A 109,563-nucleotide genomic window follows, 5' to 3' on the forward strand; every position below is an offset into this window, starting at 1 on the left:
GGAACTTCCCGAGACAACGTGATTAAATAACCAACAACTGCAAAACTAGTCGTTATAAAAGTATAGCAAAGCGAACAGTTCTATTCTCAAACTGAATTTAATTTGAATCACGATAACCACCTACATTTAAAAATCCAATGAAAAAGTTTTCCGGGAAAGTTTCTGATGGTGTAAACTAACAACTTCAACACAATCTAAGCCACGCTAACAGCGCCAATCCAGACACCGGAAAAGGAACCGATATTCGAAACAAATTACAACTAATAACGGTCGAAAGGGACTGAGAAACTAAAAGGATCGGAAATTTCGGTTTTCTCTCTGTCCACTTTGGATTTATTACCCAGAAAATCACACTCATACATGGCACCCATGGCAACACTACACTTCCTTATCCTTTTCCTCGGCTTGCTACTAGCTACTCTTCTACGCACCACGTGTTCCGCTTGGTCGGGCCGTTTAAACTTTTCGACAGCAGGCTCAATTGACCGTTGGCCTCCAGTTGACTAATTATCATATTTATTTTCGTCCCCTTACCCGACGCCGACGGGACCGTACTGGAACTAGTTTTGGTCGCATTGGGTGGTTTTCCAATCACATCTGGTAGGTGATGTGGTGCTTGTGGCAGCCTTGTTCCTGGCCAGGGTTCCTGCTGTGGGAAGGAGAGCTTCTTGGCCGACACCTTCCGAGTGTGCTTCTGCTGTTCGCCGCCATCCGAGGAGGATGGTGATTTATGGAAACGATTAAAGAGCCAACTTTTAACTGGTGTTGTCGTCGGCGTTGTCGGGGAAGCGGAAACGTTAGTCGCAACAGTTGGCCCAACGGTATTTCTAATTGGTTCATACTTGTTTGCTCTGGTTGGAGAAATCAGAGCATCATTAATTATTTTAGTTGGGCTTGTTTTCGTGTGCTGTTGACTTTGGTTCTGGTGACAAACATCGACGCTGGCTGGTTTCGGAGTGTCATAGTCGTTCTGTAGCTCTTCCACAAGTTCTCGCTGTTTGTGCAAAAGCTGAGGCTCTTCGTAGATGCTATCGACGTGGTCGTTTCGAGTCAAACAGCTGTTATCGGGTTGTTCGTCCGGCGTTGGAGGAAGTGGTAGCTTCCGGGGACTGTTGTTTGGTGGTATGCTTTCGGTTTTAGTCAGTAAATTTTGCTCAAGTGCCACAATCCACTCATTGAGTTCCATGAAGCTGGGTGAAAGGAAGCAAATCTTCATATCGCTCTGCGTGATTATGTGGAACTGGTTCTTTTCATTGATTTGATCGTTCAGATTGAGGTCTAGCTTTATGTCCTTGACGTGAATGCAGTGTGCCGGTTTCAGTTCGTTACTATTGTTGTACAACAGAAGCCATCGATCGAGCAGACCGACATAAAACTTCTTCGTTTGATCAAAGAACAATCGCTTCTCGTGCCTGAATAGGGTCCCGTACTTGGGCGATTGTTTTATGCGTAGATGGGCTGCTGGTAAGCCACTAAAGGGACACTTGCTATCATCTTCATCCACTGGGATTACGCACGCAACGTTATTCAATTTGATGTCGGAAGAGTAATCATCGTACAGGCATCTATCGGTTGTAAAGTCATAGCAATTTTCTTCCATATTGAGTTCTTCCTCGTTCTTGCCATTGTCGCCGGAAGGCTCTACTTCCACGAGTATGTCAGCATCGTTGCTTTCGAATTTTTCACAAGAGTCAATCTTATCTGACGGCTGGGTTAAATTAATATCATTTTTATGTCCCACACCACCCATATCTAGATATGAGTTTTCCTCCTCTTCTTCTAATTCTTTCTTCGTCAGCAGAGACGTCGACGCCGACGACATCCACTCATGTAGCTTTCTAAGCACCGCATTGCATTTGTGTATCAACGTATAGCGAGATTCATCTATTTTATTGACAATATTCATGTACTCGGCACTCTCTTGTCGGTCGTTTCCCCCTCGTTCACCATCGCCCTCGTCGGTCCCAGGAGTGGCCATCCAGGGCTCACCACCCGCTTGGAGACACCAATCACATTTTTGCTCGCATTTCAAGTCAGCACATTGTGGGTGTCGTCGTTGGGTTCCGTTTATTGCCTTCTGGGAGCGCATTTCTGCAACTGCGGTTGCATCCAGGAATTGAAGCATGTCTGGAATAAGAGAGACGAGAGAAAAGGCAACGATGAGGACAGAACAACAAAAAATGAATGTTTTGGACAAGTGCAACATTTTAAATTCAACTCGTGTGTGTTGAATCGAAATAGCACAACAAAAAGATGTCTATTTCGTACAGTGTGGGCCGAATTGGTCCGGCACCAGAAAAACAGTCACAACAGGGGAAACAAGTTTCAATGTATCAATTTGCTTATAATTTAACTTCAATCGAATTAAAGTTTAAAAAAGAACATTCCCCTGACGAATGGGGGCTTCTATAGTGGGCTACCTGTATATAGAAAGATATAAGGATTAGTAATTTCCATTTAATTCTGCTACCTTAATTGTTTATCCTTGACAGATACGCGTATTTCGAGTATTAGTCTGCAAATTGTAGACGAAATAAGCGCGGCAATCAAGGATAAACAATTAAGGAAGTGAAATTAAATCATAATTATTAATCCTTTTCTTTTTCTTTATATTCCCCTAACCAAGGTTGTAAATACTCATTTCAGCTAAAACAATGTTTTTCTAAATTATGAAATAATTAGATGCCATGATCAAATTTTGAATTGGTAGGATACAAGAAGAGATTGCAAAGAATGTGTTTGACATATTAAACCTGTTTATTTCACTTCATGAGAGTCACAATCAGTGATTTTTCACAAACTCACTCACTCACTCACTCACTCACTCAGCGATCAGAAAATCGTTGATTGTGACTCATAGAAAGCAAAATTTACAGGTTTTATGTTTCCAACGCATACTTTGTAACTTCTTCTTGTAAGTTACAAGTAAAACATGCCATCATACCATCTTTTGGTTTTATTATTCCGAAAAACATTATTTTAGCTGAAATGAGTATTTGCAACCTTGCCCCTAACAATCGTAGTTGATTAAAGATTAATAAAAAAAACTCGCATCCACACACCGATTCAGATAACTGTAGTCTCTATCTACGTCCCGCCGAGCTCAACACAGTGTCAGGATGCGTTGAGTGATCTACTCGACCGACTGGAAGGTCCTATCATGTTTCTGGGAGATTTCAACGCTCATCATCTAGCATGGGGATCACAAACAGTGAACGCGCTCGGCCACACCTCTGCAATCGATTTGACCTTCTGCTCCGAGAGTGTGGCTCGCAGATTCACGTGGCGAACCCTACCGGACACGCACAATAGTGACCATTTCCCGATAACAGTTTCTATTCCTGGGTGGTCATCCTCACGAACGACACGGCGGAAATGGTTGTACGATCGCGCTGATTGGTCGTTATATGAACGTATCACCGCAGAAACCATCCGGTCAGATGTTGAATGGGACGTAGACAGCTTCACGGAGAAGATAATTGCAGCAGCAACTCGTGCCATACCGCAAACCAGCGGCCGTATGGGGCCTAAAGCGGTACCATGGTGGTGCCCTGAAGCGAAGGCGGCGATTCGACATCGACGAAAGTGTCTTCGGTATCTGCGGCGGCTGCAGACATCTGATCCTGATCAACCCGCTGCATTGGTGAGGTTTCAGGAAACCAGAGCTGTAGCACGGAAGGCGATAAAGGAAGCAAAAGAACGATCGTGGGAGAACTTCGTGGCCAAAATTGCACCAAGCAGCACGACAACAACGTACCGTCGCACTCAAGCGATCGGATGGCTTCACCGATGACCCCGAAGAAACTGCGGAAGCGCTAGCCAGTTTTTACAGCGATAGATCTGTGACCTCCAGTTACCCTACTTCTTTTTAGAAGACTAAGGCAGCAGCTGAAAGAGAGTCCATAGATGTTTCGCCAAACACGGACGACGTGTACAACAGCGACATTACCCTAAGCGAACTGTTGTGGGCTCTCGAGAAAGGGCGAGCTGCCTCGACAGGACCCGACATGATAGGGTACCCAATGCTTCGACGTCTACCTTTGTCCGTGAAGATGACACTGCTAGAGCTGCTCACCCGGATCTGGCGTAATGGAGAGTTTCCCACCAGCTGGCGAAATGCAATCGTGGTGCCCATTCCGAAGCCAAACTGCCTCGATACCGGACCCGCTGCGTTCCGTCCAATCTCGCTCACCAGCTGCATGGCGAAGCTGCTTGAACGCATCATAAATCGACGACTGATCACCGAGCTAGAGTCGAGCGGGCGACTCGACAAACGACAGCACGCTTTCCGTGCCGGGCGAGGCACCGACACGTACTTTTCCGAGCTCGAGCGAACGCTTCCAAGCACAGACGAGCACTGTCTGATAGCATCCCTGGACCTGTCGAAGGCTTACGACACCACCTGGCGGCGCGGCATAATCCGCACTCTGAGGTCATGGAGAATACGTGGTCGGATGCTGAACATGATGCAAAGTTTCCTCTCGGAGCGAACGATCCAGGTATCCGTTGGGGGGCATATGTCTCGCCAGTATCCGTTGGAAAACGGAGTTGCGCAGAGCTCTGTCCTGTCAGTGACGCTGTTCCTCATCGCGATGCAGCCCATCTTCCGAGTAGTGCCCAACGGAGTCTTCATTCTTTTGTACGCGGACGATATCCTCTTAGCAGTGCGAGGTGCTAAAACTGAAGGCTTACACCGAAAATTACAGGCTGCCGTCAAAGCCATCAACAAATGGACGAAAAGCGTTGGTTTCACTGTGTCGGCAACAAAGTCACATGTCTTCTACTGCAGTCCGAACGCAAGACGGGATCCCGTGCGAGATATCTCTATCAAAGGAACTCCCGTGCCAAAGACCAACCGGCTGAGGATTTTAGGTGTAACCATGGACCGAACGTTATCCTTCAAACCTCACTGCAATATGGTTAAGAAAGCATGCGAATCTCGGTTACGGATTTTACAGATGATCGGTGCAAAACTTCCACGTGGTAATCGGACCTCTCTGCTTTAAGTTGGGTCAGCCATAGTTACTGCGAAGCTGCTCTACGGGATTGGACTTGTTAGTCGAGGAGGGCCAGCAACCTTTCAGACTCTCGCTCCTGCCTACAACAAAATGGTTCGCTTCGCTTCCGGAGCATTCGTGACGAGCCCGATTAACTCGGTGATGGCCGAAGCTGGGACTCTACCCTTCGAACTGCTAGCAGCACAGACCACAGTACACATTGCCATCCGAATGCTCACAAAGAATCCAAACAGCAGCACCCTACCTCTGATTACACGCGCTTCAAATCGCCTCCAAGAATTAACCGGTTCAACGCTTCCTGCTGTCGGTTCACTCGTGAGGCAGAGCAATCGCTTGTGGCACGCACGAAAACCGACGATAGTGTGGGATGTGAAAAGAAGCATACGCGCTGGAGACCCACCGGAGAAAGTTCGTCCAGTTCTTCGACAATTACTGGAGACTCGCTTCCATAGTTCAACCATCGTCTACACGGACGGCTTCTACGAAGGGCTATCTAGGACCTACAGTCTTCCGAACGAATGTAGTGTTTTCTCTGCGGAGGCCTACGCTATTAAAATGGCCGCCACCATCCCTAATGTTCAAAATGAGTTGGTTATTCTCACGGACTCCGCAAGCTTCCTACTGGCTTTGGAGGCTGGAACTTCCCGGCTTTCTTGGGTGCAGGAAGTAGAGAGAATCGTGCAAAGCAAAATCATCCGTTTCTGCTGGATCCCTGGACACGCCGGCATCAGGGGAAACTCTGAAGCTGACCGACTAGCCAATGAGGCTAGAAGACAACCAGCCATCGACGTACCGATTCCAAGCGAGGATGCGATAAAAGCGGTGAAACATGCGATACGTGGTCAGTGGAATAGGCAGTGGTTTAGCACAACAGAATCGAAGCTGAGGGAGGTGAAATTCGACACGCACAGATGGACAGAACGAGGAAGTTCAGCCGACCAGCGTATGCTTACACGTCTGAGAATCGGCCATACGCGACTAACCCACACGTTTCTTCTGAAGAAGGAAGCCCCACCGGTGTGTGAATGTTGTGGCACGGTGTTGGATGTAAAGCACATCATTCTTGAGTGCAGGAAATACGACGAAGAGAGAAGGAAAAATAACATCAGCACCAGTCTACGTGAAGCTCTGGACAACACGGAAGAAAGAACAACACGAATGCTTAATTTCCTACATGAAACGGATTTGTACAAAAAACTCTAGAATAACAAATTACAAGAACTTTAGAATAACAAATTGCACAGGTGAAGATGGTAGAAAGATGAAGAAATTCGTGAAGAAAAGCGAAGTAGGAGAGTAGTATGAAGTGAAGCGAAGGAGAAAAGTAATTGTTTGGAAGCAAAGAAGAAAAGAAGAGAGAAGCAACTGAATTGTAGCACTTACACTAACAAAAACACTTGCACACCATACACAATACACCAAACATCAAATCGAACGGACATGAATGCATCGCGGAGATGTAAAATGTCCTTAATAAACAAACAAACAAACAAACATTAATCCTTTTCTTTTTCTTTATATTCCCCTAACAATCGTAGTTGATTAAAGATTAATAAAAAACTCGCTCCCGTTAATTGTTTGCTGTTCGATTCTCCTTTACTGGAGTTGTTGAGGGATTCCAGACGAATTCGCAATTTTCAGAAACGTTCTTAATGCCCAAAAATGCCATTTTGCATCTTCAGATAACAGCCGGCGCTGGTGGTGTAGTGGTAAGCGTGACTGCTTCCTCACCCCAATGGGTCTGGGTTCAATCCCAGCCGAGGTCGGTTGGATTTTTCTGAGGCATAAAAATCTCTGGTCACGTCTTCCTTCGGAAGGGAAGTAAAGCCAAGCCGTTGGTTCCGGCCCATGTTTGTTAAGAATGGGTGCGATATCCTTCGCAGGTGTGGAAGCTGATTTCCTGCACATTCAATTGCCGTAAATGGATGGCAATCGATGCCCGTCGGTGATTGGGACTAGATTGCGGAACAGAGACCGACGTTAAATAGAGGAATGAAGAATGAAGATCTTCATCACTATTTATTTAGCCTTAATTTTTTAAAGAGCCTATAGAAAAATGTTAAGTTTATCTTCAGAAAACTGTTGCTCGAAAAATGTTTGTTCTATCCTGGAATGTTTTAGGGAACATCTGAAATTATTTGAAAAAAATAATCATCAGGATGATTTTCTTGTTATTTTAAAATAAAAGCTCAGTTTTTCTCAAAAATATTTTTTTGTATTTTTTTATTTTTTGAAATGTTTTAGAGGATAATCAATACCACCTATTGCATTGTAGGTCAAGATGCAGAAGTGATGGACAAAAAGTTTGAAAAATATCCATTTCCGACTTAATATATTTAAAGTGCACTAAATTTACAACAACAAAAAAACATACATACAATTTTGCTAAGTCACACCGTTTTCGAGATGTAGAAGTTGGAAAGTAGATATTTTTAAAATGTTGGTAGATTTTCACCATTTTCAAATGTATTTCGCGGTTCTCCAGTTTCGACCTGGGGGCAAGACAGCTTTCGCTCATGAGTAAAACCGGAGTTAATTTTGAGTAACTCTGAGTAACTCACGTTGCTCAATATCTTATATACACATAGCAACCTGATTGTTATATTGAAAATAATGTTGAAACCGATGCTGTCAAGCAAAGTAAGTTGACGCTTTCTTGGAATTTCTGTGTTGGGACTTTTGAGGCAGTTCGATAGGTTCGGATTAGGCTAAATTAATTCAATAAATTCAATTTTTATATTTTTTTAAAACTTCCAGAAACTCAATGAAAACGTAATTTACACAAATATATAAAAATAATAGAGTACATACAGGCTGCACGATTTTCAAAAAGATAAGAATACAGTGCCTTCCCATTATTGGTAACAAATGATTTTTGCGTGTTATGCTGTCTATAAATTCAACGAAAGCTCCATTCGATTTATAACATTACTCGATCATTCTTTAGGGATTAGACGCTTGATATTTCATGAAATGTTGTGCTCTGGGCACAAAATTGAGGAAATAAACATATGGGGCCGTGTTTCCGTGTTGAGATCTCAGTGAAACTTATTTTTGCCAAGATTTGCACAGCCGAGCTCGGTAGAAAAAACTAAGTGTGCATGATTATTAATGTTAAGGTTCCACAAAGGGTAAATAATTTGTTTACTTCTTCTAAGAATTCAAATTTAATTGTTGAACCTTAACAAACTCCACGAAGCTGGTCAGAGCTGACCTAATCTGGCGTAGAATCATCAGCTACATAATATACCACAATCAGCAGTCAAGGACCAATTCTATTGACCACGAAGGAAGTTTAAAGCTCAAGTTGTACCTCAGGTAACCGAAAAGGAGCATTCCCCTTTTGGAACGGGTCACTCCCGTCACTCCTGTATCGTCCTAGGCCATGCCAATCCTCACCAACGAGGGAAGGCGCCTGAAAGGCATCCAAGCCACACACGAACGACAAGCCTCGTAAAACCGTCGTGCAGTCAAACCACCACAAGAGCATTTCGTTTGTCCACAATTTGATTTGTTAAACGAGCGATTAGATCTTTCAAATGGGCGAACAGATGCTTCAAACGAAATATGCTGTCAGACGATATTTCCTTTGATCAGAAAATCGAGACTACTTTGCTCATTTTTGAGTAAATATGAGTAACTCTAATTTACTCGCTGCAAATATATTTACTCTGAGTACAGCTGTCTTGCCCCCAGGTTTCGACAATATTTTTTCCCGAAAGATCAGAAAATGTAAAAAAGAAGATTGTAGTAGGCCGCGCTTGAAAGCTGACGTGTTCTACGTTTGCGGCGAATTTTACGTCAGCGAATTAAACATTTTTTGCTTTAGATTTGTTAAATTGTGTGCTGAAATTTAGTTTCAAGTGTTCACAAAGTTATCAGTTAGTGATATATCGTGTATTGCCTGTGTTTGCCTTGAGTGACTCGATTGACCTTGAATCTAACCTCCAAAATATACGACGCAGCTTCAGTTCCATTGTTCGGTGTCGATTTTCATTGCCTCCCGGCAGCTTCGAGGGTTGAGCTCGTTTTTCCAAATTCGGATGCCACACTTTCGGCGTGTAGTTCTATTGAGAGATTCGTCACCGTGGGCGAGTTTGAAACCGGTCCCGTTGGTGAATTATCCCGGGAAAGTGCTGATAATGTGTCCGTCGCGAGGTTTGGTGGTGATTTGATGGTCGAAGTTGCCATGAATCAGTAAGTTTTCCGGTTACAAAAGTGCTCGACTGCTGGTCTCTTGCCGGTGTCAGAGATTGCGAGCTGGATACGCCCAAGACTGGACGGGTGGTAGTTGATGTCCGCGAACTTGTTCCTGGGGAAAGCACTAGACGTGACCTTCCTCCCAGATGACCATGGGAATGCAAGAAAATTTGTGTTCGTTGAAGGAAGTATTACCACAAATGTGCATCACGAAATGAGATGCAAAGCTTAGAGAAAATCTAAACTACGGAACCCATGAATTGGAGGATCAAATTAACATGGTGAGAACAGTTCAAATACTTTCTACAATTAAAAAACCTTAAACTGAATACGTGCCAGGATTCAATAGAACATTTTGAAACTGGAAGTGTGTATGTAAAACTTATATCGAATTGATAGAGGTAATACATACATGCGGGGCTTATTGTAAGTGAAAGTAACCTCGGAATGGGCATGACTTTCTAGACATTCTGAAATGGGTTGCTGAATCTACAATAGAGCTATCACTCTCAGACTAAAACTGTCGCAATGACCATAAATGCGACATTGCAGAGATAGTTCTTCCATAATAACACTGCCGGTCAGTGGGGGTTAGAGGGAATACACACACATACACACACAAAGATCAGAAAATGTAAAATAAAAATTAACTCAGTAACCAGCTCAAAATTTACCATCATTTGAACTGCTCGAATAAAGTGGTTAATTTCCTTGAATGACGAGAATAACAATGAAACTAGTTCATCTACTTCAATTAATAATATTGTCGAGCACATTCAACATTAAGAAAATAAGATGATGCCTATCCAGAGAAAAAATTGCATCCTGCATAAGATTGTTTGACAACCGCAGCTTTAAAGCCATGCTGCGAGTGTACTAGCAATACTATTTTATTCCTGTAAAAGTAGCCTGGATTCTAATGGGATATGCTTAGTGCATTTTACAAAATATTCTTATGTAGAATGTTAATTTTTCGCTGATTCTGCAATAAATCAATGTTAGATGCACAAAATGAATAATTGGAGCCATTCGAGCCCTCGTTTTCCAAAACTAAACCAGTGCAATACATCCGCTCACCACTGTATAAGGTACATACCATTCAACAGTTCCATCCATTCAACGAGATTCGTCTTGATATCCATTTCCCGGCGATGCCCTCAAGTCAACAGCTTCGAGGGTTGAAACCAAAAATTGTAATTCAATCGTCGTTGCCCTCATTCACCAGCAAAAGAGAAAAATATATATATTTATATATCTCCAGTCTAATCAATTCCACAACCGGTTGCGGACTTGCTCCCCGCGGGGGAAAGCTATGTTTTGCAGTAGGAAAAACGCGATTGTTTCGACGACGGCTAAATAATTACGGAAAACACGTCTTGACCCGGCACTGGCGAACGCTTGAGTATTAACCGACTGAAGCACCTTCGGGGCGAAAATGAGGAAAAATTAATTCAAGATAAAATCACCCGCTGAGTGGGTTTCAGAGAGTCTAATTTTGTTCCGTTCCAATTTTAAATAAACCATCTTTTCCATTGTCGTGTGGAGGATTGGCTTATGCTTTGGCATTCGTTCTCGCTTTGCTGCCCCATCCTGCTGACATGCCCATACGTATAGCTAACCTAGTAGGCGACTTGGGTTGGATCCTCTCTACGACGAACGGTGCCTACTCAGATGCGGAAGAGGTAAGAATGGAAAACGTACTCCGATGGGTGTGAGTAAGTGAGTGAGTGATTTGATGCAGGCGCTTTATGTTGGCAGCATAGAAGGCGACAATTCTGGATTGCAGGATGAATGGGAGCCGATGTGAGCGTGTTTTGCACTGAGGAAGTCGGGCGTTTGGGATGGATGGGCGAAGCGAAATAAAACAACCTTCACAAAACGAACGGGATGCGGAATGGTTATGTGACACATTTGCGGCTATACAACGGAGGAAGTTTATTTTCTCTTCACCATTTAGCATTTATTTATTGCTTCGCCATTGTCTGATTATCGGTTCGCTTCTATCTTCAGGATAATTGTAACGCAAAATGCCACAACCAAGAAATGTTCGATTGGCAATTGGTGTGGATAGCTGATTCCCAGGAATGGAAGAGCAATTCTGGGATGGGATCTTTGTGGTAGTTGCGTGAAATGAATTGGATTTTGAGGAAAACAGGAGCTTGGAGTTGGAGCTGCAAGAGAAAAGATGCCCATTGACCTCGGGCTTCAACAAGTTTTCTTTCCTGAAATACGTTTATTGTTACGATATGAACTTTAGTTGTGGCATCCAACAGCGTAATTGAAGTTCTTTCAGGAAATCAAGTCAGATTAATGATATTCGGCACTAGCAGGATGTTGCATAGGTACAGGTCTTATTTTTTGATGGTTGTTCAAGAGGAAATATTAGTTTGCCCTGATCAGTGCTGCAAAATCTCGACAATAACAGTCATAGTCAAGGCAAACCATGTCAATTGTCAATGACAATGCTGTCAGTGACGAACATGTGTTGATTTTTATATTAACTAAATTTGTAACGAAGTTAAATGATTTGAGCAACACAATTACATGTATCCGTTAATGTGAACAAGCATCTACGTCCTGAACTACTTGGATAACAATAATGTGACACAGAATGTACGAAATTACACTTTTTGAAACCAGGTGAATCTTTGTCATTGACGAAACAATGAATGAGATTTTGACGAAGGTTTTTTTGAGGATCAAGTCTGTCAATATCACGCGAAAGTCTCTCAATGACAATGACAAATCTCGGCACTGGCCCTGATTCTAAGAGTGCGAACTTGATACACTAAAACTAAACAGCACAGCACCTACTTTTGAGGATCTTACAGTTCTCGAAAAATATAGTTTACTGAAAATTGCCATCTGCTAACAATGGCAAACATACTTTGGCATATACAGGGTGTTCGGTTCCTTAGTGCAAGTAATTTAAGGGGCGATACAAGATCATATTTGAAGTACAAAATTGTTCTACGCATATGATCAAATCTCAAAGATTACTGAGTTATTGAACTTTTTCTGTTTTGGTCTATGCTTGCCATAAATTGGCTAATATTCCTACTTAATAGTGTCATTTATACTTTAAGTAACCTGCATTTCGACACATTTTAGGGATAAACGAGTCTAAAGCTTGTGTTTTCCTTCGGGTTTTCCCTTATTATTTAAAAAAAACGTAATAAAGTGTATTGTTTTGTCTAACAAAAAATGCCTCTTAATGCGCTCTACAACTCTCTATTTGACACCAATCTTCTATCTTGTTTAGTTTTGTCGAAATTTTGTACTAAACACATCATGTTGGGTCGTTAATTAACGGTTGCGTAAAACACGAATTCAACCCCACCGTGCGTTGCTGTTGACGTCTGTTTGCAGCGCGCATAGCACACTTGATCGATAAGTGAGACCAGGAAGAAAAATCAAAACAGAAACTTACAGCTTGCAGAAAACAAACATGTATTCTCCAGAAGAGCACAGTTGGCAAAACCGTAGCAGAGATGAATATCCGAAAGCGGTCAAACCTCATATTTTTTAAGTAATTTTGAGTAACGAATCAAACAAACCTTCAAGTATATGTGTGCTAAAGGCAATTGGTCTGAATTCCGATACCTAAAAGATTGATCTTTAAAATTGTGTGGAAGTCGAATAGTTTCAGTGTATTGATTACTCTGACCGTTACAACCCACACTTGCATTTGTATAATGCAGTTTCAACGAAGGAATTTAGTTTGCTCACTTTAGCTCCACTCCCACTGGCGGAAATGCAAGTCTGTCGGATCGTTGCTATCGAGATTCCTGTTGGCAAACCTAAGGAACAGTGGTTGGAATTTGAAGATTAATGTTTCCAGGTAATGTAAAACACAACCCAGCTTTGATGGTAGTCTGTAAGCGCTTATTGTTTCTAGGCTTTTGTATTCTAGTTCAGATTCAGACATATGAGCTGAGCGTTGTACAATTACAGTTTTCCACGAATCAACATCATCTTGAACAGCATCGGTCACAGCTCAAGAACGACAATAAGAAGCAGCGGGTAACCAAGCAGACACCAGCATCTAATATTTAGGGCCTTCCGAGCTAATTGATCCGCCAGTGCAACAAAAGGAGAGACACTGGCGTGGTATAGCATTAAAATGCTTTATTCGAAATATGATTTATGTATCTGTACTTATAATAATAAAAATAATGTAAATTTTACATTTGTATACAAAATATTAATAAAAACAAAAGTGTGGTACAGCGCTGATGAATTTGCCAAACAAAGCTACACTATGCATCATTCGCATTCTTCATACTGAGCCATGGGTCAAACCAGACGAATAGCGATTTAGTGTGAATTTTAAACTAGTTAGTTTCGATTTGGAAGCCAGTCAGAATTATCAAACGGGAGCCAAACATTCAGAAGCAACAAACTCAGTTACTGTTCTTATCTCTCGTCAAGCATTGCAATCTCATAAAACATGATTGATTCTTTTCCATAACACATTCTTAATTGTAAGCTCAAAGACAAAAACCAACAGGCTCAATGATGAAAGTATAAAAACTAGCATAGTTTATATGACTCAACTGAGTTTTAAATTGCAGTAAAACATACTTTGGCGAAACATGTATGTAAACAAACTTCGATAGAGTCATGAGGGCTCGAGCACTCCTAGCTCAGGGTTTTTTTTTCGGGAATCAACTGAGAAAGAACAAAACAATTCTAAATTTGAACAATTTTTCAAGCAGTTTTCCATTGGCTTGCAAAATGAAATCGATTTACTCCGCAGTACTCAGATACTAGCTATGTTTGAGCAAAGTTGGTTCATTCAACCTCTTGTCCTAGGCTAAATGCCCGCACATTGGATTTAATGGTACCCATCAAATCCTGTGCAACTCTTGCGCCATCTTTCTTACACACTTTGATCCACTCTTTCTTCAAATCCTTGTCGTTTTTGAAGATCTTCCCTGTTTTCCGGAGCTTGCCCTTCATAATCGCCCAGAATTTTTCTATTGGGCGAAGTTCGTGCGAGTTTGGCGGATTTGCTTCCTTCGGCACAAAAACAACATCGTTGGCTTCGTTCCACTCCATCACCGGTTTCGCGTAATGGCACGATGCCAGATCCGGCCAAAACAGAGTGTGACCTTCGTGGGACAGGAGGAAGGACAGCAGGCGCTTCTGGAGGCATTCTTCTTTATATATTTGGCCGGTCGTTATGTACGGCTTGCTGAATTCACCTGCCACACTAAGTACTTCTTGGCAAATTTGTCGACCATCTTTTTCCGGAACTTCTCCAAAACCTGGGGCGGGACTTGCCGACGAAAAACTCCAGGCTGGGGATCTGCTTGGCGTCCACTTTAATGTACGTCTCGTCGTCCATTACGATGCATTTCAGCTGCACCAACCACTCACGGTACAGCTTCCTTGCGCTGGATTTGGCCACCGTATTCTGTTTATCGATTCGGTTAGGCGCCTTCCTTATCTTGAAGACATGAAGTCCGGCTGGACGAACCAGACGGAAGAATTGACCTTCTTGGCCACGTCCCGAATCGAAAGGATCGGATTGCGCTTGAAGAAATCTCTCACCTTCCTTGCGTTCACGTGATCGGTCGTTTTCGCTTTTCTTCCGCTGCCAGCTCCCCGCTGGGTCGTCTGGGTCTCCTTGAACGATTTTACCACACGGGACACGGTCGGATTGTCGATTCCAATCTGTGGGACTGGACTGGATTTTCCACGACCGCTGCCACAATTTTTTGTCAAAGCACTTCTTGCTTGGAGGCCATTTCGATAACCACTTGACAGATTGTGATGATATTTTGCACATGTAAACATTACACTCTAAACTAGTTTTACTCAAATTTCATCAATTGTAATAAAAAGTTATACACAAAAGAAAGTGTTGGGAGGAAATGCTATACTTATATCAACATGAAGTTTTAAATGCGCAGTAGGTATGGTTGACGCCTATAAATCTGCGTTCGAATCCCGAAATAAAAAGGCAATTTTTATGCTTATAGCAATATAAATATTTGAATCTCATTAGCAAAGTTAAGCGGTCCCATAAAAAATATAAGATATGAAATGGTCTTCCATGATTTTTTTTTGAATAAAATTAGAAGGCTAAACAACAACTGTTATTGACTGCCTTCAAAAGCTTAAAATTGATATTACTGTTAAGCTTGAGGCTGATTAAAATCATCAGATTTAGATGTTTAAAATCTGAACAAAGGTTAACATAGCCTATGTAAGGACTGTTCAATAATGAAAGTACTGTTTCTCAAAGGAAAATATTCATTTTCGAACAAATTCATAAGTTTACTTTATCTAAATGAAAATCAACATACAGATGACTGATTTCACGTGAGTTTGAATGTTTATTTCTCATTTCTGAAGAACACTCGGATTTTTCTCTTGATACCGCTCATTAGATTCTGTACAACTTTCTTCTTAACTTTTCGTTGTGCTGCAGACCAAGTTTTCTTGAAACAGTCAACAGAGCTCTTCCATCTTTCTTAAGATGCCGTTTAATTATTGCCCAGTATCTTTCGATAGGACGCAGTTCAGGGGATTTTGGAATTTTTCGACAAAATAGACTTTTTCCTTCTTGAGCATCTTCAACGTAGCAGAAGCATAGTGAGCAGATGCCAGATCCGGCCAACACAATAGAAGATCATGTTGGCCGGTGTTGGCCGGATCTGGTATGCTTTCGGTAGATGGGTAAAATGATTCAGAGTAGTTGGCATTTCTTTAAACGGAGTATTCCCAGATCTTTCTATTGACTTCTTTATTCATACCCACAAAGGGGTATCCAGGCCTCGCTTTTTATAGACCTCTTGAGGTTTCCTTTCACCTTAGTTATGGCTATTAGTTGATTTTCTGTCTGACATCAGAGATTATCTATCAACAAAAGTACTGAAGAGCTCCTGCACAGGTGAGTGATTAGTGTGAACAAAATACGCAAAGTGTTTACAGAATAAGCAACCCAGTACTTAGTATATTCAACCGGTGGAAACTAACGATTTTAAATTGGCTCACATTGGACTAGTCTATCGGTCCCAAGTACATACCCCATTCTAGTATACATTCTAGTACTACACTATGTTTGTTTTGATTCGCTATGAAAGTTTGACAGATACAATGAGGGGCTCGTGGATTTTTCTATGTTTCGAGAGGTGCATCGATTAGCTTGGGACCGAAAAGAGTACCAGAGCTGTGCCAAAAAGATGAGCACGTTTCTTCGGGAACTTCTGGCCTTAGAGTTACCTGGTATTATTCCCTACCCACAAAGACCCTTCAGAGTAGCCGGGGGGTAAAAAAATGGCAGCGGACGTTAAATTTTGATATCTACACGTCATCTTCGTTCCAAAAATACCCATACTGTTGGGTATTTGACAGTTTTCCTAAAACCAATAGCCACCATCTTGGATTCCAACATCGACATTCAACGTCTACACATCTTTCCTGTTTCGGAAATACCCATATTGAAGCGTATTTGACAGTTTTTTTTTATTCAAAAACGAGTTTTCACATATACGAGCCGTTCTCGTTCCGGAAATACCCACACACTTAGAAATTATTATTTTTACACGAGACGTACTTCAGCTTTGACGTAAATCATGGAACGTTAACAAACATGGCATGTAAAATTAAGTGTCCTGGAACTGAAACATATGCAACTCGACGAAAAGTTCGTTTGATTGAATTGATTTTCTCGTCCTGTTCAACTGATTCTTATGTCAAAAAGGCCGCTTACATGTGTCGATCTCAGGGCACTGAAATTTACGTGTCTTTTTTGTAGTGTGCATATTGTATACACTTAGACACATTCATGTAAATTTAGGTGCTCTGAGAGTGACATATACGAGCGTCAATTTTAACATAAATCAAACGTATTTTTCGTCGAGCAACGACCTTTTCAGTCTCGGAGCACAATATTATATGACATGTTTGATTACGTCTCATCTTTTATCTCTAAGTGTGTAAAGTGGGTATTAGTTTTTTTTTAACAGATGGCTGCCATCTTGGATTCCAAAGCGGCACCGGTGGTGTAGTGGTAAGCGTGATTGTCTCTCACCCCAAACGGCCTGGGTTCAATCCCAGTCGGCCCTCCAGGACTTTCAGAGGCATAAAATCTCTGATCACTCCTTCCTTCGGAAGGGAAGTAAAGCCGTTGGTTCCGGGTCCATGAGTTGATGGGTCGATAAGTAGGGTCCAGGTGTGTGAACTGCCTCCCTGGCGTCAGTAGCATTGGTACTCAGTACAGAAAATCTTCGATTCCAAAATGATATCCGGCCTCTACACGGCCCCATGATCCGGAAATAGCCACATTGCTCAGCAACATACTCTATGGGCAGGCTTTCAAGGCCTAGTATATTCAGGAAGTTCGCATGCACACTTGCACCACGTAGTGCGAGAGTTCTGAACTATTTAATATGAACACCATCCATCCGGAGGACCAGGACCTGCTATGATAGTAACCTTCTATATGGCCACGATCTCGAGATACAGCTTATACAGGAAGTTATGGGCACCATAGCGCCACGTAGTGTGAGAGCTCTGAACTAATATGAGTTGCATCCGAAAGGACTTGGTCACCTGAACAACTATGCTCAAGACAGCAACTTCTACGTCAAGATCTCTTGACGTAGAAAGTTGCTGTCTTGAGCATAGTTGTTCAGGTGACCAAGTCCTTTGGGATGCAACTCATATTAGTTCAGAGCTCTCACACTACGTGGCGTGGGACTTAAATTCCATATATTATAGCGCCCGTCAGAAGTAATTTGAAAGTCAAGTGCCTCTAGCGCCGTTGTTCCCAATTAAACCTGAATCGAATGGTACAGGTTTTTATATAATGCGTTTATTTTTTCAGGCTCATTTACTGTAGCTTTGCGGAGCCGATATTCATTGTTTAGATCACAAAATTACTTAAAACTAACGTTAGTAAAGCGGGGACCGATTACTCGAAGCTATCTCGAGGTTAGGGGTATCAAATTGTAACAAATGGATGGCATGGTAGGGATTGAGAACACAAGGTTTGGAGAGCAATGTGCTCTTGATCTCGAACTAAGCGACATACTGATGAAAAAGACAAACATTGGGGTACACCGATGGGCAGCCAACAACTTGGGAGAACACAAGATGACACTAACTATAAATTAAATTCAAACAGTCGAGATCTTGGCTCACCAAGACATCTCTAACGAGTATCGCGGGTTGTTTTCCTCGGGGCCCTGAGTGATGTGGATAACTCAGATCTGCCAACACGGTGTAGGGTACATGACCAAACAACATGCTCGATATCGTGATAACCACACGCACATAAATTGCTGCCTAAGAGCCCAATTCGATGAAAGTGCGAGTCTAACGAACAGTGATTGGACATAAGCCTTGACATACCGCGTATAAAGTCGCGGTTCATGTCCAATCCTTTGAACCTTGGTTTGTTCGACACCTGTGGGAGAATAGGATGTAACTATCACCATCATTCCATTTTTGTTGGAATGACACAGGTTTGTTGGTTCAACCCAGTACAACAACTTTGTCCAAGACAGTATAGCTTTATATATTAATTCCTGCAAAGAGAAGCGAGCAGAGCAGATAGGAACTTAGTATGAACCTCTACCGTCGACCTCTACTCTTCTTCATCTTCTTTCCTTTATTTAACGTCGGTCTCTGTTCCGCAATCTAGTGCCAATCACCGACGGACATCGATTGCCATCCATTGACGGCAATCGAATGTGCAGGAAGGAAGCTTCCACACCTGCGTAGGATATCGCACCCATTCAAACACACCTCCCGAAGGAAGATGTGACCAAAGATTTTTATGTCTCAGAAAAATCCCACCGACCTCAGCTGGAATTGAACCCAGATCCATTGGGGTGAGAAAACAGTCACGCTTATCACTATACCACCGGCGCCGACCGACCTCTACCACTTGTATACACTCATTTTTTATTGCTGGAAACCAGCAAAATTTTGCTGGATTTTGCCGAGCTGTATAACCAGCAATCCTTACAGCAAAGTGAATTTTGCTGGCTTTCCAGCAAATATTTTTTGACAGAAGGTTGCTGGAAAATCAGTAATTTCTTTGTTGAAAAAATGAGGTTGATTTTGCTGGAATTTCAGCAATTACGCAATTACGAGAAGCTTTTCTCGTTTTAATAAGAAAAACAGGGAATCAATGCATCAAGTAGTTAGATAAATCACTTAAACCCTCTTTTATTCAGTCGTTATTGAAATAACTCTACACAAAACTATTGATTATCTTTAAGTTCTTCTCCATTCGCACGTAAGCATCTTCTCCATGTTTCTACCGAATTTATCTAGAATAAAAGGTAATCTGTTACTAGATAATATTTCCTTCAAAATATTCCCCTGTCTTACCGTTATTATTATGCAAAATAGGTATAATAGCCAAACAATTATAATCCAGTTAAAATTTCACAACGCAACGCTTTTTGTAAGCGGTCTTCCAACAAATTAACTAGAACCACAAGTCTTTTTGACAGTTCATGATTTGCTGGTTTTCGGCAAAAACAACGGATTACTGAATTTTCAGTAATTAAAAAGTTGTTAGCTGTTATTTCAGCTAAAATCGTTTTGCTTGATCATTTTCAGCAAACCATTTTGCTGGAAGATGAAAACAGAATTTGGTGGATTATAATCTGAGAAAAATCAAAACCACGTGATATTTTGGGCGAATGTGTATTGAAATATTTCAAAGTAACACGCGACAAGCTTGTGTCAAAATTGTGTAGCAAGGATGGTACGCGTGCGATCTGCGATACTCATACAATAACACTCTCTCTCTCTCACTTTCGAATCTGTTTTGTTTATTGACGTTATACAGAACACCATCGATGTGCATTTGTAGATGACAACAATACGAAGTTTTCATTTGTTTTGATCATAAAAACGTATTTTTATTGTGTCTTCGTATCTTAAGAGCAAGAAAAGAATGTGCTTAATATATTGGCGTATGTGGTCATTCAACTAGGAAAGAACAGTTTTGGAGTTTGCGACCTGGAAGGTACGTGCCCACTGACACGTATGATGAAACACTGAGAATGATTGTTGGCTTTATCGTGTGGAATTGAAACTAATGATTATGTGCTTATTTGGTATTTAGTTATATCTAATGCCTTTCACTGCACTACTAGTGCAACGTCTGTGTAAAAGAATTCAAAAGGCTCAATTAAGACAAGCACTCAGAGAGAACGTTTAATAAGACAGGCATACATGATATTGCATCGAATCACTTCAGTTTTGCAATAGTTTAAATCTCAAAACTGAATTCCCTACCGATTATGGTTGTTTTGTTTCAAATATCTAGATAGAGCTGGAATTAGGGCGTAACAGCTTTTGTAAACAATGACTTCTATCGATGATTTCTGGGAACTCAATGCATGCCCACGCAGACCAACATAACCATCTGATAGTGGAAGTCTTTCCCTACCCGATGAGGATGTTGGTTTGCGTGGGCGAGCCTTGAATTTCTAGAAATCATCGATAGAAGTCATTGTTTACAAAAGCTGTTACGCCCTAATTCCAGCTCTATCTAGATATATGGAATGATTTAACTGAAAATAAAGTACACGTTCGACCGCCACTGTAACGCATTTGACTGTATATGCTTCGATAATGAGCTTCGACTTTATATCATTCAGAGAGGAGAAAGTCACGTAGCCTTAGGTTTCTGAACCCGCATACAATTCGAACAAACAATTTACTTATTTTTTTTAAACATTATTGTTTTGATTCATTGTAGATCGTTCAGCATGGAAATGTTAACAATCTAGTGTCGCAACCGTGTCCACTATGGAAGGTGATCCGAATCTGAAATCGGAGCATGCAGAGATACGTTCGTTTGTGCTGTTCAAAAACGTCACCCAGAGGACGGTGGACATTTACTGGGTGAACTATTCGTCCAAATTTGTCCATTACTCGGAATTGGCTCCGGATGCCCAGGTACCGGTCAACACGTACGTTACCCATCCGTGGGTGTTCGTTGATAAGCTGACCGGTGAACGGATGCTGGTCAAAAGCAAACCGGTGTACAATCCGGAACCGTGGTACACGAATATTGACGCAAACGGTAAGCTGAACCGAATCGAAGTTCGAATACATTATCCTCTAAGAAGCTTGAAAGGTATCTGCACGTGGAAAGTGTTCTCCTCGCTGCAAGATAAGCATCACTTTATCGAGCTGGATGTTCCAAAGACTCTGATCGACGATCTGAGGTCGTGCTATAATCTCTATCTGATGAGTAGTAAGTTAGGCAAGTAAGGAACACGTGATGTAGATTTATTTTAAGGGTAGTTTTTAAGAGAAATTTTAGGGAAATTTTCCGGGACAATATTCCAAGAATATTACATGAAATGGAATCGAGGGGCAATGTTCTCTAAATAAATGTAACGGAGTGAAAATCAGACTAGACATTCGTTTTTATTTTCAGATCCACAATATTTGCCTTAAATGAATAACATAGTTTTAAAATACAAAAATAGTCTTCGATAAATCTTATCCGAAACAGTTGACTGGAAAAGTTTGTTTTTCTTTTGATTTCGTCACATGCCTGCCGTATGCTAAACACTGCTGCGGTTTCTTCGCCTGTATATTTATTCGAATGATAAAACTTTACGCTCCGTTTTTCGTTCTAATTTACCACCAAGTAAATATACCTAAGAAACATTTATATTTTTAAATTTCGTTTTATACTACAGCTCACTGGCTCCTTCTTCAATAATAGACCTTTCATTTCACTAAAACACGGCTACGGGGTAGAAGACTTTAAAGATTTGTTTTGTTCTCTCAATGTTCAACCTCTAGATAAAACCTACTCGATGTGATCTTGCTTTTGGATTCTCGCAAAGGTATGCTCTCCTCGGAGAGCGCGCGATTCATGAACTCCGGGGAGGCATAGCTTTGCAATTGTAATTTTGTACTTTTCTCTTTTGAATACACCTAAACGGTCGCAACACATTTTGGAACATTTCGTTTCGTTTTTTTTTTTAGGTTATCAGAAAAGAGCGATTTTACGTTTAATTGACTTTGGAATAAACTTAAGCGAATGGTGTGTTGCACAAGTCTGTATCAGCAAGAACATTTACCAATAATCCAAAATTCCATATAAATAACTGATTGTCCCTGTTCATGATATTATCGGATGTTGAAAAATAATTCTTCCGAACTGAAAGATTCGAATATTGCAAAGTTTCGTCATCACTCGTCGTTTGCAACATAGAAATGTATCATCATCTTCCGCTTGCTTGTATAATGTTCCGAATGTGTTGCGACGCAACGACGGCGTGAAACATTTCATCCAGATTAACTATGAAACTTTTCGATATGCCTCGACAGCGTTTGCGGCGTCTTGTACACGTTGTAGCAAAAGTTGCACACCAGCTTTATGGGTGGCACCTGCTGATGATGTTGCTGCTGCTGCTGTTGGAACGACGACGCGTTGAGGCACATCGAGTTCGTCAGGCCGAAAAGGTTCTGAATCTGCATGTTCGCCTGCAGCTCGGTCTTGATGCGACTCAGGTTGTTGACTCTGTCCTGGAAGAATGGAACTGTATTAGGCAAGGTTCGTCAAAAGTTCTTGGAAAGTCACAACGAAACGTGTTAGAAACAAACAGACAAAAAGCCAAAAGTAGTCACTTTTACGAAGCATTTATTATTTGCTTTATTTGTAACGTAGGTCTAATAAACCGAAAACAGTAAATAAAATTTCTATCAATAAAAGTTCATAATTCTAAACGGAAGCAGTCCTTTTGAGTAATATGTAATTGCATGCCATGAATCGAGAGATATGCTTAATTCTAAACTTTACATGTATATCAAAAATTCAATTCATGAGTGAGTGACGGTTGTTAGATGCACCTATTTAGAGATAAAAAAAAAATGCGAAAAACTAGGTAATTGCAAAGTTCAAATAAACAGAACGAAAGTTTTTCTAGATGAAAAAAGCCATCGATAAAATTTCACACATTCTCATTCTATTACATCATACATAAGTAACATCAGAAAATCTATTCGGGTTCTGGTTTTACTTCAATGTTTTGCTCGACATCGACCGTTTTCCCATTGGGATGAGCACGTTGCTGTTGCTGCTGTTGATGTTGCTGTTGCTGCTGTTGATGGTGCTGGTGCATTTCTTCGCTTAAGCTCAGAAGATCGGAAACCTGCAGAAAGAAGGGTAAACATTGAAGTGTGGGCGTTAGAAAGTTTTAAAAAGTCGGCTCCAAACATTTGGTTCTTCATTCTAACTCATACGATGCGTCTCCATGGAAGGGAAGTCAAAGGCATTTGGCGTCTTCAGTGAAGTTCGCTGAACGAACGTGAAACGTAATTTTCACCTGAGAAAGTATGATGGAAAATATTTACCTTTGCAGGTAAATATTAAGTGAAATTTTATTGCAGTGTTTTTGTTCTTAAAGTGTCTTGGCGCCTGAAAGGAATCATCAGGAGATCTCCAGATTATTTTTTTTAAATCTAAGGTTTTATATAGAATCACACGTCCCATACGTGGTATCTACGTGAAGTACTAATTGGTCTTGCCATCCCAAGCAACATTCCAAGTTTTAGCATGGTTTTATAGCATTCTACACGTCTAAATCATGGTCTACAGAACCCTCATTGTTACTTGGTATTGTTAATGAAAACCATCACGATTGGGAACGACACAGTCACCTCCTTTAAAACTTAGAGATTTTTCGTATGAACGCTTATATGAAACCATTAGTTTCGACTTGGTTCCATAATGTGGCGCCAAATAACAGGGAGAAAGTGGGTAGCATGACTCAGAGATATGATGAGCACCTCAATATCAACAACAAAAAATTTTTTTTTTATAAATATGGTATAAATTGCAGCTTTCCTAATGTTTTCCTAGGTCATGAACATATTAAATAATTAATGTTGAGGTCGTAAACGATCACACTGAAAGAGACATCATGATGATTGAAAATGATAATGATATTTGGCATAAGTCGAACCAAGGATAATTGAAAACTGTTAGAACATAGTAAGCGTTGGTATAATTGTTCAATAAAACTTCATTCATTACTTGCACTCTAGCTTGAGTAGACGTTTCTATCAGGTTATGGGCCCAGGGAAGTTTCCATAGTTAAATATTTGCTTCCTCCTAGCGATGTCTTCTCCATTGGTACGCATAGGTCCGAGTGGACCAGCTCCAGCAATTCAGTGGATCGCCTATTCACCGACTTGAATGGTTGCTTGTGGTGCTTACCTTCATAGACGATGCCAGCCGGATAACACAAACTTACTTCCTGAAATCCAAAGCTGAGGCATTTTATGCGTTCGTGCAATTCAAAGCGTATGTCGAGAAGCAGACAGGCAAATCTATCAAGCGTTTGCGAATCAACAAGGGAACCGAATATGTCGGAAATAAATTTGAGCAATTCTTGAAGGTATGCGGCATCGGTCACGAGACCTCGGTTGCCTACAATCCGCACCAAAACGGGAAGGATGAACCGAACGATCGAAGAACGCTGCTGAATTGAACAAGCGGTTTTGGGTTGCAGCAACCTCAACGGCGGTGTTCTTGATTAACAGATCGCCAACAAAAGGTAAGAAGAACTCACTGGAACGATGCCAGACGTTTCAAATCTACGAGTTTTCGGATCGAGGGCGATGGCGTATGTCCCAAAAGTTAATCGGAAGAAATGGGATCCGAAGTCGAGGTCGTGTATCCTGGTTGGCTATGCTTACTGTTCCAAAGGATACCGAGTGTACGACCCAACAACGAGGCAAGTATTCGTGAATCGTGATGTGATCATCCTGAGCGCAGAGAGGGAACACCCGGAGCGGACCGCGGAACCAGAGCAGGCAGATGAAGAGAAAGACGCTGACAGGACGCCATCTCGAGTTTTGGCCTCCGACAATGATGACGATTCCGATGCAGTTGCATTGCAGCAGTTCAATGCGCTCTCTCCATAATCAACTCGGAACATTTCTCAACCTACCACGAGGCGCAGCGCGAGGGAGCGCAAAGTACCAGGCACCTGGCTTTAAGGTGACGTATGCTTCCTCGGAATCTTGCCCTTTCACAGGACCATCATGGCCAAGTGAGTCAAGCGACGTTCATCACTGCACTCCCGTCACACGAAAAGGAAGAAAATATTGGACCGCAACACGATTCTGGGCATATAACTGGGAGCGCCCAGTCAGAGACATGTGGAGCAATAATTCAATTAGCAATGGTATGTTTCCGTCATCCTCTACTCCACAGATTGCTAGCGAACCCGAGACGCTGTAGCAGGCATTGGAACGACCAGACCGCGATGACTGGATCGGCGCAATGGAGGCCGAGCATCGGTCGTTGTGCGATACCGACACATCCCAAGTAACCAAAAGTTCCGCATTCAACGATTAAAATCAATTCCAAGATCAGTAAAGTTCAAATAAAGTCCCGACCAAACCTTCAAGTTCCACAAAGTTCAAATAAAGTTCCGACAGAACTTTCAAGTTCCATAAAGTTCAAATAAAGTCCTGACAGAACTTTCAAGTTCCATAAAGTTCGAATAAAGTTCCGACAGAACTTTCAAGCCACATGAAGCGATCCGCACAAGTCTTTATTAGTAACAAAATTTAATGTACGTAAATAAGAAATGATCAGTGGCCCGAATAAATCATTATTCTTATATGTATGCACTGCCGGTAATCGCAAGTCAGTCCCATCTGCATTTTTATCAATTTTGAGTTAGCATCATTATTCAGTTTATCATTCTATGTTTTTTGAGATGTGCTATTGAAAAAATGTGGTTTGTTCAAGAAAAATGAAAAACAATACCAAGTCAAATTGTCCCACAGCGAAAAGTAACCGCAAGTCAGTCCCATTAGAAAAAAATATATTTGAAATGTTAGACAACACATCGCATCATGAGATTTGTCTCAATACAGCTTTTTTCCACTTCCCCTAGGGTATCTGGTACATGTCCGGATGTGGCCAATATAGTTCTTACGATACTCAGTTTGACCGCCAATGGATATGGCTTTGAATTATCATGTGATTTTTGATGTATCGCTTGATGGATTTTAATTAAAAAGGATTTACCACTTCCCCGGGTATACCCGGAACATGTCCGGGTGTGGCCAACATGGTGCTGGTCACTCATCATGACTCTTATTGATCTTATTTTTTGAATTCTCATGTGAATTGATTTATCGCATGGTGGGTTTGGCACGTTTGGCTCTGGTCTGATGTAGATCCATACTCACCGGAATATGTTCCGGCCATTGCTCTGGAACCAGCGGAACAAATCCAAAAACATTCAATAACGTTCTATAGGACAATAGTATCTTTCTACTGTTCAATACTGTGCTAAACTAATGCAGCATCGGCATGGAATTGTGACTGACTTGCGGTTATTTTTCTCATTGACGTTAAATGTAATCGCAAGTCAGTCCCACTCAGATTTTGGCCATAAAATAAAAATTTCACGATATTTTTCCAATATTTTTGGGTAAACATAGATGCTTTCTATCACATTGTACGTTTATTTTTAAATTTAGCCCTCCAAAATAAGTGTCAAACCAGAAAACTTGAAAAATCTTTGAACGCCGTTTTCTCATTTCCAGTTTTTTACAGATGGGACTGACTTGCGATTATGGGCAGTGCAGTGCATCAACATTCTACCCAAACATAAAAAAAATAATTAAAAAGTAATTTCCTGGATTCAAACCCGTGTATTCGTGTTGGAATACCATAAGGGCAAACACCAATTTAAAATTCAAGGTGTTGTGTTTCGTATTCAAGTCAGTCAGCTGGCACTGAAAACTCCAACAGTAGGCGGGACAACAGCTCACTTTATTATATCTCGGAAGACGCAGCGGTTCGTGCAGGGGCTCTCACGCAGAAGGACTGCGTTTAATTCTTCAAACAGCTCCAATTCTACTACTAATGCTGATAAATCAATACACATTAATACCAGCCTTTAGAAATAACTTTCATAAAAGTGCGAACGAAGTATAGAATTTGGTGAGGACAAAAACCTTTTTTTTATTTATTTTCTAAAAGTTCCGCCAGAAGCTGCTTAGAATGCTCTTCAATTATGATACCGGAACTTTCTTATAACGACTTAAAAATGAGGCTGCTTAGAATTCTATAGACCACCACCAACCAAGCTGCTTAAGCCACAAATAGCCTTTTATCAGAACTTTTGGTTACTTGAGATGGGACCTTGTTGATCTACCGGCGGGACGGAGAGCACTCAAAAATAAGTGGGTGTATGCGCTGAAGACGGGTCCGAATGGCTCCATCGAACTACATTTACTACCTCTTGGCAATGGCGGCCAAATACAATCTGCTGGTGTGCCAAATGGATGCGGTGACTGTATTCTTGCAGTGTGAACTTAATGGAGAGGAGATCTACATGGAACAACCGGAAGGGTTCCGGGACGCGCGGGAACCGACGAAGATGTGCCGACTCAAAAAGGCCTCGTACGGGTTGAAGCAGGAGAGCCGTATCTGGAACCAGAAGGTGGATCGGAAACTCAAGGCGATTGGGTTCCAGCGATCTAACTATGACTCCTGCGTGTACTTCCGGTTCGGCGACGGAAAGGTGACCATAATTTCTGTCTATGTGGACGACCTTCTACTGTTTTCCAACGATCAAGCCCTGGTGGACGAAGTCAAGCAACAACTGCACGGCGAATGAGAACGACCCAAATTTAAGTTTAGTTCACTAATAATCGCCAAAAGTGCAGGAACTCAGCGATGAGTAAATTTGCCCCATGTTTTCCCAGGATTTTCCAGGGAAAAATTCCCGAATTTGAGCAAAGTAAAAATTGAATTCACTCAGTCTATTGGTACTACTTCACTCAGTCTATTCCTACTACTACTACTAATTTTCGTCAATTTCCTCATTTTCCGGCAGATTTTTTAGGTTTTCCACAGGAAACCATGAGACAAATTTTACTCATCGCTGAGTTCCTGCACTGTTGGCGATTATGAGTGAACCAAAACTCAAATTTGGGTCGTTCTCATTCGCCGTGTGTGTTCAGAGTTCCAAATGAAGAACCTGGGGGACGTCAAGCACATATTGGGACTACGGGTCAACCGGTCCGATGGCATGGTAGCCATAGACCAGGAGCATTACATTGACAAATTTCTGCGGTATTTCCGAATGGAGGGATCCAACTCCGTACAATCCCTGGACGTTAACCAAATGTTGACGAAAGTGATGCAACCCGAATCTCTGGAAGAAAAAGAGAAGATGGGAAGCACTTCGTTCAAGGAACTTTGTGGCGCAGTGCACTCGGCCAGATATCAGCCACGTGGTGAGTGTCTTCAGTGGATGAACCTGGACGGCAGCCAAACGAATTCTACGGTACCTGAAAGGTACAAAGGACTACAAGCTGGTGTATAGGGCTAACTGCGAGCAGAACTTCCAAGAATATGCTTTGCGGATTGGGCGAACGACGTCGAAACTCAGCTTTCCATTACCGGCTACGTGTTCCTGCAAAGTGGAGGTGCTCTTTCTTGGAGCTCGAAGAGGCAGTCCACCGTAGCACTTTCCACCACTGAGGCTGAATATATGGCATTCTCTTCTGTCACCCAAGATGCGGCATGGTAGAGGGGATTCCTGCAAGAGCTTCACGGTATCGACATTTCCGTTCCGATCAACTGCGATAACAAGAGCGCAATAAGTCTGGCGGAGAAGGATGTCGGCTACTCTTCCAGCAGCAAGCATATAGACATCAGGCATCATTATGTACAAGATCAGTATGATTGTAATGCTATTACATTGAATTATGTCCCATCTAACCTTCAGGCAGCAGATATGTTCACGAAAGCACTAGTGAACATAAAGCTTGAAGATAGAAAAATGTTAGGAATTCAGGATCCCGCGCTTAAGGGGGGATGTTAGAACATAGTAAGCGTTGGTATAAAACTTCATTCGTTACTTGCACTCTAACTTGAATAGACGTTTCTATCAAAAACACAGTAGGCTCTGCCCGCGAACGGTTGGTTTTGTTTTTGCTGGTGCTGATTTCATCTGTTTCACGCATTTTTTCTTAATTGTACCAAGTCAATAAAATATTAGTTTTCGCGTGTGGATAAGTGTAAATTATTATCCATCACGTTTTAAGAAGCTTTTAAGTGATATTGTTATTAACGTGACAACTCTCCGACAAGAATTTGTTTCGAGTAGCTGTGTTGCTGTGGTGTCGCGTTGGTCGGTTTTTCATTTCGCTTGTTTTTGGTGCTTTTCCTCCCAAGAAGAGTTTTACTGGGTGTTTTTTTCTTCTTTTCTTGGTGCTTGCCTTCCGGAGGATGCATGCCAATGAGGTGTTAGCCTAAAATTCGGAGCAAATGAAAAACTTTACATGTGATTCGAAATGTTGTGTTCGGTTGTAAAAACAACGCGGAAAATATGTTCGATTACCGCGAGTGAACAAACCGGCGCTAATTTCGGAAGCAGAATTTGGTGAGATCCATTTGATAATAAATCAATCATAAATGCATATTTCCATTATTCCTTGGGGGAGGTTGTTCATTGAAACTTCCGGTCCGCTTCGTAGCATAGTGCTTGCTAAGAGGTGCCCGGTGGTAACCCACTGATTACCTGACGATCGGCCAAATTTGGAAGACGTCTGCATTGAATTGTCTCACATTGTGATATTCCGCCCAATAATATCACAATCAATTGCGAGTAGCTGAGCGGAATGGAGACAAGGAAAGCATTTGGTACAGGACCAAGTCTCTCCCGGCTGGCGCCAAAACAATGAACCTGGAAGCAACTGGATCAAGTTGTCATGGGGCACGAAATGATCCTGTTGCAATCGGGGAAAAGGGGGGGGGGGTGGTTTGGTGCTAATGTTTAATTTGTTTTTGTATAATTTCAGATGTTAAGGTGGTTCGCTGCCTCTGGATGGTGGGTTTGACGGTGGTTCAGCAAGAATAATATTGAGACATACGGAAATGCAACAAACGTGTCAAAATAACTGCATTGGTAACGAAAACACAGAGAGGAGAACATCGCAGCAAAGGCAAATACTAAGGCGGCGGAGCGTCAACAAGGAAACTAAGCAAGCCGATAGGAATTTGACCTGGGCTTAGGTCAAGCAGCTGCCCAGAATGGAAGTCTTTCACGTTGGCCCTGTGCACCTCTGGAGGTTTCCAGGTATTTGAGTACGACGACGATGGACGTTGCCCCTTGGAACGGAATGAAAGCGAACAAACCTGATGTTGCACAACAAGCCGGCGTGTGTGTGTATGTTTTTTTTTCAGCAAAACAACAAAATCTTCTTCTTTATTCTTTTAATCTCTTACTATCCCTTAATCGGACGCTAGTGGGACCAAAAAGCCTGCTAGTGAAAGGAAAGTCGTTATGCTATACGGTCTAGCATAGGCCACGTCTAAATTTCCGTAGGTTCATGCCTGGCTTAAGTGCAGATCGGTAGGCAGCAGCCAGCCAGGGTGTGAACTGAGCAATAACAATAACAATAACAATAACTAGCGCAAGTGTGCCTGCGATTTGTATTGAGTGTCGGAGATTGTAAGTAATCTGAAGGATGCCTCGCTGGATACGCCCAAGACCGGACGGGCAGTAGCTGGTGGCCGTGAACTATTCCTGGGGAAAGCATTAGATGCGACTCTCCTCCCACATGACCATGGCAATACAGGAAGTATTGGTATTGGAAAGTAATTACTATTAGATATTTTGCAAACAGTGACAGATGGCGGACATGAAAGACCAGTGGAGGTGCCGGGCAAAGGTGTTTATCATAGACAAATGGTAAGTTACAAATTCGCTGTTGTCGTTGTCGTAGGCGCCGTCGTAGTCGCTGTCGTAATCGCCATCGTAGTCGTAGGCAGTACCGTTAGTATATTTTAAATTAACCACCAACCGCTGAAAATATGAATTATCGCGTATTTCTGTTGTTCATTACATACCAAGTAAAATTCGATAACGTAATTTCATTTGAATAGCTTGTTCAACCAGGTCTTAAACAATCGTCACGTCGGTCATAGCTTGTTATGATTACCTGAACCATGCGTGAAGAGAAAATCGAAACATTTAACGTCGTGTGAAAATGGATCTTAATGAAGGCCTCTTTCATAGCTTTTAGTTTAAGGATTTCAAAGATCGTCGGTTGCAGTGGCTTGCTTACTGAGCAGAAAAACGCGGTCCCAGATCCTTTCATATTAAAAATGTATGGTTAGATCACATGTTTATCGTGTATTTCGTAAAACTTTTTGTTGTCGTCGGTGCCGGGTCTGAATAGTCATAAAAACTTGTGTAACGCTATAATGTGATATGAGGGGCTCGGTGGCCTTAGCACAACCGGTTTTGCTTACTGAGCAGAACATCATGAGTCTAATCTCAAGCCCATCCACATTCAAGATTCGTCAATCGTTTTATTTGTTAACATGACTACATGGTAATAACAGCAACTCGATGATTAAAAAGGAGCTCGTCTGCCTAGTGGCAAACGTTTTTGCTTACTGAGCAGAAGACCGTGGCTTCAATCCCAAGCTCCTTCGCGTTATATGATTGTTACGACATCAATTCAGCTTATCGTTTACCAAAACGAAACCTGCTGCAAACCCAACCCTATTACCCAATATCTCAGTGATTCCTCGTGGAAGTGCAGAGGTGTTCTCGGCTAACATCAAAGCGAGTGTCACGTCAACACATTCCTACCCCTTCCTTTCTTGACCTATGTTCGGACGCGGCCGGCGCTGGTATTGCCTAGTTTGAGATCACCAGTTTTTACACATTGAGGATGATTGCTAGTCCCAATCATCGTCTATTGGTTCTCTGTGTAATTACAGCTGGTCTGGCAATAACAGAGTAGCAACCGTGGGCGGTCAATCGTGCTCATGCGTGCGTGCTCGTGCTCATCAATGCATATTTCCATTATTCATATGATAACGGTAGTGTTTACATGCAGGGCTTATTGTGTGTGAAAGTAACCTCGGAATGGACGTGAATTACCACGCATTCTGAAATGGGGATCGCTTTCTAACTTCCGGACTAAACTTGTTTCAAATTTTTACCTACATCAAGGATTGTTGTAAGTAAATTTCTTCCATAATACCACTGCCGGCCAGTGGGGGTTAGATTGAATAAACACACACACACACACACAAGTCAAAACAAGGATAATTTTCAAAACAAAAAGAAAATTAATGAACGAACTGTCAGGGCCGCCTATCCTTTGCCTCACCCCGGGCGAATTCTTAGCCAGTTGCCTAAAGCTAGGTACTTAAGCATTCCTCTAGACAAACCATCTCGACGATATACAGCGTTTAGTATACATGGCAAAGGCATGTTCCAATTCACCAGGTTGCCGTTCGGCCTGGTGAACAGTCCAGCCACACTGGCTCGACTAATGGACCAGGTATTAGGCCATGGTGAATTGGAACCGTTTGTATTTGTTTATCTGGACGATATCGTCCTAGTTAGCGAGTCGTTTGTAGAACACCTAAGGCTACTTCGTAAAGTGGCCGATCGGAGCTAATGAGCTGCCATTCCTAGGATACCTCGTCTCTACTGACGGATTACGAGCCAATCCAGAGAAGGTCCGTGCTGCCGTGGAGTACGAGAGACCGAATACTCTGACGAAATTGCGTAGGTTCCTAGGAATGGCAAACTATTACCGCCGTTTCATTAATGATTTCAGTAGACTAACGGCTTCATTATCGGATCTGCTAAAATCCAAGAGCAAAATCCTGCTTTGGAATGTTGAGGCGGAAGAATCCTTTTGTGTAATAAAGGAACGGCTCATCAGTTCGCCCATTTTGGCAAGCCCGGATGTTAACCCTAGAACGTAGCATCCAAGGGCTTCATCTTCTGTTCCAAATACAAATTTGGTAAATACAATAATACACACTTAATCTAGCTCGGTAAAATCTCCAACAGCCGATTACCTCGGCATTTACTTTTGCTGATATCTCTGCAAAATATCTGTTTGTTAGCTGATATCTCAGCAAAATTTTATTTGTTAGCTGAGTCTCGGCAATTGTTTTACTGAATCTCAGCAAAATAAATTGCAGAACTACTCCGCTGTTGGAATCTCGGCGAAAAAATTTAAGCGTGTATTATCGATGCCCAGGGAAATTATGTAAATCTACAGTAATTACATGTTATCATTATTATCAAAAATACACACACATTTAAACATGAACGGATGTTTTTGTTCAAGAAATTGAAGTCAATAAAACGGAGGATCTTTCATGGATATAATACCTACATTGTGTACAATAATACTTCAAACATTAAGTTGGAATAATACAAATTAACGGTTAGCGGTGCTTCCGATAAAATCATGATCAATTTATCCTGCAGTGTTTATCGAAGCTTTCAGTTAGCCGATTATTTGTTATCGAAGCTAAAGATTCGGTAAGCTGTGCCCACCTCTGACAATATGTGGTGTATGCGAGGTATTCGAGTGTTTTCTTTGCCGTGATACAAAAGCGCTTATGCCGAACGTAAGGAGGGTGTCTCAGTAGTGGACAGGGAGAACTCCACCTGTTAGATCCACTAGAACAGAAATCCCTTTATACTTTTCGGAAAATTTCTAATAAAGATAACTCATAGTTTTATATAAACCATTACAAAAGATCATAATGTATTAGTATAAGTGGTCACACTAATAAACCTATAAAATGACTCTAGAAAACGGAAACGCATTGCAGATCATAATAGAGATCAATTCTTAATAGAGCAAATTTACTGTGACAACAATGCACTTACCGTGTAAGTCTTTTGCTTCTCGATTCCGGCAGCATGATGCTGCTGCTGGGCTTCAATGATCTGCTGTTGGTACGATTGAAAGCTTGCTCCCAGCAAATGCGGCGGCGGATGCAACGGTGATGATATTTGACCATCACCACCACCACCACCATTGGCAACAACATGCTGTAACTGTTTCTTATCCTCCTGCATTGGAATCGGTAAACCATGCGTTGTCCTGAGATGATTGCTAAGCCCCTCGGAACTGTCAAACGATTCGTTGCAGTTGAAGTAATGGCAGCAATGTTTCGGGGATCGTGCCACTGCTCCCGCAGTGATGGGTCCCTTCTTGAGATCAATAGCCGGATGACGCATCTGCATGTGCTTGGTGAGGTGATTTTTCATGGTGAATCCCTCGCTGCAACCGAGCACGGGACAGGTCAGATACCTGAATAAGGTTAAAGGAGTGATTAGAACCTAAGTTACCAACTGGAGAAAAAGTTGAGCTAATAAGGTTACTGCGTTTGAGAATATCTTCATTATAAAACGATTCTCTAGCCATCTCGGTCAGCGTTTCAAGAAAGGAATAAATAAAACAAAGTAGGCATACATGGAGGGAGGAAAGCGCTTACCTTCCATCCAGATGCCTTTGGACATGCTTTTTCAGCAAAACTTCATCGTTGAATGTCATCGAGCACATGCTGCACGCGTAATCACCGTGCTGATGTGTCATGTGCAGTATGAGATGAGGTTCTTGGATAAACCTGGAATCATATGTGTCGATAGTTATCCGGTGTTAGACTTAAACAATTTCGTAAATGGTGTTAAATTTCAAAAAAACCAAAAACAAAATATTTCGCCAATTAAAAACAAGATGAACGCAATGTAAATGGTTTGGCCATTACCTCTCGTCGCACTTTGGGCAGGGGAAGCCAAAGTTCGGGCCGTGTATTTTCAAATGGTGCTGAAAGAGTGACTGAGACTTGAAACGCTTGTCGGGACACTGGGGACAGAAAAAGGTCTTTGCAGTGCTGTGCTCCGAGATTAGGTGGAGGTTCAACTGAGTGGCTTGATAGAATCGTCTCGGACACTGATTGCATACGTACTGTTGGGTTTTGTGGTGCGTTTTCATGTGGTTGTTTAAGTTGGTCACCTGAAATGAGGAATGAAGAAGTGGAAACGTGGTTTATAATCTAGTAGTCAAAAAGTCACCGTTCAATTCTATGACAGTTGGCTTACTTGAGCGAACGAGCGACCGCAGTTTGCTTCGATGCAAACATATGGCCGTTCACCGGTGTGCAATCGTCTGTGGTTATTTAGATTTGTGATTTGAGTAAACGCTTTGCCTGTAAGAAGAATACTTGCGAGTGATGTGAATTTTCTGAAGGATGATATTTACAACAACATTACCGCAATCAATGCAGACATAGGGGCGCTCATTTGTGTGAATACGAACGTGGTTTCGAAGGTTTGCTTGCTGTGAGAATCCTGATGTAGAAATATTAAATTTTAGAATAACAGTAGTTTAGAAAAAAGCTTGAACAATTGGCGAACCTTTCTGACAGTACTCGCAAATGTACTTCTTCTCCGCGGTATGATTGCGTATGTGGTTGAGAAGTGATGTTTTACGACTAAATGTTTTATTGCAAATGGGACAGCTCCCTTCCTCGCCTTCTAAAACTTCGTTCTAAAATATTAAAAAGAACATTTTACAGACTTTTCAATCAAATTTGAAAACTTTACCAATACTCACATCAACTGCTTGCAGCGTTGCTTCCAAATCGAAAGGGATTTGCTAAATTGAAGAAAAAAAAATAAGAAAAACATTTCCTAAGTACACATGCATATTTAAACTGGATCAATCAATACTTACAATTTGGTGCTTTTTTGGAATTTGCTCCCCACCATTTGTCTAAAACATATAACTCTTCATTAGCGCTTAATAATAATTGAAACGTTTGAGAACTATACTCACAGAGGCTCCCATAATTGCCGAATTGGTGGGAACCATGGTGGGGCGCGAGCTGTCATAGAAATTCGGCATCATCCCTTTCGTTATACCTTTTCAGAACATTGGTCAAATGTTAGTTAGTAGAACGCTAAGATCAACTGATTTTCTTCAACTGGAGTGGCAGAAAGGAAAATTAAAAGACAGAAATGCACAATTAGTTATTCCATCTCACGAATTGTAGAGGACTAAAAATAACATTCCGATCGTACTACTCTTTTTTTTTTTCACTATGGCAGAGAAAAGAAAACAACCATCTCACGCGTTGTTTTCTTTCTATCAACAAATGTAAATGTTCTGGATGAAAAGAAAACAACCGAAGAGAATCAAGAAGAAAGTGATGAGCTTCCAACAGATAGTAGGCTTTGTTTTATGAGGCTTAACGGGTGGACCTCGAGTTGAAGCGACATTCATTATTACTGCACAAACGATGTTTCATCAAAGCACTAAACTTACTTAAATCGCGGTGCAAATTTAGCAGTTTTATGCCTAGCACTTCTATTATAAATACAAACAACTATTCCTCGCAGTGCATCAGGAGAAAAAATCTTTGTTTCTGACAGATCGGACAGACATAAGCCATATGGTTGCTTCTACGGCCGATGGTGGCTCTGGTTGCAGTGGAACGATGGTGTAACATGAAAAGCGGATGCAACCGGCATAAATGGTAAATCTCTTGCATGCAATCTTTGCCGCTAGGGTGGGCGATGTAGGAGCATGAGATTTACTAAATCGAACTATCGGGAACCGATTTCGCTTAGATCTTAGCAAAAGTGACGTTTCGGAAAATGCTTTGCTGAATCTCAGCTAGTTAACGCATTAACTACGTAGACCGATGTTCAGAGGCTTTAGAAAGTTTATAGAACTTATTTGGATTTTTTTGAAGTTCAAAAAATTCACTAGATGTTCTCATTAATCTTTTCTGAAGTTCCCGTAATTTTACTGGAATTCTCGAAACTTATCTGTAGTTCCCGTAGTTTTACTGGAATTCTTGGAACTTCTTTGAAGTTCTCTGGACGTCTGTGAAATTCCTTAATATTTCCTAAAGTTTTCTTAATTTCTTTGAAGTAATTCGAACTTACCAGAAATTATCAGGACTTCTCTATAATATATAATAAATATTATATTTATAATTTAATAGGGGCTACAGCTTACGAGGGGAAGAATTTTCCTAAAATCGTCCGAACTTGTCTCGATTTTCTAACATCTTCCAGATGTTCAGTGATATAATTTTCTTAAAACATTCTTGGAACTTCCCCAAGCTTCACGTAACTTCTGTAAAGATTTTTAAGCTTTTGGGATTTTCCATCGACTATTCGCTGCTCTCAGGATGTCTCTGTAATTTTTCCAACTTCCCTGAAGTTCTCTAGACTTCCCAGAGATTCTAGAAATTCCCTGGAGTTTCTTGAATTCCACAGATTTTATAAATTTTACCTCAATGCTCCTGAGGTAACTAGAACTGTCTTGAAGATCTTTGATCTTCCCTGAGGTGTACAAACAGAATTTCCCTTAAAATCTCAAATTTTTTAACTTCTTTGGATTTTCCTGAAGTTTAAAGATTTTCTAGATTTTTTCACCTCATAAAGATGCCACGATTTCCATAATCTTAATTAATATTATCTGAAGTTCCTGTCATTTTTCTGGAATTCTCGTATCTTCTCTGTAGTTCCCATAATTTTACTGGAATTCTCGGACCTTCTTTAAAGTTCTCTGGGCTTCTGTGAAGTTCTCTGAACTTCTGTGAAGTTCCCTATTATTTTCTGAACTTTTCTTAACTTATTTGGAGTTCTTCGAACTTCCCGGAAATTATCAGGACTTCTCTAAGATTAATATTCCTGACAATATATTAATCCTAATAATTTAATGGTTAGTGTGTAAATCCAAATAATTTACTCAGGATAGAATTTTCCAAAACTTTTCAGAACTTCCCAAGAGTTCCCAAAATCTTCCATATGTTCATTGATGTAATTTTCATAAAACATTCTTGGAACTTCTCCGAACTTCACTTAACTTCTGTAAAGAGTTTTAAGCTTTTGAGATTTTCCATCGACTCTCTGGATTTTCCTGAAATTATTTCAACTTCCATGAAGTTCTCTGGACCTTCCGGAAGTTCTCTGAACTTATAGAAATTCCCTGGACTTTCCTGAGTTTCACAGATTTTTTTTTCAATTTTCCCGCAATACCCCTGAGTTTAATAGATGATCTTCTTTTAAGGTGTATTAACAGAATTTCCTTTAAAACCATTTTTTTTTAATTTCTTTGGATTTTCCTGAAGTTTAAATTTTTCTAGATGTTCTCGAAACTTCTCATAAGTTACTGCGATTTTCCTAAAATTCATGAATCTATTCTAAAGTTTTTGTCATTTTTCTGGAATTCTCGGAACTTCTCGGTACTTCCCGTAAATTTATTGGAATTTTCTGAACTTCTGTGAAGTTTCTTAATTTCTTTAGTGCTCTTTGAACTTCTCTGAAATTATCAGGGCTTCTCAAAGGTAAATTTTCCTGAAAATCCAAATAATTTACGCAGTTCCAAGCTTGTCACTTTAGATCTAGACATTTAATTGAAATCTATAGGAACAAACTCTTCAAGATCTTTAAACTACCCTGAAAGGATAGACTTTCCTTCTCTTCTTTCTTCAAAATCGCAGAACTTCTCTGGTCTTCCCTAAGGTTTTTGAAACTTGCCTAATGTCCCGGCAATCATCCTGAAGTGTATGGAACTTTTCTGAAGATCATGCAATTTTCCAGTTTTGGAAACATCTCTGAAACTATCTTCTCGGAACTTCTGGCAAGTTCCTGCAACTTCTTGAAATTAATGTAACTGCTTTGAAGTTATCTGAAGTTAGTTCCCTCAAAGTACTCTATACTTCTCTAATGTTAATAATAGCTAAACTCGGCAGGCTCGGTAATCTTTTAAGTTGGTTTCGATCGTATCATACTGGTCGCCAACTAATGATTGCCATGGGAGATTGTAGATCAGTTAGTTTCTTCGCCACATCAGGTATACTTCGGGGAAGTCACCTGGGACCGTTGATTGTTCTACTGTACTTCAACGACGTGCATCTGGTCATCAAAGCTCCTCGGTTATCATATGCAGATGAACTCAAAATCCGCTTCCTACGAATCCGCTCGATTACTGACTATAACTTTCTTCAACGTTGGTGCAGTTTAAACATAATGGTAGTGAACTCAACCAAATGCTCCGTTATTACGTTTTCACGAAAACAACAACCGATAATATTTAGCTATGACCTGCTTGGCGCGACAATCGAACGCATGAATCAGGTGAAAGATTTGGTTGTGATCTTGGTTTCGCATCTATGATTCAAACAACACATTGCATATGTTGTCGATAAGGTGTCTAGAACTTTAGTGTTCATTTTCAGGATAGGTAAAACCTTCACCGACATCTACTGTCTAAAATCTCTGTATTGTTCGCTTGTTAGATCGACGCTTAAGTATTGTTCAGTGTTTTGGAACCTAAACTTTAACAACGGTGCCGAAAAAATCGAATCTGTTCAACGTAAATTGCCTTGGAATGATCCGTTTCGATTACCCAGTTACGAAAGCCGTTGTCAACTTATCGACCTAGAACCTCTCCGGACTAGAAGGGACACAAGCAACGCACTAACCACCGTGGCGGTTATCCTGCAGGGAAGGAGAGGGTATGCTGAGGCAAATTGACCTGAATGTTCAACCCCAACCGCTTGTTGATGTAATTAAGGCCTATTATTGTAAGACCATTGTTCCAGGCTTCCTTCTTACCAGAGCCCATTGTTAGAGCTTTTCTTCGTACACGGCCCATCATCTTTTGCACGAGCCCTGTTCCCACTTGTTTAACGCTTGAAATCCTTCAGGTCAATTGCAGTTCCATGCTTTTCTTTAGTATGTGCTTCACAATTGACCAGTATTGCTCAATTGGCCTTAGTTCCGGATTCATCGCCTTGGGAACCACTGTGACGCCATTTTCGCTATACCACTATTTGGTGGAATTTAGGTAGTGGCAGCTTGCCAAGTCCGGCCATAATAGGCAGACTCCTCTTGGTAAATTTGCAGGTTCATGGTCCCAGAATTAACGAAAGATTAGCTTTTCAGCCCACAACTGCAGATTGCTTGCCAGACAAGGAACTTTTTTGCGAAATTTCAACGTCAATTTGATCAAAAACTACCAGGAGCGAATAGACCGGGATTTTTGTTTCGAGCGTGCAGGATCGAATCGCAACGAGCTTGCTCTTATAAAGCCATTTACCCTTATTATATCATACTGCAATCATCACAACCCGATAATCGCATTGATGAGTATGATGAAGGGTTTAGGAAAATGAAACAAATCAAATTAATTGCATTGCAACAAATTAAAATTCATTTTGAAATTGTAAGAGATTGTTGATTATTCAAATACCTACTAATATTTTTTTTTTACTGATCATGACCAAGGGATCAATGTGATACAACTTTTGAAAGAGATCCAATGGACACCATAAAAACACAAATTAGCCATATTTTTTATAAATTGCACCCCTAGGTTTTGCATAAATTTTAAAGGGGGGAGAGGGTGACAAAAGCAAAATTTATCACTTGTTTCGGCCTTATCTTATAAAACAAAAATCTTTTCATTTACAATGGATCATTCATTTTAGTGTTATTAAAAGATTAAGCTGGAACCACAAAACTCAACTCGAATGTATAAGACAATGTATGCATTCCATCCTTCCCCATATATGTTGATAGCTTTACCAGTAGTTACATCGGAATGAACAACCATACCATAGACGAAATTATAAATTGCCAATCATTGGTGATACTTACCTTACCTTGTTTCAGCAGAAGCAAGAGTTGAAAGTATATTGCGTCAATGTCCATATAAGCACATTGATTTACACCGGTTTCCTGAAATTTAAAAACAAAACAAATCATCAAATACCCATGTGTTGTTATCAGTTGGATCTGTTATCCATGGAAACGCAGAGGCTCCTGAGATTCAAAACAGGCACCGCATCGTACAAACTTGCATTCAAGTTGCATCCGCTTTCATTCGTCCACATGACACAACCACAACCTCATTCCCGAAAATCCTGTCGGCTTCTTACTAATATTATCCTTTCACACAGACACACACTGTCATACATCTGTATATCCCGATCCTATGCAATGTGCCGACAAACGGGAGACGACAGCGCAGCGACCCCGTGTGTGTCTAATTTCAAGTTAATAACATAAACAAGCAACCCGTGGCCCCGTGTGCTGCTGGCTGGCGATGCAAAAGTGGCACGCGTGTATGTACCCACCTACCTGCCTACCACCTCCGAAGCACATAAAATATGTAGGATCTATACTGTACATACATACAATAGGCAGGAGCAGTGGAGACGATGACGACGACAACGACGACTACTCCTATATACCTATGCTAATGCATGGCTCGGCTTGGCTCCCACATGAATGAAAGACACCCGGGTCGACTGTCGCGTGGCACTCGCTGGGGCTAGACTAGCCAGGATGCATTTTGCGCTTTTATGTACCAACATACATGATATGACTGAAGTGTTGTGTTTTGATAAATAATCATACGTCGTCGGCGGTCGGTTGTAGAACCGGAAAGTAACTGAGCTGTGAGCTGTGCTGGCTGCTGCAGTTCGTGATAAAGTTTGCTTGATGCGGTCCATTTCACGTGAAAGGAAAAATGGCATAAAGTTTCTAATTTATGTTTTAAGGAGCCGAGCTTTCCCGCCCGCTCGCTCGATCCTTGTCGCACCGTTTTCGGAAGCAAGGAGTGATGATGTGTGTGATGTAGGTAAAGACGACGGCAGCGGTGGCGCAATTTTACATTTTATCGCTCCGGCAGCGTCGGCTGAGTGTTGTTTAAGAAGAAGTTGTTTAAATATTTTTCTGGTGTTGTTTAAAAAATACGCGACGGTGGGCAAGGAAGATGAAAGTCTGGAGTTTGAGGAATTATTATCGCATTCCTGCAATCATACAGGTTTAGGTACTAAGTTACAATTTCAGATTAAACACCAACAGGGAGATTTGTAGTTGTAGATTATGTTGTTGTCATATTTGTTTTGCTTTTGTTCCATTATAAAATCATTGGACAGATTTTTCAAAGGGTGACACCGATTAGAGAAATATTTGGCGAATAGAAAGTTTAGGAACGTACACACTTAGATTTTTTTACAGGAGTCAGTATTTTTTTACTGGGTTTTTGAATTATTGAAAAACTCGGTTAAAATTCAAATGACCGTTATTCATAAATGTTCGATAAAATCGACAAATTTTATTTTTTATCATTAAACGGGGTTAACAGAAGTAAGTCTGTAAATTTTCGTAACACATTTTCGCATCTTTGAATTTTTCACAGATTTTTAAAATTTTACCGAACAGTTCCGCAATTCAAAAACTCGGTAAAAATAACTGACTGGATAAGTGTGTATTGACTAGCCAGAGTTAGAATTCAATGCACAACCTATGAAAGTGATGATGGTTTTAAAATTTTCCACGGAGAGGTATACGAGTGCAATCTTAAAATGCTTTTATTTTGAAAATGGAGCATTTTATTTAAATCTGGTTAGTGCTACGTTAGTAGAAAACTGGAGGACTACTCAATAGACATATAATATAAAAATAATAATTTCTTTTAAGATTTTTAAGTGTATACATAGATTTCAGTTTTTCTACAACTGTAGCAGCAACCAGATTTAAATAAAATGATCCATTTGCAAAATAAAAGCATTTTAACATTGCACTCGTATACCTCCCAGTGGAAAATTTTGAAACCATCATCACTTTCATAGTTCTTCTATTCTCCACGAGTGCTAACTTTGATTTGCCAATTAACAAGAAGTTTTTTGATGGTTATTGGGGTGCTTTGGTCAGGAGCCAAGATCGCGGAAATAGAAAAAAAATATTATTGCAGACTAAACCTTCAAGCTTCAGGAACTTTTGAAGTTTTCAGGATCCTAAGACTAAGATTGAATACAGCCATGGAGCAATTTTCCCGTCGATGGTACTTATACAAATATTCAAGGGATTGAACTTTGGATCAATTTGAATCATAATTGAAGATTCTGGGTTTTAGAATAGTTTAAACGATTTTAGAATTTTAATTTTCTCAAGAGTCTGGTTAAAGAATTTTCTAGAGAACTTTGAGAATTGGAAAACAACTCCCTCTTGTCTGTCCTTTTCCTTCGCAGTACTAGAAGTAGAAAATTAGTATACGTAAAAGTAAGCACACAATTTCATGGAGAATTTTTCTACCATAAGCAGCTGACAAAAAAATATTAAATAAAATCTCAATAAAGGAAAACAAACCTAAGACAATCCTAAACATTATTCCAATGCAATTATGAGCAGATTTTTTAAGGAATCCCAAGAAAAATTCCAATCAAGGATGATTAAAAATATTGAGAATGAACTGAAAAATCTGCATTTTTTCATCATGTCTTAACAGAAAGTGGTAACGTAAATTATGTTTTCAATATCACTAAAATAAAGCTTAACATCTTGTTTTCAAATAATGTGAGAATAATCCTTGGGTTACTCCTGGAAAAGTCACGCATTGTCCAGAGGTCAAAAACGACTTGGGCGTTAACTGGTTCGAGGCATTAAAGAATAATCTCGCATTGAAATTGTGAGGGAAATTTCAAGGTGGGAGAGAATTTTCAGAAATGTCTGAGCAAATGTCCTGAGGGGAATTCTAAGGAGAATTCCAAAGGAATTTGGAACAATACTTAGGAAAAGCTGAGTTCAGAAGTTCTTCAAATGCTGAAGAGAATTTCAAGCGAATTTCAAAAGAGTGTTCCAAGGTAGTTCTGAACAGTTTATGGAATTCTAAGGAATATCCTATGAGAATTCAATAGAAAATTAAAAATTATATAGGGTAAACGCTCCTATAGTTGCGGTACGTTAGAAGCGCTAGGTTCCTATAGTTGTGTATTGAGTCTTCATGCACAACTATAGGAACCTAACGCTTCTAACGTACCGCAACTATAGGAGCGTTTCCCCTATCACAAACATATTTATTTTTTTTTTTGAACATCTAAGCACCCGTGGATTCAGGAAGTGGAGCAAATAGCACGAAACAGATCCGTTCGTTTCTACTGGATACCTAGACACGCCGGAATCCACGGAAACAACAAAGCTGATCGGTTAGCAAACATGGCGAGAACACATGTACCAATCCCAGGCGGTGATGCGCTGAGAATGGTGACGCAAAACATTCGACAACGATGGAGCGACCAATGGTTCATGTCCAGAGACTCCAAACTAAGAGAAGTCAAAGACGACACGCACAAGTGAACGGAACGGGAAAGCACTGTCGACCAGCGTGTGCTAACACGACTAAGAATTGGTCACACGCGGCTAACCCATACGTTATTATTGAAGAAGGAAGCCCCGTCCAGTTGTTGTGGAACGGCTTTAGATGTGCGACACGTGATTCTGCAGTGTAAAACCTACGAGAGTCAACGACAAGAGAACGACATTGACACAAAAAGCTCACGAGATGCGCTAGGAAACTCTGAAGAGCAAACCACAAATTTGCTGAATTTTCTACGGCAAACTGGACTGAACCGAAAAATTTTAAGGATGTAGAGAAAAGAAGAAGAAGCAGTCGAAACCCGGTGTAGAGGCAAAAAGGTTAAGCAGTTTACGGAGCAAGGAAAGAAGGAAGAATATGATGAAGGAAACCATGCAACAGGATGAAGATCAAAGAAGGTGAACTAAGCTGAAGAAAATTGATACTGTCATGTAAAGAAGGTGAAGTTAACACAAAGCGGATAGCGGATGGAAATAATAAGGAGAAACAACGTGAATTGTACATAAGAAGAATAAGAATAAGAAGAAGATGATGATGATGATGATGATGATGATGATGATGATGATTATGATGAAGATGATGATGATGAAGAAGAAGAAGTTTTTTTTTATGAAGCAAAACATCAGATGATGGCGAAACGGAAAACGATGCGAAAGAAGAAGAAGAAGAAGATCATGATGATAAAGTGGAAAATTGCTAAATGAAGAAGGTGGCACCGATGGAAAATTGGAGAAAGCATGCAAACGTAGGAGCGGAAAACAAGGCAATGGAAATAAAGAATGATGAAGAATGAAGATTATGAAGAAATTAAGAAAATAAACAGTATGGAGAGAAGAAAGAAATTAGATCACAGAGCAACAAAATATCAGAAGAAGTGAAGAAGATGCAAGAAGGCGAAGACGAAACGCAGATGATTCAGTAAAGGAGAAAATGAAGCAGACCCGTCAACAAGATGTCAAGATAAGTGACTTGAAAATGAATTATCACAATTAATAAATAAATATGGCATGAATGCATGCTTGCATGTAAAATGTCAATAATAATAATAATAATAATAATAATAATAATAAAACAAACATAATTGTAAAATTAACTCCAAGAGGTTTCTTCTGCAATGAATTCCTTTTTAACAAATGGGCTACCAAAGAGAATCCCATTTTTTAGGGCAGTTGTTTACAAGCTGTGCTTAGTTACTGTGCGGTGGTACGGTAAAGTGGAATTAAATTTGTGTCAATAGCAGATTCAAATTTCCGTCCTTATAATGAAATTTTATTCTAATCCATTAAATCGTGAACATTGTGGAGCTGGTTTTCACTTAATTTTTATTATTTTTTTCCAATTCCCAGGTGTAAAAATCCTAAGAAAAATTTGGTTCTTTGTGCGGATTTTGCTGGATCTGGTTAGCCTCGGGGTAGCGGCTGCGAATTGTACAGCATCAATGCTCATGCTTTTTACGCTTACTCGTCGTGTTTTATGTGATAGTTGCCGTCATTGTTGTCATCGGGTTTGAATGATTATAGCATGAATTGGATGATTAGTGCTGTACTGTCATATGAGGGGTTTGGTGGCCTTAAAGCGACCGTTTTTGTCTACTGAGCAGAAAATCTTGAATTTTAGAGGGCTTTCACCCCAAATATACAAATGTTGACTGCTAAGCACTTGATTTAGCATGTCAGAAGGTTATTATCTTCCTAATTAATTAATAACTACTTATCCTGACGATCAATAAAAATGTGATTTTCATGGGATGTGAATTCCCTTTCAGTACAGGTAGTACGTTTATCCGTTAGTCATTGTGGTGAAATGCTAGTTCGAGGAGAGCAATTGTCCCACAGTAATTCCATATAAACCTCTTAGGCCCTGCTCAAATTTCAGGATAATTATCAGAACCTGATTTAAAATTGATTAAGCAGGGTGGAGCACAACCGATATTTAAATTATCCATTCCAAACCATTCCATGTTTCAAAAAAATCCAATTCAGCCAAACGGATTTTTTTTAACTGTGCTGTATATGAAACTGCTTACTAGCTTTGTTAACTAAAACCAAATGTTATCATCTTTTGACCCTAAAATATTAATAACACAACCAGAATTTTCTCTCAATCTGGGACTAATACAAGCAAATTTAATTGTTGTTGTTGAAATAGGCAAGTGTCCAATCTCGATCTAACTTCATGTTTTCTTAAGTATTAGACGGATTGATCTAATATTGGAGGAAACGTACGTGCACTTTCCTATTCTGTTAAAACTGCTTTTAGAGGGAATGTTTATGTAATACACTACTTATATACTTATACACTACTCCGAAAAGATTGATAAATTTCACCTTATTTCATGATGGTTTTAAAATGACAACTATTGCAACATTTTATTATGTAATGGTTTTGAGAGGCCGTCATAGGACTGTATCTAGACAACCAGATAGTGTCAGACAGTGGATCCAAAAGTGACATAGGTGCACGAATCAGGAAGGCTAGAGCTTACTATGTGAGTTTAGGAAAGATTTGGGGATTCAACCAGATAACGGTCCAAATCTGAATTTTTAACGTTAAATCTATGCGGAGCGCACTCAAAAGCTGCAGTTCTTCATTAACAGTTGCCTCTGGCAGGGTTGAAAGGTAATAAGACTGTCAATTATTTAAAATTTCAGCAACATACTTAGAATGGATATCATTGCGTTACTACTTATTCAATCACTTAATCCACAACACCGGATGAAGAGAAGTATTTGTTCACACACATCATTACTTATATATTGTTTTAGATTTGATATAGCACCCATAGTACATAGAATATTGACAAAAATACCTCCACTTCTTAGCATTAAAACAATTGTCACTAATGTCATTCGTGGTTGGTATTTGAAGCTGTAAACATTAGCGTGAGAACTCTCAAAATATCAAACAACCCTCCGCCCCCTGCGAGATATTCCACACTTTTACAAAACTATCGGGATAGACTCTTGCCCTTATTTAACTGGTGCCAAATCACATTCTCAACGTTCCCCTAAGTTTTAAATCATCTCTAATTTAAATAAAATCAAATTCAAATCCATCATAGCGACATAATTCACACGCTGCTCCACTGATAGAACCAAATTCAATGATAAAATAGTCCACTATTCACTGCATTGTTTCAGGAGCGGCCAATCATCTCATGCTCTGCCTTAACACCTGTTCAAACTACACTAATAGATTACCGCAAAAAAAGGATATCCTCCACTAGGCTGAATACGCGAATCAGCAGGTAGCTCCAACTATCACCACTCGTCCGTCCGACGTCGACTCGCACTCTAATCGGGATAATCGCACTTCACTTAAAAATTAATGTCAAGATAATCAAGAACATTAACACCTCCGAACGTTTTAATTGAAAAACTTTTCCTTTGAGGGCAATCCAAGTGCGCTCCTCGAGGAGATAATGTCCTGGCCAGCAGCGACCAAGCAACGCGTAAGATGCTGGCAAATTGAATAATAAGACTGAGAATTCATCAAATTTTTAAAATCTCCAAACCTTCGGAAAGTGAAAAAGTAAGACGCGGTATATAACAAAGGCGCTCCAGTATATATCACCATCAGCGTCTTCTTATTTACCTAAGGCGCACACCAAAAAATCTACTGGTTTTCTTACTCCACACGGCGACCATTTTCCGTTCTTTTTTATTTATTTTTCGTCGTTCATTCGGGTCGAGTAGGCGGCGTGGGATGGGGCAGTCAGAATCTTTTCCTTATTCGCCCTTCGCCGCGCAAGCCATCAAAGCAGGCGGCAAAGCCCAGCAAGTGTACAGTCGGAGGAAAAGGCGAAAGACAAATGTATCAGAAATCATACCCCGAAATGGCCAAGTTTGTGTTCCCGAGATGCGTTAAAAAGCGTAATAAAAATATATACATGAACCCCATTCCACCTTCGCCCCTTTTGGGTTTTTCTTTTTATCCGACCAACTCACACCACAACCACTCACCACTAAACAACAAAAATTTAACCAACACACAGACGCAATTTTAACACCCGCCATCGCCAACTGCGACCGACTGCGAGTGAGTGAAGACGCGCCACTTCCACTCTTTATCGCTTACTGAGCAGTCTTCTTTTTCGTTTTACTCCTCCGGCTACTGTGTGGAGGCAGCCCTCATCATGCTGGAAAAACAAAAACTCCTCGTGGAAAATGTGCAACCAAGGAGGCTGAGGGTTTTTTTTTTTCTTACTTCTTCTGCCGTTTCCATGTCTTCCGTTATTAAACAACTGACGGGGATTTTAAAAAACCTCCACGCGCTCGGATTCGATGCTATCGCTTTTTTTATATGAGGTATTTGTCGCGCCTATTTTTCTATTATTGACGCAATGTATTTTTTATTTAACATAATGGATAACATTGGAAATATTATTTAAAAAAAATCCCGAGGTGCAAAATATACCACCCACAGTGGATCTATTTACCGCGGCATCCACTGGCCATAAATTGCTTAGGTAAAAATACAACACAGCCAAGCAAAAAAAAAGACACAGCTTCAGGAAAAGCGCAAAAGTACAAGGAGATTGCGTAGAGTTTCCTTTTTCTATAGTCCTTCCCCCGCCTTCTCGCTAACTTTGGCGGTAAAAAAAAAACAGTAATCGAAAGGGGACGACGACAACGATATAAAACTGAAAGTGTAGTGGTTATCACAGATATTATCGTAAAATGTTTAGAAAAGAAAATCCCAGAGAGTATTCGTTGTTGGCACCGTTTAAAAATAAATCACTCGAAGGTATGTGAGACGGAGGTGGGTTGCGGATGTGAAGGGTCGTTTCCGAGCGGAGAATTAGAAGACCGGAGAGGGCCGCTACATTTTTGGGATGTATTTTTCATTTGCAGCACCTTCATTTGGAGAGGGTGGAATGGGATGAGGAACGGGAGGTGTGAGAGGGGAATAATAAAGAATGGTTTTATATAAGGATGGGAAAGCTACAGGCCAATTAAGGCTTCGCATTTGTTTTATTTTTCCAAGAAGGGAAAAAACAACAATGATGCTCGACAAGAAAATGGAAATGGATTCGTTTCTCGGATCTTCGTTGCTTTGTTTGAACCCATTTGGACACTTGATTTTTTTTTTCTTTCTGCCATCTGGATTAGATTTTATTACTAAAAGTGTGCAATTTGACTAATCTCGTTTAATTTGCGTGCTCAATTGTGTTGAAACCTTTTACATCATTTAAGTACATGATGACAACCCAAGTAACATTGCAAGTTTTATAGAGGTTTTAGAGCTTGCTAAAAATCTAAATCATGGTCTACAGAAGCTTCATAAAACCAAAATTGTTACTTGGGGATGGGTAATGCCACGACAGTAAACTTAGCTTGGTCCTAATATGATATTTTTATTGGCGTTGCTCAAAGATCAAGTTTAAAGAGGTGTAAGGACATCCATATTAAACTTCTGACCTCCATTTTGCCAACAATCACCGTGTTGTTAAAACTATTTGTTCCTTGTACACGACCATTTAATCTTACTCATAGTTGATTTGTGTTCACTCAAATTCACAAAAATTTAGGCATAGAGTGAGTAAAATGTTACTTATATATGAGTAAATGTCTCTCAAATTTTGAATGACATTTACCCATATATTAATGATATTTATTCGTATTCTAGTAAACATTTACTCAGTATATGAGTGACCTACGCTTTTGCGAATTTGAGTGAACGCAACTCAAATATGAGTTAGATTCAGTGGCCGTGTAGCTTACATTAACACAGAAGCCTATAAACCGAACAGAAATCGGTGCAAATACGGCGTCATATTTGTTCTTTTTCGGATTACTTTACAACTGTGTAGGTGTACTTTTTGTTGAACTAAAAATGAGATGATGACTCAAGCGGGTGTTTGTGGAAATTTTTGTTAATTTCGTAACCACATCCATATGTTTATTTTTATATATTTATTCACATCCGCTCAATACTCCTATGCGACATGACCATGTTACAGTCACTTTGAATCAATGGAGACGCATGGTTATCTAGTTTCATAAGAGTATTGAGTGAAAACCCAAATACCACGGAACGGGAAGGATTTTTTTCTACATTCAACTTATATCAATGATCATTGTGACAAACACATGGGAAACTAGTAAACCTCTCTAGTTAAAGTATGGACGACTGTCACCACAAAACTGAAAAAAGCTGTTCCAATCAAGCAAAGCGGTGCATTTTGACGATTTGAACAACTTTTGAAAGACGTCCATACTTTTACTGTAGGGCTTTAGAAATTAGTGGGATTTGATAATTATCACTTGAAACACTTTTATTACCCCTTATGTGCATTCAATTTAAATTTATCTATGTCAAAATTTAAATTATTTTATTAATAATTTTTGGAAGAGCTAAAACAACGCAGTAAAACAAAAACACGTCAATTTTGCAGAGCGGCCTACTTCAATCCAGACTGGTTTATAACATGTATTATACCATTACACTCTGGGCGGAAAAGATTAAATTAAAGTTATTGAATATTGTTTGAAATGGTGACATTTCAGTATTGGTTCTGTTGACAATTTTGCATGATAGCCAAAATCTTCAAAACTTGATAATTATCACTTGAAGCACTTTCAATACCACTTCTGTGCTTTAAATTTAAATTTTTCTAGATAAAAATAATGTCATAGCTATGATAATTGTTTCCTACCAGTGACATACAGGGAAACGATTCCCGCGATTTTATCAAAAATCAAGGAAGCTGGTTCAATTTCCTGCGAAACAACTAAAAAAGCATAGTAAATATCAGAGCTGTGCAGTTGGAGTCTGGGCCTCCCCTAGTTCAGTCGGCAAAGGCAGAGCTACAAAGCAAGACCATGCTGGAGGTGGCTGGGTTCAATTCTCGGTCCGGTCTAGGAATTTTTCGGGTTGGAAAATTTCTCGACTTCCCTGGGCATAGAAGTACGATTGGACTTTGCCACACAATTATACTAATGCAAAAATGGTACAGGCATCGAAAGCTCTCAATTAATAACTGTGGAAGTGCATCTAGAACACTAAGTTGAGAGCACGCGATAAGCTAATATGCGATATGCAATAAACTTGAAATGCAAAGAAGAAGAAGAAGAAGAAGCAGTTGGAGTCGAACGCATTTTTGAGCAAAAGGAATCGGAGTCAGAGTCGATCGCAGTAGGCCACGCTTGAAAGCTGATATGTTTTTCTTTTGCTGCATGTTTTTCGTCAGCGAATTAAACAATTTTTGCATTCAATTTGTTAATTTGTGTGCTGGAATTTAGTTTCAAGTGTTCATAAAGTTATCATTTAGTGATATATCGTGTTTTGCCTGTGTTTGTCTTGAGCAACTCGGTTGACCTTGAATCTAACCTCCAACATCCAAAAAGCAGCTTCAGTTCCATTGTTCGGGGTCGGTTTTCATTGCCTCCCGGGAGCCCAGTTCTCCGAATTCGGATTGGCGTTTATTTATTTGTCAGCATCAACAGACTCGATATGGTCCCAATGATGGTTTAACTTAAAATTAAAATTAAAGTCATAAGTTAAAACTACAAAACATTTAAACATGATCATTGACTGTTTCCATTTCTGGAGAAGAATGAAGAGAAACATCTCCGTGCCAGGTAAAAATCGAATACTGATGAAACTCGGTTAAATACTCGCTGCAGTCCGCCTATTGCACCGTTGATTGCATAGTTTGTCCTACGTAGTGGCATTCTCAGCATAACATTGTTACGAAGCATTCGGGGTTGGACGTTAATGTTTACTTGCTCCAAGATTGCCATGCAATCAATTCTGCCATGTAACGTGTCCGCGACAAGCAGGGCTTTTGAAGTATCTCTTCTGGTGCGAAGAGGCTCCAAGTCGATCAGCTGGCAACGACTTTCATAGTTGGGCAAATGAAACGGGTCTCTCCAAGGTAACATTCTCAACGCGTATCGCAGAAAGCGGCGTTGAACGGACTCGACTCTCTCAGTACCATTGTTGTAGTTCGGACTCCAAACCACAGAACAATATTCTAGAATGAAACGTACCAGGGAACAATACAGTGACTTGAGGCAATGGATGTCGGAGAAATTCTTAACTGTTCTGAAGATAAAGCCCAATGTCTTTGACGACTTGTCGACGACGTACGAGATGTGTTGCTTATATGTAAGTTGAGAGTCCAGGATGACACCTAGATCTTTTACATGGCTCACACGTTCAATAATGGTGTCTCGGAGAGCATAGTGAAAAATAACTGGTTCTTTCTTTCGGGTAAAAGTGATGACTGAACACTTCACAGGATTTACTGTCATTCGGTTCAAATGGCACCAGCTGGCAAACGCTTCAAACTGACGTTGGAGGAATTGACAATCATCGATCGAGTAGATCCGTAAGGGGCTGTTCATAAACTACGTAGACAGTTTAGGGGGGGGGGGGTTGACAATTATCCACTGGACAATTGTCTACGCAGGGGGAGGGGAGGGTCAAGAATCCCAAAAAAAAAAACTGTCTACGTAGTTTATGAACAGCCCCTAAGTAGATTTTGAGATCGTCTGCGTACGATAGTCGTGGACCTTCGATAACTAATTTCACGTCATTGAAGTAGAGTAAGAAAATCAACGGTCCCAGATGACTTTCTTGAGGTATTCCTGACGTAGCTGTGAAAATGTCGGACTAGCAGTCACCATGGGCTACCACCAACTGACGATCGGCGAGATATGAGCAAAACCATCTCAAGAGATTTCCGCTAATCAGAAGTCTATCCAATTTGGCGATCGCGATGGCGTGATTTATCTTATCGAAGGCAACAAACAAGTCAGTGTAGATGACGTCTGTTTGTGACTTTTCAACCATACTTTGCGTGATGTACGATGTCAGACACAGTAGATTCGTGGTAGTAGATCGACCAGAGGTGATCCAGAGGTGAAGCCATGTTGATCTTCACTTAGATACTGCTTGCAATGGGAGAGCAAAGACTCTATGATGATTAACTCGAATAACTTCGAAATTGCGCACAACGATGTAATTCCACGATAATTACTCACGTTCCGTTTACTACCCTTTTTATGCACAGGGAACATATGCGCAAATTTCCAGTTCGATGGAAAAATGCCACACGATATGGACAATCGGAATAGTTGTTGTAGCGGTGACAGTAAGTTAGCGATATGCTTCTTCAGAAAGACTGAAGGGACACCATCCCACAGTGGTTCCCCTGAGAACCCTATCTCCGTAAAACTTCTCACCAGTATGACACAACAACCGTGAGATATCGTTGTTTTGCTTTTCTCACTCATTCGCAATATCACTAACATCTGTCACCGAGGAAAAATAAACAATAATCAATTTATAAATTGATCGTCATCTCATTTCGAGCATAAATACGGTTATGACGGTCATTCCTCTTCCAAAATCACGGATAAGGCGATAGCTGTGATGTATCAAGGAAAAAGTCTTATCCTGCGTTATACAATCGTATCATAACCATTTTCTCGCGAAACGAAACCTACATTCACAAACCTAAAACACAATCGGGAAGAGGAGAATTTCCCCTACCTGTTAATTTAGTTGGTTTGCGTTGGCGGACTTCGGTTTGCGACAAAATAGCTTTATAACATGTACTTGAGGCCTTTGCAATTGTTGGTCTTGAATTATTGAACGGTGCATTATAAATACACATTTTCTTCACTTGAGGTTTCAACGATCAAAGCAAACTTTGGTATCCATCAACAAAGAAAACTTCAAATGGTTGCTTTGAAGTCCGTAAGGAAACACAGTGTATTTCAATAAATCTTTGCTAAAATTAATAGCGAATTCTTTTTTTATTCAGTTCCAACTTGGATCGGGTATTAAGATTGGATCTGCTTGTCTTCTGACAAACGTCAGTTTTTTCGTTTGCTTTTAAAACCCAGCTCAGGATGTGGTCCGCACTGATAAAAAGTTCGGTTTCGCATTTATTTTGTCGAAAGTCCAGCTGTTGGTTCCATGATGGCCTTGCAATTTTTCGGAGCAATTCAAAAATTCAAGATTTTTCGCTTCACTTTTCGCACGAAACGTAACCACGTTGAAAAGATATTTGTTTTGACAGTAAAATTCTCGTGAGCTTGTCAATTGTGAGTTGTGTCAGTTTTGAGACGCGTAGGTAAAAGAGAATTGATATATCTGATGGAACAGTGGCTTTAATTTGCAAGTTAAGAAATTGCATTTTCGACGATAAATGAATATTTTTCTACATTGTAACGTTACAGACCCACATATTTATTTGTTACAAGTAAAATGAAAATCCAACGTTTTCTTCAAAATGTTTCGTATGTTCTGAACTTAACAACTTTTATCAAGAACAGGAAAATGAGAGAGCATTATTCTCACTTCCCACTTTTAAATGCCCAACAGAAATGATCAGTGAGTGAATGATTTTGCTACTCTCTTCTTCTCATTTAATCTAAATGTCATTGATGGCTTTTATGAAGACAGTCTAGTGAGGTAGAGGTGTTTCCAAGTGATATGCTAGTTGACCGTCATTTTTGAGATGTGACGGTTATGCGAGGATGACCGTCAAGGGATAATAACATTTATGATAATGCACAGCACTGGAAGTGAGACCCATAATAAGGGCCAATACCTCCAAAAATCCAGCTAAAGAAATTTAATTTGATGTAATTAAATTTTCTAAGTTTGAGGCATTCATTGTTTTTCTTTTCAGGCATTACTCAATTTACAAAAACAAGCCTAAATCTTATGCAATCTTCATTGGTAAAATACTATGTCTTTCCATCTATGATTTAAGAAGAGGACAACTTAATGGACTTCCCTTAGCTCAGTCGGTAAAGGCACAGCTACAAAGCAAGACCATGCTGGAGGTGGCTGGGTTCGAATCCGGTCTAGGAATTTTTCGGGTTGGAAAATTTCTTGACTTCCCTGGGCATAGAGTATGATTGTACTTGCCACACAATTATACTAACGCAAAAATGGTACAGGCATCGAAAGCTTTCAATTAATAACTGTGGAAGTGCATCTAGAACACTAAGTTGAGAGCACGCAATAAGCTAATATGCCATACGCAATTAGCTTGAAATGCGAGGAAGAAGAAGAAGACAACTTAATGTTTTTGGAGAGAAGATACTGAGAAGTAAATAAACATGATGATTGCAGATAAATCTGTATGAGAAAGTTGGGGTGCCTCCCCCAGGTTAGTAATATATAAGATGAAATAAAGTTTTAAAATAGTTTTTCATTGAGGTGCTTAATTTTCGTGAAAAAAATGTTAGCAACCCTATCAGCATTCCTCCTGTCCAATAAATCACTCAAAACTGCGATCCAATAATCTTGTCGAAACGCTCTGATACAGGTTGATCAGTATTCACCCTCAATCTGTTGGCGATCTTTTATCATATATTGCAGGAGCAGCTAAAGATCAACGCTCCTCAACGTCATCACCAAAATTGACATCTCTTATTCCTTATAGTAATAATTTCAAATAAATACAGTGCAAGTATTCTGTATTCAACCAATGGCTAAGACAGTTAACATAGGAGCCTGTATTCAGAATATCCGGTAGAGCGTTGCCAGTGGCCTCTAATCAGTAATCAAAAAAATGGTACAAAATTCACAAAACCGTATAGAGACATTTCCAAAAGCGTAGGTCACTCAGCGCATGAATGAGTAAAAGTGGCTCACTCTCTGAGGAAGATTCGTTTACAGTGTACGCATCAACTTGATCTGTCGCATGCTGAATAATATGAGAAAATTAGCTGTAGCCACCGGAACCATGGTCACCAGCAAACGTTGATTAGCAATTTCACGAATTCATCACCATGTGTTTGTGCAACTGTCCACTAAGTGTGTACCTACCTTACCAGCCGAACTAACGTACACTACATAAACAGGTGCCACAGGTAGTGGAATAAATGTATCGTCTTCAGTGTATTGTATCCATATTCATTATCAATAAAAGCAATAGTTCGTATGCGTTAAATAACACACCGTAGGAAAAGGTCCTGCCCGTGCGCGATCACCATGGTTACAAAATTTTGGTCATTTTCCTGGTTGTGCGATACCGTAATGCACCGAAATCCAGACACTTTCAAAAAGTCATAAAGGCCAAATATGATTCAAATGCCTCGTAAATATTATGATGATCCTATAGTGTCGTCGATGTTCATTTAACATAATTATTATGCTTCAAGTGGATGTAATATTTAATTAAAAATAAAATGTCCGGATTGAAAGACTTTGCGGTATTCAGTACATTACAGTGTACATTTAAATTAATCATAAAACTGGATGCGATTTACCAAAGATGTCACTAGGATACTACAACAGATGCATTTTCCTGGATCTTGAATTTGTTTATATGTCCAATATCTTAAAAAGTTATGTTTATCTACCTCGATAATTCACAAAGAACTCTTTACAGAATTTCTTCGAAATGTTCTCAAGATTTTCTTAAAATCATTCCCATTCAAAGAGATTTTTTAGAATTCCTAAAATAATCATTGTCGTAGCTAATGGTAGCGCCTAGGGTGCCTGGCCCACTCCAGAATGATTCAGGCTCCCTCCAGATTTTTTGGACATTCTGTGAATTCCAGTAAATTCTTGGACTTAAGATCCACATGGAATTTTGAATTAATGTGCCATAAATTAGTAAAGTTTCCTTCCATAATTCACTTGAATTCCCTTTAGAATTCCCATACAATTCACCTCAGAAACACCTTAAAGTTCTACTAAGAGCAATATAGAAGTTCTCTGCTGAAGTCTTCTGAAAATTCACTTAGAACTCTCCCCTGAATACTATCGAAATTCATCATGGAATGTCCTTGCAATGCACCCTTATAATACGATTCCCTTGGTATTATTTTCGTTATATCCTTGGAATTCTCTTTAAACCTTATTTGGAATTGTTCTCTAAATATCCATGGAATGTACCCCAGTATCATCAGAATTCAATAACTTCCAACTACGACTCTGAATTTTCTTCAAATCCTCAGCAGGACTTTTTTTTTTAAATTCTACTCAGAAGTTATTTAGAACGTTCATATAAAGTAAAGCTGGAATCTCCCTCACAATCGTCATGGAGCTTGCATCAAAACTAACTGAAAATTCAATTCTGAACGCTCTTTACAATGCACAAATTTATCCCGACCTCGATTCCCGAATTCCCGGAATAAATTTTCTCGGTCTCCTGTTTCACTATTCACCCTGCCAGAGCTTGTATCCGGAATATTCGGTAAAATTCACAGGCTTTGGCTGAAAACTGAAAAAATGGCCAAATATTCGCAAAATCGATTCAATTTTTAGGTGTTGGATATATATTCGGTAAGTTTTTGCTCAAACCCTACTTAGTAGGACAGAAATTAGATCATAAACCCTATATAATTATGTTAAGTACAAATCAGTGTTTGTCATATGTTAATGAAGTGGTGGGTTTAAGATCGAAATTCTAAGCATGGTAATGTTATTCACAAGATGCTGGCTGTAATAGTCAAAAATGCTTGTTCCATTTCAAAATGGTCCAAGCTTTATCACATAAAACTCACCGAGGATTGTCGTTATGTAGGATATAATAATTCGAAAATGTTTCAGTCTTGCAGTCGACATGTACTGATTTTGAAGTCCCCCGAATGTTCGCTTAAACTATGGATGTTATTGAATGTACCCGCTGTACTAGTACCTGTGATATGTCCAGAACCTAAAGGATCCTAATGTAAGTCCAATTCCTTCGAAATCGTTACCCGGATGTGTCCATAAGGTGCTTCAAATTCTTTCTGGAAGTTTTCTAGGAGTACCATAGAATATCACTGAAATGTCGCACAAAATGCCCAGATTGTTTTGTGTTGCCATAAACGGGAAACGGCCAAAACGGAATGTACCGTATGCGTGATAATGTTTGCACCATCGTACAAATAAGGTTCCCGTTTAACCTGTGCATACAATGCCTTGGTTTTCTTTGCATGCACGTAACCTATAGCTCATACCGTAGCAGGCTGTGTATAAAAAAAAATGATTTACTAAGTTTGACAGTTGCACCATGACGAAGTGGCAGCGTATTCGTGATTTGTCCCACGCGCAAATGTCGCAAAAAGACATTTCAATCGCCGTGGGAGTGTCCCGGTGGACCGTCAAAAGGGTTTTAGACCGAGAAAAGAAAGGACAACTATCCGCGAAGGTGGCCAGAGGTCATCCGAGGTCAGCTCGGGTTCTAAGGGTTATCGCTGCTATCAAAAGGAAGATTCAGGTGAATCCAGTGATCGGGATCAGTGACTTTACGGCACGGAAGATCGTAAAGGAAGATTGCGGGGCGATGTCGAGGGCACGGAAAAAAAAACTCACATTATTACCAACCGCATCCGGGAGCTACGAGTCGAACGATGCAAGAAAATCTTTAACTTCCTTAAGCGAAAAAATTCGGTAATCTTATTCACCGTCGAGAGCATGTTTACCGTCGATCCCAATAAAATTCCAGAACCGATCGGTATATTAGTTCTCTTCCGGTAAAAGACGTGGCCGACGAGCACAAGAACGTGTATCTGACCAAGCATCCTGCTAGCGTTATGGTGTTTGGATTAATAGCCATCCGATGGCAATAAAATTTACCCGGTGTTCATTCCAGAAGGCGACAAGCTCAACACGGAGGTCTACATCGGGATTTTAAGTAAGTATGTTCTTCCGTGGATCAAAGAACAGTACGGTCCGAAGCCAAATGTTGTATTTCAACAAGATGGGGCTCCGTGCCACACCTCGAACCGCACTCAGAAGTGGTTGCAGGAACATCTTCCGTTCTGGGCGAAGGATATGTGGCCGCCATCCAGCCCCGATCTTAATCCGCTGGATTACTCAATATGGCGCGTCATGAAGGCCAAGGCCTGTTCTAAACCCCAACCGAGTACAGCAAGCCTCAGACAAACATTGACCTGGAGAGAAATGGATCCAGACTACATTATTAGAACCTGCCGTGCATTCTGGAAGCGTGTGGAGGCTGTAATTGCAGCAAGTGGAAACTCGATCGATGATTAACATAGTTTAAGACTCTGAGAAACATCCCCCTTTTGAATAAAAAAAAAACTCGAAAACGAAATTTTTGAGAATTTTTTTCAATTTTGACATTGCTCAATGGTGCAAACATGATCACGCATACGGTACCAGAAAAGGTACACATTGTAAATATATTACTCTTTTGCAAAGTCCCACTCGATTACATCAACAGTTTCTTGCTACAAAGTTTTCTTCAACATTTTTAAAGATACCAACCTTTTATCTTCACAAGCTTGTTTCAACGAGCTTCACTAACCTAACACTATCATGACGTTGGTAATTCATCAACGGTGAAAAAAAACCGTCCTTTAAGGAATTCGTGAAACCTTAGAAATTATTTGAAAATTGTTGTCTGACTATGAATGTTATCACCTACACAGTTTTACTTATCTCCTTTTAATTTTCCTTCTTTTTCTTCTTTTTCTCCCTATCATTGACGCTCTAACACGACCTTATGCTTGCTCTAAACTTAGTGTTATTTGAAGCACTTCCACCGTTTGTAATTTAGAGCTTTTTATCCATGAATTTGTTTATTGGGCAGCAAGAACTGAGCCCAGGGAAGTCGATAAAATATCAATCCCAAAAAATAATCCTAGGCCGAACCGAGAATCGAACCCACCGCTTCCTGGCATATTGATACCGTACCATTGATTAGGCTATCAGAGACCCCGCACATTCATTGTCATTTAAATTTTTATATCTAGCTTACCTCAAATTTCCTTTTATATTTCATGATGTCCTTTCTCTTCTAGAAAATGTGTCCGAATTTGACTTTAAATTCCTCTGTTTGCAGTAATTCCCTTTATCAATCTCCTTCATTGCACATCACGATTCCAGCAAACTTTATCTCACTTTCCGATTAAAATAAAATTATAGAAAAATATTGCACTGCATAAAATTAGAATCCTACAACCCGCAACTGTTACATTTTCCTTTCATTCACTAGGCCTGCACTGCATCCGACACATTTGTTGTCATTATGTGAAGGTCACTCGGCATCAACTGACTCAGCTAACTGACCAGATTTACGCTTCCACTGCCCGGTGGTGAGATGCATCCCTTATGTAGACAAAACATCCTCCCTATGTACTAATGCACGGCACGGAAAAAGCAGGAATACCGGTCAGACATGTGTGATGCGCGTTTATTATGTAAATAGCTAACCCCTTGTTGTTGTTGTTGGTCACCCTCTTACAGCATGTGCTACGTTAGGTAGGTTCGTACGGTACGCAGCGGCATTGCATGCACATGTGTGAATAAAGGGGCAAACTGTCTATCGAGGAAACTTGCATGGAAAGGATTTTCCATCGTAGGAGCCTACATGTTTTGCTGTCAGTCGACTTATTTGTTATAGGTATCACAGTAGCCTTGAACTTTAAGCTTGTGCAATATTTTGTTGAGTCAGTTTTTGTAATTGTAATTTGTAAGCGTAATTTAGTGATAAAAAATCATCTTGTTCAAAACATCGTCCGCTACAAAACAACGCAAAATCATTTCAAATGTTCGCCCCATTCAAAGACGTTGGAAAAATCCATTTCGCCAGCATCCCTTCTGGGTTGGGTAGGAGGAGTAATTATTTTTAATTTCAATATTTCTTTCGAAATCCCCACCATCAGCAGCAGAAGCAAGCAGTCCATGGCTCCTGGTTTTGTTCGCTTTTTGCTTCAATTATTTTTTCGTCGTCCATAATTTTTCATTCAACCCCCGTGCTTCTTGAAAAATTTCCAGCGCCTTGCAATTTTTTTTTCACCCCCTTTTTTCGTCTCATTAATTCATTTTCTTATATTTTCCGATACGTATATAGCGGACCTTGTTTTATATACTCTGGGCACATTGTACCTACCACCAACACCATGGCGTCACGTTACTTTAGCAAGGATTCCTCCCCCGCTCGCTCCATCCATCCATCCATTGTCGTTTCATTCGCAGGACTTCAGTTTCTTTTGTTTTTTGCCTTCACTCACCAACAACCATCTAGCCCTGTTTTTGTTCGTCGCTCTCGGCAAGGAAGATGACTTTGAAATGGGTGAACTAAAAAAAGAAAATAAATAAAAAGGAAAGGGTTGGTACGCGTCTTCTACGCCGATTTCTGCGGGACATTACGGTTGCCCGGTGGACGGACGATGGTGATGATGATGATGTCGACGGCGACGACGACAGAGAGTGGAAATTTTGTTTGCTGTAACTCATAGCAGCGAGCGTCTTCCGGCTATCCGTTGTGGGAGGGGGAAATTTTACACTTCGAATAAAGCTGGGAGAAAATCAAATTCAGGATGCTGGAATTAAAATAGTAAAACAACTGCTGAATTTTAATGACAAATTTTCATGGTACATTTTTTTAAGTCCTTAAAACATAGATTTTGATATTAATGTAATGCCGTTTAACATTTCCATTGTTATAAATGGAACCAAAATAACAATTAAATAAATACAAACAAAATAATGAATACCGACAAACTTTCGTTGAAGATTTCATGTCAAGGCCTATTTCAACAAATGGAGTGTCCGAGATATAAAAAAACCTGAACCAAAGCATACAATTCCAGAAAAAAAAAACTGAAAAAAGTCAGTCCAACACTTATTCAAGAATGCGCATAAAACTGCATACTATGAGAGATGTGAGTAGAAAACTGCATCCAGCATAACGTATATGAATTGATGGAAATTTAGTTTGAATCTAGGGGTATTCAACTCTGCACACATTAATTCGTGCCGAGTAATTAAGTTGTACCGAAAGCTGTGCCAAGCGATGTGCCGAACGTGCCTGCCAAGGTCAATCAAAGTATGCCTATCAAGGCGTTAATATTTCATGAGTTTGGCAACCCTCAAAGTTATGACTTTTGTGATTGTATTTACATTCTCAATTTCTCTGATGGATGGATGGCAAGCATTCAGCTTCATTCTCATTAGAGCGTTAGCGGGACAAGAGGTGGAAGAGGAACCATCAAATCAATATGGTGTTCAAGTAAATTCCACAAATTCTGGCTCGATGTCTTTTTGAATTGTTGATTCCTTGCAGGTGTACAGAACCAAAGGAGAAACCCGATCGATGACGAATGAAATTCCTCCCCGACTAAAATAAACCCAGAACTGGAACGGACTATAGTGCAATCCCACGCTAGGAGCAACATCGTCGAACCAGTTTTAAATCATCTAATCGACTCAGAAGTGCGTGTCCTCAAAGATATAACCCAAACCTATCGTATTGCTGATTATGCCTACCAAGCCTACCAAGCAACGATCTGATGCAGTTGAGGCACCTTCCGCAATGTACCACTGATGAAAACTATCAAACATATCTCCCTGAACATCTGTCATGCTTCGAAAATAGGATTCTCGGCCACCGCAAACTTCAGCGGAAGCGCTTTATCCTGCGCCTGTAGGTCTTTATAGAACTCGAGCAGATTCCGCCCAATCCACTCAGCTTCACACAGATGACAGACGTGGGTGATACTTGATTCAAGAGCTTATAGCATTATATGGTCATCTCTATAAAGTCCTGTGGTCATGCCATGGAACTTCAAGTCATTTGAGACTAACGACTGACAGGAATATCCGGGGAAAACAACAGGAGAAAATGTGTAAATTTCCGTCCCGAAACTCGGTAAGACCGAGATTCAAATCTGGCCACTCCCTATGATAAGCTTGTTTTCTGCTTTATTGCCCATTTTACATAGTAAAATTGTTAATGTACAACAACTCTCGCAGAAGACCCTGTTCTGATCCTTCGTTGTACGCTTCGTATAAAATGCTAAGTTCAAAAGTAAGAACTGTATTCTGGAATAATGCCTCCAATGAGTGACCTTTGGGTAAACCATGTGGGCGAGAATGCGAGCAACGTTGGGAAAGTTTGCGATATTTTACGAAGTTCATCGAGAAAATCGAGAGTCGTATTGAGTTTTGGTGAACTTTTCCTATACGGAATGTGAGGATTTATCAAGCTCGATGCTCATAGTTCCTTCGTAGCTCTTTTCATCCGAATAACAGCATAGCGTAGGTGTTTCACCATCCACGTCGTATAGTTGGGATCGATTTGCTTAATATTCATGAGGTTGTTGGTGTAACCTTCCGAATTTATCACCAAAGGCAACCGTCTGGCCTTTTTCACAATTATTCTATCATCGAAAACGAATCGTCTCTAGAGGTAACCCATTTCAGCCGTCTAGCCTATATTTCGACATGAATCCGATCGACGTTGTTCATTTGTCAACTTGTCACTCCTAACACAGTTGACCCATTTTTGGATAGGTTCAGTTTTGACCGATCTGGGTGGATTCTACCCAAATTTGTGTAGTTTTGAAATAGCGTGTAAATAAAAACCAATCCTCTGCCAAGAAGGATCGTTGCTGAAGCCACCACCATTGGTGGTGTCAGCACTGTAGCCTACAGTTTTTATGCTATGTTTATATGTGCATTGATGACACGTATGCGTTAACAAATTTTATGTGAATAATCATTAATGAAACTTGATTTTTTCATTATTAGTTTGCCTAATTTAAAAAATGAATATAATAAATGTTGAATTCCTACAAGTACGCGCTTGTTGAACATTTATCACGGTTATTTTGCCGCGCAATAAATTAAACATCTATGTGGACAGAGCATAATTTCTCAATGTTTGTATCAGCTGGCTTGGATTGGCAGGTAATCGAGCCAAAGAACCAACAACTTTGGCTTCAAGCAAAATGTTCGTGGATGACGTTTCTGCCACCGGAGTGATAAAAACACGATCCGCTGAGAGTTGTGCTGTGATTTGGAAGAGACGGACTTAGTTTTGCTAGGTTTGAAGAGATTCACAATTCAGACAATACTTACAGAATTTTTCGAATGATCCTCATCACCGGTGGGTACACGTTTATTGTTTTTTAAATTCTTGATTGAATACTTGTATCACCAGTTTTATGATCCTAGGTTTTATGTATGACACTCTCTCACTAGCTTCATTTGTGAGTAAACAAATTATTGAACAGAGTAGTAAACCTTAGCAACGATTGGCAAATATATTGTTTGTGTCCTACTTATCAAAGTGTGCCTTAATGTGCGCATGCTGTGTTTTGGCAGAGTGTGCAGAGTTGATTGCCTCTTTGTTTGAATAGATAAAAGCTGAAGACGAGGCTCGGTAGCTCAGTGGTTACCGTTTCTGCTTACTGAGCAAAAGGTCGGGAGTTCAATCCCAGGCCCGTCCCCTTCCTTGCAATTTTTCACTTTGCCTTATTCTATACCCACTAGATTTTAATGAAAACAAATTCTTCTTTAACACCGATCGCATCACTTACCACAGTGTGGGTCCTGATCTAAAAATAGAAATTGGATGAGTGCGCGCGCGCGCGTGTGTGTGTGTGTGTGTGTGTGTGTGTGTGTGTGTGTGTGTGTGTGTGTGTGTGTGTGTGTGTGTGTGTGTGTGTGTGTGTGTGTGTGTGTGTGTGTGTGTGTGTGTGTGTGTGTGTTTGTGTATTATAATCGCTCTACCAAAAAACGATCTCTGCGTGTGCGTGCAACCTTTCCCCACATCCAACATCCCAGTGATTTCTCGTGGAAGCGCAGAGGATTTCTCGGTTTCCTTCACAGTGAGTACCACGTCAACACATTCCTTCCCATTCCCTAGTTGACCTGCATTCGGACACGGCCGGCGCTGGTATTGCTAAATATTAGATCTCCAGTTCTTACACATTGAGGATGAATGTTAGTCCCAAACATCATCTGTTGGTTCTCTGTGTAATTGCAGCTGATCTGGTAATAACAGAGCAGCAACCGTGGGCGGTCAATCTGATTTTGATTTGTTTGATTTTTTTTGTTTGAATAGATAAAAGCTGATAAAAAAGAATGATCTCACCAAATCAGTCCAAGTGAATCTGTAGGATGCTGCCGTGCTATTTTTGCATAGGTCCGCTTGATGGTGTACCGTCCTTTGTAGAATTTGTTTGAAGTGTCTCGAATGAAGTGATCCTTTGGCTTGCAATTCCTCGACGCGAATTCTACGAATGATGGGATATCGGGGCTCCAATGAAGGTTCCTCTTGATTTTCGAAACCGTATGTCAGTGGAAAATCGCAGGGACGTACAGCTAGTATGCCTTCGGGGAATGGATGCAGCTCTCGCAGGGCTTCTTCTACACTGTACACAAACATCATCCTCCGATCGAATGAAACCTCAGACCATTCAAAACAAAACACCGAAATCGCTTTTTCGAATGATAGCTGCAACCGGATGACCGTTGTTTTGAAATCAGATGATTTTCCTCTCGAATACAGGATGAAACTTGTTATGAGAAGGGATAGGGCCTTCAGTTGAAATGCGTAATGCTCTCTGCAGAATGACTGTCATACTAAATGGAAATGCATATGGTATTGGTTCAGCCCCATAACACAAATCATTCAAAACGATGATGTAAATAATTCTATCGAACGTCATTTACTGATCTAAGCTGACAAACAAGGTGGAAGCATATGCATCGCTATCAGAGCTGTTACGAACATAGGTAAAAGATGTAAACCAATGTTTGGCTAATTCGTGGTGGAGGAGATTTTCTCCAGCATGAATTTTTTTTGTATCCATAATGGAATGGCTTATTATGGCTATGCAGTATGGAATTGTAGATAATCAAATTATAAATCTAATTAAAAGCACTTGCATGTCACACAATTCTTAAATGTTTGTCGTCTGAGTGCTTTGGAAGACAGTCATATGGATGTTCATCATCTGACGACGAATTCAACCATAAGAAAATCATCCGAAATTCGAATGCATATTGTTAAAGGGCTCGAGCAATGCAATAATCATTCGAAGTATTGCGGATGTTTTGGTTCAGTGTACTTAGATGATCTGATCCAAGGGGTGAGTCACTCAGCACATTGTGCCGGGATTATATTCTACATAGCTTGGGCACATCCATCGGCACATTTTCGGCATACCTTACGGCATTAGATTGGTGTAAATAAAATGGGAGCACTGCTGGAAAACTGTCATTGAAGTTGTTCAGAACATTACGTGCTCTTTGACTGTATGTTCAGGAACATCTTCTAATTGAATAAACCAGAGAAACTCATAACAGCAGTTCACTTACAGATCTAAATACGAAATGTAGGTTCTAGAGTGGACTTAAGAGGAAGAGGCAGTTAATCAGACCTCATTAGTACCCTTAATTCAAATACTGCTGCAACTCACACAAAACCAACTAAAGAAGTCTATTACCCTCTATAGACGGTCTCGAACTCTTTCCGGCCGAAAGGCTAGGTTTCTGGTCTGCCTTTGAGGACATTATAAAACACTAAAACACAGGACTTTTATTACCCTATGGACCACAAAACACCAAAATTTCGCACACCCGCCACTTCCCGCGTCATCCTAAATCCGATTTATCCTTGCGATTTCAAACCAAAACATTCAAGGTGTCAGAAATACCGGGTTGCCGGGATGGATATTTTACAAAGAATTGCAGCTTGCTCTATGACCGGCACAATCAGCATACTTGCGGCACACTTACAAAAAAGATGACCCAAAATTGGTGTGCGGAGTGACCTACCCGTTGGTCTGATCCCTTTTGAAGAGGACAATCGTATTCTTGGCCGGGAATTTTGACCGGTTCAGTAACCGAATATACATTAAAAAAAAACCTCCGTGGAAAAAACGATCGTCAAGTTCAATCACACGCACTGCCTACTCCGTCTGAATTTGTCGATGAACCTGATGTAATAAAACAGTCAGTAGTTGTAGATTTGAAGGTTTTCACCCAATTACATTAGATGATCTTAGATTTATTTGCTTTTCATCAGGAAAAGCAGCTGGAATAGATAATGTTAATGTTATAGAGCTATTCAAGACTGCTTTCATGTAATTGGCCTTATCTTGCTCGACCTTATTAATGAATCATTGCAGTCTGGACATGTGCCACATTTTTGGAACGAATCCTTGGTGGTTCCTATTTAAAAAGTTGCTGGAACGAATAAAGCCGAAGAGTTTCGTCCCATCAACATGTTTAAATACTACGTTGCAGTAGTTTGTTGATACTAAAACAATCGGGATATTGGAAAGATCATTCTTGTGAGACCGCGTATCTGTAAAGATAACTTGGAGCGTAAAGATACTATTATTGCTGTTTTTTTGGATCTAAAATTCGCTTTTGAATCAATTTCTAAAGGCTGATTTAAAGTAAATTGGTACGCACAAAAAGACCTGTAATTCGTGATTAAATAAGTTTAAAAAATCCATTGATGGTTGCTTTACAGTACTTTTATTAAAACTTCAAAGTTACAGCATTTGATGGTTCAACTTCTCCAGTTCGAACGAAATCTCGAACCTTCCTCTTGATGGAGCCCATCAGCAATCAGCGCTTTTCTTCCATTTTGCTCGCATTTGCTGGATGTCCTCCGCTTCGTTGCTTTGAAATTGCGCAGTATTTTTCGATTGGTCAAAATTCCGGGTAATTCGGAGAATTCATTAGCTTGGGGACAAAATCGATCTTGTTGGCAGCATTCTACTCCAGAACCACCTTTGAGTGGTGGCAGCTGGCCAAATCAGGCCAAAAGATGACTTTGCCCCTATGCTCTGGATGAACGGCAATACACGCTTTTCAGGCATTCTTCGATGTAAACTTGAGATGTCATCGTCGAGGATGTGACGTTTTCAGGCTACAACTGCAAATCGCTTGCCAAATCATGGCCTTCTTCGCGAACTTGTCGGCAAACACGAACTTGAGTCTTGCCGACACATCCCCATGTTCGATCGCGATGTAAAACTTTTGATCGGGAAGCTGCTTAAAATCGAGTTTGACGTATGTTTCGTCATCGATTAAAGCGCAGCCCTTGTGTTTCGTCAAAACACGGTCGTACGCTTTTTGGCCACGGAATTCTGCTTCATGTGCCGGTTCGGATGTTTACTGGCTTTGTACGACTTGTATTCTTCCCTGGCAAGGATGTTCCGCACCGTTTGAAAGTTGGCGTTGTACCTTCTGGCCACATCTCGGATCGAAAGACCGGGGTTGGCTTTAACGCACATAAACACCTTGCTGCGCAGCTGATGGTCCCTGGTTCCACACTCAGGGATTCCTTGTAGGTTTTGAGCACACGACAAACTGTTGTTTTCGGCATCTTCAGACCTTTAGCCATTCCGGATTTTCCAGATGTTTGTGCACCATAATTTTTCTTCTTTCGAGTTCCATTTAACGTTATTTCTGAACGCGATCGACTACTTTGATCAAACTTGCACCAGTTGTTCTCTATAGAAGTGTAAGCAAACAACTTTTAAAGGCGCACCAAGGGCGTACCAATTTACTTTTAGTCAGCCTTTAAGCCCTTATTGTTACAATCAATCAAGCGCGTTTGAATTGCAAGTACTACATATAAATGGTTTGAAAGCTATTTGTGTGACAGAATTCAACGAACAAATTTTAATGATTCTGTTTCCAATCCCGTAGGTGAAGTGCCCCAGGGAAGTGTATTAGGGCCCCTTTTTATTTATTATGTATATTAATGACTTGAGCCATGTTTAACGATTTTGCGACAATAATCTTTTTGCAGATGATACTGTGTTATTCATTGCAGCTAAGGATTTAGATGATACCGTTTTACACTTGAGATTGAATATAAGTAAAACTATTTGTAATTAACTACGTTGTAATTGATGATGAGACTATTGATCGCGTTCGGGAGATTAAATATCTTGGCATGATTATTGATGACAAACTTAAGTTCAACTCTCACATTGACAATGTCATCAAGAAAATTGCCAAGAAGTATGGAATTCTATGTCGCCAATGCAACACAAATAAGGAGATTACAGCGCTTGCAGAATAAAATAACGCGTTTGGTACTCATCAACGAGTAAGCAGCGGAGTACCTGTTCCTACAGGAAATTAAATTTAAGTTTACCTAATTTCTTAGTGAAAATGTACCTGGGTTAATATATTATCGGTAAATGCGATGTTTTTCTTTAGTCGAGTATTAGTACAAGACACTGAAGAAGTCTGCACATTGTAGACGAAATACGCGTATCTGACAAATAAAAGCAAATAAGGTAGTGGAATTAAATGGAAATTACTAATCCTTCTCTCTCTCTCAGATCGTTTAATTTTACATAGAATATAAAAAAATAGCGATGTCGGAGAATTTCTTTGGAGATATTTTTTTGTTTTTAAAAAGAAAAAAAGTTGGAGGGTGGTGTACATGACACAACCGCATTGTTGACGTAGGACTACGAAATTTTTGTTCGATTTTCTAGTTTGTTGCTTCGGATATTGTTTTGGAATTAAGAGAATTTAATAGCTCAACTCTTTTGTAGAAAGTTGTGGTGGTGTTTTTGGGTGGTTTTGTATAACCAGTTGATGGTTGATGAAGTGCCTTCCGAGATTGATGTTGTCCTCGGAGTGTTGGGCCTTGGGCAATATGGAGGCCCTTCAATACGGTCGAGAACATGACACGATGTTGGATTAATGATTCACCTTAGGCATGGTGGATGGCATTGATGATACAGCAGTAAATAATCAAGATGCTCTTTGATTATGATGTCTGTGTTAGGGAAACATTCAAAAAATGAAATTTTGATTGCCTTTCTTTTTTAACACGCCGATAAAGTACACAGACTCCTCCCATCATGAGTAGTTTGCTATCAATTAGCGACACTGGCTCCTCTCCTTTTGTACTCACTGTAATCTGTAGTTATTTACGGTTCGGACGTTATCGAAGATGTCGCGCAGCAGGAAAATGCATACAATGAGAATTTCTCAGTTGATGAAAGTGAAACGGAAAAAAATTTAATGCACCGATAAGACATATGAACATAATTTATTTCCCGAACAAATTACAATGACAATTGGGTTCTTAAATTTTGACAAATTTATCGGTTTTTATGTATCATCTGAAAAAGCTCCGTTTTCTGAGCACAGCGATATTTGTTTGAACCCCCACATTTCATCTCGATTTTTAAATCAAGATTTAAAGCAAAATAATAACTTCACTGTTTGAAACTGACAGCTCGCTCCCATACAAAGTGACACCGAGGGACGCTAATAAGGTGATTTTTGCAAATGTAATCGTTCTTATTTAAAATAGTTACAGTGTAACAAAATTGATGAAATGATGATTTTAATGCAGATTACGAATATGCATTTCCTCAATTCCCTTAAAGAACCCAATTGAATGGGTGAATTATGGGTTACTCTATATATATATATTATATTCTAACTCTTTACTGAAATGAACTTGGTGGCCCTAAAAAGGGCCGTTTTGTTACGTTGGTGATAATTTTTAACCTCCGAAACCGTTGACGACATCCATGGCCGGTTTTGCGCTTGGCGTGTTCAGTGTAGGTGACGCATCACGCATATTTTCAGCACATTTCGGGTTTCCTCGAAGATCAGCCGGAGACGCTTGACATAACTACGTCGAGCCAGACGACGAATGGCGGGCTTGGCAGTACCCTTGATTTCCACCTAGAACCTTCCGATGACGCTTGGTGCCTCCTTTACCGAGCACTTAACACTTGTTTCTCGTTGAACGGGTGAATTGAAACTGAGCCTAAAGCGTAGATAGCAACCTGTTATATAGACAGGGAAGTGAGAATATATGGTACCGGCAGAGCTGGTTGTATATATAAGAGGTTGCTATCTACGCTTTAGGCTCGGTTTCGATTCACCCGTTCAACGAGAAACAAGTGTTAAGTGCTCGGAAAAGGAGGCACCAAGCGTCATCGTAAGGTTCTAAGTGAAAAGTCAAAGGTACTGCCAAGCCTGTCATTCGTCGTCTGGCTCGACGTCGTTATGTCAAGCGTCTCCGGTCTGATCTTCGAGGAAACCCGAGATGTGCTGACAATATGCGCGATGCCGTCACCTATACTGAACACGCCAAGCACAAAACCGGCACGGCCATGGATGTCGTCTACGCTCTGAAGCGACAGGGACGTTTTCTGTACGGTTTCGGAGGTGAAAACTTATCACCAATGCAACAAAACGGCCCTTTTCAGGGCTACCAAGTACATTTCAGAAAAGAGTTAGAGTTAGAGTTTTCTGTACGGTTTCGGAGGAGAAAACTTATCACCAATGCAACAAAACGGCCCTTTTCAGGGCCACCAAGTACATTTCAGAAAAGAGAATAGAATTTATATAGACTATCCCCTGCTTCCATGTTTGGTTACAAGATGACAAATCTGGCGATGACAACAACAGCGGCGCCCGTGGTGTAGTGGCAAGCGTCCCAGCAGGCATGGGTTCAATCCCAATCAACGCTGCCGGGAAGTTCTGAGGCATAACATCTCTGATCACGCCTTCCTTCGGGGTTCCCGGTTCATGAGTTGATGGGTCGATAGGTAGGGTCCAGGTGTGGGCATGCACAGTTGAACACACCCAACTGCTCATTTGGTAATAACTTTTCACTCAAATGTTGAAATTTATTTTTCTTTAAAGTAATTGATAGATTAGGCTCATAGTTTACTATAGATATGCGAAGATTAAACATTAAAGCCAATCAACACTAATCAATTTAACACTTAAATTCCGAGATGTGTAGTGAGCATTTCTCACCTCATTTTTACAACGCTAAAACAAATACAGTTTACTACTAGCATTAAAATCTACTTTATTTTACATATCTATAACAAGCTTACACTCTATTCTATCTACTGCTTGAAAAAGAACTATGTTCCGTCAACTGTGTGCAAAGTTATTAGCAAATGAGCAATTCGTGACCAAAACTGTGTAAGCCAAGCATGGAATCCTAGGAAAAAACAGCATTTTGTGTGGTCGTTGCGGGCGTGTGGTTCTGAATTGGCAACAAAATGTTCCGCAATTGTATCCTCCCTATTCGTACACACCCGAAGATCGGAGGCGAATGTCACTTCGACTTGTTTCATCTAGGAACCATTCTCTGATGACTGTGTTGGGGAAGCAGCACATGCATGTACGTAAATGGTGGATTTGTTAGTTATTTCGACGCTTTTGGACAATGTTTGACATATACCACTTTTTCAATAGTTTCAATTTGAAAATCAACAGTCAAGAGCATTGTTATCGATGCGTAGAAATGTTTCTGATCGATTGGTGATAAAATAATTGAAATTGGTCCAGGCAGCTAAGTTATTAACGTTCAAAATCTTTCATAATTTCATTTTTCGTTTTTCATAAATTGTACCCCCATCTTCCCAAAAGCCGTAGTCCTACGTCAAAATCATTGTTCCGCAATATATACACCACATGCACATGGAAACGATGAAGACGTAAGGTAGTTCACAATGCGTCTCCATCGAGTCACAGCAGCTGTGACTAACGAAATCTATGAGTAACTTACAAGTTGGATGCAACATTCAGTTCAGCCTGGGGGCTGTCCATAAACCACGTAGAACAAGTTGTAGACATTGCAGATTCTACCTTCTCCTTCGTATACTTTTCTAAAATTTTTAAATTTTAGCATCACAAGGGCCCTTTCCATGGCAAATTGTGAAATAATTCCACACGGCTGGAATGCCAAAATCTATTTGTATCTTCAGTACCTACGAGTGAGAGGTATACCTACGAGTCCAAGCTGTAACTCATAGGTATATCACTCGTTCGTAGGCAAAGAGAAAAAAGGCATTTTTGAAAAGAAAAAAAAAAGCAAGAGCTTGCATCCAAGACACGACTGTAGATTTGACGTTGGATTACGTACTCGGTATCAATATTCGGCGACTGTGTCAGGGAAATCAGTTTTTCCCATTACAAAAAAAAACTCCTTTTCTGATGACAAAATTACGCATTTTCGTGCAGAAAACGTACGGAATGTTTGGTTTATTCAATAGATAATAAAAAAGCGAAAATTTATTGCAGGAATTTCCTTTAAAAAATTGCCAATCGCGAGATATTCGCGATCAATCATATATATTCGCCATCTATAAAACCTTACATTAATTTGAAGTGTTTCTGGTTACTTGACAAGGACATGTGGTGTTTGGTCATTGCGAGAATTTGTATGTACCCCAATAGTGTTAGACATTCGACCACAAACGTTTGGTTGCTGGGTACATTATCAAAGAGCTTTGGGGGTGATGTAGCAGGCAGCAAGGCGAGCGAAAGTTCAATGAAAATTAACTCTTAAACAACAATAATTTATGGTGGTCCTAAAAAGAACCGTTTTGTCGTGATAGTTGAGTAATGTTATTAGGGTGTTCAACACGGATGAGACTGGCGAACTATATGTTGTTTGGAACGAGGCTGACGCGCTTAGCATAGATGGCCCACAGTAGCTCACGACGACCAACTGAATCCGATCAGTAGCGGTGCGGCTTCTTCCTCCTTCTTCAGTGAATGGACGCAAATGTGGGCTGCAGCTCGCTGCGGGCAGCCTTTCGTTGTGTAGTGGAGAACAATGTTTAATGGCACTCGCCGAAAAAACTGCTGCTGCTGCTGATGATGACGACCGATCAGACACCACCACGCTCAGTGATTGAATAAGAAACGTTCGGCGAGACCGGATGGAATTCGATTTTAAAATCTGTGTTGAGAACAGTGTTCGGAAAATCATTCTCAAATCTCATTTATTGAGCCTCTCTGAGAGAATAAACTTGCATGCCACTTTGGCAAGCAACATTCATGCTTGAGATTCTCATGCATATTCACGCACTCACACTCACAATGCCGCAAAATCATTCTAGCTGAAAACTCAAAGAAACCGCTTAAAAGTCAATTGATAAATAGCATGCTTATGCGTGTTGTGTAAGTTTTCCATCCCCTGATGTGAAAACAATAGTTACAACAATGAATAGCGTCAAAATATAAAGCCAATGAACACTGGTTAGGGAAAGCGCTTGGTGATATTTTGATCACTATTGCAACAGTTGAACATTTGTGTAATTTTCAATAGTGACCTATTCATTGATAAAGTGTTCATGTTAGCAGATTCGTGGAAGAATTTCCAATCGATTGGCTTGTTTAGAAGAGTCAAAAACTGACCACTTTTCGTAATGCGGTCGATGTTGGTATTTTGAAATTGCACCCCCAATATGTTGTCGAAAGACGTAATCCTATGTCAAAATATAGTTTTCGGACCACCCTAACACGTTAATGACGGAATAAAAATATACGAATCTAATGTTTTCTTATAAGGAAGAAGTATACCGATTCTCACGAAATTCTGAGACACACTTTAACTTTTTTCTATGGAATTTCTGAATAGTATGAGAAAGCTGACAAATCAGAAAACTATCGCATAACAAATGTGGAGATCAAACGTGATTTAAATCTGAATGGACAGTAGAAAAGAAAATACTCATAAAAATGAGCCTCTTATTTTAAATTATAAAAAATTTGGGTTATTAAATATAAAATAAAATTCTAATATTATCAAGTATGGTTGATAACAAATCTCTTTTCCCTTCCAATAGAATTTGTTCCACCGCTGACTGTACAGTGCCGTACAGTGTTCTCCCCTTCCAAAATTCGCCTGTGAGTCCGCTCCGAAGAAATCTTTTTTCTTCACCCTTGACGAGTTGCTATTTTCGGTGGGCCAAGCGCGTTCGTTTTTCTTTTTCTTTTTTCTCTTATTCCCATCTCTATCTCGCACTCTGTCCCTGTCCCTCGCCGCAATCATGGTGGTAGTGGGTGGTGGTTAACGCATTCGCAAGCCTGCTGTGCCCGGTTCGACAATGGCTGATCTAAGGAGATGGGAAATACAAATACCACCATCAGCAACCAGCAGTCAGTGCTGGGCGACGAGGTTGGAAAACAAAAGTGAAAGCCCGAGAGAAGAGGAAAAAATATATACCTACATAAAAGTAAATGCATGAAGATTTGAATGAGCGGTACACGGCGAGTGTATTTATAAGATGGAAAACGGGTGTTAGAGTGGGCGAAGGAGGAAAGGGGGCTTTTTTCGCCGAAAAGTATCCCCTCCGTAGGGGCCAAAAAGACGGTGGAAACGAAAATTTTTCCTAATGACTAGGGAAAATGATTGAAGGAATATCCGTCGCGCAGTGTTGAGGGGAGGAGGGGGAGGAAAAGTGGGTGGTGGCACTTTAAGGAAAGGGACAAGGGTGGGCAATTATTCGATCTCGCTGTTCACGTTCCTTATTCCTTGCGCCTTACTGAAACGCGTGTCTGGTGCTCCGACAGAACATTCGAATCGGAGAAAATTTTACACAAACTCCGGTTTCCAGCACAGCGCAGCGTAGTTCAATTTTTTATCCTTCCATCACGATGAAAGTGTGGGTAAAAAATAAATTTACATTTTACGAAATTAATGCTTCTTGTAGATACAGCATCCATTTCAAGAAAAATCTGCTCGTACATAAACCAAAGCGCTGTAAATATGTACCCAATGCCAAAAAAAGTGACTCGACAATTTCGCATCGGACATTAGGTTCGGCGAAATTGAATTTTGTTGTAAATAATTTATTTGGAATTTTGGGAATTTTTTCGTCGCGCTTTGCTCAAGGGAATGGCCATTGGGATATTGTCTTCGGGATAGTTATTAATTCGTAAATTGATCTTCGTGGCATCCACACACTTGCTAGGCTACATTGGAAGCTTTCAATGATATTGGAAGTTCATCAGCCCTCGTAACATATTTTTACTCCATAGTCTAGTCAGCGCTTTAACATCGATTACATTGATTGATGACATCTCCCTAAAAATTTAATTTACGATGGAAATGCTCAAGATTCCTACAGTGTAGCTCATAGTGGCTCCTTAATGTAATTTGAATTTTTGTTTGTTTGATACCCAAATCTTGTTCGTCGTTATCCTAAGTTATGTAGTTTCATAACTTATGATGAGCAGCTGATATTTTGCACCAATAAAAAGAATAAAATGCTACCTAAAAATCAACAATTTATAACGCTTATCTCAACAAAGGTTTGAGCTGAACGATTAATCTTTAAGATAATTAATTATAACATTTAACCAGATTAGCCAACAAAAACGAACTGGCTACAGTTACAGATATAAATTCCCTCAACACTTTTCAGTAGCTTCACATCGATATTAATGTGAAAAAGCTTAGGCCACAGACAAACAGACATAACACATTGAATATATCACACTGGAAAACATCGTCGCTAAAACATTACCGCCATGTGTTGAGTACACTGTGGTGGGCACTACACTAAACAGGAAATTTAGGTCAAGGTCAAGAAATGTAGTGTTCTTATTTCATCCGCGATTTTTGTAGTATATCTATGAAAATTACTTCGCCTTTCAATTCGATCACACAAATATCAAGGCAGCAATCCTTTAACTACTTTAAAAACGAACACCATGGTCAAATATACAATTTTTTGCTTCACCGACAACCATCTATTACATCTCAAAATCAAACGCATTATTTTATTCTGCAGGCGCTGCAATCTCGATATTTGTGTTGCATTGGTGACATATAATTCCATACTTCTTGGCAATTTTCTTGATGACATAGTCAATGTGAGAGTTGAACTTAAGTTTGTCATCAATAATCATACCAAGATATTTAATCACCCGAACGCGATCAATAGTCTCATCATCAATTACAACCGAGACGTTCTCATTTACTCGATTCCTCGAAATTACCATGAATTTAGTTTTACTTATATTCAATCTCAATTGTTTATTCTTCAACCATCTGCTTAGAGAATGCATATCTTCATGCAACTGTAAAACGGCATCATCTAAATCGTTAGCTGCAATGTGCAGTATCATCTGCAAAAATATTAACGTCGCAAAATCGTAAAACACGGTGCAAGTCATTAATATACATAATAAATAAATGGGGCCCTAATACACTTCCCTGGGGCACTCCAATGTTATTCCCCCACGGGATTGGAAACATAATCATTAAAAACAGTTCGTTGAGTTATGTCACACAAATAGCTTTCAAACCATTTATATGCAGTACTCGTAGTTCCAATGCGCTTGACAACAATAAGGGGCTAAAGGCTGACTAAAAGTAAATTGGTACGCCCCTGGCGCGCCGCTAGCACGTCTCTAGTGTTGGGAATCAAACATCTTAGAAAGTTGTTTGTTTGCACTTCTATAGAGAGTACCTGGTGCAAGTTTGATATCAAAGTAGTCGATCGCGTTCAGAAATAACGTCAAATGGAACTCGAAAGAAGAACAAAATATTGTGCACAAACATCTGGAAAATCCGGAGTAGTCCGGATCCAAGCTGGCTAAAGTGCTGAAGATGCCGAAAAAACAGTTTGTCTCAAAACCTACAAGGAAACCCTGAGTGTGGAAAGGAATCAGCGGACCTACGAAAAAACTGGAACCAGGGATCGTCAGCTGTGGCCAGAAGGTAATGACGCCAACTTTCAAACGGTGCGGAACATCCTTGCCAGGGAAGGATACAAGTCGTACAAAGCCAGTAAACATCCGAACCGGCACAGTCCGCATCGTGCTCTCTTGCCGTGCGGATCTATTTGCTTTTTGCTTAAGGAAGTGTTACTACTACCTAAAGCTACAACAAATTTAAACAGCACTTTTCAGTGCTCAACCTGTAAAAATTTTCTACCTTGTTCAACTCCTCTTATTCCTCTTCGATCCTTGTTTGGACCCTACCCGAGGTAATCCTTCTTGGATATCGATTTGGAAAATTCCTTCTCGATCCTTCAGATTCTTATAGTAATCTGCTTGGAAGTCGATTTGGATAAACGAATTACTGTCGCCATGGCAACTAAGGGCAATCTCTTGATCTCCCTTCTGAAGAAATTAATTTGAGTAATCAATTTGATTTGCTCACGGATGATGAGAATGATCCATCATCCAAGAAAAATTCTAGTAAACTTTCCCGGCTTAATGCCAAGAAGGAAAAGATTCCCCCTATTGTGATAACCACTACCGATTTCCATGCTCTTCGCATGGAACTTTTGAATTTCGTGAAAGTTAAGTTTTCACTACAAATTGGACGTCGGGGTGAATGCCGTGTATTGGCTGAAACCTTGGACGGATTTAAATGTCTTCTCAAGTATCTTACTGAGAAGAAGCACAAATTTTTTACTTACGACACCAAAACTGAACATGTGTTCAAGGTTGTCATGAAAGGACTGCCCAGTGGTGAATCCCTGGATCAGATCATAGATGAACTGGCAAAATTACTTGGAGTTGTGCCACTCCAAGTAATCAAAATGAAAATGAAATCCCGTCCTGGCGATTCGCGCAACGGGATTTCTAATGATTTTTATTTAGTTCACTTCAAGTCTAGTGAACTAAACAACCTTAAGGCCTTAGAAAAAGCTAGCCTTATGCTCCATGTCCGAGTGAAGTGGGAACACTTCAGGAAGACTGGAGGAAATTTCCAAAACCTCACTCAGTGCCGTAAGTGCCAGGGATGGGGTCACGGAACTAAAAATTGCTACATGCCAGCTAAATGCATGAATTGTGGTGATTCCTCTCACGCAAAGGACGACTGTCCTGTGAAGGAAGATCCTAAGAAATTTAAATGTTCAAATTGTGCTGAAAACCACAAATCCAATTTTTGGGAATGTAAGACTCGCAAAGCGATCCTACAATCTCGTTCTAACCGACAGGCAGGAAACGTTCCACGTTTCCGACCAGGTACAAATTCCTCTGCTGTTAACAACGGTCAGCGAGGAACAAATTCTACATTCGTACCCGTAGGTACAAATATCACCCCTGCTTCAAATGTTTCATCTGTACCTACTCCCCTCGCTGCTAACAATGTTCAGCGAGTTAATGGAGCTACCTATTCTGCTATTGCAGCGGGTAGAAATCAAAATACTAACCAACGTTCTAACGGAAATTTTGACAATTTTGACTTAGGAAGCATTACTGCCCCTAAAATGGAATTTTTACAGAATTCATTAATTAACATGATTTCTGATATGCTTAAATCTAACTCCATGTTTGATGCTATTCAAACTGGAGTAAAATTTGCTAATAATATTGTCATGACTTTAAAATTCAGTAATGGATTTTAAAGCTTTAAATATTTTAAATTGGAATGCTCGATCTCTTAAAGATAATGAAGACGAGCTATTTAATTTTTTGAGAGTTCATAACGTGCATATTGCCGTTATAACTGAAACGTTCCTTAAACCTGACCATAAGGTTAAGAAGGACTCAAATTACTTGATTTATAGAAATCATCGTCTTGATGGACCCTGTGGTGGCGTTGCCATCATTATTCATAGACGAATCAAGCATAAAATTCTTTCTTCATTTGAAACCAAAGTTTTTGAAACTTTGGGAGTTTCTGTTGAAACAAAATTTGGACAACTTACGTTTATAGCTGCCTAATTGCCATTCCAATGCGTAGGCCAGCAAAAGAATTTTCTCAAGGGTGACCTCCAGAAACTTACCCGTCATAGGTCTAAATTCTTCATTATTGGTGATTTTAATGCAAAACACCGCTCATGGAATAATGCTCAAAGCAATTCCAATGGTAATATTCTGTTTGATGATTGTTCTGCAGGTTATTACACTATTCAATATCCAAACAGCCCAACATGCTTTTCTTCTGCAAGAAATCCCTCAACTATTGATTTGGTCTTAACAGATTCATGTCAACTTTGTAGCCAATTGGTTACCCATGCTGACTTCGGTTCTGATCACCTTCCAGTAACTTTTGAAATATCCCAAGAAATAATTTCTAATCCCAACAGCTTTACTTTCAATTACCATAGGGCTGATTGGGAGCAATATCGAACATTAATGGAATATAACTTCGATCCAAACATTCCTTTTCAAACCAAAGATGAAATTAATTATGCTCTTGAATCTCTGACTACTTCTATAGTTGAAGCAAGAGCTGCCTCAGTATCAAAATGCGAGGTTAAATTCGATTCAATTATAATAGACGATGATCTTCAGCTCTTGATCCGTCTTAAAAATGTCCGTAGGAGACAATTTCAAAGAACACGCGATCCTGCCATGAAAGTTATCTGGCGGGATTTGCAAAAACAAATTAAAAAGCGATTCTCTGTCCTGAGGAACAAAACTTTTGAAAATAATGTTTCTAAATTAGACCCGAGTTCCAAACCCTTTTGGAAACTCACAAAAATTTTGAAAAAAAACCTCAAAAGCCAATTCCAGCGCTTAAAGAAGGTGGTAAAATTTTGATCACAAATTTGGAAAAAGCTCAGAAACTTGCTAAGCAATTCGAGAGTTCCCATAATTTCAGTTTGGGTCTTACTAGTCCTATTGAGAATCAGGTTGCTCGGGATTTTCGGAATATTTTCTCTCGGGAAAATATTTTTGATGATTCCTGTGGGACTGATTTGGACGAAGTAAGGTCTATAACTAAAAAATTTCAAAATATGAAAGCTCCAGGTGATGATGGAATTTTCTATATCCTCATCAAAAAAACTCCCAGAGAGTACCTTGTCTTTCCTGGTAAAATTATTTAACAGATGTTTCCATTTGGCATACTTTCCTGATAAATGGAAAAATGCAAAAGTTGTTCCAATTTTGAAGCCGGATAAAAATCCAGCTGAAGCTTCTAGCTACCGTCCAATAAGTTTGCTTTCTTCAATAAGTAAACTTTTTGAAAAAATAATTTTGAATAGAATGATGCTTCACATCAATACGAACTCAATTTTTGCAGATGAGCAGTTTGGATTTCGCCATGGGCATTCAACTACTCATCAACTCTTGAGAGTTACCAATTTAATTCGTTCAAACAAATCTGAAGGCCACTCAACTGGAGTTGCTCTTCTAGACATAGAAAAAGCATTCGACAGTGTTTGGCATGAAGGTTTGATTACTAAATTGAAAAAGTTTAATTTTCCACTTTACATTATGAAATTAGTTCAAAATTATTTAACTGACAGAACTCTGCAGGTAAATTATCAAAATTCCAAATCTAATCGACTACCTGTTAGAGCAGGAGTTCCTCAGGGTAGCATTCTTGGGCCTATATTGTATAACATTTTCACTTCGGACCTCCCTGATTTGCCTCAGGGTTGCCACAAATCTTTGTTCGCTGATGACACAGGCATTTCCGCTAAAGGAAGAAGTCTTCGTGTTATTTGCAGCAGACTGCAGAAAAGTTTGGATATTTTCTCTTCTTATTTACAAAAATGGAAGATTTCTCCCAACGCTTCCAAAACTCAACTTATAATATTTCCACATAAGCCCAGGGCTTCCTTTTTGAAACCTAGTAGTAGTCACATAGTCACTATGAACGGAGTTCCAATTTCCTGGTCAAACCAAGTGAAATATCTTGGATTAATACTTGACCAAAAATTAACTTTTAAAGATCACATTGAGGGCATTCAAGCCAAATGTAACAAATATATAAAATGTTTGTATCCTCTTATAAACAGGAAATCCAAACTTTGCCTGACGAATAAACTTCTAATATTTAAACAAGTTTTTAGACCGGCCATGCTTTACGCTGTGCCAATATGGTCTAGTTGTTGCACTACCAGGAAAAAAGCACTTCAAAGGATTCAGAACAAAATTCTGAAGATGATTTTGAAGTTGCCTCCCTGGTACAGTACTACCGAAGTACATAGAATTTCGAATGTTGAGACTTTAGCACAAATGTCCAACAAAATAATTAATAATTTCCGGCAAAAATCGTTACAATCCTCAATTGCAACGATTAATTCCCTTTATACTTAAATAAGATTTAGTTTTAGTTATTTAGTTTTAAGCTATCAATTGTTATACTGACATGCAGGTTTAAAAAACCTGTTTAAAATACTGAATTGCCAAGACAGGAACAATGTAAAAACACTTAGATATATATCATAACAATTAAGGCTGCTAAGTTACTGTAGTAACTGGAGCACCTAGGTTAAAAATGAAATGTAATTTATTTATAACAAATAAAGAGTTAAAAAAAAAAAAAAAAAATCCGAACCGGCACATGAAACAGAATTCCGTGGCCAAAAAGCGTACGACCGTATTTTGATGAAACACAAGGGCTGCGCTTTAATCGATGACGAAACATACGTTAAACTCGATTTTAAGCAGCTTCCCGGTCAAAAGTTTTACATCGCGATTGAACGTGGGGATGTGCCGGGAAGATTCAAGTTCGTGTTTTCCGACAAGTTCGCGAAGAAGGCCATGATCTGGCAAGCGATTTGCAGTTGTAGCCTGAAAACGAAACCAATCGTCACATCCTCGACGATGACATCTTAAGTTTACATAGAAGAAAGCATGAAAAGCGTGTATTGCCGTTCATCCGTAAGCATAGGGGCAAAGTCATCTTTTGGCCCGATTTGGCCAGCTGTCACCACTCAAAGGTGGTTCTGGAGTAGTATGCTGCCAACAAGATCGATTTTGTTCCCAAGCTAATGAATTCTCCGAATTACCCGGAATTTCGACCAATCGAAAAATACTGGGTAATTTCAAAGCGACGAAGCGGAGGACATCCAGCAAATGGGGGCAAAATGGAAGAAATGCGCTGACTCCGTGTCCGTTTCCACTGTGCGGGCGCTGATGGGCTCCATCAAGTGGAAGGTTCGAGATCTCGTGTGATCTGTAGAAGTGTAACTATCTAGGTAATGCTGTAACTTTAAAGCACACCTCACTTTTCTTTTTCGGCAGTTCCCTCATGTTGGAAATTAACGTCAGGTAATAAATCATATGAATGCTTGGATAAATGTGTATTCAACCAATAACTATTATACTTTTTTTTAATATTAATTTATTTGTACAGGCTCAATCGAATAAACTTTACAGAGCCGAGTTATCATTTGCATTATACATGATTAATGTCTTAAATCTAGAGTTAAAGGAATTGAACCGATTACTCGCGGTCGTCTCGAGGTTAGTGGAGATTTACAATTTTTTGGATGGGGAAAGGGAGAAGGAGGTTTGAAATATGATTTATATACAAATATTTAATTAATCCTAAAACATGAACTTATTTCTATTCATCTTGAAAACAAACATTAAAAAAAAACTACACGCACAATACACTAACTAAACACAAGGTTAATCAAACTTACAATCTAAGGTTAGTATTCTTAAAGTAAACATATATGAGTTTCATAAACTCCAGATCTCGTCTAGCCAAAATATCCCGAACTGGAACATTAGGTTGTCTACCTCGAGCCCGAAGGGAATCGCACAGCTCAGATCTGACTCCACGATGCTCAGCACAAGACCAAAGGATGTGATCGGCGTCTTGGTAACCTTGTCCACATTCACAGAGATTGCTGTCTCCCAGCCCAACACGAAACAAGTGAGCGTTTAACGAATAGTTATTGGACATTAGGCGAGACATCAGACAAATGAAGTCTCGACCCACATCCAACCCCTTGAACCAATGACTCTTCGACACCTTAGGGATGATTGAATACAACCATCGTCCCAAACTCCCTTCACTCCATTTATTTTGCCAGCTGACGAGTGACTGTTGACGATAAATGAAGAAAAATTCATCGTAGGCGATTTGTCGATCGTAAATATCGCCTTGCATAGCGCCCACCTTAGCAAGTGAGTCCGCCTTCTCATTGCCCGGAATCGAGCAATGAGATGGGACCCATGCAAAGGTGATGACAAAAGATCTTAAAGATAAAGCACTCAGAAGCTCTCGTATTTTCATGAGAAAATATTTAACTATTATACTATCATCAGTCTACGAAATTAACTGCGAGAGGTTCGAAAGCTACGGAATAGAAACGGCTTGTAAACTATTCGATCTATATCCATGGTACTATCTCCCCGTGTCTGTTCATAAAGCGCTCATACACGGGGCGAAAGTGATTTCTTCGTTTCCAATACCCATTGGGCAACTATCTGAAGAGGCCCAGGAAAGCAGAAACAAAGCTACCAAGCAATACAGAACCCAACATACAAGAAAGTTTTCCAGAGAAGCCACGAATACAGATCTTCTGGAATCCTCCGATCCGTTAATTTCCAACATGAGTGAACTACCGAAAAACAAAAGTGAGTTGTGCTCCGGGGATGCTCTGCAACTTTTGGCCATCACAGATGACAACGGCGAGAACAGTGATATCGACGAAGAGGAAACTGCAAGCGCTCTTTGAGATTTGTACAATTTGAATAGGAACGTAATAAACATTAAACATGAATGATTTTGGTATTGTTTTCAAGAAATTACACCACCGTTTTGTAGCAGCTGATTGACGCAGCTCAAACTGCAAATTTAATATTTTACGATGTACAAATTAAACACTCTACATACAAAAGATAGTTTCTTCTCTACACCTCTTGCTACGAGCGATTTGCGGTGATTTATCGATCTCAAAACGTTTTTTCACTAATCTGAGTTCAATCATGGATAATTAGATTTGTATATAATAATACCAATTTAGGTTTAGAATACTTACGATATTAGTCTGGACTTTTATCCACAATTTTAGTCACTAGATCTAGGAAATTTTAGTATATTAGATTTAGTTTTGTGTACTAGTACTTGCCAACCTAGATATAAGATGTTGTTTTCAGTTCATTATTTCTACTAGTTGCATGATCTAACTTACCGTACATCCAATTGAACACACTTTCTGATACGACTAAATGTACTATTAGATACCTTAAAACTAGTTTTGATTATTTTTTTCAACCGAAATATGAACTAATTTTGCTAAACGCAATCCAGAATTTTCCGCACTAATAAACGACTTTGTTATAGTATACATTCCTCCAATTCAATTCTGCCGTTTACCTGACAGCAACGTAGCATGTTCGCTAGACTGGTATTTGGCCCAAACCGTGTTCCCAGTTTTCTTCACACCCCAGCCCGTAACTCCGGTTCCGCTGTGCCGAAAGTCCCAGTTTTACCAGGAATCTCTATCACTGCTAGGTTTGTCACTGCTCTCCTGAAAACGGCTCTGTTCCTCTTCACTTTGGCTTGCCGGATCTTACCATCTGCAGCCTCAACGACCTCTTCTACTATTCCGCGGACTCAGTTCTTCCGCTGTGCGCCATCTACCAGAAATACCAAATCTCCTACTTGCAATGGTCTTCGCTCTTCAAACCACTTCGTTCTGCGATTGATACTGGGCAGGTATTCCTTACTCCACCTCTGCCACATCTTATCGGCCAAGTACTGCGACCGCTTATAGACGTCCCTCAGTGCTTCTGCCAGCTCGACTTCATCATCGACCATCTGATCCGCATCCTTGGTAACCCCGCGTAGAAAATGGTTCGGTGTAATAGCTTCAGTCTCCTCTGAATCTTGTGGTAGATAAGTCAACGGACGAGAATTTACCATGTCTTCCGCCTCGGACAATGTGGTCAGGAGTATTTCATCCGTCAGCTTCCTGCCGTCATCCAATGCCCTCATCGCCTCCTTCACTGATCGCACCATTCTTTCCCAGCTTCCGCCCATGTGAGGTGTTCAGGGAGGGATGCTTCGTTTTGGACACCTTCGCTTGCACCCTTGAAATTGGTTCCGTTGTCGCTTGCAGATGAATCTCATTATCGCCATTAGACAAACTTGCGTGGTCAAGCTATACACCACCTCAAGGTGAATGGCTCGTACCGCAAGGCAAGTGAAGAGAGCCACCCATCTCTTTTCTCTTCGACGTCCGACCAACACTTCTACAGGACCCAGGTAATCAACTCCGACCGAGCTGAAGGGGCGTAACTGTGGCGTGACCCGTTGAACTGATAGCGGCGCCATCACCGGAACTTGTGGCTGACATCGGTTGACTCGACACCACATGCAGTCTTTCACGGCTATTGATATAGTTGATCGAAGCTTTGGGATGTAGAAGCGTTGTCGAAGCTCGTTAAATACGGTTTCCCGGTTGGCATGACCACACTTTTCATGGAAGTGTTGTATAATCATACTTGTGATCTGGTGTCGCTTGGGAAGGATTATCGGGAATTTCTTGTTGAAAGGAACTAGTTCCGACAGCGCCAATCTTCCTCCCATTCGAACGATTCCGTCAGCATCGATGAAGGGACTCAGCTTGTAGAGCCAGCTCGACTTGTCAACGAGCACTGGTGATTGCCTTGCGTTGCGTTCACAACTGATTTGCAGAATCTTCACCTTCTCCGGAAAGCTGTCCTGCTGGGCTTGTGTCACAAGAATCCTTTTTCCTGCTTGAAGCTCTTCTTGAAGAAGCGACCACCGGATGGATTCCGTCTTGGCTATTACCGAACGCTCCAAGTAGCGTCCAGCCATCAACGCTAGGATTGGATTTCTAGCTATTTTTCTGCGAAAATTGGCAATGAATCGAACTACGCTGGCTGCGATACGTATCAGCCTTGACCAACGTGACGTTACGTGGACGTTGATCATAGGACTGGAATTCGACGCTTCGTGGAATAGCACGCACGCTTTCATCTCTTCCGGGACGTCGAACACCGTTTTCTTCTGCTCAGGCCACTCTGACTCCGATTCGTACAGGAACTACGGTCCGTTGAACCATGGACCATCTGATTCTAGTGGCGGTCTAGCAGCCATCAGTTCGAGACGTGGAACCGATCGTAGTTTTAGTGGAGCTACCTTTGATCGTGACATCACCAGCGAACACTTCATGTTTCCGTCGATTACTGCTCTGAAGTAGACTACACAATAGACTGATGCAAAATTTGAAACGGTTTCAAATCAGGTCCTAATTAGCCTCGCAAAATTTAAACTCATTTGGTAAGAAACTGACTTGGCACAAACTATTCGATGTTTATATGGAAATTACTATGGGAAAACCAAACTTTTTGTTCATTGTCGTCAACCCATTTTCCATATTGCTTTTTCGAAAATTTCTATAACTATTCTTACGGGAAATTTTCGAACCTACAACTTTGTGGAATATTGTTTTTCAGCCAAATGTCAAAATAAATTGTTATTAATTGTTTGAGAGATTGATAATCTTATGGCATGATCAAGCAGCTGTTCTGTGAGCAACATTGTATTCTGCAGCGTGACATAGTAGCCATGATTTTTGTCCTCTATTTTACGCGCCATAAACACCAATGTTGCCTGATAAACAGTTGAATGAGCATAATCATAAGACATCTCAGTGACTTGAATCATTAATAACTTTTGTTCCTTACATTTGATTGAAAAGTGGTTTTGAACAAAGTGGTAGCTGATGAAATTTGCTACAATCACTGCTATCAATTTTAAAAGCAAAGTGATGTGGTGAATTGTTAGATAGATATGAACATAAACATATGTTTTCCCATAGTAGTTCCCATATAAATTTGAAATGGTTTGTGCCAAGTCAGTTTCTTACTAAAGTAGTTCAAATTTTGGGAGGCTAAGCAGGACCCAATTTGGAACCGTTTAAGCACTGTGGAGCGAAAATTTCAAATTTTACATCAGTCTACTGCGCAACCGTATGCCCCTAGCGAACAATTATACGAAGTTGGCGACCTTAAGGCAATTCGTGGTTATTTCCTATTTCAACAGGCACAATGCTGCACCCTATTCAAAAAGAAAATGCACCAGGGGTTCCAATCTTCACGGCTTCTTTCCCACCCCTTTCTGTTCAAGATTCTATCCTTTGCCTTCATTTGTCAACAGAATCATCCGCTAACCCAAACGCAGCGCGTGTCTCATTACTTCCAATGCGATGCAAACGCGAACGAAGATAGTCAGGTACACAGATCGGTCATCTCTAGAAAGATGAGATGGCTCCGCACAACTCCGATCCTGAGTGTGCTTAATTTCTATCATCAGTACCGTTACCTGATCCGGGAAGATTCCCGTTTGTGCATAAATTATGATCACAATGACCTTTCTTTAATAATATTTTTTTTCCTGTCCCGAGGTGGGTCCACAGTTACTGACCCGACTGCAAGCCGAGAGTACCGTTGCCAATCAAACGTGAAAGGGTTAGAACTGGTTTTGAAGATTTCCGTATGCAAATTGTGTCGTCCCTTTTCCGGAGACCGGGACCGACCGGCCGGAACTGGTTTCGATGATGGACCCAAGGGGTATTGTGTTTTGATACAGGACACTGGTGTAGGTATGTATGGTCATGCTTGGGATGATAAAAAAAAATACAACAATAATCTAAAACCGGTTCACACGTGATGGATTGTACCGTGGACAATTTTCGGCCGAAGCGGTCCGTGAGGAATTAATTCGATTTTGGGCTACCCGTTGCGAGCATTGCACAGTGGGCTGAAGGATGTCACATGAATTTGCATATTTATATTTTTCTTTTATAAAATCCCGCAAACCTCGCAATGTTTGCAAAATTTTCACATTATCAGTCAACATTGCCAATATTGCGGTGATTAAATGAAATAGAAAAATTGTTACACGAAAACCATAAGCCCTTAAAATGTTATCATTTGAAGAAACAATCTAAAAATTTAAAGTAACCACAAATACTGAAATTTCTGCGAAATTCCTAGTTCAACCCACTGTGTTTCATTTCTTCCACCTATAGGAGAAGCATCATCCCTTCTGCACTGTCCTGTGATATTTGAAAGGCAATTGATGGTACCATCATGCCGGTCATCAAATTGCATCAAACTAAACTGCCTATCGCCAAACACATGTACCTACCATATGGTGAGCCCATTCACAAACATACCCCGGTATTAGATACCGACCGGTCCGTCCACACACGGAAATTGTCGAGCGGAAAGGGTGAAAACGGGTTTTAACGGCTAGTTTCTAACGGACAGTCAGTCAGATTTTTCTACCTGTCTGTGACCGGATCCGCACAGTGCGAAAGCGGAAAAAGGACCGTGAGAACCGGTTTTCTTGAAAGTAATTGTAAATACACAATGGCCCGCGGAAGGGGTAAATCCGTACGAGCGGCTGCTATGTCCAGGGGTAGGTCTATGCCTAGGATGACCCAGCTGTGATATGTCGTCATTAATGGTATGCAAGGGAGGCAGTTGCTTGATGGTCCGGGAGAATAGGTCAGTGTTCCGTTTCGTTCAGTACAGGTAAACGTTCAACAGTGAATGGGTCGGAGATTTGCGGTTCGGAAAAGTGTGAAAAGTATGTTTTCGCGACGGTCAGTTACGTGATTGAGATGTAAAACTTGTGAAATTAAGGTGTTATATGGATTGAATTTAAATCGCTATAGAAAGCAGCACCAGAAAGTTTATAAAAGATATCAATAGTTGAACAGTTTCATAACCGTGGTTTCAAAACATAGTTCATTGTCAGTTTTAAAGAGAAATAAGCTATTTGACGATATAAATGTGTTGGTGACTGTTTCTGATTTCTTCAAACCAACTGGCAAACACTGCAAATGTCGGAGGATGTGTCTTCATTTTATCTGAATAGTGATTGTGAATTTGATTGTCACTTCAGAACCGCATACCAAATTAGGACTATAAAGAGTCTTAACATCAGTTTCATACAAAAAAAATTGTCAAATGGATACCTGAACATGCAACCAGAGCGGAATGGAGACGACTTCTTTTTAGAGCAAAGGGCATCCAGGGCTCAATCTGAATGGTAAGGCATGGTAAGCATATTTGACGGCATACATATTATCTAGCGGTCGGCAAAGGCACGGTATTGGCGTTGACGAGAGCTCTGTAACTCTTTACTCCTATGGAGAAATCTCATATGTAACTGTCAGTCTATGTGTGAAACATGGCGAACTTTTTCTTATTCTCTCACTCAAACGCAAAACCCCATAAGGAACTGGCAAAATGTGTGTGAAGAAACGTCACTTCGGGACTAGTGTCAAGGTGAATTACCAAGCCGGAAATCATTCCGGTTGGAAATTTTCTCGGCTTCCCTGGGCATATAAACTTATGAATTTCATAAGCGTGTCTGATGAATGATTATCGTCTTACACGAGGTAGTTTTTATACGCATTTAGCCTTTACCATTTCCATGGTCAAGACATGAGTACCGTAATCGCAACGTTCATGATTCGATCGCAGTCTGCTCCGCTTTACTATTTTTTTAGCATAATTATTTTTCATAAGGCAAATCAATGAAATTCATATCGATTTCTTGTGGCTAAAAAGCATAAGGCAAACTTATGAATATCGATAGATTATTTCGCTGAGTGTAGGATAGCATTGCGCTTGCCACACCATATACAAATAGCTACATACATTGGTTGGCATAGAAAGCTCTCAATCAATAACTGTGGAAGTGCATCTAGAACACTAATGGGGCTAATGATCCTTTAAATAAAAAATAATAATTTTATCAAAATAAAATATTTGCTTGATTCAACACACTCTGGGGTATTTTGAGAAATTATAGCCTATTACAATTTGAATAACTGATGGCATTTTGACTTCACTTGTTCATTTTTGAGAAAACACATTTTTTCGAACATCATGTATTTTCATATAATATTTATTGTTCAGTAATGGAGATGAACTAGTTGGCTAAAAATCTCCTTGATAAAGTTTAAAAAAAACAGTAGGGTTTTTGATCTAATTTCCGTCCTACTAAGCACAAAACGCACTTCACCTCTCTTTTTTGAACGGGTTTGACCAAAAAATGGAATATTTATGTCAAAGATGACAGCTAAATTTATTCACCTTTCCATACGTACCGTTGGATTTGAAAAAGAGTCACAAATTGTTGAGATATTGTTTAAAATCTAATACTGCTTCTTGATTCTAAATTCGTTCTACGAGTATCAATTCCGTCCTAACGCATTGAAACGCCATTAGATTTTCTTCGTCCTACGGATAAACGTAGAAAAAAAGGGGATTCGCTAGGAGCGCTTCTTTTGTTTTGAGAACAATGAGCGTAAATATTCATACAATGCGCTCTAATAAGATTTATGTTGTAGCTAATGAACTAACGCATCGGAACAAACATATTATTGATTTGTGCATGGTTAAATCATTGATATTATTAACCGGTTCTCTCTTCTCCGGTGGATCTCTTCTGATCGATAGAACGGAAATGGGCGATTACGACGAAGTAGCGCTCTACCCTACTCTAAAAAGAAATGTATTGTGCTGGAAAAGCTTGGATTGTTATACCCCGTACAGACTATGGCTTATATAATAAAGCTATATTGCAATGAGCACTCATACATCTAGTTTTCATTGGAAATCCTATGTATGAGTGCTCATTGCAAGACAGCCTATATTACATGATATAAGCCATAGTCTGAACGTACTATTAGAAGTATTCACCTGAACGAATTTTCAAAACACCCTGATCAAGCCACCTGCCGGTAAAAAGTGTATTTCTCGTAACTTGGAGGCAAACCAGCCCCAGGCTGAAAGCCTCCCTAATAAAGATAAATAATAATAATGTATTTCTCGTAAAATATTAAATAGCTATATTTAGTATTCTGGTCCTTATCGCAGAGGCATACGGAACATGCCTGAATGTTAGACACTAAATACTAATTTCACAGGGGTTTCCAAAGCATACCTGGGTGTAAAACTTATACTGCCCAATTCATCCTCAAATAAAACCAAGTTAGGCCAAATCGCATGTAGTTTTGCATGATGAATTTTGGCTCATTTCAAATCCAAACCACTTCCTTGAAGATACCCGAAATAGTCCGGAACATGAGTGAAAAATTATTTTGATTATAAGTACGATTTCATTGGAGGAAATTTCCCTCTAAACGCCTCTCGATTGTACTTTAGTGTATGGAACGTGCTCTTTTTCAAGTGTATTTTAATAAATGAGATAGAAGTCTAATACCCCGTACCGTTCACATTACAGCCTATATCACGTTATATAGGCTGTCTTGCAATGAGCACTCAAACATATGATTTCCAGTGAAAACTAGATGTATGAGTGCTCATTGCAATACAGCGTATATCACGTGATATACGGTGTAATGTGAACGGGGTATTATATCATGTGATACAGTTCGCTCGTTGGGCTAAACCTGTAGTCCACTTAGGGAAAGACTTTCGTTAGTTGGGCTGAGCTGCCGTGCTGAAAATTGATTGAGGGATACACCGATTGTTTATTATCATCACAATCCTTTAGCAACTACCTAAATTGTTCATTCATGAGCCCCTCGAAAAATAAATAGCACTGTCAAAAATGACGTTTGACTTTGATTTAGGTGGGCTACAGCCCAACTAACCCGGCTAAACATCTCTCAAATAAAGATTTAAAAAAAACCCAACTAACGGGAGCTCAACTAAAACGTAGTCTACCTAAACTCATACATTTTTTGCTGAAATGATATTCTGAAATTAAATCTGTGTTAGGGAAAATACATCAATCACAGAATATGAGCATACCGGACGGTACCTACTTTTATGCTTTTTAGTCCAAATGTTAAGCCTCTTTTTTAAGAAAATTCGGGAAAATTATATTGCATCAAAAAGGCAATCGATGATAATTTTAGTTATCATAGCAACAGTTGCACATTCGTGCAATTTTCAGTAATGATCTTTTTAAAAATGATAGTCTTAATTTTAACAGATTCATAGAAAAAATTCATATCGATTGGTGTATTAAGAATTAAAATCCATCATCTCTGGATTAAAATCAGACCATTTTCATGCAGCGACCGACTTTCGTTTTTGAAATTGCACCCCCAATGTTGCCTTAAAAATACATGGTATGTTAGATTTATTCTTATAGGAACTGGTAATTGTAATTGTAATTGTAATTGTAATTGTAATTGTAATTGTAATTGTAATTGTAATTGTAATTGTAATTGTAATTGTTCAGTGTATAGGCTGTGCCAACCGCTAAGTTGGCTTATCTAGGGACTAATCCCCTAGTCTATACACCTACTGTCCTTCCCGTTGCACTCGTCAGCTCGTGCGATACTCTAGACACACATGGGTGGTCGTATCCGGGTCCTCCCTTGGGTAGGCTCGTGTCCGTCCAGGTTCTGGTACATTAACTTATATCTATGCATGGTAATTATACTTTACAACTCACCTTTTGATTATAAATGTCGATAATGCTGAAACTAAATGAATATTAGTGATCATTATTATGTGTGTGCTGCAATGGTGTTGTAAATAATTGAAGGAAATGAAGTTCTCATGTGGCTTATAGGTAATTCGAAAATAGGTAAATCATGCAAGCACACACCTTTTACAATTCTTATCCTACTTACCAGTTCCGTCCAGTATAAATTGGCTGTTTCCAAATGGCCTTATCCTTTCTGACTGCTTACTCTCTTACGTTTTCTCGATTTTTTTTTCCTATTGAAAATCTGGCCGTGTTCCCATTTGTTATCATGTAGGTAATATTGGTACATGAGGGGAAGAATTAAATAGAACAAATTAAGTGTGAGCCGCATGAGTTGGTTAGTCGTTTGGGTCATGGTGTTGTGTTCCCTATTTTATTTGCCTCTAATCAGCTCTCAGATAGCCCCCTCCCTCCAAACTATTGTGGATGAGAAAAAGAACCCATATTTGGTAACCTCTCGCGAGCTGCAATGCATAAGATATGAATAACAAACAAATCTAGAACGGGACTTAAACATATAACATTTTCTAAGACTAATAATGAATAATATAGTATGAATAATGAGAATTGTATGAAGAAAAGACGATCCCAAAAGAAAGTTCCCTAGCAATAAAACAATTACTCTGTGCTAATATGAGTTATTTTAAAATGGGCATCCATATTCAGAAACTATACCCGACCTCAACAAACTGTACCAAAATCAGAACAGTTAAACTACTCGGTAAGTTTTTGGCATTTCTATTTAATTGTATTAAGCTATCTCACAGAGACCAGACGTCTAAGTTCGGTCAGAAACTTGTATAAAGTTAAGTGGAATCGTTGTCGTTACGTAGCGCTAGCATCTCCTGATTTCCTCTATAAATTTATCACTTTCGACCAATTTGGCGCTAGTATCGATAAATTATCTGCTGAAAATTGCCACTTGGCGCTACCAGCACTTAGTGTCTAGTGTAAGTTTTGCAACGCCAACGCCATCCTGTTGTCAAAGAGGGTTTTTAAGTGGGGAAGTCGCCGTTAGTGGCGCTTAAGTCGAATAGGAATCTTTACACAAGTGTTTAGAGAAATTTTGGAGCTTCAACGTCTGTTCTCTGTGGCTATCTTTTCAATGATTGCAACATGTGAATAATGCAGAACAAGTTTAAAATTGTTCTAGAGCCAAATTGGTTTTGAAGGAAGTTCAAACTACAAACGAACCGCTCAGCCACTCTGAACCCTATGAAAATTATGCTTTCCCAATATGGTACATTCTCTCACTATAAACCTGTCATTTCTAGCCTATCTGAATGGAAGCCATAACATGGGTTACGCTCCTCCTAAGCTATCTCTGTCTTATCTCAAATGCCAATGGTTTGAATGTATCAATATATACATTGGAAATGACGTTCAATCAAATAAACCCATACCCCACTCACTTGGCCAGGCTTCAGAATCGTCCAGTGGGCAGTGCGCTCTACACTCCAAGTTCCCTTTCTTTCAAATTTCCCCCAATTTTTATATTTTACCCCTTTGAGTGTTGATTAATCACAATGAAACATTGTGACAGAGCACGGACTTGAGGTTACTAGAGTATAAAATAATCTAGGTCCTATTTAGGATTATATCTGAAAAATCCAAATTTGGTGAACGCCCACCATTTGAAAGGTAACGCGAGAAGTGTCCAGAAAATTCTCTTTAACAAATTTATGGTGGTCCTGAAACCTCCACACCCCACGCTTCCTTCTTCCAATCAGGCTAAGGCCTTGTTGTCCTCTGCTGTCCGAAGAAGTCGTCTCCACTCTACTCGATCCATGGCCACAGTTCGCCAGCCTCGTAGTCTGCGAAGGGTCCGCAGGTCACCTTCTACTTGGTCGATCCACCTTGCCCGCTGCGCGCCTCTTCTTCTTGTTCCTGTTGGGTCGCTTTCTAGAACCATTTTCACTGGGTCGTCGTGCGGCATTCTTACGACGTGCCCAGCCCACCGTAGTCGCCCAATTTTTGCAATGTGGACGATGGATGGTTCTCCCAGCAGCTGGTGCAATTCGTGGTTCATTCGCCTCCTCCACGTTCCGTCATCCATCTGCACTCCACCGTAGATGGTACGCAACACCTTCCGTTCGAAAACACCAAGGGCGCGTTGGTCCTCCACGAGCATAGTCCAGGTCTCGTGGCCGTAAAGGACCACCGGTCTAATCAGCGTCTTGTAGACAGTCAACTTCGTGCGGCGGCGAATTTTATTCGACCGGAGCGTCCTTCGGAGTCCAAAGTAGGCACGATTCCCTGCCATAATGCGTCTTTGAATTTCTCTGCTGGTATCATTTTCGGCGGTCACCAGTGAGCCCAAATACACGAACTCATCGACCACCTCGATTTCGTCACCGTCAATCTGAACTCGGGGTGGGAGGCTAACATTGTCTTCCCTAGAACCTCTTGCTTTCATATATTTTGTCTTTGATGCGTTGATGGCAAGTCCAATCCGTCTAGCTTCAGCCTTCAGTCTGATGTACGTTTCCGCCATCATCTCAAAGTTCCGTGCCATAATGTCAATGTCATCGGCGAAACCAAGGAGCTGGATGGACTTCCTGAATATCGTGCCACTCGTGTCTATCCCAGCTCTTCTGATCACACCTTCTAACGCGATGTTGAACAGCAGACACGAAAGTCCATCACCCTGCCGTAACCCCCTTCGAGATTCAAAGGGACTCGAGAGTGTCCCCGATACTCGAACAACGCACGTCACTCGATCCATCGTCGCCTTGACCAATCGCGTCAGTTTATCCGGAAATCCGTACTCGTGCATAATCTGCCATAGCTGATCTCGATCGATTGTGTCGTATGCGGATTTGAAATCGATGAACAAATGATGTGTGGGCACGTTGTATTCGCGGCATTTCTGCAGAACCTGCCGAATCGCGAAAATTTGGTCCGTGGTAGCGCGGACACCCATGAATCCCGCCTGGTATTGCCCCACGAACTCTCTTGCATATGGTGACAGACGGCGGCATAGAATTTGGGAGAGTACCTTGTAGGCGGCGCTCAGCAGTGTGATCGCGCGGTAGTTGCAGCAATCCAACTTGTCGCCCTTTTTGTAGATTGGGCATACGACACCTTCCATCCACTCCTCCGGTAATATCTCCTCCTCCCAAATCTTGGTAATTACCCAGTGCAGCGCTCTAGCCAGTGCTTCACCACCGTATTTCAATAGCTCACTTGGTAGTTGATCTACACCAGTTGCTTTGTTGTTCTTCAGCCGACCGATCTCCTCCTCAACTTCTTGAAGATCAGGGGCCGGTAGCCTGTCGTCTTCTGCGCGTGCTCCAAGGTCTGTTGCCGTGCCACCTTCGTTTTCTGCTGCTTCACCGTTGAGGTGCTCGTCATAGTACTGCTTCCACCTCTCAATCACCTCACACTCGTTCGTGAGAAGGTTACCGTCCAAGTCCTTGCACATATCGGCTTGCGGCACGTAGCCTTTGCGCGAACTATTTAGCTTCTCGTAGAACTTCCGTGTGTCGTTTACGCGGTACAGATTTTCCATCGCCTCGCGATCTCGATCTTCCTGCTGACGCTTCTTCCTTCGGAAAACCGAGTTTTGTCTGTTCCGCGCTTGTCTGTATCGCTCCACATTCAATCTCGTGCGGTGTTGCAGCATTCTCGCCCGTGCTGCATTCTTCTCCTCTACTAACAGTTTGCATTCGCCGTCAAACCAGTCATTTCTTCGGTCCGGGATTGCAGTACCTAGTGCCGCTACAGCAGTACTACCTATGGCTGAACGGATGTCCCTCCAGCCATCTTCAAGAGAAGCTGCGCCAAGCTGCTCTTCCGTGGGTAGTGCAACTTCCAGCTGCTGCGCGTAGTCCTGGGCAACTCCGGTGTCCCGTAGTTGCTCAATGTTGGGTCGTGGCGTTCGACTTCGACGTGTGTTATGCACCGTCGAGAGTTTTGAGCGCATGCATACTGCAACTAGGTAGTGGTCCGAATCTATGTTCGCACTGCGGTACGTGCGGACGTTGATAATGTCGGAGAAGAATTTCCCGTCGATTAGAACGTGATCGATTTGGTTTTCTGTGTGTTGGTCAGGTGATCTCCAGGTGGCTTTGTGGATATCCTTGCGGGGGAAAAAGGTACTTCGAACTACCATACCCCGGGAGGCTGCAAAGTTCACGCATCGTTGGCCGTTGTCGTTCGATACGGCATGCAGGCTGTTTGGCCCGATTGCCGGTCTATACATTGCCTCCCGTCCTACCTGAGCGTTCATGTCGCCGATGACGATTTTGACGTCCCGTTGCGAACAGCCGTCGTACACCTGCTCCAGCTGCGCATAGAACGCTTCTTTCTCGTCGTCGGGTCTCCCTTCGTGTGGGCAGTGCACGTTGATGATGCTGTAGTTGAAGAAACGGCCCTTAATCCTCAACTTGCACATCCTCGTGTTGATCGGCTGCCAACCAATCACGCGTTGGCGCATCTTACCCAGCACTACAAAGCCGGTTCCCAGCTCGTTGGTGGTGCCACAGCTCTGGTAGAAAGTAGCCGCTCGATGCCCGCTTTTCCATACCTTTTGTCCCGTCCAGCAAAGTTCCTGCAGTGCTACGACTTCGAAGTTGCGTGGTTGAAGTTCGTCATAGATTAACCTATCGCAACCCGGGAAGCCGAGCGATTTGCAGTTCCATGTTCCGAGTTTCCAATCGTAGTCCTTATTTCGTCGCGTAGGTCTGTGCCGATTGTTCCGATTCGTATTTCTTTCTTCGGTATTTGCAACTTTGTTTTTTTTTTCCAGGGCGGCTTGTTGGGCCTGCCCCAACCCCCTGTCTCGCCGGGGGACCATCGTGCACAGCTCTGGCACTAGGACGGTGATCAGCCGCTCCTAACATGGAGAACAGACGCCGTTTTGAGCCGCACCTCCATGGTGAGCAGACGCTCAGGTTTGGTGAAGCATTTCCTCTATCACCGTACTATGGTTACCGCGCCAGTGTTCGCGTCGCACCTCTTCACTTTGCTATTGCCGGACTGGCAACATTGCCCAGGCTACGCCAACCAGCTGTGTCCATGTTTCAGCTGGTAGTCTTTTGTTATCATATGACTCGAGGAGGCGTGAAGTAGGAACTTGTGAGGACCAGGGCTAGGTATTCCGCTCCTTCCAGGTTGTCAACTCACCATTTTGTAGCCCACACCCCACGCGGTGATTGAATAAACACCGTTCGGTGAGCCCGAAGTAAATTCGATTTTTAAATCTGTGTTAGGGAAAGCGCTTTTCGCAGTCAATCGGTGATAATTTTCATTATTAAAGCAACAGTTGCATATTCGTGCCATTCATTTGAGCAGATTCGTAGATGACATTCCATGGGCTTGTTTAGAATTAATTTATCCGCTATTGACAGAGTTATAAGTGGTCAAAACCTGACCAGTTTGCGGTTGATTTTGGTTTTTTTTTTTAATTGCACCCCCAATATGTTGCCGAAAGACGTAATCCTACATAAAAAAAAATCACTGATCACGTCTTCGTTCGGAATGGAAGTTCCAGGAAGATAGGTCTCACACGCTAAGTTTAGTTTAGCCGAACCAAACTAAGTGTGCAGGAATGCAAGTCGTCTCCCTGGCACTCGATTACCGGAAATGATTAATCACCAATAGATCACTGTATGCTGTCAGTTTTGATCTCACATTTACTGACAGCACGATGTCACTTTCCTAGAGGCGAAAAGTAAATCGGAAAAGTAATGTATGAAGAACTGAATTTTTTTTTTCCAAAAATACCGATTTTAGAAACGAAAAACAAAAATATTTGGTGGGAGTGCTGCGTATTGGGTTGTTGTTAATGAATGTTATGTGATTTTTCAATCATTTCCACAAGATTTTGTTTTGCGTTATGTATGGTTTATAGCCATTCCATAGCAAAACCGATATAGTGGTTTTCAGAATTTCGTGAAAAATTGTAGTTTTGTTCCATATCCCAAAATATTAGACCCGTATTTTTTATGGAAAAAATAGAAAACAAGTAAACATGACTCAGCCTGTGAGTTTCTTTTTACGTCCAAGCAGTATTTAGTGTCCAACATTCAGGTATGTTCCAGTACCCCACCAATAGGAACCAGCAGTGTTCATAAAACCACAAAACCTCAAATCGTACACACCAAATTCTGAAAGCGCAGTCCATCAAAATGGTTTGCTGAAAATGTTCCAGAATCCCAGTAACTATGCTATTGCTCGAAATCGGCAAAAATGAACTATCTAATGGACTTGTATTTTATTTTTGATAATAATGGCAAGATTAGATATAATCATGGTTCAAGAAACATTATTCCTATGACACTGTCTATATTTCTAGGTCGATCAAACCATTCCTCAAGATGCAGTCAGAAGATAATTACATTCAAAGTGTTTTTATGTTACTTCATACGCAAAGTTTGCGATTTTCATCTATTTCATTCGATTTGCTATCTAACATTAAGCTTTAGTGTGATAATTTGTTAGCTAGAGAATAGTCTTAGAAGAGAGTAGGTAGATAGTTCCGTTAGGTACAATGCAATAGAAGTTGAAAATGAGCGAAGGGCCATTAATGCAACAGTGCAAGTCAGGCGCACACTTTTTGCCTGGAGATTTAAAGACATACTTACATACACTTGCATCGTACGGGTTAGGCAAATAGTGTGCGTTTGACTTCCACTGTCGCATTATTGGCCTTTCGCTCATTTTCAACTCATATTCAATTTTCATACTTTCGTACTCTAACGAAACTATCTACCTACTCTCTTCTAAGACTATTCTCTAGCTAATAAATTATCACACTAAAACTTCATATCAAATAGCATTTCCAACCAACTCTGAAGTGAGAAGAGTTGTGAACAAGTCAAGGCTTATTATGTTGACGGCAACAAGATTCAATGAGTTGTGGATTATTAACAAAATATAAATATTTAAATTGTTAGATTGTCCATCATTTTGTTACATTTTTGCCATCCAAAAACAGAGAAAAGGCGTATTTAATCAATGCAGAGTTTTCAGCAAAATTTTCGATACTTTTCAGATAAAAAATGCTGGTTTTCTGCAAACTCCTGTCAACAAACATTTGCTGGTTTTTCAGTAAAATAAAAATAGTGTGCATGCATGAGATTACTCACCTCTTAGTTTTGCCTTGCGAAATTCAACTGCGCTATAATCACCGATGAGATTTCCGGATCGAAAATTCATTGCTTTATATGGCAACCCAAGTAACCAACAAGCCCGCTAATCACTCTTTTAGCAATATAATGCTGATATACGGCTGATATAAAGTTTCGAACCCCTATAACAACCTTATATTGCAAAAAGGGCTATTAGAAGGCTATTAACGGGCTTGGTGGTTACTTGGGAATGTTCATTGTTATTTCGTGAATCTACAGAGGTGGAAGGATACGTGAACATATCGTGAAAAACGCTCCGAGATATGTAAGAGTGAATGTAACGATAATATGTTATGTAATTAATGGTTAATATAATATAAATAGTATAATGGAAGGATCTCACCAAATATCTCGAATTTTAACCAAATTCCTAATTTATAGATCATCTATTCTGGACTCTGAAAAACTGCTACGAAATGTCACAAATGGAGTCCTCCTTCGGTAGCTTCTTTTTGGCATGGCTGCATCGTTCGATTGTTTGTTGGAGGTTCTATGGAGATTTTTTTTCCTATAATTTAACTACGATGCGATGCGAAAGCATCGCACGTCATTCTTCTTCAAGCACGGCCTACTCTATCTTAGTCTTGTCATTGCATTGTTCGATTGAAAACTATTGATAAATAAGTAATAAATAATTAATTAATAGATGATTATAATAAATTATGAATAAATAAATAGTACAAAATTATTTATTAATGAATAATAATAAAAATTAATTGCAAACGAGGACTACTTAATCCGTAAGATTATACCATCCGTTTGATGATCTTGACATCATAACTGACTCCCTAACTCGATGAAAATCTGGCCACTTTTCCCATACAAATTTCCAAAATTTACCGACCCAGCTCGATATCCTCCCTAACTCGATAATCCCTTCAATATCGAGTAAAGGACAGTTGACTGTAGAATATTTTTTTATTATCGGACAAAATGGGACGAAGTATCTCTGACTTTTATGAAATTTTGCCCACAGGTAGAGTTTAAGGTAAAAATCCAAAACTTCGGGGTTGTTAATTTTCGCGGAAAATTTTAGTTGACTTTTTCGTTGACCTTTTTAAAATTTATTACTCATGCATGAACCAACATCGCAGAAAAAACGTTTTGAATTCAAATGATATGGTAATTATCATAGAAATTCATCAAAAAAATAATATGATAAATGTCTGTCGAAATGTCAGGGTACTGCAAATTGTTCATGCTTCAAAACTACTAATTAAATAAATGTTAGGGTAATGTATTTTTCCGTTTATGTGACATGATAGAAAACTGGTCATTAGCAGTCATAGAAAAGCTCTGAAAATTACCGTTTTTTTGGATTTCTTAGAATGTCGCGTGACCGGTCATTAGTTTTTCGGTATATACTCAAAAACCGGTAATACTCTGAAGTTTACACAGGGAAAGCTAAGAAATTTTCAAATAAGTGTAAATTTATTGAAAAAATAATCATAACTGCAGCTTTTTGGGTAAAATTTTCAATTTTTTTTTATTAAGTATAGAGATAATCTACTTATCAATTTACTTCAAAAGTTTATTTTTCTACGATACTCCAGAACCAGAGTTATGAATTTTCAAAGTATATGAATTTCGAAACAAATCAGAGAAGCTGAACTAAAATTTACAGGCCCGTTATGTTGTTGCCCATAGCTCAAAACCGATTAGAAACATCGCTCTGAAATTTTCACCAATGAAAAATGAGATGCATTGAAACATGAAACAAATCGTTAGAAAAATTTGCATTACCCTGGTAATGATTTTCCTCATTGTCCTTGTGATATATAATGTAGTGGAGATGTAAGAAATCCAACCTTACATTTGAGGTTCATGCCATCTGATTTGCGTATTCTATCAGGTCGTAAACTGGTCCTTCGAAAGACCCGCAACATCCTTTAAAGTGGTCAATGCTTAAAGGTGATTCTTCGATTCCACGTCCTATTACCCACCTGTTTTCTAGGATTCCATTGAGGAATGATTTTAGTTTATATTGTTATATGCTGCAACCAATAAGATAGCTGTCACATATCCATGCATTTACAAATACTGACAAAAAACCTTGTTTCAGGATACTTTTTGCATGTCAAAGATTTATAAGCAATTGTGAAAAGTAATTCAAATATCCATCATGATGTTTTGAAGCTGATTAGGTTAGCTTCGAAACCATCTGCTTATGAAGTGTGCATAGTACTACAAACTGTCACAAGTCTTTGTCGGATTTCTATTTCCAGCAGAAAAAACCTCAGACTTTCTTTTATCAAACTTTTTTAAACAACCGACCATCTTCTCTGCTACTTGCATAGCATTTTGAAATTACTTTCACCCCTCTTCAAACTTCGATTCTTTTTTTTTCTACATCCTTGCGAGCGGGCTGTTACTGATGCGCCCGCTGCAGATACACTCGTATAGGTACCTATTCGCTTTAGAATGCCATATCCCTACATCGGACACCGGCATTACAAGCGGCACACGCTAGAGTTAGTGAGCGGGTGTGGGGTGTGGCATATTGCTTGCTTCAACCCCATTCACTAGGATTTCCTTTTCCATTTCGCCAAACCATTGCGTTGCGTACTTTTTTGTTCGTTCGCTCTGATGGGGAGGAGGGATTTACGATTCGAAAAAATTGAGGGTGAACTGATGAAGCTGAATTGCATTTTTCGATCGCGTTTCTGATGGCATGAAGAAGGGTTCCTTGCAAAGCGGAACGGAAACAAAACTGAAAAAAAAATTACGCCATTTTGCTGTGATAAAATTGTGCGGAATGCAACTTCATTAAATTGGCTTCTGAGATGAAAAGGCTAATTTCTTCACACATGCTTTTAAAATTAATAATTATTGCAAGAATAATCCCTGCTTATCCTCAGGAAGAATAAACAAGTGTTTTCTCATATCGAAAGCGCGTTGAGTCTCGTAAATGAGTAAACTTCATCACACTTCAATTGCTTCCAGTATTTTTACAACAGTTTCAGTGGTGCTCAGCCAACGGCCCGTGGGCCACATATGACCCACCGAGTGAGCTACACAACTACATATGTACATATATTAAATACATAAAATTTCATCGGAATCAAATCAACTCCAGATTCAGATTCCTTTCGAATTCTTATCACAATTCTCTTGAAATTTATGTCAGAATACTTTAAAAATTTTCTCAGCATTGAATTCTCTTTGAGTTCTTCTTAGAGATGTATTGAAATTCTCCTGGACATTTGCTCACAATCCCCTTTGAATTCAAAATAGCCATGTAATTCTACTTTAAATTATCCAAAGAATCTACCTAAGGCTTTCCTCACAAAACTTTTGAATTTTTTCCTAGCCTCAATGGTATCAATGTTCCAAATACTCATTGCATCTAAAAAACATGTTTTTGCTTTACAATATGTTTTACTTGTAACATACAATAAGAGGTTGTAAAGTACGTGTTTAACACATAGTACCTGACAATTTTGCTTTCAGCGATTTGCTGTTCACTGAGTGAGTGAGTGAGTGAGTAATCGCTAATGTAGACTATCAGAAAACGAAATAGGCGAGGGGGGCGACTCTATCTACGATGAAGGAAAAATTGTTTTTTGCTGTGGTTAGCTGCACGCACGCTGAGTAGATAGTAAGAAGATTTATGACGATTCTGAAGATTTCTTGCAAAAAGATGATGCACGATGTAAGTAGATGCGAGACATGAAAGAAGATTTTTCGAAGATTGATTAGCTAGTGTGAGATTTGTTGAGCACCTAGAATTGAGATTTAGATGTGTCGTCCCCCTCGGAAATAGGTTTTATGTTCAAAGTGTTTTTATGTTACTTCATACGCGAAGTTTGCGATTTTCAGAGGTGGTTGGAAATGCTATCTAACATGAAGCTTTAGTGTGATAATTTATTAGCTAGAGAATGGTCTTAGAAGAGGGTAGGTAGATCTATTCAATTTTCATACTGCCGTACTCTAACGGAACTATCTACCTACCCTCTTCTAAGACCATTCTCTAGCTAATATATTATCACACTAAAGCTTTATGTTAGATAGCATTTCCAACCAGCTCTGAGGTTTTATGTGGCAAACACATACCATCCAAGAAATTATTTTTTCCCATGCTAACATATTAAAAAAAATATTTTGATGCCAATCGCACATATTTTTAAAATGTCTGTATTTACACTAAAAATTGTGAAGTACACCATTCGATTACCTATGACTTGAAACGGATAATGTTATTCGAATCATTTCAATTGGTTATATTGTTATATTACTATTACAAGGATATTATATTACAAGGATACTTTCCAGAATTCCACAGGAGTTCTCCTCTGAATAACCTTTTGAATTAAATTACTATCCTGTACGTTCATCCATTTTTAAGACAGATCCCAAGTTTTTTTCAAGCTCATGGTTTATAAAAATATATTTTTACTAATATATTCACTTTTCTAAATTCGACCATGTTATCCCCATTCAGTTTAATGCCTTTCAAAACAGCAGCCTTCGAATAATTGTCATGATGAGGATGCTCGGAAAACTTCTTAAGTCCACACTACGAAAAAGACATGTAAATTTCAGTGCCCTGAGACCGACACATGCAAGCGGCCCTTTTGACATAAGAATTAGTTGAAAAGGACGAGAAAACCAATTCAATCAAACGCACTTTTCGTCGAGTTGCATATGTTTCAGTTTCAGGACACTTAATTTTACATGCCATGTTTGTTTACGGTCCATGATTTACGTCAAAGCTGGATTACGTCTCGTGTAAAAATAATAATTTCTAAGTGTGTCTTAATGAGAATTTGGAAATCTTTTAAGATCTAGAACTACAAAATATTAACTTAATTTTAAAGCTCAGACAATTTATAGCAGTTGTATACTGCCGTTCTACGCATATCTCTCCTATGTTCTAAAAGTTGCATTTGAGAAAATTTCCAATATTGTTTCGAATATTTTCCGCTCATTGGAAGTTAAAATAAGTTAGTACATTTCAACAGAATCAATTTGTTTTAGTGAAAACTACAGAAATTACCTTCAATGAAATCTGCTATGAAGAAGGAAATTGTGCGCATGTCAGTCCCACTAAGAACTATTACTTTCCGTGTTGCTTTGATGGCCACGTTGCGTTTGACGCAAGGTTCGACGTCTTTAGTCTTGTGGTTGTGGTTGTGTTTACATGAGCGGACTTGCGTTCTCTACGAAGTTTTGAAAGTTCCTGAATTGTTTGCACAGGTTTGCATTATTAACTGAAACCAACAATAAGTGCGTTGACATTGCTTCAATCGTCGTTTACTACATCTTTAAAGCTTTTCAAGTTCAAGTATAGGCATCTCGAACAACGAATGAAACCTTTTTTTTTCCTTTGGTTTGTTTTTTTCGTCGATCTTGTTTTCCGTGCTGAGCACCAATGCTACCGACGTGCCAGGAAGACAGCTCCCACACCTGGACCCTACCTATCGAACCATCAACTCATGAACCGGGGACCAACGGCTTTACTTACTAGGCGTCATCAGAGATGTTATGCCTCAGAACATCCCGGCGGCGCCGACTGGGATTGAACCCAGGCCTGCTGGGGTGAGAGGTAATCACGCTTACCACTACACCACCGGCGCCGTTGTCGAATGAAACCTCTTAGCATCTTGTTCTACTACTTACCAAGATGAGTGTATATCTAAAGGAGATTGTGCTTAATCATTTTGAGTCCACCCATAGATTTATGGCGGCTGACATGCTATGGACAAAAGGTGGACTTCGGTGATTTCAAGAAAGACTTTCGAAGGGTTAACATGCAAAGTAAGGATTTCTTCCGTACAAAGTTGACACTTATACTGCGTATTATTATTATATTATTATATTCAACCAAATGCATCCACGGCCATATATTGAGAACATTCTAACGATTATATTTACGAAAGGACGATAGAATCTCGGGAACCAATTGAACTGTCAAATAGCGGAACCAATCAAGCAAATCACGACCAACAACAGAAAAGAGCACATCAGTTATTGCGAACAAAACTTCGGAACCCCTTTTCTCGTGACTCAAGACTCGCCTACGAAAATTAATACCATCTTTGGGTTGGGAAAGGTTTCCCCTATCCGATGATGCTGGTGATTTGCGTTCGATTGGCGAGGAAAGAATAATCAACGTTTTGTAAAAGTTGATAGTATTTTTTCAATTGTTGGTCTACAATATATTGAATTGGTTCCGCTTTTTGATAAATCGAAATTTTATCTGCCAGACTATGAATATAGCGACTATAGATATTCTGACTCAGTAAAGAGGATCCTTATTTAAACTCGGCAAGCCTCGCTGGATAAATTGCGACTCGTGTTTAAAAAATCTTCGTTTTGCAACTTGTTGCATAAATAGCTATTTCAGAATCCAAAAGTTTATGTTGTTATTGATGAATTTTATTTTCTTTTTTCTTTTAATCTTTATTAGCGAGATTTTTAGCCTTTTTCAAATTCATCTCCGAAAATTATTGATGAAATTAATTTTGAGGAATGTCGCACAATGTCAATTGTTAAGTCTATTGGTATCATTTTTTTTTCGATTTCCGAAATTACAAGAAGGGGCAAGACAGCTTTCAAGCATGAGTAATTTTTGGGCAAATCTAGAGCAACTCTGCGTGACTTGCGTTGCTCAATAATGAATATCGTTGTCAAAATGTCATCGCACCAACTCAGTCAACGAGAGAAATTTTTTATTGTTGTATCGTATCCGTTGAATACTTTGGTTAGCCATATATAAAGAACAAGTCGATGGATTTTTTCCACACATCGCATCCTGTCTCTTCAGTGGTAGTGAAACATCATTTCTAATTCCATTTTGTAAATGTTAAGTATACTCCGAATGTGAATATTCTTCTAAATACGTAATGGAGAATACATATTTTCAAAAAACAAATAAGTTGTTAGAACAAAAAAACATAATATCATTTATTTCTTTATGAGGTACAATTTTTACGATAATTTTGACATGACGAACATATTCGAAAGACGGAGTGATATGTTTATATGAGTTATAAGTTATTGTAAAAATTCGTTTCCAATTATGAGGTTGTACTTGAACTGTTTCGATAGGTGGTTATTTCATAGGGATGTGCAGGTGGTTCAATCGGTTTCAGGGTCGTAACTTCATGTACATTGGAACAACAAACTTGAACAGGTTTATCTCTTTATTTACATTTTTGTGTTGCTGCTCACGTAAAATGCAATAACAGAATAGGTCTTGATGATCTGGGAAAAAGAATACGGAATTCAATCAGGTTGCAACTTAACGACGGTATAAGTTAGAACACTATGCTTCTCTTTACTACCAAATGTCCATATAATTATTTATTTATTTATTTATTTATTTATTTGTTTGTTTATTTAATTATTTCAAATCTATGTATCTATCTATCTATCTATCTATCTATCTATCTATCTATCTATCTATCTATCTATCTATCTATCTATCTATCTATCTATCTATCTATCTATCTATCTATCTATCTATCTATCTATCTATCTATCTATCTATCTATCTATCTATCTATCTATCTATCTATCTATCTATCTATCTATCTATCTATCTATCTATCTATCTATCTATCTATCTATCTATCTATCTATCTATCTATCTATCTATCTATCTATCTATCTATCTATCTATCTATCTATCTATCTATCTATCTATCTATCTATCTATCTATCTATCTATCTATCTATCTATCTATCTATCTATCTATCTATCTATCTATCTATCTATCTATCTATCTATCTATCTATCTATCTATCTATCTATCTATCTATCTATCTATCTATCTATCTATCTATCTATCTATCTATCTATCTATCTATCTATCTATCTATCTATCTATCTATCTATCTATCTATCTATCTATCTATCTATCTATCTATCTATCTATCTATCTATCTATCTATCTATCTATCTATCTATCTATCTATCTATCTATCTATCTATCTATCTATCTATCTATCTATCTATCTATCTATCTATCTATCTATCTATCTATCTATCTATCTATCTATCTATCTATCTTTCTATTTATTTATTTATTTGTATATTATATTATTTTTTTTTTTTTTTATTTTTTTTTTTTTATTAATTAATTTATTTTTTTATTAACTTATTCATTTATTTATTTATTTATTTATTTATTTTTAGAGATGAACTAGCTTAATTTATAAAGTTAAAAAAAATATTTATTTATTTATTTATTTATTTATTTATTTATTTATTTATTTATTTATTTATTTATTTATTTATTTATTTATTTATTTATTTATTTATTTATTTATTTATTTATTTTATTTTTTTTATTTTTTTTTTTTATTTATTTATTTATTACTCCCATACACAAAAATAGGCTTCCAACGCTTAACAGCTGTTAACATAATTCACAAGAAGATATGCTCACAAACCCTTTCGATTTCTTTTTAAAATTATTTTGGAAGTTTCCTCAGAATTAAAAGTGATTAGCAGCATAGCAGCCTTCATATAATTGTCATGATTCTTTAACTAGAAAAACTTCTCAAGTCTTAATAAAAGTTTAGCAAACTTCTTAAACATAATGTAAATTTTATGCGTTAGAAACAATTATAAATCACACCTTCAGCAAGTCGCCCTTGGTTGTTTTGGTCACCCCCTTACTTCAACTCTGAGTTTGGCCCATTTTTTGAGTAGAAACTTACACACGGGGTGGAAGAAAAACTTATTTGAAAAAAAAACAATGAGTATCGCTGAAACAACCACCCAAAAAAAGTTTAGGGACACTCCTTTCAAATGAGACTAGTTTGGAAATGTTGTGTGGGTCTGGTACTTTCTGAGCCAAAAGATTGAGCATGTTTCTTCGAGACTCCCTGGTCTTAGTGTTAGTACATGGTGAAACTATGTTTGCGCTATCCAAACTGTCAAAACAATTTCTATCACTAAGTGTCTTTTTTTTCCTTGATTTGTTTTCCGTCGATCTTGTTTTCTGTACTGAGTACCAATGCTATCGGGCACCAGGAAGGCAGCTCTCACTCCTGGACCCTACCTATCGACCCATCAACTTATGGACCGGGGACCAACGGCTTTACTTCCCATGATCCCATGAGGCATGATCAGAGATTTTATGCCTCAGAAAATCCCGGCGGCGCTGACTGGGATTGAACCCAGGCCTTTTGGGGTGTGAGGCAGTCACGATTTCCACTACACAACCGGTGCCACTCATCACTAAAAGTCGCTTAGTAATCATTTACAATCTATTACAATCCTGATAGTAAGCAACAAATCTCGACTACTTTTTCGAAGGGACGTATCAGCTTTTGTAAACAATGCATTTAACGTCGATTTGGCGTAACTGGTAGCTCGCCCACGCATTCTAACAGTACCATAAGATAGGATAAATTTTCCCCTACCTGATAGTGGTGTTAGTATGCGTGAGAGAGCTACCAGTTACGCCAAATCGATGATCAAATGCATTTTTTATAAAAGCTGAAATAGAGAAAATTGCTGAATGTGACTGACAACTTATCTATTCTAAAGGGCCACCCACATTAGATCCGGATCTGACGCGTTGCGGCAAAGTGACAGCTAGATCTATTGTTTAAC

The 109,563-nt window shown here is 39.8% G+C and overlaps 3 protein-coding genes across 7 annotated transcripts; 1 reads left to right on the forward strand and 2 right to left on the reverse strand.

Annotated features, from left to right (window-relative positions):
* Positions 1-313: 313 nt before the first annotated feature.
* On the reverse strand, positions 314-10,421 carry blow (blown fuse). The gene is made up of 2 exons (XM_065239308.1): positions 10,315-10,421; positions 314-2,127 (listed from the first exon to the last, which is right to left on the reverse strand). Exons 1-2 carry the CDS (start codon positions 10,358-10,360, stop codon positions 416-418), a joined length of 1,758 nt encoding a protein of 585 aa, XP_065095380.1. The 5' UTR covers positions 10,361-10,421; the 3' UTR covers positions 314-415.
* A 9,723-nt stretch (positions 10,422-20,144) lies between these two features.
* Positions 20,145-21,619, forward strand: Vhl (von Hippel-Lindau). Of its 2 annotated transcripts, none has more exons than XM_065239519.1 (2): positions 20,145-20,217; positions 20,956-21,619. In XM_065239519.1, exon 2 carries the CDS (start codon positions 21,006-21,008, stop codon positions 21,471-21,473), a length of 468 nt encoding a protein of 155 aa, XP_065095591.1. In that variant the 5' UTR covers positions 20,145-20,217; positions 20,956-21,005; the 3' UTR covers positions 21,474-21,619. The 2 variants fall into 2 exon arrangements, with proteins under 2 accessions (XP_065095591.1, XP_065095590.1); XM_065239518.1 differs by lacking the exon at positions 20,145-20,217 and adding an exon at positions 20,776-20,879.
* A 535-nt stretch (positions 21,620-22,154) lies between these two features.
* LOC135717400 (gastrula zinc finger protein XlCGF26.1) lies at positions 22,155-61,082 on the reverse strand. Of its 4 annotated transcripts, none has more exons than XM_065239475.1 (13): positions 61,036-61,082; positions 40,717-40,792; positions 35,871-35,956; positions 35,769-35,807; positions 35,649-35,690; positions 35,450-35,582; positions 35,306-35,383; positions 35,135-35,241; positions 34,801-35,048; positions 34,528-34,659; positions 33,917-34,343; positions 23,240-23,371; positions 22,155-22,745 (listed from the first exon to the last, which is right to left on the reverse strand). In XM_065239475.1, exons 1-13 carry the CDS (start codon positions 61,045-61,047, stop codon positions 22,515-22,517), a joined length of 1,743 nt encoding a protein of 580 aa, XP_065095547.1. In that variant the 5' UTR covers positions 61,048-61,082; the 3' UTR covers positions 22,155-22,514. The 4 variants fall into 4 exon arrangements, with proteins under 4 accessions (XP_065095547.1, XP_065095550.1, XP_065095548.1 ...); XM_065239477.1 differs by having other exon boundaries at positions 22,614-22,745; positions 23,200-23,371; XM_065239478.1 differs by lacking the exon at positions 34,528-34,659 and having other exon boundaries at positions 35,002-35,048.
* Positions 61,083-109,563: the final 48,481 nt, after the last annotated feature.

The sequence above is a fragment of the Ochlerotatus camptorhynchus genome, unplaced genomic scaffold, assembly GCF_037179485.1.
Source record: "Ochlerotatus camptorhynchus isolate MF236.1 unplaced genomic scaffold, CSIRO-AGI_Acam_v1.1 ptg000055l, whole genome shotgun sequence".
Classification (NCBI taxonomy): Eukaryota; Metazoa; Arthropoda; class Insecta; order Diptera; family Culicidae; genus Ochlerotatus; species Ochlerotatus camptorhynchus.

Excerpts from the sequence above, each read along its gene's own strand:
- blow (XM_065239308.1), bottom strand. The coding sequence starts at position 10,360 with ATGGATATCAAGACGAATCTCGTTGAATGGATGGAACTGTTGAATG. Across the intron at positions 2,128-10,314 it reads ATGGATGGAACTGTTGAATG|ACATGCTTCAATTCCTGGAT; the intron begins GTATGTACCTTA and ends CTCTTATTCCAG.
- Vhl (XM_065239519.1), top strand. The coding sequence starts at position 21,006 with ATGGAAGGTGATCCGAATCTGAAATCGGAGCATGCAGAGATACGTTCG.
- LOC135717400 (XM_065239475.1), bottom strand. Across the intron at positions 23,372-33,916 it reads AGAAGCAAAAGACTTACACG|GTTTCCGATCTTCTGAGCTT; the intron begins GTAAGTGCATTG and ends TTCTTTCTGCAG. Across the intron at positions 22,746-23,239 it reads ATGTCGAGCAAAACATTGAA|GACAGAGTCAACAACCTGAG; the intron begins GTAAAACCAGAA and ends CCATTCTTCCAG.